This window comes from Ornithodoros turicata, chromosome 2 (assembly GCF_037126465.1).
Source record: "Ornithodoros turicata isolate Travis chromosome 2, ASM3712646v1, whole genome shotgun sequence".
Taxonomy (NCBI): domain Eukaryota; kingdom Metazoa; phylum Arthropoda; class Arachnida; order Ixodida; family Argasidae; genus Ornithodoros; species Ornithodoros turicata.
Window position 1 is genome coordinate 67,960,653 of NC_088202.1, and position 144,179 is coordinate 68,104,831.

General features: G+C 45.4%; 3 protein-coding genes and 3 long non-coding RNA genes across 6 annotated transcripts; all 6 read left to right on the top strand.

Moving 5' to 3' along the window:
• The first annotated feature begins 9,228 nt into the window (after positions 1-9,228).
• On the top strand, positions 9,229-12,054 carry LOC135383669 (uncharacterized). The gene is made up of 2 exons (XR_010419994.1): positions 9,229-9,420; positions 11,714-12,054. It is a non-coding gene; the product is annotated as an uncharacterized LOC135383669 (long non-coding RNA).
• Positions 12,055-20,922: 8,868 nt separating this feature from the next.
• On the top strand, positions 20,923-23,774 carry LOC135383670 (uncharacterized). The gene is made up of 2 exons (XR_010419995.1): positions 20,923-21,105; positions 23,484-23,774. It is a non-coding gene; the product is annotated as an uncharacterized LOC135383670 (long non-coding RNA).
• A 2,325-nt stretch (positions 23,775-26,099) lies between these two features.
• LOC135383672 (tolloid-like protein 2) lies at positions 26,100-112,926 on the top strand. The gene is made up of 8 exons (XM_064613043.1): positions 26,100-26,181; positions 42,805-42,843; positions 44,656-44,703; positions 66,501-66,800; positions 102,830-102,987; positions 106,147-106,296; positions 112,316-112,600; positions 112,657-112,926. Exons 2-8 carry the CDS (start codon positions 42,819-42,821, stop codon positions 112,765-112,767), a joined length of 1,077 nt encoding a protein of 358 aa, XP_064469113.1. The 5' UTR covers positions 26,100-26,181; positions 42,805-42,818; the 3' UTR covers positions 112,768-112,926.
• Positions 34,380-35,767, top strand: LOC135383671 (uncharacterized). Its single transcript, XR_010419996.1, has 4 exons — positions 34,380-35,164; positions 35,260-35,424; positions 35,521-35,610; positions 35,716-35,767. It is a non-coding gene; the product is annotated as an uncharacterized LOC135383671 (long non-coding RNA).
• LOC135386424 (uncharacterized) lies at positions 35,786-36,896 on the top strand. Its single transcript, XM_064616335.1, has 4 exons — positions 35,786-35,832; positions 35,989-36,081; positions 36,140-36,208; positions 36,679-36,896. Exons 1-4 carry the CDS (start codon positions 35,829-35,831, stop codon positions 36,894-36,896), a joined length of 384 nt encoding a protein of 127 aa, XP_064472405.1. The 5' UTR covers positions 35,786-35,828.
• A 24,299-nt stretch (positions 112,927-137,225) lies between the features above and the next one.
• Positions 137,226-140,171, top strand: LOC135384743 (uncharacterized). The gene is made up of 2 exons (XM_064613932.1): positions 137,226-138,110; positions 139,731-140,171. The coding sequence occupies exons 1-2, from the start codon at positions 137,226-137,228 to the stop codon at positions 140,169-140,171; spliced, it is 1,326 nt and encodes a 441-aa protein (XP_064470002.1).
• Positions 140,172-144,179: the final 4,008 nt, after the last annotated feature.

The following is a 144,179-nucleotide window of genomic DNA, read 5'->3' on the forward strand; positions in this document are numbered from 1 at the left end:
ATCCTTGGCAAACCCCTTCCTTGTTGAACACATTTTTGGAGCTTGAATTTTCTTTTAAATTAAATCGGTCATTTTTTTATGTTTTCAGGCAGTTCGAATTGTCAACCGTAGGATGCGACAAACGCAATTCTTGCCCATATCACGCTTCAAAAATAGTACAGCCCTCGCCCTAAAAACGAAGTGCAGGCATGCACTACTTTACCTTCCTGCACGGCAATCACTAGAACGCCGGTATGAAGGAAGACTGCCGTTTCGAGCTTGTTAGCTCTCATGGGTACAGCGTGGGGATGTAGGCAATTCTAGGCGCAATTGGTATAATATGCATTCTTACTGAAAATCCCGTTATCCGTCCTGAAAACGTTGCCAGAGGTATTTCGAAAAGACGATTGCGCAGCGGTATCCGATTTCACATTGGAGCTGAACGTGGAAAGTATCCTCAGAACGTTGTTTGGGAATTCCAATCCCAAGTGTTCGCTGTACAGCTAGCCGACCCGACTTTCACTCCTATTTTTTTAAAATCTTTTTATTGCAACAATGCAACCATGGTGTTAACTGGTGATATGAAATAAATATAAATCCATTTTTGATTATTACAGGTACTGTTTGCACCTATACGACTGGCAATACGACTGGCTCTGCAAGGGGTCATAAAGTTGAGAAGTCGCGAATCAGTGTCCAACGGTAACTCCTTTTTTTACGTCATGCACTATCACGCGTTTACAACAAACAATAGGGATGGAGAGTATGCACTTATTCCAAGGACTAGATCAAAGGCAAGTCAAACGGAAGGTAGACTTGATATTTTATTGTGGGGAAAGAAGAGGAAGAACAAGAGTGAAAATGCACAGAATAATGCATTAAGCACGTCTCGAAACTGTTGCTGATCGGGCTGTCAGTGTGACCTTGTTGGAGAAAAGCGCAGGGTTTAGGCATGGTGCCTGTGCTCGTCACACTCGCTTTGCAACCGAAATTTTTTTATAGTCACCCACAGCCATGAAACAGCCTGTTGTTTATGCAAAGAAACGGGAGACGCCAAAGTGTACAACACGATCCGCTTTCCTACCGCTGACGACGTCACAGCCAACGTGACTCTCCGAAATGAGCAATCTGTATCTGGCTGCTTTTTCTCGTTGCTTCTTGATAGGCTGCCTCGTTAGCGCCTAGGGGTACCCTTATTATTTATATTTATAGAGGACGGTACCCTTATTATTTCGCTTCATCTTCATCTCGCGCCAAGAGAGAGGTGGTTTCGACGATGCGACGTACGGGACGTGACCTACACGCGGCTGAGCCCTTAACAACTGCCGCTGTAAAAAAAGGCCTTGCATATTTGAAGCACTATCGTGTAGATATCCACGAAGGTTAAATGATGTGCGATTGCACTACTGCTACTCTAACTACAGTAACGCTCGGAGCAGTGATGCTACAGTGATGCTAAGAGCATCGCAAATACGCGATTCAATGGGTCAGATTCTGGAACAACTAAAAAAATTGCATTATTCTTCTTACGTACGATGGTACCTGAAATGGAAGAGCATCCCAGGTGCTTTGGTTCTCTGTTACCCACGTTCTCCGTTTTATGGTTTATAATTGTAGAGGAGAAAAAGATCACCGGTAACTGAATCAGTAACGGAAATACTATTCCAAACTCTACGAAGAAACAAAAACAGTAAAATGCGGAGTAATTGCAGCTTTTACTTCCTATACTGCAATTAGTCTCCCCATTTCAGCCACCTGACCCTGATATTTACTCTCCAAGAGTGCAAATTGTCGCTAAACTTCGCAAATGGTCTCACTAATGCAAAGTAATAATAATTGGGTGTTTACGTCGCGAGACATCTGAGATCATGAGCGACGCCACAACGGTCGGCCTGTGGATTGCTTTTGCCCACCTGAGGGTTCTTTAACGTGCGATGAAAGCTCATCACATGGCACCCCGTATTTAACGTCCCTCGCGGAAGACGGCGTGTCTAAGCAACTTGTACCCTGCCACCAAGTTGCTGGCGTCCACGGCCGGGTTCGAACCCGCGATCTCTGGATCAGAAGGCGAACGCGCTACCGACTGAGCCACCGAGGCCGGTCCTAATGCAAAGTCTTCGTGAATTTGATGGAATAAGACTATACTACTTACAAGCTTATCAACTTTCCACCCGCACAGAGTAAGAAATAGCGGTTCTTTCAGGGCAAATTGTGCCCTATTCCTGTCGCAAGATTTTGTGTCGCTCGACATCGCACGGTTGACGGTTTATTTCAAAGCATTTTCATTCATGCACATGAACCTATGTACCTGGAACTGTTAGAACAGAACGTGAAATGCAGTCCGTACTCTGTGACATCCATTTATCCCATGCATTTACTTCCTAAAGGGTCTATTTTTTTGTAACAATGCATTTTGTCCCCAAAATGACTAAAATTACTCCTTATTTTTTCTAAGTGTGCACTACTATAGTTCGGAGCGTAGCAAGATCGCTGCTCCGCTGCTGAAAAGCAGGAAAAATAAAGACAGCTGCTACAGTAGCGGTGCTACTATTCTAACACAGTTGTTTGCAACATTGTCCGGCTCTGTACGTGCTAATTATCCTTTCGATCGTTGTGCTTCTCGTGATCAAATACATTGGTCACAACTTCTCAGTTTGATGCCAGCTATATCAGTAGTAGAATATTTCACTTTGAAGCTGCTGTGCGTTCAGTTTCAGAGCGTGTTGCGAAAGTTAGTGACCTAGCAGAACGTTACAAAATTGTACCAGCGATACCAGCTACGGAGCATTGCATTTTAAAGGGTTTGTACGGTGAACTGTATGGTGATGTTATATTGTGGTGAATACAGTTACAAGCCCTGTAAAGTGTTCTCAGGTTTACCATCAGTTCCGATTTTTGTGCCAGATACACCAGTAGCGGCATATTGCATTTTTTAAAAGGATTGTGCGGAGAGCTTTCTTTAGGTCGTTGGCGCAGCTGCAAGCCTATAAAAGCAGAATTGTAAAAGCTTTCACTAAGTACCAATTTCCAACCACCGAGAAGAGCAGTGCAATAGCGTATAGTTTAATGGGCTCGTGCGGTGAGAATTTAGAGACATGCCGCCACAGTTTCGAGCCAATGCGAACGCTATAAAAATACGATTAATTACCACTTTCGCACCATCTGTAGAGCAGTGCAATGTCCCATTTTACAAAGGACTGCGCGCTGAGTTTCTCGGAAGTGTGTCGCACTACAAGCTCAGCAGCACACTGAAAATTTTTCGGTTATCTGGTGCTATAGTGATGCCAGCAGTGGCATGAACCAATTTACGAGAATTCTACTTTGGTTTCGTATTTCCCCATTCATTATCATTAATTTATTGTTGTTATTTTGAGATAATTTCGACGTGTTTGCTGTTACAGACCCAGTGGAACACGAGAAGTTGTTCTTGCTGTTCGTAACAGCGGTAACAGCGGGGAGTGTAGTGCGTTCTAAGGAAATGCGGTTCTTTTTCGCCACTTACTGCAGCGAGACCTAGGCGGTATCCATAAAATTACTTATTATTCAGTAATTCTGGTACGAGTTATACCATTAGCGGGATGGTGCATTCCGGTCATGTTAAAATAGAATGAGAATGTTACTAAGTTACAGTTGGCAGCGAGAAAAGAAACCAAATTATAGGCACAATGACCGTGCGCAAAAAGTAAAAGCTAGAGGTAAAGGCAGCTTTGTTTCGAATTCTAGGAAGTGAACTACCTCTACGTATGCCACTTGTGCATAAGCTGTTCCTGAAAGTAATGCTTAGTTGTGGTTAATGCGGGTCAGATACCGGCCGAGGACCCCAGCAACTTCGTGGCAGGGTACACGCTGCTTAGACATGCCGTCTGCCGCGAAGGACGTTAAGTACTGTGTGCCGTGTGCTCAGCGCTGGACTCCCGGCGCACCTTATGGGCAAGATTAATCCAGATACTGACCACTGTGACATCACTCAAAATCATAGCTGTCCGCAACGTAAAGCCACGAATTATTATTATTTTCATAACATTTTGGTTTTTGCTCCCTCCGTGTTACTTATACTTTTAACGCTTGCTGAATATTGATGCCGAATTGCTATGATTGTCGTTGAATTTAGTGTTTAAAGATTATGCTTTCCAGATATCCTCCACACTCTTTAATTAATAATAACAATTCGGGGCTTTACGTCGCGAGACAACCGAGATCATGAGCGACGCCACAGTGGTCGGGTCTGTGGGTTAATTTTGCCCACCTGAGGGTTCTTTAACGTGCGCCGAAATATCGACGCACGGCACACCATGTTTAACGTCCCTCGCGGAGCGACGGCATGTCTGAGCAATTTGTACCCCTCCACCACGTTGCCACCGTCATCGGCCGGGTTTGAACCCACGATCTTAGGATCAGCAGCTGGACTCGCTACCTACTGAGCCACCGATGGCGGCCACTCTTTAATTGCCGTATTACTTGCTTATTGCTTATACTTTATTCAGGTACTTGCTATTGTCCATTATGTTGCTGTTAAACATCAGTATCTTGTACTTGTGTTTCGATAGTGATAGCAATTTAACTAGATGGAATTTGCTTGCTTACCGCTGTAGTTCACACTGGCTGCCAGGCCTTGCTCAAAAGTTTACTAATTTAGGCGGGCCATAATTTTTGTGATACCGTACCTATTGAACCTATCTGAACTGTACCTATTGTAATAAAACATTATTATTACTATCTACTGTGTTCATTTACTGTGTTTATACTGTGTTTAACGCGTTACCCGAGATTATCAGTGTTTAATATGTATCAAGTCACTAAAACCTGAACAGAAAACTGTCTTTTATGAAACATTTTGTGAAAATCAGGAAACCTAGATACCTTCAGGATTAATTAATAGTTGTGCTGTACATCTCGCCGTGTTGTCTGCCAGGCCAAACCCACAAGCCATCTGGCTTAGATGGGTCGTTATGCTTTGTTTTGTTTTGTATTTATGCCTGAATATATAATAATAATAATTATTATATATTCCCCCATTTGGTTGATAATAATAATTATTATTATCATTATTAATTATTAAATATTATTATCAATTAATTCATAATAAATTATTACTATTATTATTATCATCATCATCATTTGTGGCTGATGCCGCAAATAACAGCTTGGGACATGCGCAGGTCAGTTAGTTACTAATATTCAAATATTAAATTATGTTTCTGCTTCTAGGTCAGTTTATCTGCTAAATTTGTAGCTAGTTTCAGTGGTCGTCTGTGTACATTGAGATGCAAATTATAGCGGTTCACCTCAAGTGTTCGTGTCGTGAGAAGTGTAAGAGGCTGCTTGTTCTTCCCCAATGTGCGGAATCACGTGGGCAGGCGATGCCCAAGAAATGGTCGCAACGACGGAATAGGCGGTTTACAAAGCAGCCTCAATATGCCTTGCTCTCTCTCTCTCTTTTTCTCACTCTCTCTCTGTTTCTCGTTTTATTTCCTCGTTTTACAGATCATCTTTTCCATTTTGAATTCACTTATACGTAAGTGAACAGAAATTCGTACTCTCATGACCGTAGTAGAAAACGAACTGACCGCATTCCAATAATATTCACGCGATGAGCTTCCTTGGGTGATATTTGTAAAGCGTTTCGCGCGCAGGCATAAATACAAAAGCAAAAGCGATGGAATACGAACGACGTGTTCGTGGCGCCATCTGCAGACTTGATATCGACCCTTACACTCCTACTATAGTGTTTCCTCCAAAGAGGGCGCAATAGACGCACGAAAGACGCTTCCCATCAGCATCGTAATAACCCACAGACCTGGAAACTACTAATCTTTACTACCTTTGCCGACTTGCGTAAAATTTAAACGTGCTCACAGCCTACACAGGCTTTGGATGTTTTGGGGAACATCGTTCATGGAAAGCCTAGCCGATGGTTTCGCAGGATTTCCGAGACCCTTCCGTGTTTTGCTTATACCAGTTCAGTAAAAACAATATACCAGCTTGGTGACCTTGGGCTGGCTGCTGAGCTGTGCTGCAAATGCTAATTGATCCGCTTTTTCTTGCCGCCGATGCCGTCTCGTGGGATTCCTCGCAGGGAAATGCTCGCCCGATTGATTTGTGCTAGGAACATGATCCTACCTGACACAGCGCTCTACAAAATGATTAAATCGCACTTCCTTACACCAAAGGGATCATCCCCCTTTGGAATATGGGTGACTGTCGGGTGACTGGAGTAAAGGATACCTTGAGGACAACTGCCTTCGTTGTCCCCTTTACATGCACTGCAGCGCGCAACAGCAGCGACAACAACAAATCAGTAATGATGATGTAGTGGGGTGCTTCGCAGCGCGCAGCTGCATCTGGAACTGCCACGAGTTCAGCAGTCGTAGAGCATATCGGTAGTAACCATGCTTTATCTTGCCATGCCAGGTTTAGCGATGGTATACGTAGTAGACGCAAGAAGCCAGTGCAGTGTGGCACTATGGTCGATGCCAGAGATCATGTTCCCTGCAGTTGCTCTTCCTTCCAGTGGACTGAATCAGAAGCACTGCTAAAACGGAACTTCATCAATAGCATGCTCCTATCCTAGCCAACCACCATTCCGAATCCACCATTATATCATTCTGTGTCCTCAATCGTTCAAAACAGGGGAGACGCCTATCTGGGACATGCGTAATGTGTCCATGATATGCGCCTCTTACCGTTTCCAACAAATTAGGACACATAATTATACCACTCGGAATGACGGATGGCTAGGAGCGTGCCATGTTGTGAATTTCTGTTTTAACAGTGTACCGTTTCGTGAGCTGATGCATAGTGGAACTCCCACAGCTTCTGTAGTAGCCTTCGCGCTGCGCTGTCGAACAACAACAACAACAATAATAAATTTATAACTGATAATATCATGGGGCGTTTACCCGCCCTCGAGAGTAATACCCTATAGCCACACTGCAAGCTTGATGCCTTAAACGGAATGGCAGTCACTTCAGCTTATCTCATTATGAGTACAAGCTATAAAATTAGTCTTGTACCCTATAAATAGGTCACGTTTTTGTGTGTTGCGTCAACCCTGTGTGAAGAAACGCTTTCTCCGTTAAGCAAGCATTTGCTGAGTGAAGTCGCGTCCGCTTTCGTTAGCCCCCGTCACCGCGTTCCACGAACACGTCGCCATAGCACTGCAATCAAAGTCGTGTGTGGTATTTCGAGTAACATGTCAAGGTTTATGAGAAAAAATCCCCTGAACGCGGAGAAGTAACAGCAGAATGTTAAAAGCATAAAAGCGGCAAATCTTGGCTCGTGGAACGGAAACGGTTCGCAATGTGGTAGCTTATGGAGAAAACAACCAAACGTAACTTGACAGTTACGAAGGAATGGAAGCGTGAACCAGAGAGAAGATAGATTTCCTATCGATGAATTCGAAGGCCGAAATGAAGATGAATTACAGGGAGCAAGGGCCGCGAGGGAATGTATGAGTGAATTAATTCTTCGGGGAGAAACGGAGAATAGCGGTTTTAGGCTGCCTGGGCACGCTTGATCTGGTCAGTGGTATGCTCGCCGGGAAGGCGGGGGGGAGGGAGTACGTTGTGGCCTTACAGCATAGGGTACGTACCAGAGAAACTGAATATATATATATATATATATATATAAAGCAGACAGTACAACCCGTACCGGTCAATACAATAGCTGGTGGTAATGTGTAGTTACTTCTAAATATTTGTCTGCCCGATAGCAACCCAATAGGTGTCAGCATACTGAAACGTGTGCCCAGCAGTGAATCACAACCCAAATATTCAAACTATACATGAGCTCACAATAGCTCCAAAGATCATGATATCAAGAGCTGGCAATAAAGATATTATACTAACAACCTTTTCCCGTAATAAATACCAGGTTATGGCAATTATATGAGAGTTAAAAAGTGTTTCGCTTCTAAAAAGGATCAAGTAAACTCTATTTTCTTATTTTTTGTTTATTTCGAGATGAAATTATATGCATACGACAAGGCATGCACTCCATTCAAATGTACTTGACTGTTGCGTAGGCTAGAACTTTCAGAGTGATTATTCATGCACAAGTCCATTCCAAGGAATCGCTTTCACAAATTCTTGTGATGGGAATTCTGCTTGCACAAACTGTCACCCAAAGCATGGAAAACTGTCACCCTCTTAACTGGGCACTCTAAGCCCGCTAACAGAAAACTCAGCGTTATAGTTTTTCGAATTTGTAGCGGTCAACGCCACGTATGTTAACGCCATGTCCTTCCTATGCACCGTTGCGTTATCTATTGCGCTGGTCGTGGAAGGTGGTGCACGTAGGTTGTACATAACCTGCCGTCTGGTACTGTCCTTCGTAGCCCTTATGCGTCACAGATAATATGCATTATGCCTCATTACATGCTTTTAGTGCTGCACCACGAGGCAACAAAGATATTTTGTCAAAGAATAAATGCTATTTTGTAGTTATTTTACATTTTTAGAGTGCCACTCCACGAGGGGACAGCTAGAATTATATGTGAGGTTCTAATAAATAAATTACACGTCGTTTGAGCCATGGTTCTGACAATCAGGGTGACAACTATGTTCTGGATGTTACATAAGGTGACGTGGGTCCACAGCAATCAAAGAATATTAAGGCAGTCAAATAGGCGGGTACGGTGCCATTTTTACTGGCTACCTGGAGTAGCAGACCACAAGGAGAGGTCGTCGCGGTGTCGTCATAACGTGACAGTTTTTGCAATGCGCTTGCCCCAGTAGGTACGAGAGAAAAACCGTATCAAACGTCAAGTAAAAAAACAACAATAACGTAAATTGCTGTGCCCTTCTTAATAACAACATGGGAGTCACAGCAGGGGAACTCACACGTTCCCACATTTGCGCTTCCTAAATTTATTGCAACCACTGTACTTGAAACGAGAAGCGCACACACATATACAAAAGAAGTTCTGAGAAACAAGTGCTCAGAAGACATACGAGGCCACTCATTACAGTGTACGTGTAGTTGTCCAGCGAACAAAAATAAGATCTGCTGTGCCAACTTGCTGCAACAAGAAATGCAACACATGAACAGGAATCTCCGACTACCGAGTCAACACTGTGGGGATTTTCACCCCATAGTATCGAAGCTTCCGGTCGGGGAAAATTTCAGTCTATTTATATCAACAATGACACTTGTGCCCTCGCGACAAAGAAAACACACGTGAACGTGAACAGGTGAACGTGACCGTGTGACGAAAGGGAACTTTGTTAGATATTAAACACCTTTTTTTTTTTAAGAAACATTCCCGTTTGATAACGGCGGCCTTGTAGATGTCCCACGTGACGCGTGGTATAAATGTAGTATGGTCCAGCAATATAAATACCCCATACAGCGGACCACGCAACATACATCGAAGGATATCTTCCTACGTCTAGTACTTCTCCTGCAGTGAGATCCAGTCTTGATTTCAACATGAAGACATTGGTAAGCCACGCGTTTGTTTTGACGCTCCTCTCAGGAATGGTACACGTCCATTCGGACTGTCACCTTGTCCTCGCTAATTTTATCACTTTAACGTTGCCGCTGAAAATTGAAAACGATCAGCAGTAATTGGTTAGGGATATGCTTCAAATTTAATTTGGTGTTTAAGCGCTTGGTAGCCATATTGACGCCGTACGATGCGAAAATGTATGGGAAATAATTGAGAAATGTATCACGTCTAACAGCCGCGCTACTCCTTCCAGTATATGGAGTTTTAGCGAGTCGTTTCTGCCCGAACCAAACGAATGATCGTGCCGATTCGAAAACCTTATGGGAACCGAACTACAGAGACTTTTAGCAAATCAGAAGAATCGTTCATCCCCAAACGTATTCCAGATGGATTTGAGCAGCAACGTGATCGTGGTGGACCATTCACATGTTTTCTTGTAGAAAATATGACATATGGAAATGTACTTTCAGACTATTCCTTTGAGGAATTTATAGTTGATGCGAACTATACGTCCGTAACCGTGTTATCAACGTGCTGTCAAGCAGACGCCGGCACAGTTGCCAGGCTCGATCTCACGTTGATGAATCAGGAGGATGAAGCTGGCAGTTTCACTTTTAAAAACGTTAATCACCCGTGTGGGAGCTTCTCTCGATAGTTACACCAAAGTGGGAACGACACAGTGATGATCACATTGCACAGCTTTAATGCGCCTTGCATATACAAACAAACTTTCTCACGGGGAGGATGCTCTGGCGCCACAGCTGGACGCTGATGCTTGTGAAGTATTCTGCTGAATGCGTAGTTACATCCACCAACTTACCGCAGCAGCTGTGGTTAAGAGACGGAAATTGACCTTTCAGGAGCAAATGTTGCAAGACCCATAAAAGATTGGCCGCTGGATAATGTCATTCTTCTCACACGCCATACATTTCACGCGATGGCGTCATACAAATGTAGGATACTGCCGCGTCATACAGACAAAACAATGCTTTGTGAAAATCGAATTGGAGACCAGTACGATTTCGGAGTTGGATAGTGCGCCCTAGTTAACGCGTTCTTGAGTGCCCAGTCCCCATAGTGGTTTTGGACACTTTTTCTTTTAGCAGTCAATCAATCAGTCAATTACGGTATTGAGTGGGATTGGGAAGACAATATATACAGTCCGTAGTGGCGCATTAAACAAGTTGTACTTTAATCGAAGTTGAATGGAACCTCCTTGAAAGAAGTATTGTTATATTATTTGTTTTACCAGCTCCCGTGGCATAGTGGTTAGGATGATCGCTTTCCACGCCGAGACTGAGAGGTGACACGGGTTCGAACCCTGTCAGCGGCTGTGCTGTCTGAGGTTTTCTCTGGGTTTTCCGAAGACTTTCCAGACGAATGTCGCTACAGTTCCCCCTGAAGTCGGCCCAGGACGTATACTAACCCCCTGCCCCCCACTCCTTCCTGCTGTCCTCTCTGCATCTGTCCACGTCTATACGCCGCTCATAGCCACAGTTGCTTCGCGACGCTAGCACGGAATTTAAAACAAATTACTTGCTTTGACAAGCTCTCACTCTTCAATCTCAGTAAAGTGCATTCTATCATCCTAATTGATTACTTGTAATACAAAGTGACGTTATTTGGTAGTGGTCATTTTATTTTTCCCCAAGTGCGCGTCATACAGATTGCTTCTCACGCGACCCCATCAAGAGTAACCTCACGAAGTTGAGAAAGATTAGGCATCATCCATGCATTTCATGCGTGCCTTATCTTTCGTTCAACTCGTGCCTCTACCGTTTTCGTGCGAATCCGACCACTGTTTCCCTGACCTAGCTCCCTACATCGCGCAAAGGCTATCATTGTAATTGTAAGGGGCGTAATTATCCAAGGAATACAAAAATAAGGGAACAAGACTTACGCACTTACTATTTAATGCTGCTGCACACAGAATATCGCTTTAATATAACATCACTATTGTAAGTGGTTTTCTCATGGTGGTTCAATACCGATCATATGTGCTTCATAGAGACGCTGCATTGCCTTCAGTCGCAACTATACATGCGTGCATACTTGTCATCCAGGTGGACTAATACAGTACGAAAACGTATGTGGTATAGCCCTACTGCGGAAAACAAATTGATAAAGTGACTAATTCAACGCATTACATTCAGATCATTGACAATTTACAATGACCTACTAAACTGGCATTTATATTTTATAGTGAGCACATCATAACAGCAATAGTGGCATTGTGTGACATTATTGGTTGACACCTTCTGTTCCTCTTCGCGGCATTGATTACAGTTGGCTCTGTTGGTCCTGCTGGTTGCCGTGTCAGCTACCATGGCTGGATTCCTCGGATTAGGCGGATTTGGACCGTTCGGCTACGGAGGCTATGGCGGCTACGGTGGCTTCGGAGGGTATGGATACCGTCGTTTCTACGGAGGCTATGGCGGATATGGAGGCTTCGGTGGATTTGGCGGATTGGGAGGCTTCTACGGCTGAGCTTCCCCGGATTGAAGCTGGAGAAAGAAGCGATTTGGCAACTGTGATATGAGACAAAAATGTAATGCATGTGCACTTACGTAGAATATGGACGTACGTGCACATCAGCAGACTGAAGCAATAAAAAGAAGCGTTGTGGACGTGTAATTGTTTGCTAAGAAGACATCAGTTAACCGTCTAGTTAATGTGCGTGCCTCGGGCTCAGTGAAATCAGATTTTGATGATGATGATTGTAACAAGAAAAGTACGGCAGAAACACAGTAAGGAAAACAAGGAGAGGAGTGGCAGAAACATCTTTTCAACGTACAAAAGCGTATTGCTGTCAATTCAATGCTGACACAAACCTTCGATTTCTTCCTGTGGAGCGAAGACTCGTGGCTTGCTATCATTTCTCATCGGTGAGTGCAATGAGTTTCAATAACGAACAAAAAAAAAAAAACGAAGCATATAACAAACTACTATTTGTTGGAAACCCTCTAAAGAAGACAATGATACCCAGGTTTACTATTGCATTCACATAATGTAATATTTTTGAAATCATGACACAAACGCTCAAGCGTGAAATAAGCCATGCTCTCGTCTGAAGTAGTGGACCAGGGGGCTTAATCACTTCCATCGTTCGCGAGCCAACGAGGGGCAGAGCTCTCGTTAACACGAACACGTGACGCGTTTCACGTGACGCGTGACGCGCGTTTTTCGTTAACGGGACAAAGGCATAATCTCTTGCTCGCGTAACGACCGACGGTGTCGTCTGCCTAACGATTGTGTTCACGTGCTCACAGGTTTCATCGCCTGCATGGCTCATGAGCTAACGAGGCGCGAGGCACTCGGGAGCTCGAGCACGTGGTGTATGACGCGCTCTTTTCGTTAAAGTGACAGGGGCGTAATCTCTCGGTCCACGTACGATCGAATGAGATCGTTTGGCAATAACCACAAAGAAGAAGCTTCACGAGGAGCACAGATTGCGACCACAGCAAAGCATTGATAAAGTTGCTCATTTCGTTAGCCTAACAACTCGCTCAGCTGTCTCGTGCCGTTAAGCTGAACGTGTGAAACGATTAAGCCCCCAGATTACTTACACGTCATACTGGACATTACTCTTAGAGATTACCTATAGGACCGACTACGTACACTTTCGTAGTCTGCGCTTCTTTCTTTGCTACTTGCAGCTGTAATTGAATTGATCAAATAGGATGAATGTAGGCTACGGACATATGATAACCACAGTTGTCCAAGAAATCTGACTGCTGCGGTGATCTGGTGATACCTCCTAAGTCTTTCTGATGACCAAAATCATCCACACATGCAGATGAGCATGTGTGGCTGATCTCAGCTCATGCGAGCATCTGAGACGAGTCGCATGCCGTGCGGAGCGTCTTCGAATCGTTCCACGGAATATTCACGACTGTCTTGATGCTGCTTTTTCGACACATTCTGTGTCCTGAAGGCTGAAGATAGGCATATGTAGACTAGTAAAGAAAAAAAAAAGTGTTGAGCTTTTAACGTTCAGCACCATAGGCTGAAGAAGTACTGTGGTGTGCCTGTGCTTCACAGCAGCATTCCTGCACAGGATGGGTGTCGTTGACTCGCCTAATTGTTCAACATGCGGAACCTTGGAGGACACCGAGCACGAGCTGGTCATCTGTTGACGCTTCGACTCCAGTAGGCAAACATTGAACAAGGGCTATAGTGCGAACTAGATTATCGACCGTTCAGCCTGGCCTTCTGCATCCGCAAGAACCTTCACACGAATATCGTCTCACATGTTCTTAGAAACATTCGATATTTATTACTGAACACAACAACTATCGCTAACAGCCCTCCTGTGTATATTTTGTATACTGAGTTCTGCAACGTTGCACTGACTGTAGGTGGTCTTTCTACTCGCTACCGATACTGATATTTTTATTGTGTCTCAATTGAGAGTACAGAAAATACAAGACCACGTGGCCAGACATGTATGGCGGCCTTAACAACAAATCACATCACACAATATTGTACTTGTGGGGATATATATATACACACATATACAAACCGCATGAATAGGAACATACAGCACGCGAAAAAAAAACACATGGACATACAATTTACCCACAATAGTTCATCACAGCCTTGCTGAAAAGTCTATAAGACGGCAAAGCTCTTACTTCAAAAGGAATAGAGTTCCACTGCTCGGCACCACTGTATCTGAGACTATGTAGTATATAGTTTGTCCCCAATTTTGGAAGACGTAGTTGCAAATTGTCTGAACGATGAGAGTAAGCCGTTGACATTCTTGCAATTTTAATATTTTCGACATCAATATACCCGAGCACCAACTTGTACATGAGCATACATGCACATACATACATGCACATACAGCACCAGCATGTACATAAAATGCGAAATCTCGCTACATCAAAAATTGGTTTGATGCGAAACAGTGTAAAAACAAATGTAACAGATTCTCTAACAGGAATGCCCAATATAACTCTACGGGCTTTCTTTTGTAGAGGGTAAAAGGGTTTAAAACTGAATCATACGTTAGACCGTATACTTCAACAGCGTACGTCAAATGTGAGTGGACCAAAGCGTTATAGACCAATAACAAGACGTTGAGAGGAAGGATATGTCTGAGCTTGGTGAGAGCAAATATGTCGTTGGACATCTTCCTCCTAACCTCCAGCACATGAAGGTTCCATTTAAGGTATTTATCGAATACCGCGCCGAGGAATTCAACGAAGCTAAATTCTTGCAGTACCGTGCTACTGAATATCAAGTCGATCATTTGGTCTGAAAGTTTCTTTTATTTGGGATGGAAAACCATGTAACAATATTTATTGATATTAGGAATAAGCTTGTTTAATTGCAGCCATTTGGAAAGTGTCCGAAACTCGTCATTGGCTTTACTAAACCACTCCTGCTGCGCAACAGCAGTTACAAATATGTTGATATCGTCCGCATATAATATGCTTTTCCCTTTCAACGAGTTAGTCAAATCATTAATAAAAACTAGAACTAAACTAAAAAACTAGCTACGGGAAGAAAGCAGTGGGTCAACCAATAGGAATATCATAATATGATTTGGGAATGGGGTTTTCTGTTTCTTACGGAGATCCAAGGTGCGGGACCATTATCATAGGGAGCGGCATTTTGAAGGCCCCTGTCATGTGGGAGATTAACTTCGGCATCATGTCCCTGAGGTTAGGAGATATACGTCAAGTGCCCACCAACTCACTTGCATATTAGGTTTATGTTTGACACCCATCACTCTCCACAAGGGAAACTGCGCCCTTGCACTGTTATCGAAGGAAAATTAATCGACAACAACGCTATTTGAGCAGAAGCCCCTCACCCTACTGGGCCCCGTAGGGCAGAAGCAATGGGCTGTTACCAGAGCGCTAATATGCACAAGGCATTCTGGAACGGATTCTGGGGAAATAGGTCGTCGCAGCAGCTTCCCACGACACGTCGCAGCGCGCAAAACTGCTTGGATATTTCCGTTCCCGTCGGCGGGTTGTCGTACGGATGTGGTGACGTCACGAAGCAAGCAGCCAATGACTCTGCCTCTCTGGAAGATGTGGGTGGGTCTGAGAAAAAATGGCGGACAGTGCGCGCCCTCAATGCAAACACGGACTGATTTTGTCGTGCTGCGCCTTGAAAGACAAATGAAATAAGGAATGAATTGTTCTCGTTTACTGTGTTTTATTATGTGAACAAATTTCGGTATGTCATATAGGGTGCAAGCGAATGTATCTCTGGCCGCGCTGTTCTAGCAACACGGCGGTCCACAGCGACATGTCGTAGGGATGTCGCCGTTCATGTATCTGCGAATGCAGCCGGCGACAAGTCGTGACACGAAACTGTGCGACTCGTCGCACGTGTCGTGCATTTTGTCGTACATGTGTCCCGCCCTTTACGACGTCACACGTACAATTAAATAATAAGTATTTCGCTGTTCTATACGGCTCCTTTGAGAGGTACCCGTTTCCGAATGTGCCACGACAGGGCAGCCGCAACAACTGCTTTATTTTTAAAACGAGAAATGGGGACTTTCATCGCCAGGGGCTGCACTCTACCCCATCGCTGGTGGTGATGTGAGCAATGAAATAATTATCCTCTTCACAGGGAAGCCCTACAATTCTTCATCAAGTATACGAATATATTGTTCACGCCTTCTTGATTATGCGACCAAGAACAAGTTACAGGCCAAGTAATTAGGTCGATTAGGTGGAGGAGTGATGTTTTTCTATTTTTATGTTTTCATTTTTCATTTTCCTTTCTGTGAGGGATCTTTGAGGGAGTCGCACAATTCGTCAGGTGACGAAACTCAAACTCAAACTAGGTCAATTTCTTGTGACAAGAACAGAACCCCTGCATGCTTAATGCATTTGGCACTCCAGCCGATAATTTTTGCGCTCGTGCATACGAGAAGTGAGTGTCGATATCCGCCACGTAGTTCAATTACACTGCATAAATGTATGTATGCTAGTTCAGTAGCCGGAGAGTAAGCACAAGCAGTTTCGAAGCACATCATTCGGTCTCACGGGGAGGATCTTGCGTTACGTGCGAAAGCAGTCTTTAAGTTGCACATTACGTTCCGATAGCATGCACGATTGCAAGCATCTGGGGTCGGATTCACGAAGATCTCCGTCGTACGGGAAAGTTACGACGAAGTGTAGATTCACGAAGGGCGGGCGTCGCAAAATCTTCGCAGCTTACGGCGGAATCCTGCGAGAGCTCCCGAGCAGTCTTACGAAGAAAGATGGCGGCGTTATTTGGCAGCGGTGGATGCGGAGACGGCAAACAAAGACTCCGTAATACGGGCCCACGCATTGTACTTTGCCACAGAACCTTCGAGACCATCCCCGAAGTGACATTGAGGCACATTTTCTGCTTGGTAACCTTCAACAAATGTTTCAACTTTGTGCTCCGTAAAATCGGGTCGCAGGGATTTTTCAAGCATCCCTTACACCCCGCTCACCAACACTCCTCCAAATTGTCTGCAAGAAAGGCAAAAGAAGCCATAAAAGCTGCAAAATTGGGTGCCACACACCGCTTACAAAACACCGTCACCCACCCAGAGACGAACACACTGGAAATATATTTGCTGTCTCATCGAACGCGTTTCGCCTGTGATTGCATGGCATCCATTATGGCTACCGAAAGACCGAGAGCACGTGCAGTAACAAAACATTTGGGGACGAACAACTTCGTCTTCTTCTAACGGGACGACACTTATTGGTGCGATTACAAATTTTCGTCATCGAAAACATAGTAGGTGCATTCTTTTGGCTTGCACCTCATGCACCAGATCTGAACTGGGTTATTTGCGTGCTGCACTTTCCTGTTGAAAAGAAAGGCATTACTAATAAAGTTCCTTTCAGCTAGAAAGTGCAGCTGCCGAAAACCCGTCTTGCGTGGAGCCCAAGGTAGTGCAGTCCAGTGGAAGTGAAAAGAATGCGCTTAGTCTCGCACCCTTTGGCTGTTTCTCTCGGAGGTGCACGTGACAGGAAGCGAGCAACGTCCTCTTCCTCGTCAAAGGGGGTACCCTCTCCACTACGATAGCTTTGTGAATCGCGCTTACGATGCCGTCGTGCGGGCGTCGCAGGCTACGACGTCTTAGCGCATCTTCGCGTAACTTACGATCGCGTTTGTGAATCCGACCCCTGAGCGTGATTCCACGCACTAAGATGTCGTACCAAGATTATGTTGTGTACGTAGCTAATGTCCTATATAACACATCTTGAGCCCAGCAAATGACTCCCAAGCACTGACCTCAACGACGGCTGTTAACAGCAACAACAACTGTATTTTGAGATGATGAATGGGGAGTTTCATCGCCAGGGGTGATACTCTACCCCATTGCTGGTGGTGATGTGGGGAATGAAATAATGAGCTCCTTCACAATAAGGATCGAAGTCCTATGGTGTCAAAAAAGGTCCAAGGAGGTTTGAGGGCAGAGCGTTGGTGGACTCGATTTGGCCAGGGACCAAGCAAGTTTGGGAGAGGGGTGGGGGGAGTCTAGCTGATTGAGAGACCAGGAGAGCACGGTTCGGGAAGGTTGGTAGTACGGGCAATGAAGAAGAATGTGCTCTAGACCTGGAAGAGTCAACTTGTCTCAAGCGATAACGCCAATGAGCTGTAAAAGTCACATCGAGTCGCCTCCGTTGAATTAATGCATCATCTTGACCAGAGCTGTTACGTGGCATGCAGAAAGCGAGCGTTGGATCAACTCAGCATAGATGGGGGGAGAACGTCAGTTGTCGATATACGCTGTCATGGCGGCTGTTGACGAAAAGTCAGCGAGTGCCGTAAGCAGAACTCGAACCCACATGGCATGTTGACAAGGGCACGACGTCGGCGTAGTGTAATGGTAGGGCACCTAACCGGCAATCAGAGAGATGTGGGTTGACGTCTCACCACCGGGACTCACTCACTTTTGGCTAGTTCCATCTCAAATCGAACAAGCGAGGAAAAAAATATATATATGTTGAAGCCATCGCTCAGTTAGGAGAAAAAAATGCCTTCGAAATTGTCTGTGCTGCCGGTTCGGGAAATAGGAGAGGAGGAAAAAAGTGCCTCTCAGAAGACGATGTCGTCGCGCGCGGGTATGAGCGTAACCTGCAAGGCTATTTCTTGTCGCATTGTAGGGCACAAAAGGCTCCCGCGTTGGCAGTGCTCTGTCGGTTTTTGTTTCTCTGGAAAATATTATCAAAGTCGACTGAAAAAGCCAAAAAGCACCTTATTCACTGCAACTTTCCCAGCGTCCGAAGTGACGGCTGGAAACGCAAGGCTGTATTCGCTGAGTCAGCGGGCGGCCGGGCCCTATTCAGTGGGCCACCGGGCCGGGCCCGGAAAGGCCGGCCCGTGCGGGGCTCCACAGTGCAGTAATGCAGATGTCTTCACACACGGTGTATAAAGGGCACTCGGTGCTCTTCTGTAGCCGAGGGTGATGAGAAACTTGTCGCAAGCTGTCTCCGGGAGTTCATGCGATTAGGACGTACCCATGGTTGCAGCATGTCCAACCGAAGATCGTGGATGTTGGTCAGCGACGCCAGTAGGGCTGTTTCGGCAAGGTACCAGGCAAAATGCAGTCTTGAGTGTGTGCGTAAGACACTACACAACGACACTTTCCTCTGTGCGATTTTCGCCCTCCTGGGTCATGGGACCGTGGGAAAGGAAAGGTTTTAAAGAATATTCGAATTTACTGCGTCTCTTCTGATATAATGTGTACTGCAAAAAGTCTTCTATGTGATCACCGTGAATAAATATACATCTTAGAGACATGCAAAAGCATTCTGTTCTTCACGGGCTCAGCACTTTCAATGCCTGTGTGACGTCGGTGAAAAATACCAGTGCATCGGGTTGATTCACAATCTACATTCAGCGATTATAACACTGTCATGAACGCAAACGCTCAGAACGGCTTAAAAGGATAGTTTTCATGTGAAGAGAGAAGTTGCAAGCCTGTTTGGGAAATTCGATTTTGCCCCACGCGGGAGACGGTACCATTGGCTTGATTAGGCTCCGCGTATAGGGCCCGCAAAAAATTCACAGTGCGCCTACTGATCAAGTCCGAATTTTGATTTTTCTTCTGTGTGTGATCTAAGGGACTATCTTCGACGTATCAAATTTTCCAGGAAAGTTTTTGGTTGCGTTTTTTAGATAAAGGCTTCCGAAGTTCGTCATTTTTCGGAGGTATTGTGCTACTTAAAGAGGTATCGCTTACGTTCCTGATAGAGTAAAGCAACAAATAATATACCATTCCATAGCCCCATGAATAATAAGGTATAAAGGTAAATTTTACCATTTTTGTACATCGTCTGGAAAGTTGCAGTGAACATAGTGCTTTTTGACGCTTTGAGTTAACTTTGATATTTTTGTCCAGACAAACCAAAACCGACACAGCACTGCCAACGCAGGTGCCTCTTCTCTAAATAAAGTGCAAGATATCACTACAATGTGACAAGAAATAGCCTTACAAGGCACGCTCAAACCCGCGCGCGACGACATCTCTTCTGAGAGGCAGTTTTTTCGTCTTCTCCAATTTCCCGAACCGCGCAGCGCAGAGAATTCCGAAAGCGTTTATTTATCCTAACTGACCGATGGCTTCACCATCAAATTTCATCATCATTTTATCAGACATCAAATGTAGCGGCTTGTTCGATTCGACATGGAACTAACGTTTTGAGATCATTGCTTGGGCGTTGGTGAAGCTTAATGTTGTATTTGTCTTAATATTGGTCGCTCAACATCGGCAATAACACATTGTTGAAGCGTACTGGGAGCACAAAAATGGCTGCGACAAAAAAAAAGAGAAAGTCAGTACGAATAGGGAACTTGTGATGATCAAGATGTAAGAATTTATGTTTTATGCTGAAGTGTGTGTATGCGTGCGATTACACTATGCAGATCTGCGTACCGTTCCATGGCGTATCGGCAGTATACAGTGCTGATATTTGGCCATTATCTGAGCCCTCCGCGTTGAATTTCATGTGGACTTCATCGAACCCCTTGGGGACCTATATTCTCGTCGAAGTAATCGACCTCGATTACTTTGTGTTTTGCCTGTCATTGATCGTTACGTGAAGAAAGCGTGAAGAACAGAAATGAATGTCACGCGACCTTAACCGATAGTCGAGCTCTTGATCCCGCATTTTTCGTGATAAAGTAGTGCTCGACTAGTGGTTGAGTGCGCGTGGCATTCGCTTCGGTTCTTCACGCCTTCTCCAAGTAACGATCAATGACAGGCGAGACACAAAGTAATCGAGGCTGATTACTTTGTTCTTTTTTGCTCTGTTTGCTCTCAACAACATGGAGCTACGCCGGTCGATACGTCAAACGGGGCTTCCGCTCTGACCTCTGGAGTTCATGCCGCGAACTGCTGTATCGGGGAATTTTGCCTGTAAATCCACGACATCCGGACGGGGAAAGTTTGATTTCACACGTCGAAGGCAAGGACGCACGTGTTACTACCGGTCGAGAAACGACGGTATCACACAGAAACAACTTTTTCTTAGAACACCTGTAGCCGCCAAATGGCCTTGACCATTCCTTCTGAACTATACTAGCCGGGGCAATATGACGTTTCGTATAAATATGGCTGACGAAAAGAATCGGCCCTGCATACAGAGTCACTTGCGATTCCACTGCGCTTTGCTTCTCCATCGGTCGTGAGTGGAAATCTCGTCGTTGCAATGAGGACTGTTGTAAGTAACATTTGGTACTGCTTCGCACAGCTCTTGCGTCACATTGTGACCTGTTCCTGATGTGCTCCTTATCTATCTCGAAGTATATACATACGCATTTACGCTTCTCTTGATAGGGTGCGATGCTATTTGTTTATAGGTTATGACTCTACGAGATAAGAATTGCGTTTATTATTGTAGCACTCATATAGGAACATGGAAGTGACCCCGTATAAAATTCCTTGTAGCGACTCAATAATTGTTCTCCAGTAATTTATTTTGATTTTGCTGCGTTTATAAGTTCTGAAACATTTATGTTGTCGATGCCTAGTCGTTTTGCTTACATAAGGGCTGTGTAAAACCACGTATCCCGTTTAGTGGTGGCACAATATTAATTTCTCATGCGATTACACTAGTTAGCTCACTCTGAACAAACAACCGAAACAGGAAGTGACTCAGTCAACGGCGAACCAAGAGGCTTCTCGCTCACTAGATTCACATTGATTCGTGAAAGCGAAGTAGAAACTGACCTTGAGGTGGAGGAGCTATCATCATCTGGTGTTGTTCCGCAAAACCGACACTAAATGCCGCCAACAGCCAATGTATCAAATAACCTAAACACAAACTAATGAGAAAATATGCTAACATTCGTGAAACAAATCTGTATTGATAGCAACTGGATGCATATTATATTAATATTATATATTCACACGAATAGGCATTTGTACTTCCTCCCCTCTCCAGACAAAAAGAAAGGGTTAGTGTCTGACTTTCTTCGCGTTAAATGCCTCTCCGGAACTCGGGTGGTGGTGGTGGTGGTGGTGGTGGGGGGGGGGGTGCTTTTTAGTAGAGCAAGGGTTTGAGATGGTTGGTTCATATTGAATTAAAAACAATTAAAAATCCCCAGTGCTGGGTAGGACAAGGACAGAGGATAAAAGGACAAGGACCGGCACTGAACTGCAACCAAGTGAAGTTTATTTTTCGAGCAAACCAGTGACACCCCTCTCACCCCGCAAAAACCGACCAAAAGAAAGCGCTATACACTAGAGACAAGTTCTTCCAAATCGGCTTGCCTATCTGTTGTTTCGTGGGTTGATAAATTATTCTATTGTCTTGGTGAAATCAATGGATGCCATACTAACACAATTATCCCCTTCCTCTCGAATATACCTAGCCTCCTGATAAAGAAGCTTCCCTCTTCCATGCCCGTGAAAAAGAATTTGCGTTCCGCGATATGCTATTCCTCGGGGTTCCGCGGGGTGCTATTCCTCGCGGATTATTGTCGCAAGACACGCATATGCTAACTTTATATGTGCTGGTCATAGTCCATTGTTGTATTGGAATGACAGTTTCACCAGACGTAAGCACAGTTTACTATTAAATCGTGTACGTGATACGTTATGCAATGTAATCCGTAATGGGAATTCGTGGCGAAATCGGGAGTTGGCCGATGAACGCCACAAATATGGACGCCACAAACATGTGAGCCCCGAACGCCTCGAACTTGCGTTTCTTGAAGTCGGGTTTAACTCGAATTGGTTCGAAACTGATTCGGGAGGGAATAATCAGGTAGAATCGGGTTTAACCCGAAAAAGTGAGACCCTATAAATATGTGTTATGGGAGGTCCGACCTGCCTGCGACGTTGCATCGTCATCTACATGTGTTTTGTATGTGAAATTCTTTTTTTGAGGTAAGGCACGGCTAGGAGTTCTGCGCTTTACAAGTAGAGCGAAAATAGGAAGTATTTTGTAGCTCATGCATTGAAGACACGTATTATACCCCTGTCACACGGGCATTTCGATCCTTCTCGAATCCGATCTGCATCGAACTTCCCGAGCACGCTCGAGTTTTGACGCTGCTACACGGCCACTTTCAATGCGCATTGAATGGTTGACCTGTGGCTCGAGAGGCGGCGCAACCGTCGCCGTCTGAGTACGTATCCGATTAACTGTTCCGGCTGTTGTCGCGCGGTGTCGAGAATATAGGCAAATGAATAAACGGAACTCATTAATTTCGCGTTTCCTATATAACAGCGATATTAGAGGTAATTTATCGTATACCGATGTAAGCATCATTTGTAGCTTCGCGCGCATGTCCGTCTTAAGTTATGACAGTTATGAATTAAAGAAAGTTCTTTAATTGGTACACCCGTTCGCGAACTATTTAACCAGGGGATTTAACTGAAACACCCTGTATATTTCAATGCCTATGGACTTTTGCAATAGTGGAATATGTTTTTATTCAGGTATGTATCTTCGGGTCTATATTGCTTTTGATTGTTGTACGCGTCTCTATAACAGCATTCTGGCGTGCACATAACCTGTCACACGCATTCGTTTTTTTTTTTTTTTACAACGCCCACTTCTTGGCAGCATACCTTATCTCTTTCGATTTACAGATTGCTTTGCTGGTTCTGCTGGTTGCTGTGTCCGCAGCTTACGCTGGCTACCTAGGCTATGGATTCCGTCCGTACGGCTATGGTGGATTTGGTGGCTATGGCGGCTTTGGTGGACTCGGCTACCGTCGCTTCTATGGAGGCTACGGCGGATTTGGAGGCTATGGAGGCTTCGGCAAATATGGTGGCTTCTACGGATAGATGTTCACACCGCCATCGACGAGAAAAGTTTTCATCATTCACGACGAACAAACAAGAACAATGACCAGAGAATAAACTTGTGTACAAAATACAGTCTGTGTTTGCCGTCGTTCTTTAGTGGGAGTTGCCGAAATACGAGAGATCGAAATGCTTTACAACAACGCATTCGCTAGCCTTTAAAAAAGAAAGAAAAAGAACATGACTACATAACATGGTTAGATACATGGGAGAACTGACGTTCTGAGCCTGGAACAACATACAAAAGAACAAATCCAGAAGATGTGGGTTCGAGTCCTACAGCTGGCTAACTTTTCAGTGACTTCCATCTTTCATGGTTAGATACGCCTACCTTCCGGAATGATATGGTCCCGCTTCCTGATTTATTGGAAATGGCAAGTGTACGCTTTTTCCTATCGATTTGAATGAATGTTCACAGATAAAAAATCTCTCTCCTTAAGCGATAACTGTGTCATATGGCACAATGTATTTGGTACAGAGAGTGCTATGCGGTCAAGTTCGCTTCTAAGAGTTATACGGACATTTCACGAACGATGTAAAGCATACCATACACACTGAGACGAGTCGGAAGCTTACCACAATTTTAAACATCGAGTAGTTTGTGACGCCATGATTTATTCGACGGCACAGAATAATGTGTGATCATGCTCGCCATCCTGCTTGACATAGACTGTTTGCCTCCCTTTCTTATAAAAAAGATCCACACGAAGACAGTTTCCCGATTAGTGCCAGCAAACGACAGAGAAGACAGAAACCTTTCGTGGAGTAGGATATGGCATAACCAATTCTTCCAAAAAATTACGGAACACACAAGGAGAAGCAAAGAGCATCGGGGTCATGTCGCTTTGCTGTTCATCTCGATAGCCCGCCCGAAAGACAGAGTTGGCGGAAAACTAGCGAGTACAGAGGCAACGAGAGTCGAACACAAACCACTCTATTGCCGGTCAGATGTACCACCGACTACACTACGCCAACATCACGCTCTCGCAAACATACCAAGGCTTCGATCGTGAAGGCTCGGACACACATTCAGTTTGACCGAATTATCTATTACATTGTCTTCCAGGCACGCTTACGTTTCTGACATGCAAACGGCATTTTTGATAGCAACACGTAAATTGCGGGGGCTGATAGAACAATTAAGGCAAGCACAAGATTTAAGCCTCACCAGCGCACAACCAATGACTTTTAGAGATGGAGTTGAAGAAAAGTCCACGAGTGCTGATGGGGGAAATCGAACTCACAGATCCCTGATTATTGCCCCTCGTCCAATACATGTGCTGGGGAACATGCGGACAGACACGCGCATAAACGTGCATTTACCTTCACGCATAAGTGATTTGGAGTGACCAGTTCCTCGGCTTATAGATTTTAGCCCCCCGAAGCAGCTGCTGCTCTGGGTTGCGAAAACTCGTGGACAGATGGAAAGAGGACAACAGGAAGGAGTGGGGAACAGGGGGAAGCCTGTGTCCTGGGCCGACTTGAGGGGTACTGTACCGACATTTCTCTGTTACATGGGAGTCAACATTTGTATATTTTGCTTCCAACACGTAACCTATAGCCACATAATAAATCTTTATTTAGTAAAAATCCACGTCGTTCCAAAATAAAAACAAAGGCCAGATATTTGCACGTGGTGAGAACATGAATACGAGGGGTGTGAATATCAACTGTGTCTCAAAGAGTAATTATATCAAATGTAGCTATTTCAAGTGAACATGATGGAAGGGTTAGAAACGTATCAACGAATCAATCGAAGCATGCCCTCACAACTGAACTGCTTCCTAGTTTGTAAAGCCCTCAATCAAAAAGGCAAGCGAAGATATGAAGCAAGATACTTATTTTCTTTTTCTTCATATTTAGTTCATATCACTCCTGCAAAGTAACTATGTGGGCCAAAATGCGCGAATGATGACGACGACTGCCCAAAGCGTTTTGCGGAGAGTACCAATAGAGTATAACGTGAGAGGTCTGGGAGATTCGGATACACGTCAAATATTTAAATTTCTGCTCGCGATTTTTTCGTCGCCAACGGAAATAATGGAGGATCCGGAAGTGCAGAGATGAGATTAGCGACATCTGAATCTCAGTGACAATTTTGACGTCACATTTTCTAATCAATGAGACTTCATTGCAGTCCTCCATGCATCATGTTCAAATGGAGCGTGGGCGCTTTTTATACGGCGTCTCCTATTGTGTTGCCATTATTATGGCATGATTATGGAAATACTCTCATTTAGGAAACCTACCCGAATGTTCACAGTTACTCAAACACACGTCGATTTCATAACTGCAATTTCTAATGACGACAATAATATTCGCTTGGACAACAATGGTGCGCCAATGTAGTTCAGTTTAGTAAATTCAAGCGGACTTAGCGCATCCCACGGAATCTTGTAACGTATCGAAAAAGACGAAGCTGTTCAGCTAGATTCCATTCCTGTTCTAGCACATCATTATTGGAGCCTGGTTTTTTCGCTTGGTAAGGAAAATTATACTTCCTGGTTCTTGCTAAGGAACTAGTTTTCATGAGCCTGTTTAGATTCTTATGGGTAATGGGCTGCCTTCCTCTCTTTTTCACCTTTTCCTACCACGGAATCGCACAATTCTGAGTTTGGCGTTTGTATTGTAATTTTGGGGGTTGGTGTTTGGAGGAATATGATGCTACAAAAGTTAAGACAATGTTGATACAAAGCTTGTAGAGGAAATAATGTTTCGCGTACTCGAAGTACAACCCACGAAACGCCCGGAAAGAGTGTGAACAGTGAGTGCCCCCGTGATATAATTACTCTAGCGCACCAGGGCAAATGCGGAAGGTTCAATGTCATCTGAATGAGATGTTGTTGCCAAGATACTGAGCTGTTATTGATATGGTCTGCTGGCATGGAAACAAACGAAATGGGTCCATCTGATCCAGTGTCGTACATAGCGGCGCTATCTAGTAGCGCCGCTACCGTATTCAGTAAACAGTAGCGCAGCAGCGATCCCGGTAGATTTTAAATTTGTAACGGTAAAAGTATTTCCGCTACAAATATGGGTAGCGGCGGACTCTTTTCTCCGCTACCGCTACCTTTCATAATATGGAAGACGTGGTACACAACAGAACAGAAAGAAAGAGGAGAGAAAAGAGAACGGCGAAAGCGGCGGGTTTTTCTTTTTAGGGGGAGCTCCGTTTATGGAAGTAGCCGAAGTTGTCCTGTGGCGAGTTCAATCTGTCCTTTTTTTTCCGCCATCATCAACATCATCAACGGTGAAGCAGAATATTTCTTACTTCTTTGAATTATACTTGCTAATCAGGCAGGCTGATGGACCATCTTCCACAATTTCTCTTACTCTCAGAAGCTAAGTGCAATCGATTATATTTAAGAATGTAATAAATAATAATAATAGTAAATAATAATAATAATGATGATATGGACAACGAAGCTAGTTCCTGTCATACAATCAGTTGCAAAACTAGTGTGAGCGTGTAACACATTTAAAACAGTGTTTTGTAACTTTATTGTTCAGATGAGATAAACAAAGCGTCGCGGAACAGGAATACGAAAATATATCGCAAACGCTACGAGATATCGCCGTAGTCCTTGCGCTCCAAACGTAAAGCCGGCTTTGCTTTAAGGTGTTTGTGCCGCAGGTAACCATTTATGGCATGATAGGGTTACCCTGCACAGGTTGCCGAACAGGATCTAGTTTTTCTCTCACATTAAGTACGTTACACTGTACGATAGGTGAGCCATACAAAATGAAGAAACAATATTATTCGGGAGTAAGAGTATGCAAACATGCATAATAATGCTCTTTGCACACTTGCTTGGGGGATGATGACACAGGGGATTAACAGTATACAATGATTTGCAGCGGTTGACATGTTTAGGGGAGGGATACGTATAGTTAAAATGACATCGCATGTTCAGGGAAAATATGCGTGATATTTTTTGTCCTCTAAAACCTTCATTAAAGGACAACGGAAACGAAATTTGTCCATTGCAAAAAGGGGACCGAACAAGGTGTAAATATTATGTAAAATTATGGTGCCAGTAGTATTTTGCAAGTACGCTGTGCCGATGGCCATATTTCTGACGATTACGAGAGCGCTGGGCCGCCCACCCGACACGATCGCCCATGGAGCGCGCCAAGCATTGCGGGAAAATCTGAGGAGCGCGTGACGTCAAATATCTCTCGCGCTCCATGTGCGGCTGCCCGGCACAAACACGGCGAATTCTGAATAACGCCTGAAGATGTTTGATTCGGAGATCTCGTGGAAGTCTGAAGACAATATATCCTATGAGAGATGGGTTCGTACATGCTTCTTCGTCTCCGTTCTTTCCCCGTAGCAGGAATTAGACGTACGCCGAAACACCAAATGAAATGAAGCGAAATGAAAGTCAGGAACTCCAACAGGAGAGCCAACGTGCGTCACTTCCGTGGTCTGCTACGGCGGCGCGGCGACGCTCACCAGGGGCTCAGAGTGCTCCACGGCCGAATTTTATATCGCGATTGTGGCGGCGTTTCAACTAATATACGCAAATCTAAGTCGAATTCCGGATTGTTTTGGTACACATCGCAATATCAGGCAAATAGCTTTGCAGCCTATTTTCGTTTCCGTCGTCCTTTACGAAAATAATCCCACACGGGTAGACCCTTCCTGAGGAACTCATGCACACACACACACACAAAAAATAGTGTGAAAGGTAGCTGCTGGGAAAGTCAAGCGCTAAGAGAACCCGTTGTGTGGCTGGAAGTAGAGTCACTAAATAAGCTTCGCTTCAAAGTGCCGACACTGAGGTCCAAGGGAGACCAGGAACGCCATCTTGTTTCCGCACCACACCGGTACCATCCCCAGTTGAGGATCAAAGACAGCTAACATAATGCTCGCTATGGGATAGAGAAACGTGTATGATTGTTGTGCGATAATCCGTGTATTGTCCACTATAGTGTCCCGAGGATGTCAAGGCGAGCTGAAGGCGGTTAGCCTTGATGACCTGCTTGCAAGTGAAAGGAACATTTCACCCGCGCACGATAGATGGCACAAGTGTACGAAGTTGGGGTAGTTGGTATCTTGACATATTGTTGAATGCAGCATTTTTCATTCATGTCACACCAAATTGGTTAAAAGGGGAATTTTGTCAACGGCACTTTGGTCTTCCTTGAGTAAATCATGTGAACACCAAATACAAAGCAGCTTCGCCTCTCAGGCCCAGAGGTTGATGGAGGGAGGCTACCCGCTTTCATTTTTGCAGAACGTTGCTGAGATCGTCTTGCAGAAGGTAAAGGGCAAGGCGAGAAGCCTGCGTAACGAGTTGAGGGGCAAGCCTATAATAATGCCATACATTCATACATTGTCTCACAATTTCGAAAATGTGGCTAATAGGCATGGGGTTCCAGTAGTTCTGACTGCTCCTATGAAGCTCCAGGGTTTGTGTTCTAGAGTCAACAACCCTAATCCCACAGGTGAATGTAAAGTGCAGCACAAAAAAGAAGCTTTTGTGAGTTGCCGACAGCAAGTAGTTTACAGCATACCGCTCTCACACTCTTAAAAAAATGAGTCAACCTGGTCCCTTTCAGGGTTTTTGCGGCTTGTCCGTAGGGGGCACCTATTGGGGGTGCTAACTTGAACCCATTGAAGGACCCTTTAAAAGGATCACGTTTGAACCTTTTGAAGTGTCCGTCATTAAACCTTTTAGTGGTTCCCAACTGAACCCATAAAGGGTTCGTGTTTAACTTTGTAGCCATGTGCAGCCTGGAATGCTCAGAAGGTGCTCCCTACGGTTGCGACTCACTTTCTGACTCTGTGGGTTGAGTACCTTTTGTGGGAATAAACCCTTCAGCTGTGTTTGAGACATTCCGTGTGTATGTCCCTCATCTCAGGGTTTCGCTATCGTGGACTCTTATTTTCGTTTGGTTAGATGTGTTGCATGAACAAAAATTCCAAGCTTGTGTTGCAGTTGGTCCATCTGATTTCTCACAGCTGATTACTACATACCCAAAAAAATCATGTATAATAATTTTAGAGGCAAATTTCACATACGTTGCTCAAGCGAGAAAGCTCTGACCCTCTAGTTATCGTACTATACATGCACAGTCACGTCGTCTCACACGTTTCCATGGCATATTATTGTATACTTGAAATCTGTGCACAAAGATGTGATACTTGCTAGGCTTTAAGTTCAGAAATGTAAACTCGAAATGCTGAAATGTGTGCTTACAAGGACACTTTACATGAAACAGAATAGCAGCAATGTTGTTCATGAAGTCGTCACTGATTCTTCTTAGTCCTGAAGAAAAGCTTCACCATTGATACGGATGGAGTAGGCACTCTCGCTGACCTTTTGCCATTTCCCACAATTTACGGCCACCGTGGCTATTGGGCTCTGAAAAAAAAGTCGTGCAGAAACAAGCTCTACAAAAATGTGTACCGTCAGTACAAAGCAGCAGGGTAAGTAACGCTAAGCGCCGATATTTATTTGCGGTACGATTATGTACACAACACACAATATGTACTGGATTTAAAAGCACACGTTGTATTTTTTCATTGACAACTATAAAGGAGCAAGTATACCGTCTTTCACAGCAGTTTTGTGCCCAGTCGTTTTACTATCTTACATCAACACCCGAACACATAACACTGCTCTAAGCAAATAAGGTTTTGTTACATAACCTTTTAACAACCATAAACTATCTCTGAGGTACAAAGAGGCAGTGTACAAGTTGTAACAAATGTACGCACGTGACTTCGTTGTTATTACCGATCTCCTTCGATACCAGTACGTGCGCTACTGCACACGATAATTCCACATAAGAAATCGATGCGATTAGTACACGATTTCGGTCGTTACATCTTAACAACCTGCACACTATTCACTATCCACACCGCACATCCACACTCCAGCCCTCGCATAAAATTCCAATTCACTCAAGCAAGCGGATATCAAAATGGCATACCTTCCCAAGCAAGCAATGGCCGATGGCCGACGGTTGGATAAGAACCGGATGCCGGTTGGCCAACGACGTATCGGCCAACCAATCTTGATTCGATGTTGGTCAGCGCATGGTTCAACGGTGCCTGTCAAACGGTCAACCAGCCATCATAGATCCGGTATTGGGCGGCACACTGCACAACGATGCTTGGCAAATAGTCGGCCAACCAAGATTGCTACAATGTTAGCTGACACTTTGCACCCAAGTTATTCTGACGGACGTACACAATGTAAGCCAGCATTGCGCATACTGGTTGAACAAATGCCTTGCTTCAATATTTGAGGCGAGTGTGCAGCAAACGTACAACAGTGCACATGTTGAGCATTTTATTGGTCTAGCAGTTCCTGAGGATATGACCAACGGCATATCGAAGTAGGAAAAAGCCGTTAAGTCATGGTTTCTCCACTACCGCTCAAAAAATTACAATTTGTGCACGGTACCCCCTTGCCAGCTTGCGGTACCAGCAAAGAAAGCACATATGTTTCAGCAGTCTATTATACCGAACATAGAAGTAACGGCAGATACAGGCTGAAAAAAAACAATAACAGAACACGGCGCCATTTGCATTAAGGGAGCCAGGAGAAACATAACCCCGCAGTCTTGCATCATGTGAACCATTCGGAGGCACAATGTTCAGTCTTAGGCATTGTTTAAATGTTTTAAATGGAAGACTGAATTTTTGCTGCGTTTTTTAAATTTATTCTTATGATGTATTCAAGTAAATGCAAGTTGTGTAGCCCCGCGCCATGCCGATCCGATCCACTTGTGCCCGCCATAATTCGTCTTCGCTTGCTCCGTGGCCTGCTGTCTTGTCCTTCTTGCTTGATAGACATCACTTGTTTGCAAAACCCGACATTCGCCAGGTCATCCTTGCCTGAGCCTCTCATCATACTGGATCGTTTGGCGTAAGTAACATTTCGCTGTCATAAAAAATATGCTAGGCGTTCGCTGTGTCACGTCATGCTACTCTCTGTTTACTCCATGTGCCCATGCATGTGCCTCATTGTAAAACTGCCCATGTGATACATTGTCTTCGTGCATAATGTAAGAAATTGTATAACCCTCTCGGAGCAAAATCAATTTACCCCCTGTTCTCTTCATCTGAATTTGTAATACAAAGCTTTAGCAGGGGGATACACCCAGTTCGCCTTCACGCTTTTATAGTGCGATGATCATATGTTAAAAGCCTAAAAAAAACTGTTACACGAGATTTTGAGTTCTCAGTCCCACTATGGCCCACAAGCGTCCCAGTGAACCCGACACAGAGTTTCCAAAACGCGGATATACGAGGCTGCTGACTTTGGAAATTGACATCAGTGTTAGGCGTGCGTTAAATAGGTTGAATAACATTTGCTGAGCTGTTGCATCTGTGCCCGAGACTCGGGTAGCGTCCCCACCAGGGTTTATAATGAATTTAAAGGAGGCTTTTCGTTTTTTCTTTTGAGTAAGGAACGTATCATGTGATATGACGTGACGTGATAAAGAAAAAAAGTGGGTCGAACTGGCTACCCCAGTACGCTTACGCACAGAAAAATGTATCATGTGAGCTTTGTTAGGCTACAATGTTTTATATGGTTTTAGCTCGTTGATTGAGAGAAATCGTAACTAATGCATACTACATGTCATTTTCTAGGTTGTACAGATGTCAGAACTGGGAGATGTGACGATCGATTCAAGGGAACACTGGTAACGAGCTACGACACTCTGCGATGAAATAAGTACCAACGCATTAATAATGAGTGAACAAAGGCAAGAAGCGAAAAGGGTTAGGCGCAAGCAACTAGAGCGCGTGGCAAAAGAAACTAAGGAATGCATGCAATTCGTCGAATCCTTTGTGGGCACCCATTTACATCCAAAACCTTCAGCTTCACTGAATGTAAGCAGTCCTGCGCTCCCTGCTGCGAGAGCAGTGTCCGCTGATGAGACTGTTAATCTGAGCCAAGGCTTTCGTGGACCACAGGAGAGTGAGAGCTTTTCTTTGCCTACCCAGACAGCACAATTGCCTCCCTCACCGTCAGGAGATCGAGAAGTGGAACATGGGACTGGCTTTTCCCCAGATCAGTTCACAGCTTCATATCATTCGTTCCCTGATCACCATGACGAACACATTCATGACACAACATCCTCAGATGACGACACTGAGTCGGAAGCTGAGATTGCAGAAGATGATTTCGTTTCTGGGCTGCGGACGTGGGTAATTTCTAATAACATCCCAAGGGGCTCGGTGGATGAACTTTTGCAGTTATTGAAGCAGAAAATTCCACAACTGCCCAGAACGTTTCGAACGCTGCTTGGAACTCCCAAACAAACACCGGTTGTGAACATGGGAAATGGACAGTACATCCACTTTGGTGTAGCTGCAGAACTGAATGCCAGACTTGAGGCATGTAGTTTGATGAGGCAAGGTACGATCCAGCTTTCAATCAATATTGATGGGTTACCAATTTTCAAAAGCAGCAACACCAGCTTCTGGTGCATCCTTGGCCTCGTTCACAGTTCTACGTGTCGTGATTGCAGCACAGTGTTCCCGATTGGGGTATTTTGTGGCTCGGGAAAGCCACCTCTTGACGATTTCCTGCGAGCTTTTGTCGACGAATGGGGGAGCTTAGTAGATAACGGCATCCAATGTAATGATGTAAGATACCAGTTAGCACTCAAGGCAGTCGTCTGTGATGCTCCTGCCCGGGCATATGTGAAAGCCGTGAAAGGTACCAACGGAGCATTTGGGTGTGAAAAATGTACTACTGAGGGCGAGCATCATGGCAGAAGGGTCTTTCCAGAGCTCAAAAGTCCCTTGAGGACTGACGAGTCTTTCTTTCTGCAGACACAGGAGGAGCACCACACTGGTGTGTCCCCTTTAACTGAAATTGGTGTGCCCATGGTCTCCGCCTTCCCATTAGATTATATGCACCTGGTGTGCCTTGGCGTGACAAAAAAGCTCCTGGAATGCTGGCTTGGTGGGGCCTTGACGGTGAGACTGGACCATTTTAGTGGCGCTACTCTTTCTTCTAAGCTTAACTCCATGAGGGAATATGTTCCTTCTGATTTTGCAAGAAAATGCAGAGGCCTGAAGGAGCTCAAACGTTGGAAGGCCACGGAGTTCCGCTTCTTTCTGTTGTACGCAGGGCCTGTTGTTTTGCAGGGCATTTTGCGTGGTGAGCTCTACCAACACTTTTTGTGCTTTCACGTTGCAATAACTATCCTGGTCAGTCCTCATCTCCGTGAACTCATTGACTATGCTGAAGAATTGCTAGTCTACTTTGCTGAAACTTCTATAGCACTGTATGGCATTGAGTTTCTGGTGTATAACGTACACTCCCTAATCCATCTTGCAAATGACAGCCGCCTGCATGGCCCGCTAGATGGTTGCAGCAGCTTTCCGTTCGAAAGTTTTATGCAGGTGTTGAAACGCCACATCCGCTCAGGCAACAGGCCCCTCCAACAGTTGTACAGAAGAATCTCTGAATTTATAGCATCAAAGTCCATGAGTTGCCACAAAAAAAAAATAGACGTAGCTGTGGTGTTGTGCCTTCTTCTGTTCACAGCAGCGGCCCTGTAGTCCAAGGCTGCAACAGCCAGTACAAAAGGGCATATTTTCATGATTCCGTGGTGTCTACGAAGGCAAGGGACAGATACTTACTGTTGGGCAGTGGCAGAATTCTTGCAGTGCAGAATATCGTTCTCGTGAATAACACAGTCACCTTTGTCGGTAGCATGTTTAAGAGGCAAGAAGAACTCTATGTGTCACCGTGTCCATCATCGTCACTCTCGGTTTACCTTGTGTCAGAGCTGGACACTGCCCTTACTTCAGTCCCCTCTTCCGACATTGTCTGCAAAGGCATGTGTTTCCCTTGTGCTCAGAAGCATGCCTTTTTCCCACTTTTTCACGCGTGCTCTCGGCAAACCTAAATATGCCTGTCTGGCATTCACATGACGTGGACGGCATTTAGTCAGTACAATTCATATTCTTGTCGAAGTACTGTCATTGTACTGTAATTTTAATAGTCATCACGTGGATCAGTAGAGACCCAAAATGAATAAAGAGTGACTGAGAGACGTAAAATAGTTGTGTCTGTCCATTGCTTTGCGCGGCCTGTGCCTTCCTTGCTTTGTTACTCGAACTCAGGCGTGCTCATCACAGGTTTCTACCAATCCCTTGCCTCTGTCCATGTCATCTTACAAGCACTATGCAGCTTCGTTTGATTTGCTTTGAAGTTGCAGCAGCCTACTTTGCCAATGGTGTTCTACGCATTTTGTATTGACTGTATATACTTTGTACATACATAATTCTAGTTTCCATGTGGTTGAATTCCGAGACCGGAGTACGTATGTTGTCTCCTCCCGGTGGGTAACTGAAACGGTTGCTGGATTAGTCGTGCTATGGCCAGAGCGGGTATCGAAGCTGCAGCTGGCGAAACTTCTAAGAACCCATCAGCCTCCAAGTAACACGTGGGAGCCCAACCACATTCGCATACTGCACACAACAGGTTAGCGTGTATATGACTTGCATTTAGCTGCATGCAGAAGGCGCAAGAGATGCCCAACTGATTCATTTCATTTACTTCAATTTTTATCATTTCAGACAATATTGATGAAGCATTTGACGTCTTGTGCACGGCCGAGGATACATCAAACTTTGAAGACAGAGAAAGTCAGAAAAAAACAAGGAAAGACCGGAAGCGAGTCGTACTGTCTGAGAGTGAAAATGATCTAACAGAACACGAAGTGCCTAAAGGAAAGAAGAGAGGTCTGATAGCAGTTAGAGCATTGAATAACCTCTTATTGTGAATTCTCTACAATATACTTTCTATATAATAGCAATATGACTTCTTTGCAATTTCAGGCTTTCACTATGCTCCAAAGAAGATTCCTCCTCCGCCACAGTTGCCACTTCGATCGTGCAAGCCCCGCCACAGCATTACTCAGCCACAAGGTAGTGAAAATTTTACAGTGGAAGCTGTGCTGTGAAAGGCTGTTCAGTGCACACCACCTGTTTTGCTGACACTTTTGAATAATTGTCTCATTACTTGAACGCTAGACTCGAGGCAGATGTACAGATCAACAGTGCCTGCAGCCGCATCACAGATTGCTGACACGCACTCCAGTGGCCATCTTCAACAGCCACAGCCACACCAGTCAAGTGCAGGCTGCATGGGTATGCTTTTACTTGAGATGCATCCTGTTCAGTTACTATGGCTTACTTTGTTTCTGATCATTATTTGGAAATATATTTAATCTTGATTACATTATGGAGACATTGATGAGTGATATTTTATCATTTGAAGTACCTATGATGCCCCAGTTGTTTCAGGTGATGACATCACGCTGGACGACGTTCCTTCCTATGCAGCATCCGACGCCCTCTCTGAATCTTGCCACGAAGAGTATCCAGCACAACCTACTGGTAAACTACCCATTGTTCACCTTTGTTTGCCAGTTGTAAATTGATAAGCACATCCCAGGTTCTTCAGTCAATCAAGTCTTAAAAGAAGTGCATAAGACTGTATTGGCACTGGAGGCCAGGCTCATTGGTAAGTGGGAATTACTTTTTCCTTACTTTGGATTGTTTGTTGCATAGCATCTTGCAGTATATCTCGCACTTGAGTGGAGCACGAGTACACAGGGCAATGCCCTCAACTGAATCTGTCTGTAAAACAGCCATGACAGTCAAAGTACGGATGCCAAAGAAATGGCTAAACCGCATGAGTGTAGGTTCGAATTCATAATGGTGGAGAGTTGGCAGAGTAGGTGAGGCATGCAAGGGAATCTAGTGCAAGCCCCTGGCACCAAGGCACATTCCAGTTGTGCTTGACCAGCTACATGTTTTTTAGTGTTGCGCTATATTCATTTCATCATGGACTTCTTAGCTGCCACATTTCATCTTGCGGTGTATTAATATGATATCTATCTCTGTTTGTACATGTCAACGGTGTCCTCGTGTTAGAATATTACTCGAGAAATTTTATATCTACAGCTCATGGGTGCTGCTTCTATTTAATAGCTTTCCAGGTGAAGTGTTTTCAACACAACAAAGAAATGCTGCTCATGCTCAAGCAGCAACAGAAGCAGCAGGGTCATGCGTTGCTAGCGCTGCATTTACCTGATGGGTGTCCCCAGCTGCCAGCCACAACTTTTTTGCAGTTGGAAGAATTTGACAGATTCCTTGAGGGCAGGGAGAACATGTCAATGACTGTGAGTGTATTACATCGATTGCTCTAGACATTGGTTTGCTAATTGGTTTTGTTCCTGTTTCTTTTTGTTTAAAATAATTTTTATTTTGCACAGGTGCAGTTCTTTGCCGCAAAAGGAGGCTCAGACAAAAAAGATGTTGTTCGTCAGATCCTTAAAGGCATTTTGAAGGACAGTCTTGCTGTGTCGTGTAGTTGGAAGGGCTCAAGGGGAGAGAAACACCCATTCTCGCAACTAAAGAACCTCAGAAGTCTCATTCTAGGTAAGTATAGTTTTCAACGTCTCTCTGCTTGAAACATGTCTTGCACTGGCACGATAGCTTACTATGGCAAGTGTTACAAACAGAACATGATGAAGGGCGGTTTACTGTTTTCCTTCTCGCTTTGTTTAAAGAACGCTTGAGAAATTGATAAATTATTCATAGCATTGGTCTAGTAATTAGGACACTAAGTTTTCTTTTATATATCCACAGCATCAGCCAGGGGGCACTTCAGTGACATCACCGACACAGAGGTGAAGGGCACAATCAAGCTCTGGCTAACGCGGGCAAATGATCGTGGCGGAGGCCGAACACGAAGACGACAGCAAAAGCAGGGTGGGGATGGAACTGTGGTTGATGCAACCGGAGGTTCAGTTGAGGATGATGACGTTTGAACGACTCTCCTTTCAAGAATTGACTTTGTTTTTTCCAAGTTTTAACAGTTGCAGGTATTCCTGTCATTTGTGCCAAGTAGGCTTGCCATGTAGTTAAGCCGGAATTACCTCAGCAGAGTCTTGAGATACTGCCCCACACAGCATGCATACTGTACACAGGCTATCCATGCAAAGCAGTTACTAATGTGCCCCTCTTCAGTTGCAGTACTCATTCATACAACTTCTGAATGAAAATCCCTCCCTAACGACCTTTAGCTAACTAAAGATTGCTGGATTTTCGGTCTGGATTGGCTTTTATGTTCTAAAATGAGTACCACATTTGCAATTAAAATTGTATTAGTCATTACAATGGCACAAGGGTTATTAACTGTTTTACTGGAGTATCCTCTTTGGTTCATGGCTGTGCAGTTGTGCGTTTTATTGTAAGGGCTAATCTGTTTTAAATACTCTACCTCAACATTTCAGAAAGTGTCCACTATGGTTCATATTTCTGTTTTCATGTGCAATTCGTACAGCTGTGCTTGTTGGATTTACACTGTTTTTCTTTATCACTAGTCAAGCTTTTGACGTACTGTATCAGAAAAGTGTAACGTATTTCTAGTCAAGCTGCATTGAGTGCTTTCAGTGCCAACACTGTTTTATGTATACGTTCATCAATATTATTTTACAAAATACGTGTTTTGTCAGTACATGTTTTGCCTATGAAGGGAACTCAAATGTGCAAACCTCAGCATCTGGAACTCTGCAAGCGTTTTGAGTGTACATGTTGTACGGTTGTCTCAATGTTACACTTACTTTAAGCCAAGGAAAACTTTCTCAAGAAAATTCATGAACATCTGTATTTGTTTTTCATAAACTACAGCTGACTTTTCAGCAGAAATGAGTGGGCAAACGCTGAAATAAATTATACAGAAAATTACTTGAAGCATTGTTTCTATGAGTACCTGTAATTTCAGAGCCACCAAAGGTGCATTATAATACAGTTGGCAGAAGGTTGGCCAGACACGGTTGGGCTGAGGTTGGTTAAGCATTGGCAGAAGGTTGGCAAGGAGTCGGCAGAAGGATGGCAAAAGGTTACCAAGGCACCACTGGCCATGGTTGGCAAGGCGTTGTCAGGACGCTGGCCAGCCGATCGTTGGCAAATGGACGGCCAGGAACAGATTCATACCAAAAACCGACCTTGTTGGCAGACGTCCTGCCGACCACGGCCAGGTTGGCCAGCCAACCTCCCGCCAACCTTGGTCCAATCTCTTGTTGCTGCTTGGGTTCAAACATGGCGCGGCGGTGGTTTCCGTATTACAGTTCACTAGTCACTGTCACACGTTGCTCTGATTCCACGATTTGATAATTCCACGTCATATTACTCATGTGCAACACCCTGCAAATGATAAGAACGCGTCTGTTGTAACAGCGAGTCTGGGTATTCACAGTCGTAGCTCACCTGAGCAGCAAGCAAGAACACGAACGACGTCCAACTTTCCCAACGCCGATGCGCCTGGCGACGCTGCCACATCCGGGATTTTTCTCACTCGAAGAGTTTGGGTTTGCATTTCGCGTCGTGCATGAAGGCTAAAATCGAAACGTTGCTTGTCGTCAGATTACATAGACGTCTAGCTACAATGAATACTCACCTCTGATCAGCACCTCAGTAGCATTGAAACCGACGAGCCGCATGTTGCATCGCAACTTGTGGAAGCCTCTAACATGCAGGTGCGCCCTTTTCGCTCTGATTCGTTTGAGAACCTCCTTGACTGGCGTGGTAGCACCCTTTTTAGGTTACAATTGCTATTAAAGCTGCTCAGGCACCTCTTTTACCGTGGAAAAGGTGCATCGTAGTTTTCGAGGAGGAAAAAGGTTCAAAATCTACGCTCGGAACCTTTTTTTCTGAGAGTGCATGTGAACAACGATATATTGGGTAAACGGGGCGCTGCCTCAACACACGGCTGCTTGAGCATAGGGCAGCGGCGTCCAATTCAACTCCCTCAGTACACCTTGCCGTTCACTGTCGAATGTGCGGGTGCAAGCCTCTTTTTGGACACATTGAGGAAAAAGCTATGTTCAAACAAAAGATAGCAAGGGAGGTAGCTAAAGCATCTTTAATAATAAAGAACGGGGATATTTGTGTAAGCCAACCGTCCATTGACTTGTCTTTGGAAGAGATAGCATATCTGCATACGATGTAATCTTTGATGTGGATTAATATGCTCGGTACTTTGTCAGCCACGCGTGGCATGTGTGAAAGTGTTAGATAGTGACGGGTTAACTTTAAGCATGTGTGTTAACAGGGGGAGGGGACAGTGGATCTTATTCGTGTTTCAAACCTGTTCATCGTAAATGCTCTATTTTCCTTGTCCGTCCCGAAATAAATATTCTGCCAGTTGTGAGCAAGCAGCCGTGGTGTCAACTTCGTTCTTCCTTGTGTTGTTTCTTGCTGCATTCAACAATATGACGATAGATGGCATCGTCCGCTAAAATGCGCCTGAAGTGCGCGTGCGCGTGGCTGCCGTGGCGCGGAAACAAGATGGCGCAACAACAACAACTTTATTTTCGACCTTGGAGAGTGGGGAGTTTCATCGCCACAGGCGATACTCTACCCCATTGCTGGATGGAATGGGGGGAATAAAATAACGAGCCCCTTCACAATAACGATCGAAGTCCGATGGTATCCAAAAATGTCAGAAGAGCTTTGAGCGCAGAGCGTTGCTGGGCTGGATTGGGCCAGGGACCAAGCAATTTCGATAGGGAGAAAGGGCGAGAGTCCAGCTGACGAAGAGACTCGGAGAGTGTGGTTCGGGAAGGTTCGTAGTGAGGGCAATGAAGAAGAATGTGCTCCAGATCCTCAAGAGCACCACAGTGGCAGCAGGTGGGAGAGTCAACTTGTCTCAAGCGGTACAGTCAAGATGGCGCATGCTCGCTCTTGGTACTCAGTGTCGATACCCTGAAGCGAAGCTTATTTAGTGACTCTAGCTGGAAGTATGGCAGCAGGGGGTAAGAACAATACTAACTCCCAATTCCTGTGAGACGTAAGCTGTGGTGCAGTATGCCAACGGCACTCAGAAGACTGTCTGTTCTGCTTGGGGGTGTTGGCCCTCGCGAAAGCATGGGCACACATTATGCCATTCGTTTTGATCTTTTTACCATCTTTTAGCTACATATTGATGACTCGGTGAGTGGTCTGCTAGCTTATGAATGCAGTTACGTCACTTGCCATAGGGAAAACTGATCAATCCGTGAACAATAAGCAGACGGAGAAGTTTGAGGTTGGGATTCGCGGATATCTCGAGCAAAATATTGTTACTGTTATTGCAGAAAAACAGTCTTGTGTTCGAAACATTTTTTTTTTCAAACTCAAGCTCTCTCACGGGAGAATTAATAAATACAGATATGCGGTATCTGCGTTCAATTATGTAGGGATTGACCAACCGAATCCGTGAATCATCGAATTCTAGGCAGGATTCGGGAATCCGAGTCCCGCTGCCTAAAACGACGAATCTGCTTAATCTGCGAAACGGCGAATCGAATCTTTTGAGTCGACTAACCACAGTTGTTTGTGCCTTTTTAGAATTGGCGCCTCCGGAGTCTGCCGAAAGCCTGGTTGGCCGGAAGGCTCCGGGGCGCGCAAAAACCACAGCGTAACGCTCCGACATTGAAGGTTTAGAAGTAACATGGTTTTGTTTTTGATTGTTTTTATGGAAATAACTCAGTCTCGAGAGTTTGTGTTTGCTGTAGTCGATGAACAACATGTTAAATAAATTACATTTAAGAAGAAATATAAGGTTAAGTTTCCTCCTGAAACTGAAATATTATTTAATTCGTCTTTCATTAAACAAAGATATCAAATTCTGCTTCAAAATACTTTTCAGTGGAAGTGTCTCTTTCGCCTGGCTTTTTATACCCCCTTTTTTTAGAGAGGATTCGGAAGATTGGTGGATTCGCAGATCATTCCTTGGATTCGTATTCAGATTCGATTCGGGAAATACTGAATGCGTCCCATCTCTTAAATTATGTATTAGATGCGCATCATCTCAAGATCAAGACCAATATGAAATAATATATCTTGGCTGTAAGTAGTCGTAAGGCTTGGCTTACTGGGTCCCGTTCCCCGCCATACCCTGCTGGCCGTCACCACTGCCCTCTTCCGCATTCTCCAAACTTCGGGTCTTATGATGACCCTGGTAAGACCCCGTGATAGCGTGTGAACCCTGATATTGACTGTGATTGCCCAAAGCCCCACAAACACGCTGTGACTGTGTATTACGTGTGTTTTTCTTTCTTTATTATTTATTTTGGAATAGCAAGCAGACCTTTCTCTGGCTGACGTTTTCTTTTTCATTTAATAAACCTTCATACTGCGCCCCATTTTTTTTGAGGGAACATAAATATTGCACCATCTTTAGACACATTCGGCGACGAGATGCCCACGGCTGTTACGGCCCACGGTAAGCTGTTACCTAGAGACAGGTACTGTAGCGGAAAAGTAGCGGCATAGTATTTACGTTACTTTTATTTGGTTGCGGTAACGGTATCGCGTTATTTTTTTCAAATTTGTAGCGACGCTAGTGTTGCACTACTTTTTTGTGGAGCAGTGGGCAGATTTCGTTACTTCGATTTGGTAGCGGGTACAACACTGATCTGATCGCACCATCATGTCACGTCTTAAAGTCGCGTCGATGCCGCACAAAACAAACATTGGCACAATATAGTGGTCTACGAGATAGTTTACATTCTCCGCGAAAGTGCAGAGACCTATACAGTTGTAGGGGAATTATCTGTTCATACCCACCCAGACGCCCTACCTGTTGTCCCTACTGGTCACATACAGGGTGTTCAAAATTAAGCTTTCACGAGCGCTACGCAAACACAGCGATGACAGCTAGAAACCGGATGATAACTTTACGCTACTTGTGTAAGAAACAGGTGCTGCTAATTATGTAGCATCTGTTTCTTACTCAAGGAACAGAAAAAATAGCACCAGTTTTCTTTTGTTCGCCTATTTATAAAGTGCTAGTGAAAGCTTAATTTTGAACACCCTGTATACATGGTGTAAAGTAGTAAAAAGCACTAAAACAAATATTTCAAAAATTTCTTCGAAGGTTATATGGCTGGAACTGAAGTATTCCGTTAGAGCATAGGGTCCCGAAAACTGCACACTTTTAATGTCAGAGCTTCTGTTTCTGCGGCATAGCGACTTATGTCTCAGCATTAGGCGTTGGGGAGGACACAATGTTGGGACACCATAACCTAAATATTGTGATGACCTTCATGCATTTTAATATTTTTACAGTAAAAGAGATCAAAATGCCCAGGAAGCATGGCAAGCATGGTAAGCGCTATTTTGTTCTGAAAGCATTGCGCAAGCATGGATTGCAGGAGCAGAGTTTGCGACGTACCGGTGTGTTTGAAGCATCGTTCTACTGCTTTCCCCCAGGTGTACAGCTTCGGACAAAAGTTTATGGAAGACTGTACTGGTGTATTTCTTCATGAAGCGGTCCCGTATTAACTGTCAGGAGGAGATCGAATAAGAAACGTGCGATCGGCCTTACAATGCTAAGCATCTTTACCCAATATTGGCTAGACGTCGGCAATATTGGTCCAATAATTGGTCCAATATGTAAACCCTGTGTTCCCAAGATTTGCCCGATATTGTCAGTTTGTTGGGTATAATGGCCCAATATGCCCAACATTATACCAATATTGGCTAGGTACTGATCATATCGTCCCAATGCTCCCAAGATGCTTCCAATATGTATTGGGCCGTTGCCGAGTAACTGGAAAACAGAGAAATGAAAGGAAACTTCAAGATTGATGTCTCAAAACAAAAGCACTAAGAAACACAAACGTTATATTGGTGTTGAGTTAATACTCCAGGCAATTCCTCACATCAATGTTTTGTGTGTACTATGTAATCAAATTAAACTTGTACACCTCACCGTTCATTTTCACTCTGAGGCGAGCAGTACTGTCGCATTTGCGAAATATTGTATGACAAGTAGTATATAGTATCTGTTTTCTCTTAGAAAGCCACTGCCTTTCTAAGTATTATCCCATTTATATGATGTTTCATGCCTCACATTATATTTAAGCGCGTCCATCCGTAAGACGTCCTTCGGACGTCGTTGTGTTGTTTGAGAATGTATTACCAACCAAAGGGGTTGCGACAGGTCATCCCACGTTATCACAGATCAACGTGAAACACGATGTTTTTCACGCTGTGAACCGCATCGTGATCTTTGTGCATCGAACGTTTCACAGCGAAGAGGGTAATAAAAACGGAGACGATCACAGCTCTCACCGCCGTCAGCGAGACAGCCACTGAGAAGTCACGTGCTAACGGCTGCCAATGGGAATGGACGCAACTTTGAGTTCTGTGGCGTCTGCGCTTTGCTCAGGAGTGAGTCCGGGGGCTTGCATCTCGCTAAGTTCGACACGTACAATAATTATTTTTTCCTCAGTACATGAAGCGTGCTGTACAACGCGTGCGTGATGTAATGAACCACATCTATAAAACGACCTCTAATAAATTCAGTGACATCAATCCATGAAGCCAGATCAGAACTCATCCTCAAGCTGAAAACACTAGGCTGGAAAAATTAGCTTGCCAGTATAGGACCAATGGAAGGCGGAGTGGCAGGGCATTGGCTAAACTGCATGGCTTCCCAATATCAATTCCCAATATTGGTCCAATATGGGTCCAGGTTGAATTGCCATATTGGGCCAGTATTGCCAATATTAGCTTCCAATGTTGAACGAATATTACTCAATACTGGTGGTCTGCTTGAGATCCATCTCGCAGTATGTGTGTCTGCTCCTGCCTGGTGTCGCTCCAATGGATAAATGCTACATCCCGATATTCCGTGAACTTTTGTCCCAAGCTGACCTCCTCACATGCGTGGCGTCACGCAGTATACAGCGCTTCTCAAACGGATCCTACGAGGATTCACTGAGCGCAATTCCGTACGCATAGGAAGTACATGTGTATGTGTATTTGGATGCACGCTCAAGTAATTTTGTGTATTACCTTCAAGCGGTTTCACCATAGTAAAGGGTCTGCTAAAGGACGTTCCAGCATTAGTTTCGGAATTATTGCTCTACCGGAGTAACAGATGTACAACAGTAATATGTCGATCATTTTCAGGAAGGTCGCGACGACACCCTCGTTTCGTTCGTGAATCTCTGACAACGAGTAAGTCATATTACGCTTTTGTTTCATACGTATTTGAGGCAAGTCATACTGCGGTATTTATTGTCTACATCGGACATCGTCAACTAAGAACGTCAACGGCAGATTCATAGAGAGCGTCGGCTCGTTTATGGGGGCGCCTATTGAAAAAGGAGATGGCAGTAATATCGACAAATACGTTCTGAATAATGTATTGTGCTATGAGATACAATGCGTAATATATTTTCGGTAATGCGTAAATGACAACAGGAAAAACCGAAGTTAAACCGAATGACCTTTACGGTTCCCTTCACCTCCTCTTCATTTTTGCTGCCACCCTACATATCAGTTCAAGTACTGTGGCTTTGGTGGCCACCGTCCTGTGTGTAATAATTTTAGAACGAAGCTTACGAGGGTGGTTCCATAAGTTTCCGACCCGACCAACTTTTAATAGTCATAGAGACGAAATAAGTGTATCATTTTTCGACATATAGTCACCCTTAACTTCGATGCACTTTTGACACCTTTTAACCAGCATTCTTATACCCTTGAAAAAGTAGTCCGAAGTTTTGTCCGCAAAATGCTGGAAAACTGCCTCTTGCACCCCACTATCGTTTTGAAATCTCCGTCCTCTGAGATCCCTCTTCAAGTTGGAGAACAGGAAGTAGTCACTCGGTGCCAAGTCTGGACTGTAGGGTGGGTGGTGTATTTCTTCGAGCCGCACTCCTTCAGTTCAGCCGTGGCAACAGAAGCCGTGTGGACAGGGGCATTGTCTTGGAGCAACCGGACACCTCGGCTCAACCTGCCTCGCCTATTTTCCTTGATGGCGTCTCACAGTCGGTGCAGGAGTGAAGCATAATAAGTCGCATTCACTGTATAGTGTTCCTTTCTTTGAAGTCGATGAGAAGGATTCCGTGATAATCCCAAAATATTGTTGCCATGATCTTCTTTGTGGATTGTGTGACCTTGGCTTTTCTTGGGGTGCTTCTCCTGGTTTGCGCCATTCCATCAACTCCTTTTTCGAAAGGGGATCATAGTAGAACACCATAGTCTCATCCCCTGTGACAATTGGCTTCAATATTTCTTCTTAGTTCTCTTGACAGAGCTCCAAAAACTCTTTGGCACAGACGACGCGCTGTTGCTTTTGAACTGACGAGAGAAGTCGCGGCACCCATCTCGCACTGACTTTTTTCATGTGAAGGCCCTCGCCGATGATGCGAAAAACGGTTGTTTTGGAAAGGCCCAGCCTTTCTGAGATTTCCTTCACCTTCAGACGCCTGTCGCTCAGCACTTCCTCCTCGACAAGAGACAAATTTTCTTGTGTCACCACTTCCACCGGACGACCATCGCGTGGATCATCTTCAATGGACTCTCGCCCCAGTCGAAACTGCTTAGCCCAGTCTTTTACTGTTGTGTACGACGGAGAGGCTTCCCTGTACACGTTGTCCAGTCGCGCTTTAATTTCTCTAGGCGAAAGCCCCTCTTTTGTCAAGAATTTTATCACAGCGCGCTACTCGATTTTTTTCCATTTTATCTGAAGAGTGCACCCTGGCTGTTTGAAATGCCGCTCTCCAACCGACAAAAGCACGGAGAGGGTTGAGGGTGGTGCTCCGGCCCTCCAACAGATGGCGCCACGCGTCCTTAATCGCATTTTCAAATTCGCGCGCATTTTCCACCTCGGGCCGGAAACTTATGGAACCACCCTCGTATGTCTTGATTGGATAACAAAGCCGACAAGCGCAGAGAGTATAGCAGACCCGTGTTTGGACATTACTTAGTATCCAAGGCTACTTTTAAACAGGGCCTGTGATGTTGTGTGTCTAACATTTTTGAAACGATCAACGCGTACGATTAAATAAATTTGTGATCACACACTCTGATTACTTATGTCGTGAACGTTCTTTGCAGCTGAATCTGCGTAAGTTCTATTAATTAACTGAAATGCTGTGCAATTGAATTTCGCTCATTATTTATCCACAATTTCAAAGTTGTGTGACACACATTTTGAAACATGTTACATTGCCGTGTATTGGTGCAAACTATATCAGTAAAGGAACACTCTAAGGGTAACATAGAATGACATAGACAATTGCTGACATTTTAAAAACATTGTATCTCTAGCTGTTGTTTCATTTTGATACATATTACGGGGACTTATGAAATCCGGAACCGAGTTTACTGTGCCAGGATTCTCCCTCGATTGTGCCAAAGGTGCGCGAAAGCACGGAAATGCTCTTGCCGTTGGACTACGTCAACGCGCGGGTTTTTGCGAATTCGGGGGTGCATCGTCCATCGCCGGATGTATAATTTTTGTGCAGCAAATGTAGATCATAAAGTCGATTAATCATGAAGAATTCAGTTTGATCACATCGACATCTTTATTGGCACACTTCATTGCGCCTGCTACGCAACAGTTAAGACAAAAATCATAACACAATACCTTTATCATGCTTATTCATTATCCAAGTTCAAAAAAAGACGTGTCTGTCCCGTGTTTAACCAACCAGGAGCAGAACATTGTCATTCGGGACGGCGGTTGTTTGGCTATGTGGTGAAGTTCTCTTTTAAGAGTGATACGCTTCGTTATTGCTATGATGGAACGCAGAGCCTTACCTTGCTGCTTGCATGCTTTCTTGTGAGAGTTTCGTTCCCAACCAAGGGCCAATTACTTCAGCGAAGTAATACCTTTCACACTGACTCTATCTTTTCTTATGGGGACCTCTGGCGTTTAAAGAAAGTTGAAACAGGGCGTCGCTCACGGCGTTTAGTGCAACAGCAGGGACAGCCGGAATAGTACTGGGGTTACACAGCTTGCGTTCTTTCAAACCAGATACTTTACGAATCAAAATGACAATTGCCGCTTCAGTAAATCTGAGGATTGCTCGACATAACTTGGTTGCCTAATTCAGCTATACGATTCATCGTCAAATGAGCTCATGGACTCATTCGCTCTTAAAACAGAGCTTCACCACATCACACAATGACAGTCATTGCACAGTCAACATGAAGTCATCATGAACGACAGTCATTGCACAATGGTACTGTAGAGCGAGAAATGAGGCGACCAGGCTCTACTGAGGTTGATGGGTTTAATGACGGTTAATGGCGATGAACCGAAAACGAAAGCTCGGGTCACGCGCAGTGCTGCGCGTAACCGATGGCGGTGCTGGTGATGATTATGACGCTGCTGCTACAGTACTCTCTTAGAAATGAACTTCACCGCATTGCGCGTTCCTAGCCAACCATAATCTCGAATGATATCGTTAGCTGCCCCGATTTGTTGAAAACGGGAGGTGTACGCCTTTTTTGTGACACTTATGATCTTCATACTTGTCACAAAAAGGCGTACACCTCCCGTGTTCAACAAATCAGGGCGGATAACGATATCATTCTAGATAATGGTTGGCTAGGAGTGTGCTATGCGGTGAAGTCCATTTTTGAGAGTGTACCGTTTATCATTCCTGATTTGTTGAAAGCGCGGGGCGTTCCCCTTTTTGCGGCAATTAATGTAATTGCATAAGTGGAACAAAAAGGCGTACGCCTCCCGTTTTCAACGAATCAGGCGTGATGACGAAGTTTCGTGAAGTACAGCTTTGAAGCCCCAGGAGAGATTTGATCTTCAGGAGGTAAGCAAAATTTGATTGGCTCCGAAACGGGAAAGGATGATCAGTGACGATACCAGAATAACAAGAAAATGAGGGCGAAATTCCAGCCCGCCTTCGGTCGCGCGTCCAGGCATATCGTAGTCGGCTAATTTATCCCAGAATGATAGAGCAGCGACCTCTCCCTGTATGGTAAGACAAACATGTGCCAGTGACGTGCTCCAGCATGCTCCCACGGTGAAATGCCACCTGTCATTATTTCGGACGGGACATTATGTATTGGTCCTTATGGTACAGGCGGAGGGTGGAACATGATGGAAAAATATAATGAATGATAAAAAGCAACACTGGCTGACACACTTGAGCAAGAAAATAAATGTCTCGATAAGGTGAGCTAGCCAACCATCATATGGAATGACACCGTTCTCTCCCGTGATTTGTTGAAAACGGAAGGTGTACTCCCTTTTGTGACATTTATGCACTTATGTGAATTGCCACAAAATGGCGTACGTCCCGCGATTTCCACAAAAGGTATAGGGTGTGATAGGGTTTTCGCTTGTGATTCGAAGGGAAAGGGGAGCATACGCCTTAGTAGTGGTGACTGGACACAGACTGTCCGCAACGCTACAAGGCTTCTGGACGCGTTTAATTAGGAATTAGAGCTAATTGGGACCCCCACATTAATCAGGAACCTCCAGGGGTCATTACACTAATTGGGGAGCATCTAACTCGTGTCCAGACCACCCTGTGCGTTGCCGACAACCTGTGTCCATAAAAAATAAAAAATAGGTAGAAAATAAAATAAAAAGATAGAATTAGAGTGACGAGAAACAATTTATTCGAAAATCAACGACGACGCGGTGAAGAAACCGCTCCGCAACATCCGAGTGACCAGCGCCCGCCATCTTGGTAGTTGGCGATGGGCAGCTGCAGAGATCAACGACAGGTGGCCAAGTAGTTGCAAGGCATCACACCAGATGGCGCCACCATCATAGCTCTATGCGAGAAAGAGAACAGCAAGATACTAGCGGCAGGTAGAAAATGCCAACACTGCTAAACAAGTCTAGACATGCGAGAGAAAAGGTTTAACACACCGTACACACAGAAAAAGTACACATCGGGGAAAAGGCAATGACTAGGCGTAACCACAGCGTCACAACACTATGCAGCTAACACAAGGCGGGAACCGCTAAACGTGCGTCAACACGGAGAAAAGGCTTGCTCTCCGCTAAACAAGTCTAAACATGCGAGAAAAGGCTTAACACGAGCGCGGTCAAACATCGACAAATCACTCGTCGGTCACCGCTAAACACAGGGGGGCACGGCGGACATGCGAAAAAAGGAGCGCGGCAAATCACTCACCTTTTCCCCCGCGGAAACTGCTCATCAGCCAGGCAGAAACTGAGCAGGAGCGGGGACGGCGAATCAACCGAGCACACGTCTGCTCTCCGCGACAGCCAGCCAGAAACTGAGCGAGCGCGGGGACTGTGGAACAACCGAGCACACATCTGCTCTCCGCGACAGCCAGCGAGCAACTGACTGAGGCGACACGCTGTGGCAGCTATGCATACGCGCGCGCGCGCTCCTACCGCCATCTGCTGCTACCACCTGCGAGAGGCTAAGACAGAAGAGCATTCCTGCGCCCTCTTCTTGTGTTGCTCATTGGTCGTGACGTCATCCCATTGTCTCAGGGCTACCCTGCTTTTTAATTTTTTTTCACACAGTCAACACAACTGAACAAGGTCAATCTGCAATGAAGCCATGGCATGACGTCATCATGCACCTGCGTGGCTCAAGGACGCGTGGATCTAGACAGGGGACCTATTACTTATTGAATCACTATCCCAAGATTATTTCCTTTATTCTTCTATAACGATTGAATACAAAACTATTGCAGAAGAGCACCATGCATGAAAGCTGATCGTAGGAATTCCAAAGTCTTACTAAATGAGACTTGCAAAAGAACAAAATATCCTAACACGTAACTCCATCAACGGCTAATAAGAGGACCAGGCACTCAACAAATCAACACAGCGTACGGGTAACAAGGAGCGCAGAACGATGCGTCTACTCCATCCGACAGCCAGGCACGGAACCGAGTCGTAATGCTTTTTCTCCTCTATAAAGTCATGCAGCTGTCCCTCTTGCGGTTGATTTCTGAACTAATTTAATCGCGAAATTATTAAGAATAGCACTATTCCCATTCAGGGCAGCACTATCGTCAAGACAACAATGTTCCTTGTCAAAAAAGAAAAATACAAAGCATCAGCAGAGGAAAGCATGCATATCGGGGCTTGTCAGAACACGTCAGGACAAATTGCACGACTGCTGGGCAACAGGGGAAAACAAACACTTGAACAGAGTCAAAAGACACCCACTATCATCGGACACGTACACTACATTCCCTCATTGTAAATCCGCTCGTCAAAAAATCCACCTGGATCGTCGAACACCATTCACCAGTGACGAACCACACATCCGCACCCCATCAGAGGCAGACAGAACCCCAGCGAAACTAAGCTCTTCCACTGACGGCCAACGCAATTGCTAGGAGCAAAATTAACGTGTCCAGACCCGCCGGTGTCCAAGAGAGAAGTGAATCCTTGCGCCCCCTGAAGGCCGTTCTCATTGGTCGTGACGTCACCCTATTATCTCACGGCTACACTGTTTTTTTCCACTACTGCTCCTCTAGACAAGGTCAACCGGAAACAATAGTGTTGCGGTATGACATCATCATGCAGGTGCGTGGCTCAAGGACGCTTACGCTCTAAACAGGGGACCTGTTATTTATTGAATCACTATCCATAGATTATTTCCTTTATTCTACTATAATGATTGCATAGGGAACTATTGCAGAAAAACACCAAAGATAAGAGGAGATTGTAGCATTTCATTCCCAAAGTCTTACTGTACAGGAAAAAACAAAATAATGGTTCAGCAAGACATGTCCATCCCAGCCGAGAGCCATGCAGCTAACTGAATAATGACGCTTTCTTCCTCCTGAATAAAGTCACACACCTGTCCCCCTCGCGGTTACTCTCGGAACTAAATGAATCGCGAAATTATTAAGAATAGCTCTATTCCCATTCAAGGCAGCACTATCGTCATCGTCAAGAATATTCCTTGCACAAAAAGAAAAAAACTACATGTAGAAGGAAAGCATGTCAGAACAGGTCAGAGCATGTCAGCGCATGTTTGTCAGACAACAAGGGGGGAAAAAGCAAAAAGAAACAAAGAAGAAAACCACCATCAAACTATTTCTGAGCACACGCACTCCTCTTATTCAAACACAGTGCTCATCATAAATCTGTCAAGGACATACACACCATTTTTCTATTGCTACACTTTTTTCCAGTAACGGTCAATGCATTGCTACAGACTGCGTGACGTCATCACATCCTGTCTGAAGAAGACAGCGGCAAAGACAAAGACTCCTATTATTTATTGAATCGCAAGATTATTTCCTTTGTCCTACTCTTAATGACATTCATTCTGTCATTAAAATTCAACAAAAAAGCACCATGCATATTAACCATTTTCACCCCAAATGCTCATCATGGTCATTAGAATTACAGTAAACTACCGCTGCTCTTTAAAATAATAAGTGAGTCCACTCAACATCACCTCCAGGCTTATGTAATACATGACCCTTTCTATGCTCATACATTCGTTGTCTGAGGCTACACCTGCGAGCAAAATGGCGTGAAGGCCGGGGGGCAAAGTTCCATTCGCGCATTGCGAGCAAAAAGGCGCGAAAGCCGGGGAGCAAAGTTCCATTCGCGCACGCCAAAGCACAAGACAGAACGCCTTTACGGGAACATGATGGCATTCCCACCATATTAATGATTTTCTACCTTGCATTGCAGTTTAGAAAAACTACTACAAAACTATAATTTTACGAGTCCATTAAAATTCTACTCTATATGGAAACTATAATTGCCCTATTACTTGGATCGCTACTAATGAAGCGCTCCAATTTTTTCTCTCTTCCCATTTCAGCCTTGTCATGCAGTGAAGCAGACTCACCTCCAAAATAATTAATTTACACTGAGGGTGCCGTGCTTCAGGAATTCCTATCCTGCGCTCAGATGCAAGCATTTCTTCACGGATACCTTTAACAGCTGACTTCCTCAACATACCGAGCTCCTAACAACATCTAACAAACAATCAGAGAAACCCTCTTCTCAGCTGTACCATGCGACTTTCTTCTGCGTAAAATCAGTGATTTGAGGAAGAGAGCAGCGAAAAATTGCGCGCACTTGTGCTTGACTTAAAAAACCTGAAGCATATGCTAATAAACTAAGAAAAAGACACTCATGTCTGGTATCTCATAGTGCCACATACACAGACGCATTGCCCTTGCGTAAAGAAAGCACAGGACAGGGATACACAATTTTCCTTAGGTGAGCAGGGAAAAGGCTTAAGACCTCAGGTCACCACACATCGCCACGCGGCTAGCACAACATGACACCAACAAGATACTAGCAGCGGGAAGAACTGCAACACTGCTAAACAAGTCCAGACATGCCATGATGACGTCACAAATCAGGAAAAAACCACACGCATGCACGCACAGAGGACAACGCATTAAACACACGGAGCGCTCAGGAATAATCATAGCGTTACCGCACATCGCTACGAAGCTCAACGTCTAACACAAGACGAGAGCAGCAAGATAATTAGCGAAGGCTAAAAATTGCAACACTACTGAACAAGTCTAGACATGCGACATCGCATACAAAACACTGCTCATCGGGGAAAAGGCCTAAGCCTGCGGCGGATCATCATAGGGCATACACAACTTCATTTTTCTATTTCGCGTAAACTAAATGCGGTCTGCTTGGAAAACAACGTACAAATTTTCTTAGGGAGCAGAGAAATATAGAAATTTCTACTCCGTGCTCAGATACCAGCATTTCTGCTCAAAAACCTACAAAATTAAGCACTGCTTACTTCGTCAAGATATCGAACACCCAACAAAATCAAACAAACAACCCCACTTCCACTGATAGAACACTATTCAGCTACTACGCAGGAGGCTTTCTTCTACATAAAAGTAGAGAAAATAAGAAAAGAGCAGCGAAAAATTACACGCACTTTTGCTCGCATAGCTATAAGAGAAAAAAAAAAAAAATACGACGCACACGCTAATAAACTATAACAAAGACACCGATTTCTGGTATCAGATAATTATTGCATAATGCTAAATACTCATTTGCGTTGTCCCTGCGTGAAGAAACCACAGCACAGGGATACACAATTTATCTTAAGCGAGCAGGGAAAGTCACTTCTACTCGAACAGCTTAATACCATAAAGTCTGAATTTTTGCAAAGAAAATAAAGCTTGAACAGCGCTACGAAGGTGACAGACAAATACTAACAAACAAACAAACACTTCTATTCATTTCTATTGATAAAGGCGTAAACCACACGACAAGAACAAGCACACTGCTTCAGGAAAGCGTATCAAATGCAACGCAACAGGAGCGGCTCTCATAAAATAGCCTGCCCAAAACAAAGACTTCACCAGGTTCGCGAGGCAATTCCATTAAAAGCGCTCGTCCAATCCAACAAATAGCAATGCAAACGCGACTACCCTTATTTTTTTAAAACCACTATTCCATGCAATAGTACATAAATGTACCACTGGTGTCACACGAAAAGGCAAACAGTCACTTGTCAAGTGGGGTCCCAGGTTCAGAAAAGCGCGCGCGCCCGCGCGCACACACAGACACACACTCACATTTTCACACCCACAAACACAAAGTCTATTCTCACAACCACATAAATCCATATTATTCCTCAGGTCAATAATTATCCCACCGGCGTCAAAAGACGGCTCACACATGTATGCGTACGCAAAGGTCTTCGTTCCGGATGTGATAGGATATAACCAGTCGACCGTCGCAAAGCAAAAAAGAAAGAAAGGAATGCATGTTCGCTATACCTCCACGAAGAAAACGGTGCCGTGCTTCTACGCAACGATCATTATACAGGAGTGAATTCAGAGAAAGAAAGAAAGAAAAAGAAAGAAAATTCAAAGAAGGAAAGGAATGCATGTTCGCTATACTTCCACGAAGAAAACGGTGCCGTGCTTCTACGCAACGATCATTATACAGGAGTGAATTCACTTTCGTTTTTCCTTTTATTTCCTGCACCCATATATTTTCCAAGAATACTATAGAGCAGAACGGGTAAATGTGAACATCATTCGCTACACATTGTAGCTGTCATCATTTTTAAACCAAACCACTTAACATGTGCTGATAGGTCTCCACTAAATAGGTGGGGCGATAATGGCTCAAAATAAAATCAAATAAAATAATCGTTCCAGCATCGCTGGCTGCAAGCTTGGGTACCCAACACAGCAGCGCACTCTCATCAACACGCCTTGGGCTGACCTTACACACCCGAAGCCTTTTCTGAATAGATCCTGCTGGCGCTGGAATAAAAGATTTATCGCGAGGGTACTACAATGTCAGCTCTGCTTCTGTTTAAGTGATAAAACAGTGCGCCGGAACCGCGCCCCACCCGGACCGCGCGCGGGCCCGTTCTCGCGGTTTGGACACGCGACGCGCGCGATTCCCGTGCGAGCGCAACGCGGGCCTCGCGGTTTGGACGCGCGCGATCCGTTACCCCGAGTGAGCGCACTGTTTTATCACTTAAACAGAAGCAGAGCTGACATTGTAGTTTATTTTATTTTGAGTCATTTTCGGCTCACCTATTTAGTGGAGACCTATGAACGCATGTTAAGTGGTTTGGTTTAAAAATGGTGAGAGCTACAGTGTGTAGCGAATGATGTTCACATTTACCCGTTCTGCTCTATAGTATTCTTGCAAAATATATGGGTGCGAGGAAATCAAAGGGAAAACGAAAGTGAATTCACTCCTGTATAATGATCGTTGCGTAGATGCACAGCACCGTTTTCTTCGTGGAGGTATAGCGAACATGCATTCCTTTCTTTCTTTTTTGCTTTGCAATGGTCGACTGGTGATAGCCTATCACATCCGGAACGAATACCTTTGCGTACGCATACATGTGTGAGCCGTCTTTTGACGCTGGTGGGATAATTATTGACCTGAGGAATAATATGGATTTATGTGGTTGTGAGAATAGACTTTGTGTTCGTGAGTGTGAAAATGTGAGTGTGCGTCTGTGTGTGCGCGCGGGCGCGCGCGCTTTTCTGAACCTGGGACCCCACTTGACAAGTGAGTGTTTGCCTTTTCGTGTGACACGAGTGGTACATTTATGTACTATTGCGTGGAATAGTGGTTTCAAAAAAATAAGGGTAGTCACGTTTGCATTGCTATTTGTTGGATTGGACGAGCGCTTTTAATGGAATTGCCTCGCGAACCTGGTGAAGTCTTTGTTTTGGGCAGGCTATTTTATGAGAGCCGGTCCTGTTGCGTTGCATTTGATACACTTTCCTGAAGCAGTATGCTTGTTCTTGTAGTGTGGTTTACGCCTTTATCAATAGAAATGAATAGAAGTGTTTGTTTGTTTGTTAGTATTTGTCTGTCACCTTCGTAGCGCTGTTCAAACTTTATTTTCTTTGCAAAAATTCAGACTTTATGGTATTAAGCTGTTCGAGTAGAAGTGACTTTCCCTGCTCGCTTAAGATAAATTGTGTATCCCTGTCCTGTGCTTTCTTCACGCAGGGACAACGCAAATGAGTATTTAGCATTATGCAATAATTATCTGATACCAGAAATGGGTGTCTTTGTCACAGTTTATTAGCGTGTGCGTCGTTACTTCATTTATTTATTTTTTCTCTTATAGCTATGCGAGCAAAAGTGCGTGTAATTTTTCGCTGCTCTTTTCTTATTTTCTCTACTTTTATGTAGAGGAAAGCCTCCTGCGTAGTAGCTGAATAGTGTTCTATCAGTGGAAGTGGGGTTGTTTGTTTGATTTTGTTGGGTGTTCGATATCTTGACGAAGTAGGCAGTGCTTAATTTTGTAGGTTTTTGAGCAGAAATGCTGGTATCTGAGCACGGAGTAGAAATTTCTATATTTCTCTGCTCCCTAAGAAAATTTGTACGTCGTTTTCCAAGCAGACCGCGTTTAGTTTACGCGAAATAGAAAAATGAAGTTGTGTATGCTCTATGATGATCCGCCGCAGGCTTAGGCCTTTTCCTGGATGAGCAGTGTTTTGCATGCGATGTCGCCTGTCTGGACTTGTTCAGTAGTGTTGCAATTTTTACGCTTCGCTAATATCTTGTTGCTGTCGTCTTATGTTACACGTTCAGCTTTGTAGCGATGTGCGGTAACGCTACGATTATTCCTGAGCGCTCCGTGTGTTTAATGCGTTGTCCTCTGTGCGTGCATGCGTGTTTTTTTTCTGATTTGTGACGTCATCATGGCATGTCCGGTCTTGTTTAGCAGTGTTGCAGTTCTTCCCGCTGCTAGTATCTTGTTGGTGTCATGTTGTGCTAGCCGCGTGGCGATGTGTGGTGACCTGAGGTCTTAAGCCTTTTCCCTGCTCACCTAAGGAAAATTGTGTATCCCTGTCCTGTGCCCTCTTTACGCAAGGGCAATGCGTCTGTGTATGTGGCACTATGAGATACCAGACATGAGTGTCTTTTTCTTAGTTTATTAGCATATGCTTCAGGTTTTTTAAGTCAAGCACAAGTGCGCGCAATTTTTCGCTGCTCTCTTCCTCAAATCACCGATTTTACGCAGAGGAAAGTCGCATGGTACAGCTGAGAAGAGGGTTTCTCTGATTGTTTGTTAGATGTTGTTAGGAGCTCGGTATGTTGAGGAAGTCAGCTGTTAAAGGTATCCGTGAAGAAATGCTTGCATCTGAGCGCAGGATTGGAATTCCTGAAGCACGGCACACTCAGTGTAAATTAATTATTTTCGATCTGAGTCTGCTTCACTGCATGACAAGGCTGAAATGGGAAGAGAGAAAAAATTGGAGCGCTTCATTAATAGCGATCCAAGTAATAGGGCAATTATAGTTTCCATATAAAGTAGAATTTTAATGGAGTCGTAAAATTATAGTTTGTAGTAGTTTTTCTAAACTGCAATGCAAGGTAGAAAATCATTAATATGGTGGGAATGCCATCGTTGTTCAGTAGTGTTGCAATTTTTACCCTTCGCTAATATCTTGTTGCTGTCGTCTTGTGTTAGACGTTGAACTTCGTAGCGATGTGCGGGAACGCTACGATTATTCCTGAGCGCTCCGTGTATTTAATGTGTTGCCCTCTGTGCGTGCATGCATGTGCTTTTTTCCTGATTTGTGACGTCATCATGGCATGTCCGGTCTTGTTTAGGAGTATTGCAGTTCTTCCCGCTGCTAGTATCTTGTTGGTGTCATGTTGTGCTAGCCGCGTGGCGATGTGTGGTGACCTGAGGTCTTAAGCCTTTTCCCTGCTCACCTACGGAAAATATTGTATCGCTGTCCTGTGCTTTCTTTACGCAAGGGCAATGCGTCTGTGTATGTGGCACTATCAGATACCATACATGAGTGTCTTTTTCTTCGTTTATTAGCATATGCTTCAGGTTTTTTAAGTCAAGCACAAGTGCGCGCAATTTTTCGCTGCTCTCTTCCTCAAATCACCGATTTTACGCAGAAGAAAGTCGCATGGTACAGTTGAGAAGAGGGTTTCTCTGATTGTTTGTTAGATGTTGCTAGGAGCTCGGTATGTTGAGGAAGTCAGCTGTTAAAGGTATCCGTGAAGAAATGCTTGCATCTGAGCGCAGGATAGGAATTCCTGAAGCACGGCACCCTCAGTGTAAATTAATTGTTTTGGATGTGAGTCTGCTTCGCTGCATGACAAGGCTGAAATGGGAAGACACAAAAAATTGGAGCGCTTCATTAATAGCGATCCAAGTAATAGGGCATTTATAGTTTCCATAGAAAGTAGAATTTTAATAGGCTCCTAAAATTAGTTTTGTAGTAGTTTTTCGAAACTGCAATGCAAGGTAGAAAATCATTAATATGGTGGGAATGCCATCATGTTTCCGTAAAGGCGTTCTGTCTTGTGCTTTGGCGTACGCGAATGGAACTTTGCTCCCCGGCTTTCGCGCCTTTTTGCTCGCAATGCGCGAATGGACCTTTGCACCCTCCCGGGTTTCGCGCCCTTTTGCTCGCAGGTGTAGCCTCAGACAACGAATGTATGAGCATAGAAAGGGTCATGTATTACATAAGCCTGGAGGTGATGTTGAGTGGACTTACTTATTATTTTAAAGAGCAGTGGTAGTTTACTGTAATTGTAATGACCATGATGAGCCTTTGGGGTGAAAATGGTTAATATGCATGGTGCTTTTTTGTTGAATTTTAGTGAGAGAATGAATGTCATTAAGAGTAGGACAAAGGAAATAATCTTGCGATTCAATAAATAATAGGAGTCTTTGTCTTTGCCGCTGTCTTCTTCAGACAGGATGTGATGACGTCACGCAGTCTGTAGCAATGCATTGACCGTTACTGGAAAAAAGTGTAGCAATAGAAAAATGGTGTGTATGTCCTTGACAGATTTATGATGAGCACTGTGTTTGAATAAGAGGAGTGCGTGTGCTTCGAAATAGTTTGATGGTGGTTTCCTTCTTTGTTTCTTTTCGCTTTTTCCCCCCTTGTTGTCTGACAAACATGCGCTGACATGCTCTGACCTGTTCTGACATGCTTTCCTTCTACATGTAGTTTTTTTCTTTTTGTGCAAGGAATATTCTTGACGATGACGATAGTGCTGCCTTGAATGGGAATAGAGCTATTCTTAATAATTTTGCGATTCATTTAGTTCCGAGAGTAACCGCGAGGGGGACAGGTGTGTGACTTTATTCAGGAGGAAGAAAGCGTCATTATTCAGTTAGCTGCATGGCTCTCGGCTGGGATGGACATGTCTTGCTGAACCATTATTTTGTTTTTTCCTGTACAGTAAGACTTTGGGAATGAAATGCTACAATCTCCTCTTATCTTTGGTGTTTTTCTGCAATAGTTCCCTATGCAATCATTATAGTAGAATAAAGGAAATAATCTACGGATAGTGATTCAATAAATAACAGGTCCCCTGTTTAGAGCGTAAGCGTCCTTGAGCCACGCACCTGCATGATGATGTCATACCGCAACACTATTGTTTCCGGTTGACCTTGTCTAGAGGAGCAGTAGTGGAAAAAAACAGTGTAGCCGTGAGATAATAGGGTGACGTCACGACCAATGAGAACAGCCTTCAGGGGGCGCAAGGATTCACTTCTCTCTTGGACACCGGCGGGTCTGGACACGTTAATTTTGCTCCTAGCAATTGCGTTGGCCGTCAGTGGAAGAGCTTAGTTTCGCTGGGGTTCTGTCTGCCTCTGATGGGGTGCGGATGTGTGGTTCGTCACTGGTGAATGGTGTTCGACGATCCAGGTGGATTTTTTGACGAGCGGATTTACAATGAGGGAATGTAGTGTACGTGTCCGATGATAGTGGGTGTGTTTTGACTCTGTTCAAGTGTTTGTTTTCCCCTGTTGCCCAGCAGTCGTGCAATTTGTCCTGACGTGTTCTGACAAGCCCCGATATGCATGCTTTCCTCTGCTGACGCTTTGTATTTTTCTTTTTTGACAAGGAACATTGTTGTCTTGACGATAGTCCTGCCCTGAATGGGAATAGTGCTATTCTTAATAATTTCGCGATTAAATTACTTCAGAAATCAACCGCAAGAGGGACAGATGCATGACTTTATAGAGGAGAAAAAGCATTATGACTCGGTTCCGTGCCTGGCTGTCGGATGGAGTAGACGCATCGTTCTGCGCTCCTTGTTACCCGTACTCTGTGTTGATTTGTTGAGTGCCTAGTCCTCTTATTAGCTGTTGATGGAGTTACATGTTAGGATGTTTTGTTCTTTTGCAAGTCTCATTTAGTAAGACTTTGGAATTCCTACGATCAGCTTTCATGCATGGTGCTCTTCTGCAATAGTTTCCTATTCAATCGTTATAGAAGAATAAAGGAAATAATCTTGGGATAGTGATTCAATAAATAATAGGTCCCCTGTCTAGAGCACACGCGTCCTCGAGCCACGTAGGTGCTTGATGACGTCATGCCATGGCTTCATTGCAGATTGACCTTGTCCAGTTGTGTCGACTGTGTGAAAAAAAGAATAAAAAAGCAGGGTAGCCCTGAGACAATGGGATGACGTCACGACCAATGAGCAACGCAAGAAGAGGGCGCAGGAACGCTCTTCTCTCTTAGCCTCTCGCAGGTGGTCGCTGCAGGTGGCGGTAGGAGCGCGTGCGCGCGTATGCATAGCTGCCGCAGCGTGTCGCCTCAGTCAGTTGCTCGCTGGCTGTTGCGGAGAGCAGATGTGTGCTCGGTTGCTCCACAGTCCCCGCGCTCGCTCAGTTTCTGGCTGGCTGTCGCGGAGAGCAGACGTGTGCTCGGTTGATCCGCCGTCCCCGCGCCCGCTCAGTTTCTGCCTGGCTGATCAGCAGTTTCCGCGGGGGAAAAGGTGAGTGATGCAAAAATATTCCAGAAGCCAGGAGAAGTCATGATAGAAAACAACGAAATTGCACACCGGCTTGACGCAACAAATAACAATTTTAATGCAGACGTTTCGTCTCCCATGCGGGGGACATCATCAGTGAAAGCAAAATGAGAGGCGACCGCAACCAGCGGATTACTTAACCAGGTCGGCGAACACTTCGGGGAGGGGGCAGCGATTGGTATTACACACTGAAGGTTCTCCTCGCAGGTGCCATGACTCAAGCAGTTTCCTGGGGCCCCACCTTTGTTCCCTAGCTAAGGTCACAGCATTCGCGTAGTCAAAAGAGTGATCTGTGTTCCAACAATGTTCGGTGAGCTCTGTCTTAGATTAAAATTGTTATTTGTTGCGTCAAGCCGGTGTGCAATTTCGTTGTTTTCTATAAAGGTGAGTGATGTGCCGCGCTCCTTTTTTGCATGTTCGCCGTGCCCCCCTGTGTTTAGCGGTGACCGACGAGTGATTTGTCGATGTTTGACCGCGCTCGTGTTAAGCCTTTCTCGCGTGTTTAGACTTGTTCAGCGGAGAGCAAGCCTTTTCTCACGCACGTTTAGCGGTTCCCGCCTTGTGTTAGCTGCATAGTGTTGTGACGCTGTGGTTACGCCTAGTCATTGCCTTTTCCCCGATGTGCACTTTTTTCTGTGTGTACTGTGTGTTAAACCTTTTCTCTCGCATGTCTAGACTTGTTTAGCAGTGTTGGCATTTTCTACCTGCCGCTAGTATCTTGCTGTTCTCTTTCTCGCATAAAGCTATGACGGTGGCGCCATCTGGTGTGATGCCTTGCAACTACTTGGCCACCTGTCGTCGATCTCTGCAGCTGCCCGTCGCCAACTACCAACATGGCGGGCGCTGGTCACTCGGATGTTGCGGAGCGGTTTCTTCGCCGCGTCGTCGTTGATTTTCGAATAAATTGTTTCTCTTCACTCTAATTCTATCTTTTTATTTTATTTTCTACCTATTTTTTATTTTTATGAACACAGGTTGTCGGCAACGCACAGGGTGGTCTGGACACGAGTTAGATGCTCCCCAATTAGTGTAATGACTCCCTGGAGGGTCCTGATTAATGTGGGGAGTCCCAATTAGCTCTAATTGCTAATTAAACGTGTCCAGAAGCGTTGTAGCGTTGCGGACAGTCTGTGTCCAGTCACTACTACTCGCCTTTCTGTGTCAGCTACCATACAGTGTTAAAACAGAACTTCACCACATGGCACGCTCTTAGCCAAACACCATACCGAACGATATCACTCTGTGTCATGATTTGTTCAAACGGGGAAGGAGCCTAACTGGGGCAAGCATAACGCGTCCCAGATAGGCGCCTCCTCCGATTTTCAGCAAATAATTACACAGAATGATATCATTCGGAAGGTCGGTTGGCTAGGAGCGTGTTATGTGATCAAGTTCTGTTTTAACAGTGTATTTCCAAATTGACAAACAAAGGCGCACGGCCCCCTTTCTTTTCGAGTAGTTGCAGCTTGGGGTGACTATACACTCTTAAAAATGAGCCTACCACGCACACCACGCTCTTAGCCAACCATCATCTCTAATGATATCGTAATCTGTCCTCATTTGTTGAAAACCGAAGGCGTACACCTTTTGGTGACGCTTATGGAGTTCATAACTGTCACAAAAAGGCGTACGTCTTCCGTTTTCAACAAATCAGGGCAGATAACGATATCATTCGAGATGATGTTTGGTTAGGAGCGTGCTGTGAGGTGAAGTTCATTTTTAAGAGTGCATTGCAATAATGTGCTGCAGTGCGGCCATTATTGCGTATTGAATCTGCAGCCGACTTTGAACGCGTGTCCTGACCTGTGCTTCTACGATAAGAACGAAACTGATTGCAAAACGGCGACCGTCCACGCAGTATACAGCTGTTTGACTCAATTGGTTTTACGATCCTGTACGGTATGGCCCGGTACGGATCGTACGGCATAGTCCACACTGTTGACATGAAAGCATGAACCCGATTTTCTGCCATCTCTACCTGTCTATTGCAGCAGAAGAACGAAATTGGCTGTGTTTTTCGGGACTCCTTTCGCCATAGCTGCAGTGATCGGGATGGTGCTCTTCAGTAAGTAGTAGACAATTGAACAAAGTATTACGATTAAGGAATGGCAGTTGATTAAAAGGCGCAGGCCGTGAGGTACGAATCCATATCCTCCGATTCCCTGCCAGAGGTGTCCGTTCATGTTCGGCGTCCGGATTCCGTGTCCGGTGTCCGTCTTTGATGTAAATGTGCTTCTTTGCATTGAGAGGATTCAGTATTGTGCACGCCAGCTGCATTCGTCGATCCTTCGCAAGAACTCGTGTTATGAATGAACATGCGTTTGCGAAAGATCGGAGCCAGAAAAATCTATGGAATGACATTTCATGACTCCTGTAAGCGAGGGCAGATGTCCATTTTCATGTGAGGGGCTCAAGGGATCTGGGGTCGGATTCACAAAGAGCCCGTGCGACGGAATCTGTCGTAACTCCGTCGTACGGGAAAGTTATGACGAAGTGTAGATTCACGAAGGACGCGTGTCGCAAAATCTTCGCAGCTTACGGCGGAATCCTGCAAGAGCTCCCGAGCAGTCTTACGAAGAAAGAGGGCGGCGTTATTTGGCAGCGGTGGATTTGGTGACGGGAAACGAAGACTCCGTAATACGCGCCAACGCATTGCACTTTGCCCCAGAACCTTCGAGACCATCCCCGAAGTGAGATTGAGGCACTTTTTTGCTGGTAACCTTCAACAAACGCTTCAACTTTGTGCTCCGTAAAATCGGGTCGCAGGGATTTTTCAAGCATTCCCTACACCTCGCTAAGACACCCCCAACACCCCTCCAAATTGTCTGCAAGAAAGTCAAAAGAAGCCATAAAAGCTGCAAAAGTGAGTGCCACACACCGCTTACAAAACACCCTCACCCACCCCCTCCCCTAGACGAACATACTGGGAATACAGGGTGTCCCACCGAAAGAGGGCCAGGGGATAAAAAAAACGGAGTGCTTTACACAAATGCAACCAACTGTACGTGCTTGGCAGTTGTGTGGTCTATCCAAAAAACTTTTTTTCATCGCCCCTTGCCAATTAATTAGCGGTAATTAATTTTCCAACTTTTTAATAATCGGTTTTCGCTCTCAGATGTCAACGAGGAGGTTGTAGTAGATGTCGAAAGAGACACAACAGAAGTGGTTCCGTTTTTTCCCGAGCTTAAAAGTCCGGCAATCCGGCACCCGCGCGCGACGATTCCAGCGCCCTCCGGCGTACATTGACCTTGATATTAGCGCTTGGAGACCATCCTTGGGCCACTTCACACAAGAGGAAGATATTTCACCTGTTTCACGACACGCCTATCAGAGTGCACTGCAATCGTCGCACGCGGGCGCCGAATTATGGGAAGCGCTCTGTGGTGCGCGCGGCTTCAGAAACCAATTTTTAAACCCGGGAAAAAACTAAACCACAAGCCATAGCAACCTCGAACCACTTCAGTTGCGTCTTTTTCGACATGTACTACAACTTCCTCATTGACATCTGAGAGCTAAAACCGATAATTAAAAAGTTGGAAAATTAATTACCGCTAATTAATTGACAAGGGGCGATGAAAAATATATTTTTGGATAGACCACACAACAGCCAAGCACGTACAGTTGGTTCCATTTGTGTAGATCACTCTGTTTTTTCATTAGCCCCTGGCCCTTTTTCGGTGGGACACCCTGTATATTTGCTGCGTCATCGAACGCGAAACGCCTGTGATTGCATGGCATCCATTATGGCTACCGAAAGACCGAGAGCACGTGCAGTAACAAAACATTTGGGGACGAACAACCTCGTCTTCTTCTAATGGGACGACTCTTATTGGTGCGATTACAAATTTTCGTCATCGTTACCATAGCGAAAACATAGTCTCGCACCCTTTGGCTGTTTCTCTCCGAGGTGCACGTGTCAGGAAGCGAGCAACTTCCTCTTCCTCGTCAAAGGGAGTACCCTCTCCACTACGATAGCTTTGTGAATCGCGCTTACGACGTGGTGGTGGTGGTGATGGTGAAAGGGCTTGCCGTTGTCGGCCTCACGTATGTGGGCAACGTCACGACTGACGCCCTGGGGGAATGTGCGTCCTGGGCCGACTTCTAGGGGAACTGTGCCGACATATGTCTGAAAGCTTACGCTTACGACGCCGTCCTACGCGCGTCGCAGGCTACGACGTCTCAGCGCATCTTAGCGTAACTTACGATCGCGTTTGTGAATCCGACCCCTGCTTGGAAGCATTCTTGGTGGCAGTTGCGGCGATCACTGACACATAACATGGTGTCGTGGTCACAATAGCGGTTTCCAGTGTCGGTGTAATACGCTGAGCTTTACGAAAAGAAAAGTGGGGTACGGTACGGGGAAAGAGGATACGAAGTGTTTCCGAAAACGATTGCAACATCTGCATCAAAAGCAAAGCGTTTTGTTTCCTGTCCGCGTTCGTTGGAAGCACGTCTGCAACGGCGCACGTGCGGGAGCTAGCACTGCTGTGCACTCTTTACTAATGTCTGAAATAACGGACAATGCCAGGGCTGCTCGAAAAGTATCCGACTGCGACACTTTTTCTTTCTTTCTTTTTTTTTTCGTGGACAGCATGACGGTAGGGAGGTGAAGCAGTGCGCGGTGGTTGAGGCAAGCTTTGTGCACATCCGTGATTTTTTGCAGAGACGCCAGCGGTGCCACCGTGTAACCATGACATTGATAGGCAAGTGGAAGCAGTTTGCTAAATTCGAATGGCTTTCGGGATGAGGCCACGGGAGCTTGACAAATCATAGGGTAGATTTCGACGGAGAGACGAAGAGGCTGATATTTTTTTCTTGTTCTAGTGCGGTGGCATAATTGCAATCATGAACACACACTACAATGAGTAAACAATCACATATGCATACTAAAGAAATTCCCCGTCGTCTTCGAGGTGGAATTCGGCGTGGTGCAAGACTGGACCAGTAGGCCTCACGCTGTTGGTACCTTCACCGTGACAACGTCCTGACTCATTCGGCTGATCAATATTTTTCTGAAACAATTACGACATTCTGCTCATCCGCCAATCTCCCTACCCTCCAGACAAAGTCCCGTGTGATATCCAGTTGTTCCCGCTAATTAAGGTTCCAGTGAAGAGTAAAAGTCGAGAAGTCCTTCCGAAAGGAATTAAAAAGAAAAAAAGCCTCCAGTATGGGAAGGGCCGCTCGGTCTGTGTGTGGATGCACAAGTGTGGTCAACTTCGGAGGTGAGCAAATGTTCAACGCTCCAAAGTATATCACGCTTTCTTCTTCTTTTTTTTTTTCGCCCACGTTAGGACACCTTTGGAACAGACATCGTATCTGCAGGGAATGTGCATGTAGAGTGCATTTGGCTTCGCTTTTCCTTCAACTCTTCATCGCAGAGCCGTAGCGAGGCAAGTTTGCGCCCAGGACAGGGTAAATCTAAAGCGCCCCCCCCTCTCCCACTGTCGTCAGAAGCTGTGTAAACGAAGAAATGAAAAAGCTTATCTGCACTGCCGACATCGTAAATTCAAATTTTCTTCGTTCCCGCTTTATCCTGTCCAACCCTAACTGCCAGGGCCTGCCCCGTTCGGCGCCCTCTCTGGCGAGTGCACCCGGGGCGGCTGCACCCCTCACCCTCCCGTCGCCACGGCTCTGCATACACGTAACAAAAATATGCTAACTAATGAACGGTGATGCGATAGTGATGGAGCTCGCTGAGCAGAAATTCAGAAGTGAATAGAAGCTGCTATTCCTGATAACTCTCTGCTTCACTTTTCAGTTAAAAATTACGGATCGGATGTGGAAGACCCTAGGGAAACTGATTCTGAATTTATCGAAGAAAAGCCTTTGGAGCATGAAACGGAATTCCCACCAATTATTCGTCCGGGTGGCGGATCGCATTTGACGTCCGTCAATTTTCCGGAAGCGACGAAACCAGGAGAATCAAATGACATTACATCTACTACGACGACCTCAACAACCACGACTACAACATCGACTACGACTACGACCACAACCACTACAACTACAACCACGACAACTACGACCACAACTACAACCACAACTACGACGACAACAAGTACGCCAGCTCACTGTACATTCAGTTGTGAATGCACGGGGATACATGACACAATCTTAGGAGGGTGGGAATGGAACACAGTTCTGTAAGCGCAGAACAACAAGAAATAATTGCAGATGATTTGTTTCACTGCGGCATTCAATTTGACCAAGCGAACCTGTAAAGTGCACACAAGAGTGGCTGTTAAAAGGGCACTGAACAGCTGGACGAACATTCTCCAGTTATTATGCTCCATGAAAAAACGTGGCTCACGCTATCAAAATATGAAATTCTTTTACATCTAGGGAGCGTCTTTACCACGAAACAATGCCATTCAAAGAGCGTAATCCCCGTGAGCCTCTCACTTCATCCTTGGAACGGGGACACGTCACCAGGTTCTAACGTATATCGACACCGCATTCCGTGCGCTGGCGGTAGGGGAGATTTCGATCTCCCAGCCAATGATAGGCCCCACTGAGACAAGCGGCAGCTCGCGAAGGAACCGGTTGCGGGAGCATCTCGATGACCTCGCGGAGCAATACAACACTGAAAATATAGTGCGCACATGAAATGTGGCATTGCGGGCTTTTGGTACCGTTTGATCTGGCTACCTTGGGACTGACAAGTGGCAAGACGTTTAGAATTCACCTAACTTCCCGATATTCAAAAACAAATCAATGTATGTATAAGTGTCCGGCATTTTGAATGGTTGATGGTACGCGACGTAAAAATGACGTGTGGCAATTGTCGCCTGGGCATCGCAAGGCGGGGCATGAGCGCGAAAGAGTGCAGTGATTATTCGGTTGGGTTGGAGCCAGTATTTAGTTTTTTTTGGGACAACAACTTTTGCAAAACGTTCACCGTCAGCAACGTATCACAACCCATTAAAAAAATTGCACCTTGCATACCTGTTTATTGCCCCTTTAACAAAATGCAATAGCGTCTAGGTTCTAGCTGTCTTTCTGTTTACCGGCTATGGGCACTACCGATGAGGGTTGCGGAATGGGATCACCCATTCCATTCCAATTCCATTTCGAGGAATGAACATTTGTGATAATTCAATTCTTTTCAATTCCTCGGATGAAAAGGTATGGCCAATTCCCACTCCTGGAATGACTTGGCAACCCCATTCCATTCCTTTAATTCCACAAATAAAAGAATTAGGACCGGTAACCGTACCGGCTAGCCCAGCAGTGCTATAGAGGAGATTCACATTACCCAGCACGGAAAAAGCACAAAGACAAGGTTAGTTCGCCCTCCTCCTCTCCTCCTCCTCCTCTTCATTGGCATCATCATTACAGGAGTTTTCCGCTAAAGTAACCGGTGCAAGATGTGGGGTTGCGGGCCTCACACTACGGTGAAGCCAAAATCTCCATTTTATTTTTTCTTAAAACCAGATCAAACCAAACCATCGCCCTTGACGGTGTGGCACCCAGACCATTACATTCCAATTCCATTCCACCTGCGAAAAAATGCCTAATTCCATTCCCATTCCATTCCCAGGTCAGTTTGCGCCATTCCATTCCAATTCCATTCCGGGCTCTGATAAATCTGGAATGATTCCGGAATCATTCCCGGAGTGGCAACTCTGCAACCGTGCTATCGATAACGCGGCGGCGAAATCGCGCTTCGACCATACAGCACTGAAAAAAATGTGGCATGTCTCGGTTCGCGTGAGTGAGAAAGAGTGCCTTCGTCGATAAGGAATTCGTGTCGCCGTGAACAAGCGCGTACGACTTCGATACAGAAGTGCTTCCTCCTTGGTCTAACTTATTTATTTTGACAGTGTGGATTTTAATGACGTGGATACTTCAGTGGTTTATTTCAGCCGATTGATTTTGAGTTGAGATTTTAATTGTGGATTTTTAATGTTCTATTTGGCGGATCCGCAAGCATTCTTCTAAAATGAGATAGCCTCTCCAAAGGCGCGTACGAAATAAAGTGAAATATTCGTATCATATATGGGGTATCGACATGCTGATGACCATGCGATCTGTTCGTAAGTCAATGTGAGAATGAAACGCGATGCAAGGGGACGGTTTTTATCTGCAGACACTACTTCTTTGCATTATGCTTTGAACGCGTTGGCTTAGAAAAAATGGAAGAAGGGAGTGCACTAATCCCTTCTTTCCCGAAACCCAACGCCTTCTTCGACAGCCGAATGGCATTCGCCGACTTCTTGTCAACTGTTGTCTTTCCGGCGAAAGCAATCGTAAGAAAGGCAATTGTCGGCTACATTATATATACGTGAGTGGAGATTATCCCTGCGATTGCTGTGTGCTTTACAACTGTGCTCACGTGTACAACACTGTTAAGACAGAACTTCACCCCATAGCACGCTCCAGGGCAACCATCGTTCCGAATGATATCATTACGTGTCCTGGTTTGTAGAAAATGGAAGGAGGCGACTACCTATGACACATGCGTCTCCCAGACAGGTGACCCCCCTGTTTTGAACAAATCAGGACACAGACTGATATCATACGGAATGGTGGTTGGCCTAAGCGTGTTATGTGGTGATGATCTGTTTTAACAGTATAGAGCGCGATGCACACGGCTTAAACAGAACTTCACCACATCACACGCTCTCATCTAACCACCATTCCGGATGATATAGTTCTGCCTACTGATCAGTTGAAAATGACGTGCCTCGGACGCATTATGCATGTTCAAGACAGGCGCCACCTCCTCAGTTTTCAACAAATCAGGAGACATAACGCACACAGCCCGCGTAGCGCTGCAAGACACCTACACAGTTAAAACAGATCTTCACCACATAGCATGCTCCTAGTCAACCATCATTCCGAATTATGTCATTCTGTGTCCTTATTTGCTGAAAATGGGAGGAGGCGCCTATCTGGGACACATTATGCTTGTCACAGATAGGCTCCTCTCCCTATTTTCAACGAATCATGACACAGACTGATATTATTCGGTATGGTGGTTGGCTAGGAGCGTGCTACGTGGTGAAGTTCTGTTTTAACAGTGTACACTCTCAAAAATGAACTTCACCTCATAGCACACTCCTGGCCAACCATCATTCTTTACGAAATCGTTCCCGGCCCTGATTTGTTGAAAACGGGAGGCGCGCCTTTTCTTTTTTCAGGCATCATGCAGTGCATAATGTTACAAAAAAAGGCGTACGCCTTCAATTTTAGACAAATCACGAACGATGCCATTCGGGATCCACTCTAAAAACTGAACTTCACTGCATAACGCGCTCTGCGCGAACCATTGCCCCGAATGATAGGGTTATCAGTTCCCATTCGAGGAGAGGGGGAGGCGTACTCCTTTTTTTGTCAATTATCATGTATCCAAATGACACAGCAAGGCGTATGCCCCTCTCTCGTCGAATCATAAGCGATAAATCTATCACTCGTGGCAGTGGTTGGCGCAGAGCGTGCAATGCGGTGCGGTGGTTGGTAAGAACATGTTGTGCGGTGAAGTTCTGTTTTGAGAGTGATTCTCGACGAGCACTGCGTCTTGTTTTGTACGTGCTACACAAATTCGGTAACTAGCGCTACAGAATCATAGCAGCTTCGCTTGGTACATGAAAAGTAACCATGAAAAGGTACCACGAGCGCTACCAAGTAAAAATATCGAAACACCATTTTGGGTATTTTAGTATGTGCAATGCGCTATCTGTGTGAAATAGTACGGCTTATTAAGTATACGCACATTGCTATAGCAATCGCAATAATCTCCAAAGCCTACACGGGGACAGCGGATTACTTTTCATGCAATATCTGTACTTAAAACGGGCCGCATTGTGAGTCTGATTTGCTGCAATATGAGGTACGTCCGATTAGGCCTGCACTGCCTGAACCAGTTCCGGTGGTGCTGCACTCGCCCGTTCGTCTCGCCAGTGCAGCCGAGCGCCCCCTGCACCGTCTCGTTCGTTTCAAACCAGTGCACGCCAAGTGTAGCCTTAGTGTAAGGAAACTCTGCACTCCCGCAGGGGTCAGTTCAACGGTACTGCAGAGTAATGGCGGCAATGGCAGCAGACGACACAAGGCAAATAATAATATCGAACCAAATTCTCGAACTTATCCTGAGAGAGGCGGAAGAGACGTTTGAATTCGAAGTGGAAATAACGATACACTACGGTTTCAGTGTACATTGGTACACGGTTCCTGTCAGTTCGCAGATGATTCAACGCTATCACGGTTACCAGGTCGTCGAATTCTTCGTCCTCGCTGTCAGAATCCACAAGTTCCATGGCTGTTTGCACAATTGTTGAACAGTTCATTGTGTTTGAAATTAAAAAGCAGCAATGCACATGTGATTGAAATGTCACACGCGTTCTTACAATCCGTAGCGGCGTTAAGACTCGCGGAGAGCAGAAGGCCTGCACTAGCGCTGCACTTCGATATTCGTGTCGCGACGGCACTAGTGTTGCACCGTTGAACTGGAGCTGGCCTAGTTCTGCCAAGGAGTGCAAGTCTAATCGAACAGACGTATGATGTTGGGGGAAACGCGGGACGTCTTTGAATTGTGCACGGTATGGACGATGCATGGTGCGTGATGCATAATACATTGTGTATAATGCATAATAATGCATGATGCATTCAATGTTATGTGCATGAATGCATTATGAATTATACATTATTGTCATTTTGGCTATCCCGCTAACTAACAAACGACACGTTGCTATAGCAATTGCAATAATCTCCAAAGCCTACAGGGGGAGTGCGGATTACTTCTCTGGCAATAAATGTACTTGAAACGAACCGCATTGTGAGCCTGATTTGGTGCAATATGATGTTGAAGAACCACGGAATGTATTTGAATTTTGCATTATGAATACATTATGACTGCACTATGCATGGTGATGATGCATATTGCATGATACATAATGGCTACTCCTTTGTGAAAAAAGACTTCCAGATTGTATACCAACTATGTACAAAATCCTGGGTTAGGTGGGTTAAAGGCAGATACATAATGCATACATCTCCTATCTAGTTTTTATATGGTTCTTCTAAGAAATGGGCGCGGGAGTGGTTACAAATTAGGTAGCCAAAATGTATACAAACTCAAAAGCACATTGTTTAGAAACTGTATACATGTTAGCCCCAACTTCGAAACTGGCTGTATACATATTCTATGCATAAGTTCTACATAAATTATATACAGGGGAAGAAAGCCCCTCATGACTGCGGTAGATGAGTAACCGCAGGAACCCACACAAAACAGTAGAGAGCAGCAACAAATCACTTTATCACTCACGAGTACATACCTTTCAAAGCATATCCATTTATCACCAACACACCTGAGCGTTGAATTCGTGGGTGCACAAAATCGGGAATGATCGAACGGTGAACAACAACGAAAAAGAGCACACCTACGAGTATGTCCTGGTTTCCGGTCCAACTTGTCTTTCTTCCGCAGAAGCACTTGTAAACCTTGTCATGACAAGCAGGAGGCTCCACCACATTCAACACGATGCTTGCGTCTCTCTTGCGTCATATACAGTCAACCTGCAAGAAATATCGTTCCACAAAACACGGTGGCAGTATACCCATTTAGAGTAGTGCAGAGACATATGACATACCGCTTACACAAAGCATACAGTCGCTAACGGTTTCATCTTGCGTTCTGTCCCCCTGTGGTTGTGCTGATCGCCTGCAAATAGGGTAAAACAGACAATGAGAATGCATGGCGCAGTCGAACATATTACTTCACAGTTATATTAATTACAGACCCGAAACAGCAAAAATCCTGAAGGCGAAGAGTGATTTGTCTTGAGATCCGCGTCTTCACTCTGACATTTCAAACGAGAATGACTGGTTTGCTGGCGGTTATAAGAAACACTTCTGCTTGCGAACAGTTGAAATGTCAGGCGGGTAGTTAGAACGACACCATCAAGTGGGAAAAACAATACAAACCCACTAATACGCTGCAGACTTAGTGGAACGCTCGAAATTATGCGAACTACATGCGGCGGCGAGAAAAGTGCGTTACAGCAGCCAAAGCGAACCGAAGAAAACCATGCGCATGAGCGATAGACAGCGCCTGCTGGGGTGTACCCTGTTACACACTCTTAATAATAAAACTTTTGAAATCCACGCTAAGAAATCCACCCTTCAAACTCCAATCCTCTGAAATTCAAGCTGTCAAAATAAACCACAATGGGTCTGTGAAGTTCAGTGTTTTACGTGAGAAAATCAGGGTTTAAGAAGGTCACACTCCAGAATAATGAGCCTTTATGCAATTCTGTGTCGTATTCAGCATGTATCTCTCAATTATTCATTAATTTAATTAAGTTACAGGCGTAAATAACTACGCGTATGAATACTAGGAAAACAACGCTTCAGCGGTTCGGCCGTTCGGCTACCATTGGGGACGAGGCTATTTGAGAAAATGGAGTGATGACGGAGCCGTATGGTGTTACGGGATGTGCTGCATAAAAAGGATAATCACTGCAAGCTCTAATAAAGCATACGTTTCTTCTGCCGATTTCGTCAGGTATTTTTCAGACGTGTAACGACTTGGTGTGCTAACACGCGTGTGCAACTCATGAAAGAATTCATGGGTGAAGTGACATTGATGCAGTCGTAGCTGTTTTGGACAAGAAATCGGGTAGCGAAAAACATCCAGGATGAGCAACATATAAAACGTACCGCAAAACTGCTGTGTCGACCATTTGTCACGACGGTAATCACGTAAACATCATGTAAACGTCTCTTACTTTCCTCGGCCTCAGCCTACGAAGAACCGCTAATGTTATGTTTGATAAGAGCCGCGAAAAGTGGTTCAGCAAGGTAAAACTGCGCCGGGAACACAGTCACATGAGGGATGTGTTTAATTAAATCACAGTGAAAGATAGCAAAGGACTGTTACTGGTCATGTAGAAAGCAGATCTCGTTCACCAACACATCAATGGATTGTATAAATAGTCTTCCTGTCAATGGACAACTGACATTTTGCTCCCGTCTATATTGAGCAATGTTGACCCAGAGCTTGGTTTCTGGATGCCACAAAACACTTCTCGCCAAGATGGTGCACTGTGACTCATGGACTGTGACTCAATGGGGCATTTACAGCTCAGTGTCATTACCACATGAGGCAAGTTGACTCTCTCAGATGCTGTCACTGCAGTGCTGTAGAAGACCCAGAGTATATTCTTTGTCATTGTCCACACTACCGAGCTTTCCAAACTGCCACTTTCAGATCTCTCAATAATCTAAACTCCTGCCCCACTCTCTAAAATGGCTTGGCCTATGGCTAAATCGAGTCCACGAATGCCTGCTCTCAAAGCTCTTTTGGTAATTTTGGACTCCATGGGACATTATTTCCTTCCTCACACCACCAGCAGCTATGACGTAGAGTATCGCCCCAGTCAATGAAACCCCTTGTCCATCTCAAAATAAAGTTGATGAACAGCATCTGCAACTTCTGCGAGGTGGTTTAAACCACTCTTATAACTACATGTTATATAAACAAAATACAGAAACCGACACTGAATATTTTTGTTCAAGTTTAATTTGTACAAGCTTTCGCGTGGAGGTCCACGCTTCCTCAGGTAGGACACGCGAAAGCTTGTACAAGATAAACTTAAACAAAAATCTTCAGTGTCGGTTTCTGTATTTTGTTTTTTCTTTATCTAGTGGGTCTTGACTCCCCTCTTCGTATACACTTCAACTAGTTGTTATGTGTAACCTAGGAATGCTGGTATGTGGGTGGAGTGGCTAGTTTGCCACAGTACCACAAATAGGAACACAAATGGCTGATAAATCTTCTACAGAGACTGGGCCAAGACGATGAGCACTTAAAATCATCACAGTTTTTAGTACCACGCAGAGGAAGATAGAGTAGAGTACCCTCACATTTTGTACTACTTTTTCTGCATTACTTGTAATTATGCTGCAGCTACATAGGCAGCAGTTCAAATGCTACTCACAATTGCCAACACTTCATGCTAGCACTCAATTCTTTTTACAAACTTTGTTTGTGATGTGATGAATGTTTCGGTGGCTTCTATAGGCCCGGTTTCACCAACTCTGGTTAACTGAACCAATATCAAGGGTTGCCAATTCTTGAACTTAACAGACACTTCTTTTTTTCCATCGGTGATGTGGTGAATATTTCAGTAATAATAACTCCTTTAGTGAAGCAGATAGTTTAATGACCGTTCATCTTAGTTCAGATGCTGAAAAGTTTGGTGAAACTGGGACATTATGTAGACTTTGTGTTCTGGTGCTTGTCACGGGGCTCAGGGATCGTGCGTGATATCCCCCAGCTCCGAGATCGATGAAGGTATTCGAACTCAGCGGGTAGGGTGGAGATTGGCCAGTCGATGAACAAGAGGTCGAGGACACATTGCTTTCGTAACCAGTAACAACAATTTACTCGTTCGCAAAAGACATAACATCAATCAAAGTAGCACACGACAGGAACAGCTCAAGTATCAATCCCGACACATAAATGAGACATATACTGCACCCCACTGATGCTATGCGGCCTAACGCGAAATACGCACCGATTGCCCAACTACTTTCTAAAATAGTTCCGCAAAGTTCGTACAATGAAAAGCAAAGTTCAAACACAACTTATCTCTGAGGCGGACGATACTTGGAGGCGGTCGGCTTCGTTGCAGTCGATACTGCCGGGCGGCCCTCTGGATCACGTCGGATGCTTTCCTTCTTCCTGGTCACGCTCACACACAAAACTAATTCTCACAAAATGTCGCAGCTTCCTGCGATGTCTTCAAAACTCCGGGTTGCACCACTTTTGTCGCAGCTCCCTGCGATGTCTTCAAAATTCTGGGTTGCACAACTTCTGTCGCAGCTCCCTGCGATGTCTTCAAAACTCTGCCGTCACTCAGATCTTCGCCGATCCGCTCCTTCCGCACCTCCAATTATCTCCGGCGGCGAAACCGCCGCTATCTCGTTACGACTTTCACTATTCGCTGACCATGGGACGACAACCTACTTTCGGCCGGTCGCTCCTTTTTAATCCCTCGGCAGACGGGGCACCCTCAGGCGCTTCCACGAAACGAACCCATTCTTCCCTACGAAAAAGGGTCACCACGCGTGCCACATTCTCGGAATCTATGCCGAAGTCCCTTTTGGTTACGTGAGAACCACGACGTTCTCACGGCTGTACTGCTATTCTGGTCCTCGTGATGGACACGTGCTCTCTTTGTGGCTGACCACGAGTGTTGCATGTGGTGGTCATGGAAAATTACTTGGGCGCATCTGCCTGTGCGTAATGACTGAAAATTTGTCGCCCTGTGACACGACTCCCCCCTTCAAGAATATTATACAATAATATTCAACATCTTCACAGGTGCAGACAAATCAAACTAATGGTATCATACACTTCAACGCCTCAACTCAATGGAACTCATTCAACAGAATGGAAATGAGACTACGAAACAATTACAGAAACATCACATTCAAGAGTTATAACACAGGGTCACGTGATTGCACAACATTCTCACTACACCTATTGTATATACAAACGCAAGCCACAAGTATACACAACTATACAACGCAAGTGTACACAACAATAAGGGATAATCACTACAAATATGCGGAAACACAATAAATTAAAGTACAGTATTCATTTTAGAGGCACTTATAGTTCAATATATACAATCTGTTGGCCCCTCACAAGTCATTACATCCGACTTAGATAGTCTGCGCCGACATTCTCCCTTCCCTTTACATATTCCACACGGAAATCATATTCCTGTAGCTGCAAACTCCAACGCATCACGCGTGCGTTTGTGTGTCGGCTTCGGTTGATGTGGAGAAGGGGCTGATGGTCCGTTTGCAGGACGAATGGCTTGCCGTAGAGGTACGGGTGGAACCGATGAATTCCCCAAATAAGAGCGAGTCCTTCCCTCTCGATGGTGGCGTACGCTGCTTCTCGGGCCAACAACTTCCGGCTAGCGTATGCTACCGGATGCAACACACCCTCATACTCTTGCAGTAGCACCGCCCCGAGACTCTTTTCCGAGGCGTCGGTTCGTAGTACAAAGTCCTTGTCTAGATCAGGCAGCCGTAAAATCGGAGCTTCTGTCAACCTTCGCTTCAAGTCATTGAAGGCTTCCTCGTGTGCCTCTTCCCATACCACGGTGTTGCTTCCTCCCTTTTTCGTCAGGCTTGTTAGCGGCGCAGCTACCTCTGCGTAGTGGGGTATGAAATCCCTGTAGTATCCGGTTAGTCCCAAGAATGACCTAACCTGCTTCTTCGTGACTGGTCGCTCTGCTTTTTGGATTTTCTCGACTAACTTTGCGACTGGAGACACTTTCCCTTTCCCAATCTTATGGCCCAGGAAATTTACTTCGTCGTGGCCTATCTCGCATTTCGTTGGCCGCACTGTAAGACCTGCATCGCGGATCTTCTCGAACACTTGTTTAAGTGTCGCCATATGCTCGCTCCACGTGTCACTTGCTACCAAAACGTCATCATAGTAGTGACGGACGTCTGGCAGGTCGTCGAAGAGCTTTCGCATCACCTTTGTGAAAACTGCTGGAGCGGTCTTTAGACCAAATGGCATGTACCGGAATTGGTACAGGCCGGATTCCGTCGAAAAGGCAGTCTTCGCCCTTGACTCTCTTTCTAAAGGTATCTGCCAGTAGCCCTTACTGAAGTCTAGTTTGGTGAAAAACGTCTTCTCCCCGATGTCTGCAAACATATGGTCAGCCCTTGGGATTGGTTCCGCATCTGCTTTCAGCACCTCATTTAACCTACGGAAGTCAACACAGAGCCTATGCGTGTTATCTGGCTTCCGCACTACCAATACAGGGGAGTTGTATGGCGAGCTTGACTTTTCTATGATGCCCAGGCCCAACATCTTCTGGATCTCGTCTTCCACAGTGTTTCGCACTGCGAACGGTAGCGGGTACTGCCTTGTGTGTACCGGTTTCGCCGTAGACAACTCCAACCGACATGTTTCCAAATCTGTACTACCCGGCACGTCCGACATAATGGTGCTGAACTGTCGTACCAGTTGACTTGCTTCGCTGCGTTGTCGATCATTCAACCTTCCTGCCAAAACAATGTCGTTGTGGTCTTCTTTCTTCTCCAAGCTGAGCATTGGTACTGTCTCGTCCCTTTCATTTTCTTCTATCGACACGACGCTGCACACTTTTGTCTGTCCTCCCTCTGCTTCTTCTCTCTCCTCGTACCGCTTGAGGAGGTTGGCGTGAAACACCTTCGTCGTGTGACCTAGATCCACGATGTAGTCGACCTCTCCTTTCCTCCCGACGATAGGGAAAGGCCCCTTCCAGTGCATCAAAAGTTTGTTGCTGTCTGTGGGGAGAAGGATTAGAGCCTTTTGTCCTACTTCGAGTCGTCTCTGGCGGGCCTTCTTATTGTATTGCTGCCGGTATCTTGCCCCCGCTCGCTCCAGCTCCTCGTGCGCTAGCTTGCACGTTTCCTCAAGTTTGTTCCGCAGTTGGAATACATGCTCGTACGTGGTCTCCACGTCACTTTCGATGTCCTCGTTGGTCCACCATTCACGCAGCACTGAGAGCGGCCCTCTCACATGGCGTCCGTAGAGGAGTTCGAATGGCGAGAAGCCAAGGCTCGCTTGGGGAACCTCACGGTACGCGAATAACAGCGGCGACAGGTACCGGTCCCAATCTCTCGGTCGCTCCTCGCACATGCGCTTCAACATGATCTTGATGGTCCCATTAAATTTTTCAACAAGTCCGTTGCCCATCGGGTGGTACGGAGAGCTGTGAAGTTGCTTCAGGGACAGCAGGCGACTCACTTCCCGAATGGCATCCGACACAAAAACGGGTCCCCGATCGCTCAAGATTTCCCTCGGGATCCCCGTCCGGGTGAACATTTCTACAAGGCCTTCTGCTACCCTTTCCGTTGTGATGCTAGGTAGGGCCACGGCATCCGGGTAGCGTGTCGCATAATCGACCATCGTGAGGATGTATTGGTTCCCCTTCGCGGTGGCTGGCGAGATTGGTCCAACGATGTCGACGGCAACGCGCTGGAATGGCGTCTCGATCGTTGGCATCTTTCCGAGAGGTACCTTGGCCACCTTTCCTTTTGGGGTTGTCCGTTGACACTGGTCGCAGGATTTGACAAATCGCTTGACATCCGCTTGTACGCCTGGCCAGAAGAATTCCGTTAGGACCCTGTCCGTAGTCTTTTGCACACCCTGATGCCCTGACATAATGCCGTCATGTGCCAGCTTCAATACTGCTTCTCTGAACGTCTTTGGCACGATCATCTGCAGAAATTCTTTTCCAGCTCCCATTCGGTACAACCGGTACAAAATACCCTCCTTTACAACGAACTCGTAACTGTTGTTTTCATTGCGGCATTGAAGTCTCTGCCCGACTCGGTCAAAACAGCACTTCAAAGTGACATCCTCTTGTTGCTCCTTCGCAATTTCTCCGGGCTGCGCTGGCCATTCGTGTATTTCCGGTACTCGGAGTGATGGCCGTTCTCTCCTCCCTTGAGTCTTTTCCTTGGCCTGTCTCCTCGTCTCCACTGCGGCACTCAGTTCCTCTGTCTCTTCATCCTTGACGAGTTGCGTCTGCAGCCTCTCGGCATCTGTCGCTTCACATGATTCCCAATTGGGGTCTGGGTCGCTTGGTTCTCGGGCTCCGGGCACGTTTCCTAGGATCACGTCGTAGAGGAGGTTTTCCATACACTTGGCCGTCAGGATCCCGCTGAAAAACGGCGTCTTCACAGATATCCTCGCCTCTGGAAGGTTTCTTACAGTCCCGTCCACCAAGTACACTTGACCTACTTCTCCCGTCAGGTCTTCCTCCTTGACGAGCATCTTTCTGACGATAACTGTATTGCTTCCCGTGTCGCGCAGCACTGTCACGCGATGTTCTCCCAATTTTCCCGTGACCACTGGCATACCCTCGACCTGGAGCAAAGTCTTTGGCGAGACGAAGGCGTTCACCACTGGCAGCTTCACTCCATTTTTCAGTTCGATGTATCCTTCACTGATGCAGTCGTCTGCGGAGTTACGTTTCTCCGTCCTCGGGGCTACGATGCACGATGCCTGGGGCTTGGCCGGTGCTTTTTCCCAACACTGTCTTGCGGTGTGCCCTGCTTTACCACACGTGTAGCACGTTACACCCACTTGTCTTCCTTGTCGCGATCTGCATTCTGAGGCCACATGCCCTATCTTGTTACACAAATAACATCGTCTCGGGTTACGGTTTTCTTCTCTGTCCCGTACTTGCTTCACGTTTGTCGTTCGTTTTGGTTCTCCTACTACTTCCACTTCTTCGTTCTTGTTTTTCCCAAGACTGCTCTGACATTGGGCTTCCAAGTAGCGATCCGCTAGTTTAGCTAAATCGGTCAGCGATTCAGTTTTTCGTTCTCGCAGGAACACGGCAAGCTTAGGCTGGCAACCCTTAATGAACTGTTCGGTCAGGAGCAAATTTCGTAGGTTCACGTAGTCATGCTTCGTTTCGGAGAGGTCTACCCAGCGGTCGAAGAGGTTACTCAGTCGTGCTGCAAACTGCGTGCCTGTTTCTCCCTCCATAGGCTTCCCGCTTCGGAATTTCTCTCTGAACCCCTCCGCTGTGAGTCGGAACCGCTGAAGGAGCGCGAGCTTCACTTTATCATAATCGGCGGAATCTTCTGGGGTCAGCCTGGCAAACACACCTAAAGCATCTCCGCTTAGGCACACGCTGAGCGCTGTAGCCCATTGTTCTTTTGCCCACCGTTGACCCGTCGCCAGTCGTTCGAAACGCAGCAAGTAGGCATCGAGATCATCTTTCTTTTCATCAAATGGCGCAAGCCACCTATGAGGACTTATGGGCAGCGTGCTGCTTACGTCGCGCGTAGCGCTCTGCGTTGATCCAGTTGCACCCTGGTTCTGTAGCTCTTGCAGTCTAATCTTAAGTTTTATTTCTTCTGCCCTAGCTTTCGCTGCTTCAGTTTCTCGAATTTGTTCTTGCTCTCTCGCATGCAGCTGTTCCTTCAATAGTTCTCTTTCTTGCGCTCGCCTTTCTCTCTGTTCCTTCTCAACCCATTCTTTCAACGCGGCACCCTGAAGGCCTAATTCCTTCCCAATCGCTACAAGCTCGGGCAAATCCATGGCGTACACGTCTCAAACTTCGCAAAACTCGACCACAAGTTCACCGACGAAACCTTTTCTCCACCACTGTTCCTGAGTCCTGTCGCGGACGCCAGAAATATGTCACGGGGCTCAGGGATCGTGCGTGATATCCCCCAGCTCCGAGATCGATGAAGGTATTCGAACTCAGCGGGTAGGGTGGAGATTGGCCAGTCGATGAACAAGAGGTCGAGGACACATTGCTTTCGTAACCAGTAACAACAATTTACTCGTTCGCAAAAGACATAACATCAATCAAAGTAGCACACGACAGGAACAGCTCAAGTATCAATCCCGACACATAAATGAGACATATACTGCACCCCACTGATGCTATGCGGCCTAACGCGAAATACGCACCGATTGCCCAACTACTTTCTAAAATAGTTCCGCAAAGTTCGTACAATGAAAAGCAAAGTTCAAACACAACTTATCTCTGAGGCGGACGATACTTGGAGGCGGTCGGCTTCGTTGCAGTCGATACTGCCGGGCGGCCCTCTGGATCACGTCGGATGCTTTCCTTCTTCCTGGTCACGCTCACACACAAAACTAATTCTCACAAAATGTCGCAGCTTCCTGCGATGTCTTCAAAACTCCGGGTTGCACCACTTTTGTCGCAGCTCCCTGCGATGTCTTCAAAATTCTGGGTTGCACAACTTCTGTCGCAGCTCCCTGCGATGTCTTCAAAACTCTGCCGTCACTCAGATCTTCGCCGATCCGCTCCTTCCGCACCTCCAATTATCTCCGGCGGCAAAACCGCCGCTATCTCGTTACGACTTTCACTATCCGCTGACCATGGGACGACAACCTACTTTCGGCCGGTCGCTCCTTTTTAATCCCTCGGCAGACGGGGCACCCTCAGGCGCTTCCACGAAACGAACCCATTCTTCCCTACGAAAAAGGGTCACCACGCGTGCCACATTCTCGGAATCTATGCCGAAGTCCCTTTTGGTTACGTGAGAACCACGACGTTCTCACGGCTGTACTGCTATTCTGGTCCTCGTGATGGACACGTGCTCTCTTTGTGGCTGACCACGAGTGTTGCATGTGGTGGTCATGGAAAATTACTTGGGCGCATCTGCCTGTGCGTAATGACTGAAAATTTGTCGCCCTGTGACAGTGCTGTGCAATAGTTTTTCGAGGGATTCAAACTACAAAAAAGGTTAATAATAAAAAAATTCTTTGCATACCTACCTACACACATGTCCCGGACAGCACGTAAGAAACTCAACAGAATATAAATGTCATCATGACATTGGTAGACAGACTAATACCGCAACAAATCGGAAGGGAAGGGCTGGGTTCCACGAATGGGCACTTGCTCACTGCCTCCTCTTGAAAGAAAAGTTGGACCGAAAGTCGCGTGCTCTCTCAGAGACCACCGTAATCCCCTCAAGACCGTGCCTTTTAGACGCGAACTCGTCCCCCCTAGCTTTGAGCGTAGCTCAACTGTACCAAATTGGTGGCACTGTTGAACAGTATGATGTCATTTGTTTTTATGATGAACAGTATGATGTCATTTGTACCGTTTCCAAGGCACTGTGTACAAGGGTTTTGTATGCCAGCAGTGTACTGTCTGCGAAAGGTAGTTTTCGTGTCCACTTCAAGAAGACAATTTTTTAAAGAGGCTTAGAGGATGCGTAACTACTGTGTGATTCCCACTAAATATCAGAAGAGAGGTGCACACCTAAATACCTGAAACCCTCAACTCAATTAATTGTAAAATCAAAATTACATGGGAATATATTGAGGTTTGTCTTGTGCACAAAAGATATCATTGCATAATCTGCGAAGTTCATCGGTAGTTGCCATGGCCTACATCAATCATAAACACTGCAAACCACTCATTGAGCATACTCCGTCCGCGGTACGCAAAGTGAAAAGCGTCATTGCCCATTGTGAACATGGCCATGCAACAGTACTTGCGGCTTTGCATTTCTCACTAGTTTCTTTCATCAATTTGTGATGAGATGACTAATGCTTTGCCAATTCAACGCGAACATACTTTGTAACAACTACTTGGAACTTTGGAACAACTTTGCAAAACATATGTACTCGTATGCACTTCCTTTAATCGCTTCAGGAGTATTTCTCCCGTAACATATCTCAGCAGATGCAGCATGTCATGTAGGTAACACAATTTTGGCACAGTATTTGTTTGATATGTCCAACAAGCAGAGATATCAAATCTTTGTGCCAAAATGGTGTGCCACGTGTCCGTGTAAAGACGAGTCGCTTTGATGGAATTGTATAGCATCTTGATGTTGAATGCAAGAAGTTAATTTTTGAGAACATATATGTCATGGGTTAAATAGAGATATATATCATACACATCAGTAGAATGCCAACACTTCAGTGCTTTACCTTTACCTGTTATTCCAATGTTTACTTTCCCTTCTATTGGAATTATGTTTAATTTGGCAGTCCTTTCACGTGCCTTGTGATAGACAGGTTAGCAATGTAAGCAGTGTTTGTGCCTCTCACAACCTGCATCTTTATACAAAAATACTCCAAAAGCCGGGAGACGACATAACTAGACAAAAAAGTAGAGAACTCCGGCTTAACATAACAAAATAACAAGAAAGAACTGATGTTCTGAGGCTGGAACAACATAAAAGGGACAAATACATACAAAGTCTCATTAATTTTTCATCGTTTCGTAGAAATTTTCATCGTTAAAATAACAAGGTTTATTCAGACGTTTCGTCCGTCATGCGACGGACATCATCAGTGCCAAACCTGATGAGGGATTGTACAACCGGTCGCTATTTAAGGAGATTGGAGTTTTGTTCGGGGAGGGGCCACGATTTTTGTTACAAACCGAGGGGTCACCGCGTATGTGCCAAGACCCTAGAAGCTTCCTGTGTCCCCATCTTTGTTCTCTCTTGTTATGTTAAGTTGGAGTTCTCTACTTTTTTGTCTGCATTTTTATGTCTGAGGCTGCTTTTGTGACAAGAGGGCAAGGGTGCCGACAACATGGCACATGATCACAAAAATGCAGAACCAGACACACACACACACACACACACACACACAAATGTATAGCATAACACAGACCCAATCATTTTGTCGTGTCCTTTTTGCGGTGTCGTCTGTTCTACTTTTTTTTTTTCGTGTGTTGCTTCTGGATTTTAAGCCCAAGAGCAGTTGCTGTAGAGGATGCTGAGAACATGTGAAGCATACATTTTCTCATTCTCACATTATGCTGCAAGCAGTGTGATACAACTCAAAAGGAATTTAATGAGAGACAACTTGTCACCAAGATTAGTGTGGGAACATTGCAAAGGAAAAATAATTCTAAACCATAATGGATTCCCATCCTATTTAATGGTACAGTATCAGATGAAAGTGTCTCGCTACAACTGCAATATATTGAAGTTGTTTTTAAATAATAGAAGTTCAGTTCAGCACACAAACACTCGGGAACCGTGCTAACGTGCTTTCCGTCAGGTCCGTCGCATTGTTTCTCACTGTGTCATGACGGACCCCTATCCTACAGCATACGTGACATGCGCACAGTAGTATAACATTTATATTATTGTATATGTGTCAGGGCGCACACAGGCACAGAAGAGGAAAGATATCAGCTGTCGCACACACAGCCATTCCGAAAACTATGCCCATCTTCGTTGATGCACCCACGAATCCATAGGAAGACCGCCGAGGCTTTCCCACTCGGATTAAGTACCTGTACCTTGAACTGTAAACAGTTTAGTGTACACTCCAGAAAACGAGAACAGCTGATTGCCGAATTCATGGGCGCGGCCATGCGAGCCGACAAGGACAGTTCAACAGAGGAGCAATTTTAGGTGAACGCGAATGTGGGGCTAGTGGAGGGCGCAACAATTTGCACTTCAAACGACGTAAAACACCAAAAAGTGAGCAGCGAGGATGCTTGCTTGCTCATTTGTCATTATTTGGACCTAATCCACATAAGGGTTCAGAGAGGCTGCTAAATGCCGATGGCCGGCACAAGAAAAACGTGTTTGCAATGGTTTTTGTCCCGTTGCGGTTTAAGTGAATATGCCTTTTTTGCTGCTTCCTTCCTCTCTTTGCTTTCTTTTTCTTTCTTTTCTTTATCGTTTTTACTGTAGTCGGTTCGTTCCGGAGCCCTAGCTTGGAAAGCTGCGCCTGTTTAGTTTCGGTATCAATCGGAATGTGGGGGCAGGAGGAACAGTCCACCGCTCCTCGAGTTTTCACGGTGGCTCTGCCCCCCCCCCCCCAAAAAAAAAGAGGAAAATTTTCACTCTGATTACCTTTTTGTATATGCCGCACTTCTCAATCTCTAACTCCATGTCCCGCAGTGCTCTTCTTCAGGTTAGGTTAGGTTGGCTTAGGTTAGGTTAGGTTAGGTTAGGTTAGGGCTCGCTCCCCCTTGCCGTGATGGACTTCCGAGTTAGTGCGAGCGCGGTATCTCCGTAATGGAAAACCTGAAACGGTGCACTACAAACAAATGTCACCTCTTTGGATAATAATTTGAAGCATACAGATGAAGGATTCATCTCATATCTAAAATGATTGCCAGCAATTCTGGTCTTTCTGTTTCTCGAAAGAAAGAAAAACAGCTTCATAAAAAAAATACATCTTAGTGAATTATGGAAATTAGAATGCCAAAATACCTTGCAGATAAGGTTTTCCTCCACTCGCATACGCGTAAGTGCGAAACTAATGTACACGTAGTCCTAGTTGTTTTAGTTAAAAAAATCTCTATTAAAAATGGCTACGACCACGAAGTATGCCTTTGTGGCACGTTCCCGTTTATTTTGTGTGTGTGTGTGTGTGTTTCAGCTTGGAGAAATTTTTATTAAAAAAGTCACGAGAGCACGTAATTTTCAGAGTTGAGTTCCACGGGCGCCTATCTTTTCCAAGAAAAATTATAATGACTAATAAGGATGACTAATCAATTAAATTCATTAATTAACTCTAATAAGGACGTCTTGAACAAGAGCCAGATACCGATATGGGAGACTGTGCTAGTTAAAATCCACACCACATTTAAAAAAAATTGAAACACGTACGTGTATTAAAATATCTATCCCTGAATTTTGACATGCAAATGGGCCAAAACCGAAACCGTGGCAACCACGTTTGGGGTGGTGGTCTTCACGGTACGGGATCCGTATATACTTCTGTATGTCAACTGCGCTGGCAACTATATTGTCTTGGCTCGGAAACCGTATGTTTCTGGAACGTAGAGAGAGGAAAAAGGAATCACAAAACACCAATATACGAGGGGCGTTCAAGTGAAACCGGGACTTTTCATTTTTTGCAAAAGTAAAATGAACTTACAGACGTGAAGTTAATTTTATTTTTCACTAATGCACTTGTCCCAGCGTTTCACGAGGGCTTGGATGCCAGCAGCGTAGAAATTCTTACCGGCGCATAGCAGACATGATCGGACCGCATTCTTGACCTCATCGTCGCAGCTGAAGTGGCGGCACCCAAGGAACGCCTTCAGTGGCCCGAAAGGATGGAAATCGCTGGGGGCGAGGTCCGGACTGTAAGGGGGATGTGGCAGCAACTCCCAGCCAAGTTCCTGCAAGGTGCGTGTCGTGAGATGCGCAGTATGCGGGCGTGCATTGTCCTTTAGGAGGAGGGCTCCTTTGGTGATGAGGCCCGGCTGCTTTTGCTTCAGCGCCTTATGCATACCCCTGAGAACCTGGCAGTAATGTACACTATTGATGGTGGTACCACTGGGCAGAAAATCAACATGAACAACGCCAGCCTTGTCCCAGAAAACCGCGGCGATGACCTTACCCGCAGACGGGGTGCTTCGGAAGTTCTTGGGAGCTGGCGAGCCCAGATGCTTCCACCGTTTTGATGTGGGTTTAGACTAAGGAGTGAAATGCTATGCCACTCAAACGCTTTGCTGCGGCTAAGTGTATCGTGGCCATACTAAGCCTGAAGCCTTCTGTGAATTTCAGATGACTTTACGCCTTCATTCATGTGCGCGCTCACCTCGTTGTCGGCCATCTTGTACAGCACGTGTCTTCTGTTTCGCACAAACTTTGGACCACCACGTGGTGAACGCGAAGACCTGTCGCGTGTGAAAATGACGAAAAAAAAGTAGCGCGAGCCGTTCGTACACTCAGGAGACAGAAAGTGCCGGTTTGACTTGAACACCCCTCGTACTTCAAGTACTCTTCTCCTTAGGGAAGCGAGAGATTTATTGACTCGACGTTGCACTAGTGTCAGCGCGCTGAGCGGTTGAGCTGGAATTGGAATTAGAATTGGAAATGAATAAAAAAAAACTACTAAAAAGAAAAATAATGAAAAAGCGTTGTCTGAGCTGAGGTCGGTTCACTCTGGAAATTGTTGCACCGACGACTAGAGCCACGTTCGAACTCACCTAAAATTGCTCCTCTGTTGAACTGTCCTTCTCGGCTCGCATGGCCGCGCCCATGAAATCAGCAATCAGCAGTTTTCGTTTTGTGGAGTCTGCACTAAACTGTTTGTAGTTCAGGCTACAGGTACTTAATACGAGCTTCGGCAGTTTTCCTGTGGATTCCTGGGTGCATCAACAAAGAGGGGTGTAGCTTTCGGGATGGCTGTGTGTGTGACAGCCGGTGTCTTTCTCCGTCTGTTACGTCGCGAGACAACTGAGATAGCCGTCTGTGCGCGCTCAGGAATCTTGAAATCTGCCCTGTTACATATACAGTAATATATACCTTCAATATACCCTGATACATGTACGGTCAATAAATTGGGACTTGCTCCACTGCAATCTTTCCCGGAGTTCACAAGAGACATTCTTTGTGGATTTATGCCTTACATTTAATCTATCGCAGGTCGTTCCACATCCTACCCGAACAACTCATGCCACACAGTCAACCCTTGACTTGGTTTTAAACTCCTATCCTGAGCACATCACTTCTTTGCATGTCACTGATGGTCTCAGTGACCACAAAGCCATTTTCTTCGATATCTCTTCAAGTCGTCCAAATGTTCATAAATTCAACGATAAAACCATATACGACTACGCTCGAGCTAACTTCCAAGCCATCAACGAGGATCTTGAAGCTCTGTATGAAAATTCCTTTCATGACACCTCGCCTCACTCCATTGAGGATAACTGGTCCCTCTTTCGTGACAGCAGAAACTACCTTACCGAGTACCATGTTCCAAAGATAAGAGTGAAAGCTTATGATCACAATCCTTGGTTCACGAAAAGTCTCAAAATCTTGCTAGCCAAGAAAAAGCGTTTATTCAGGAAGGCAAAGCGTCTTGGCGACGACGTATCATGGGCTAAATTTCACTACTGTGAATGGGAATACATGCGCTCGATCAAGGAAGTGAAACATAAGTTCTTTACCATCGACCTCCCGTCTCTCTTGACGAATAAACCAAAACAATTTTGGAAAGTTTTGTCTCCGCCAAAATCCCACCTTATCAGTCTGACACCAACGGCGATACTATCGCCGACAACAACTGCGCCAACGCTTTTGCTTCCTCCTTCTCATCCATTCTCAACACCGATTACGGGTACCCCAAACTCCATTATCAGTAATCGCCTCCTCACCTATGGTCCCCATTCATATCAGCACTCATGGCATTTGTAAAATCGTTGAGTCACTTAAGCTGTCGTCAAGTGCTGGTCCGGACTCTATTAACCCGAAGGTTCTATACAACACGAGATCTATTTCCAGCAAGATTCTATGTTGCATATTTACTCAGTCACTCCAAGATTCTGCTTTACCGCAGGACTGGAAGACGGTGAAGATTGTCCCTATTCACAAATCAGGCAGCTGCCACATCGTTAATAACTACCGCCCCATTTCACTCACTTCTATAGTATGTAAAATTCTCGAACACATAATCTTCCCCAACGTAGTTAAGTACCTTGAAGAAAAATGCTTCTTCTATCCCTTGCAGCACGGGTTTCGAAAGCTCTTTTCGTGTGAAACTCAAGTTGCCAGTTTTGTTCACGACATCCTTCTCCACACGGACAATAATCATCAGACTGACGCCGCTTTCTTAGACTTTCGCAAGGCCTTCGATATGGTGCCGCACTCTAAGCTTCTATACAAACTCTCTCTGCTTAACCTCAACCCGTATGTCGTCCGTTGGGTAGCTCAATTTCTGACTAATCGTACGTTATTTGTTACTTGCAACAACCACCTATCCCCAAATGTAGCTGTGCTTTCTGGTGTCCCTCAAGGTTCTGTCCTCGGCCCTCTCCTTTTTCTTATCTATATAAATGACCTTCCTTCAGGCATATCTTCCACGATTCGTCTCTTTGCTGAAGACTGTGTAGTGTACAGGCAAATCCTCTCTCCTTCTGACCAACTAACCTTACAAAGCGACCTTTCACTAATCCGGCGTCGGTGCAATGAGTGGCAAATGCCTCTGATCATTGCAAAGTGTCGCATTTTGTCGTTTCCTCGAAGACGGGTCTCCTGTCTTCCTCCCTTCCCCTACACTCTAAGTGATATCACATTAACCCGAGCAGATTCTTACAAATATCTTGGAATCCACCTTTCCTCCAACCTAACTTGGAACGAGCACATCAACCACATAATAACTAAAGTTTCTCGCTCCCTAGGCTTTGTTAGACGCACCCTCAGGTTGGCACCCTCCATCTTAAGCTCCTAACCTTCACGGCGCTTGTACAAAGCAAGCTGGAATGTACATCACCTGTTCTGACTCCATCAGAACTCCAAGAAACTGACCAGTCAGAAAGTTAAACCTCGCAAAGAGGTGAAAAGATTGTGCTTATTTCACCCATAATACATAGCAGAAAAAGAACGTCCGAACAGTATGCTCAAACATGGAGTAATGCGCGTGAGCTCTGAAGACAAAGATGAATGCATGGCTACTGTGGTGGCGCCACCAAATCTCCTAAAAATGGAGTTAAATACAACAAACAATGCGCGAACAGGACAGAACACTCCCCCCCTGGTATCCCCACGATACCAGACTATATGCACTTAGTTCAATAATGTGTCCGAAAAACTACAGGCACTGCTCCGACGACAACAGAACTAGACCGGAGACTGGCCGCTCGAAGATTTTCTTCTTTCCGTCTTGGGCCGTCTGTATACTTGAACGTTCCGCACCTTTCCATCTTTTCCTGGGTACACAGCGTTGATTCTTCCCATGTGCCACTCATGGCGTCTGCTTGTCGCGTCCTTCGATAGGACAACGTCGCCGACCGTAAGATTACGTTGGTCGGTTAGCCATTTGCGACGACTTTGGAGACTGGGTAGGTACTCATTCCTCCATCGGTGCCAGAACGTGTTGGCCAGAGCCTGTACTTGTCTCCACTGCTTGACGTGAAGACTTTTGAACTCTCCTGCTGGTGCCGTTGGCGGTGACTGTTTCTGTGTCAAAATCATTGCCGGGGTGAGAACTGAGGGACATTCGGGGTCCGAAGGTACAGGGACTAAGGGCCTGCAGTTTATGATGGCAGTTACTTCTGCGAAGAATGTCGTCAAGACTTCGTGAGAGAACGATGCAACGGCCTCGTTGAGGAGCATCGAATCCAAGATTCGGCGAGCCATACCTATCATTCGCTCCCAAGCGCCGCCCATGTGCGAAGAGTGCGGTGTGTTGAATATCCAAGTGCAGTCTTGCTCGTTTAAGAAAGTTTCTACTTTGCGGGATTCGAAGCGAACCGATGATATCTTTAGTTCAGAATAAGCACCAACGAAGTTTGTTCCTCGGTCTGAACGGAACTGCTTAACCGGGCCTCTAAGTGCGATGAATCTTCGTAGGGCATTAATAAAGCTGGAAGTGTCCATAGATTCTATCACTTCTATGTGCACAGCACGGACGGCTAAGCACGTAAAGAGGACTGCCCACCTCTTGTTGTGGGCTAAACCACCTCTTGTGCGTCGTGAGGCGACGACCCACGGACCAAAAACGTCCAGTCCCACGAAAGTGAACGGGGGGTCTGTGTTTAGACGGTCTTCAGGTAGATCTGACATTTTTTGCTGCTCACACTTGCGTCGAAGTTTACGGCATGTGACGCAGCGATGGATCATGGCGCTTATGCATCTTTTCCCGCCGACAATCCAGAAGCCAGCGGCTCTAACAGCCCCTTCCGTGAAATGCCTTCCCTGATGCTTGACGACCTTCTCATGACTGTGCCGAAGCAGTAGTAAACCGACGTGGTGCCGACTGGGAACAATAAGCGGGTGTTTTTCTTCCTCGTTCATGTGTGCATTCCGTAAGCGCCCGCCAACTCTTAACAGGTCGTCGTTGTCGATATAAGGATCGAGCTTCCACAGAGAGCGTTTGGTTGAGAAGTGTTTTCGTTGAGGTACGTCCGTGCGAAGCCGAACGATGATCTCTGCGAATTCCTCGTGTTGGACACTACGCAGGATGACCTTTTTAGCATGCGCTAGTTCTTCCGCGGTACGAGGTTTGTTGCAATGGTGCCATCCGTGACAAGTGGGTGACGGGTTCAGAAACGACCGAGCGATGTGTACGAGACTCGCTAAGGCCTTTACAAGTGACGTCCATGACGAAAAGCGCTTGAAGCGATGGGTACCCAGTTGTTGGTTCATCATGAAAGTTGCAGAGACGGAGACTTGTGGCCGTATATCAGGGTCGACCTCTGGCTGGTGGAGCGGGAAAGCTGCGCTTGCCGACTCCGCACTCGAGCGTTCGTGAAGGAATTTGGGTCCTGTGAGCCAGGTTGTACGAGTGAGAGCTGCAGCAGCAACTGGTCGAGTGGCGTGGTCCGCAGGGTTCTGGTCAGTCGGGACGTAGTGCCACTGTTCGGGTTTCGGGGATCTCCTTATTCTGTTGACGCGATTGCTGACGTAGACGTAGAAGCGCCTCGACTGGTTACAGATGTACTCAAGCACAACCTTGCTGTCCGTGTAGTACTTGACGTCTTCGATGTGAACGTCAATTTCGTTAACCACCAGCTCAGCGATTTCGACGGCAAGCACAGCGGCACATAGCTCCAGCCTCGGGATGGTTTGTTCAGGTCGTGGTGCCAGCTTCGCTTTGCCGATCACAAACCCCACGTGCGGCGTCCCCTTGGAATCTGTAACCCTGATGTAAGCCAGAGCGGCTATTATCTTCTCTGAAGCATCGGAGAACACGCAGATCTCTCGTCGACGAGCATTGGTGACGGATTCAGCAAAGTACCGGCGTGGTATCTCGAGTCGCTCAAGGGCGCGAAGCGAGTCCTTCCATGTTTGCCATTTGTCGTCCAGTACGAGTGGGGCATCCCAGTCTGCGGCGCATGAAGTTAGCTCCCTAAGCAGGAGTCTGCCCTGTACGGTTACCGGAGCTGTCATTCCCAAAGGGTCGTAAAGGCTGTTCACGGTCGACAGCACGCCCCTCCTTGTGCTCGGAGTGTCCCTTGCAGGCACTCTGAAGGTGAATGTATCGGCCCTCAAATTCCAGCTTAGACCGAGACTCCGCTGCATGGGTAAGTTCCCGCCGCTTAGGTCCAAGTTTTTTAGGTCGTTGGCGTAGTCTTCCGATGGGAAGGCATCCATGACGCCAACCGAATTTGAAGCAAACTTATGGAGGCGTAAGTTCGCACCCATCAGCATCTTCTGCGTCCTTTTCAGGAGTTCGATGGCCTCCTTTTCTGTTGACAGAGATATGAGGCCGTCGTCCACGTAAAAGTCTCTTTCGACAAAGCGGCGGACGTCAGCTCCGAATTCCGGCTCTGCTTCTTGTGCGGTTCGTCTCAAACCGTATGTCGCAATGGCTGGGGAACACGTGTTTCCGAAGACGTGCACGCACATTCTGTACTCGATAACTTCGCTGCTGGTATCGTTATCACGGAACCAAAGAAAACGCAGGTAGTCCCTGTCCTCTTCACGTACGAAGAAGCAATAGAACATGCGTTGGATATCTGCGGTTACAGCGAAGGCTTCCTTCCTGAAGCGGAGTAAAACTCCGACCAAGCTGTTAGTCATGTCCGGTCCCGAAAGAAGCAGGTCATTTAGCGAAATCCCTTGGTGCTTGGCGCTGGAGTCGAACACGACGCGGATCTGACCCGGTTTCTGTGGGTGGTAGACACCAAAGCTGGGAAGATACCAGTACTCTTTAGATTCGTCCCTTGGTGGAGCCGGCTCAGCATGACCATTTTTCAGCAGATCTTCAATGAAGGCAACAAAGTGCTGCTTCATCTCCGGTTTTCTATCCAGGGTGCGACATAGCGAGTTGAACCTAGATAGTGCTTGTTCTCGGTTGTCAGGAAGCTTACGTCTAGGTGTACGAAACGGCAAGGGCGCCACCCAGTTGCCCGATGCGTTCATACGGAATTCTCTGTCCATAAGATTCAAGAATTCTTGGTCTTCCACAGACGGAGCAAAGGTTTCGTCCTCCCTTGTTGTCTGGAATAGCGGGTCCACTGCGTCATTACTCGGTGGCGATATACCAGGCAGCACGGCTTCTCTGTTGGGATGCTGACAACACAGGTTTTCCTTTGCGAGAATGTGATTGTGGCATGGCTTGAGGGAAGACGGACGTCCATTCCCCAGTACAGTTGTAGCGAAAGCGTCGACCTTCTCTGGTGTGCGTAATCTGTCGACACAGACGTCACCAACTATGACCCACCCGAGGTCCAGCTTCTGGGCGAAAGGAGCGTCGTTGGGTCCATTCCGTTGCTGGCGCACTTTATGTGCCTGAACAAGGTCCCGGCCTATAAGGAGCAGGATCTGCGCTTCGGGGTCCATTGGTGGAATGAGGCTGGCTAGTGCTTTGAGATGGGGATGTCTGCGTGCAACGTCTGGCGTTGGAATTTCGTGCCTGTTGTTTGGAATCTCATCGCACTCAATCAGCGTGGGTAGATCCAGCCGTTTTTCGGATGTGAGGCTCTCGACTACGTAGCCACTTGCCCGTCGCCCTGTCGTTTCCACCACGCCGGCGCAGGTCCTCAGTGTGTACGGATATTCACCTGCACGAATACCAAAGCGCTCAAAGAATTCTGGCCTGGCCAGTGATCTATTCCTCTGGTCGTCAAGCATTGCGTACATCCGGACTGCCTGCTCTGGTCGTGTCTTCGGGTACACCTTAACAATGCAAATCTTCGAACATGATCTTCTAGAATTTAAGCCTCCGCATACGCCCGTACAGCTTGACGTGATCTCTGAAGAAGCTTCATCCAAGCCTGCCTGCGAGGGCATGACGTTTGTGCATTGAACTTGGGATGATTCTGTCTGAGGATGAAGAGCTGTTACATGCTGGTCGCTGTTACACTCCCTACATTGCAGTGTCGAGTTACAGTTTCTGGCGCTGTGTGTTGTCGCGCAGCATCTGAAGCAGGCGCCATAGTTTGCTAGAAGGCGTTTTCGCTCATTCAAAGGTTTGTGCCGAAACGCACGACAGTCGAGCTTATGCGGTTTCTTATGCAGGGGGCACATCACGTCCGACTTCCTTGAAGTATTTGCCTTGGTGGTACCGACCAAGCCGCCTTCCAGAGAGGTAACTTGGGTCCCGTGCACTGACACAGATGTCCTCTTGGAACCATGCGTAGTTGATGGTTTGTCCTTTATGCTTCTGTTGTCAACTACGGACCCGATTATGAAGCTCGGGTCATTCTTCGTTTTAGCCGTACTTCGGACGAAGCCCGAGAAGACTGAGAAAGACGGGAAAGATACGCGGTGCTCTTGCTTGTACTTGGATCCGAGGCTTATCCACTTCTCTTGCAAACATAAGGGCAGCTTCGCTGCGATGGGATTAACGCCGCGCGCCGTATCCAGATAAGACAGGCCAGGCAAGTGCGGATCAGCCTTCGCAGATTCCATTTCTTGAAGCAAGTCCGCCAGCTCCCTGAGCCTCTCCCTGTCACTACTCGATACCTTGGGGAAGTTCTCCAGCCTCCGAACAAGCGCATTTTCTATCGCCTCTGGGCTACCGTATGCTTCCTCAAGACGTTCCCAGATTGATCGAAGGCCCATGCATGGGTCCTCGATGTGCACGGATCTCAGCCTCCTAGCGTAGGCAGACGATTCGCTTCCTAGCCACTTCACCAACAGGTCAATCTCCTCTGTAGCTGATAGCCCAAGGTTCTCAGTGGCGTTTCGGAAAGCGGATTTCCATGACCTATAGTCCTCTGCACATTCGGTGAACGTTGAGAGTCCAGTCGTGACCAGTTCCCGACGAAGAAGGTATTTAACGATGTCGCCCATGACCGGTGCTTGTTCCTGAGGCATAGGAACCCTTGCGTCCCCTGAGGGGTTGTCGTTGTGCTGTTGGGGGAATCCCCTAGAAGGGATGCACGGGACGTCGCATTGAAGCGACGAGAGGGTTGCAGCATGTGCGGCGGACTCTCCTGGGACCAATGACGTGCTCTGTGGTACGGTGTGGTGCAGAACGTAATCCCTAGTTCGCGCTGACGAGTCAACCAGCTCGACTTCAGGAGTTCGTGTGCCACCTTGTACGAGTGCCGCTTCCAAAACCCTGGCTTGTGCTTCCGCTGCGGCAGCTTGTTTCTCTTTCTGCAGTGTCTCGAGGTCGGCTTCGATGCGGGCTTTTTCCAACTTCATTGCGGCTTCCCGTTGGTTGTATGACGTGAGTGTACGTGCCGCTTCTGCATCTGCGCGAGCCCTAGCTGCGGCGACACTTGCTGAAGAACTGACGCTAGACTGCAGAGAACGTCGTGAGGAACAGGATGAGCGTACCGAATCCACGGAGCGCCGTGAACCCGTCTCACGCTGGCGATCGAGGCGTGCTTCAGTTTCCTTGATTATGCCTCCTACGAGGTCATATCGGTCCTTGTCGATTTCCTTCTGAATATCTCGTTTGGTTAGGCTGTCCTCGACGTTAGTCTTCACCAGAAACGTGGAATACTTTTCTGCCTGAAGCTTGTAACGCTTGTAGCAGGTGGCGAGTCTCCTCACCTCCTCGTGAGACGCTTCGGGTATGCAGATTTTCTCCAGCTCATACTCTGTTTCCTCCCAAGCCTTTGCTAGCTTTGCACGGTGCTCATCCCTCTCGAGTTCGAATTTCTGTTGCGCCTTTTCAGAGAGGACTACTCTACGTTTAGGCCTTGCGCCTTGATGCTCTGCAGACGATGTTGGAGCCGTCTCTTCCAATCCGTTCGTCTGATTAGCAAGTGGAATACCATCGGTATCTTGTCTGGACATCGTGGAGTAGGCTAATGTTCAACCTTCATTGGTGTAAATCCCTTCGAACCTTCTGGCACGCGGACAGCAGGACAAGGACACCAGTCGAGCGAAGCTTTTCGGATAAATTCTGTTTCTGCAGGTGCTGCTTCAGGACGAGGAGGTTCCTACGAAATCAGCGTCGAATGTGAAAGCTCACCCAAGGACGATGTGGCTGTAAGTTGGCGCTGACGTGGACGCTGAGGTGCTTGATATGCCAACGTAGCCGACGATCCTTTAGTCTTTTCACTGTTCTGACTCCATCAGAACTCCAAGAAACTGACCAGTCAGAAAGTTAAACCTCGCAAAGAGGTGAAAAGACTGTGCTTATTTCACCCATAATACATAGCAGAAAAAGAACGTCCGAACAGTATGCTCAAACACGGAGTAATGCGCGTGAGCTCTGAAGACAAAGATGAATGCATGGCTACTGTGGTGGCGCCACCAAATCTCCTAAAAATGGAGTTAAATACAACAAACAATGCGCGAACAGGACAGAACATCACCTATTTGGGACCCTCCCCCAAAGTATCTCTGCGACGCCATAGAAGCCATCCGGAATCGGGCTGCCCGTTTCATTCCCAACGACTACTAATTCAATGCCTCTGTAACCGCATTAAAATCAAATCTTAATCTCGATTCACTCGAACATCGTCGCCGTCTTGCCAAGTTAGCCCTCTTCCTTCTCATAGGTTATTTTTAACCTCGCCACCGCACCAACCGCCCATCACCCGCTCGAGTGTCATTTTTCCTCGCATCGACCACACTAATAAGGTCACACGCATTCATTGTAATACCGATGCATTATCCAGATCATTCTTTTGTTCAACTGCCATCGAATGGAACAACCTCCCATCATATCTCGCAACTATTATCGACCATACAGTATTTTGTAACATCCTCTCCCGTTCACTCCACCCACAAGACCACCACGCTTGTATGTCAATTGCTATGAAATTTTTCTCCTTACCCTTATCATATTTGTTAATTATCTGTAACAAACGTCGTATCGTATGTGAACGAACTCCGTTTCATGCTTTAATACTTGTTTTCATATAAGTTTGTACTGTCGTCGTTTCTTTATTTTTTCTGTTTACTTACTGCTAATTGTGTTCTTTTTTGATTGCTTGTTTGTTTCTATCAAGTTGCTGTAAATGTATCTTACGCTCCAGTTCCCACCCCCCATGTAATGTCCTCAGGACCCTTGGGGGTTCTCGAAATGAATAAATAAATAAATATGAATGTTATACTAGTGGGCGCAAGTAGCGTCTGATGTAGGTCCAGGGTCTCGTCATGATACAGTGAGGAATACTGCGACACACTTGATTGAAAGCATTGATACGAGTTAGCTTGGTTCCCGACTGATTGTGCGCTGAACTGAACTTGCATTTTTGTAAAACAACTTCAATATAATGCAGTCGTAGCGAGATAGCAGTTTGTGGCATATTGCGCTCACTTCATCTGCTTTCTCTTGGGCCCCGTTTAAGCTATCGCGGCCTCAATGGGGGTCCTGACACATGATTTTGGAAACACTGAGGCATACTGTATATTGTTACATGTGACGTATTGTAGTGTACTGAAGCCAGCTTCACTGTTGTATTGTTTCTTCGTATGGTTACTTCTTCAACGTTACTTGAATGAGGAATGCGGATAATTGGGAATTGTATGCCTTGCATGTTCTGGATGTTCTCTAATTGCTGACCCCTGCTGTTGGGCTAAAATCCAGCAACTACGCAAAAAGATTAACAAATGCAGAACAGGAAACAGAAACACGGACACAATGACATGATTGAGATCATGATATGCTGTCAATTTTTTTTCTGTCTCTGGTTCTACATCTTATGAACAAGTGCCACATTGCCAGCACCCTTTCTCTCTAGCTACGAAGAGAGCCTCTCAGTAATAAAAATGCAGGTTGTCAAATGCACGTAAACAGAGCTTACATTTTTGGGGGGTCTTCGCTCATGTAATGTTTATGGCAGAAAATGCTCCTCTAATTCACATGGCATAGTGAATATGACTGTGCTCCACAGCCACAAACTACATTGTAAATTAGCACTGCAGTATGTTTATCGGCACACATGAAATTACCCTTCATAAGTGCATCATGCAAGCTCCTTGGTTCTGATGCTAATTGACACTGGAATCACATGTTGCGTCACTAGCAGTGCCGTACTCACTCAGCAGTGACATCACAACCAGTGATTTTTCACTGAAGCCTGCACCTCAACGATGTAATTCACATCTTGATTGCAGAAAAAGTAAGCACATGTTTGTTATTACTTGGTATACAGTTGAAACTTGTTAATGTGATGACGATCATTCTCGTGGATTTTGGCAATAGAACCATTTTAGGATAAAAAGACACCTGTCAAGGTGTAAGCTATGAAAAGTAGTAAATTGAGTGAGGCATTTTAAATTGCCTTTTTTCCTTTATATTTTCAATGCTGACATACATCAGCTTGTGGGCTATTTGTCATTTGTGGGTGTGTCAGACTGGGCTATTCCAGCCAAAAGCAGCCATTTGTGCGCTTTCTTTGCTTGGTGTTAGAGGGGAAGCACGGGTCTGCCATCCCAAAGGGCATGTAGAACGAGTAGAACGTAGTGAGAACTCAAGAACGGAGCACATTTTGGGCAAAGTTTACAATACATTTCCGGCAAATTAGCATTCTTGAAGGAGCCCCAGATTATTTATGCTTGTAACTGATTGCTTGTGATTAGCTTCACATAAAAATATCAGGCTGATCTATATTCATTGTTTAACCAAGTGTGCAAAACTTAACCAAGCACTTGCAAAAAAATACTTTTTTTTTCAGATAGTATATTCACATATAGATCATCTAAAAGAAATCTTCCCTTATTTGTATAACTAGTCCTCACCTGTAACATATTGAAAATCTACAGGTTTATTTTTCCTTAAAAAAACAAAAAAAAATGTCACCATAATGTGCTGCAGCTTGTTCGTCAGTTGAGGCCATCTAGGAAGCAAAAAAAAAAAAAAAAAAAAGATGCCTTTGTGGCTGCCTCCTGCGTAAATCGACACTCTGCTTTTCCATTTTGAGAACCTACAGGTGTATTTGTTCTTACGCAAGAAAGATGTTTGGTCAGCTCATTCATATCCCATCTGTATGACGCTATAGCGCACTTTGAACAAATTTTTCATTCAACTGTCCTGCCCAGTTCTACAGATTAGTTGCAGTCGCTGCTTCATAACAGCTTTGTCAACATTTATGATTGTTTTCACATACCTGAAGTCATCTGGAAAGTGAACAAATCTCATCATTTCAAGGGCATACCCTCTCCTATAGCATGTTCAGAATCTACTGGCATGTGTTTTCTGTAGATCTTATAGCATCAGCTGACCATATTGGCTCAGATCATGTCAGAATGCGACGCAACAGCTTTTGGAAATAATTTATTATGATCTCGTGTGCCCTTCAACTACAACAGAAAAAAAGCCCACAGTCTTTCTTCCAGTGGAAATAGGTGTTCTTGCTGCATTAACAGAAGGTGGCTCAAAGTAATAGTACCTCCTTGTGGCCTGGGTGGAGCATGCCTCACTGTGCTTTATGTCCAATAATTTCTGCCCCAACCGAATCTCTTTGGCAGTGAGCCACAACGTATGGAGTCTTCAAGCTTTCTTTCACCAGGAAGAACAGCTTACAGCTCTGCAGGCATCAGAATATCTGCACGCAATACGGGGCTGCAATCTAGCCCTATAGCCAACGTTTTAACTGGTACTGCGAACACAGTCATAGAACCCTTTATCACGGCACGAAGCAATTATGTCAAAGTCATGCTTGTGGAGGCAAAGCCAAGCTTGCCAAAGCCAAAGAGGCAAAGTGATGCTTGTGGAGGGTTTTATTATGCCCTGCTGGTCAGTGAATGGCTTCTGTTTTTAGCTGGCACAAACCAATAAAAAAAATCTGAGGAAAGAAATATGCCACCTTCAGTTGCCATCGACCAAGCAAACTAAGTCAATAATGGTGGTTGTTATTCACTCTGCTATGTGATTGTGTTCATGTTAATTCACCACTTTGGTACTGTGGTACCAGCTAGCTTCCTTGAAGTGTAACATATATGTGACCGCATGGAGGACAAAGAGGAGGAATTAGCTTTTCTGGCGTAGGAGCTCTCACACTGGCATAGCTGGTCAAAAAGAAAATGTGGGCCATACATCACATAAAACACAAATACCCGTATATTTTCAGCAAGAACTGGTTAATTTCTAGTAGGTGCGGTGCATATAGCGTGTCCATGGACTGATTTTTTTATTCTTAGAGAAATCATATTTTTGTATTTATAAGGGATGACAACGTGTTCTACATCCGAAGTGGATGTACTAATTATATACATATATATAGGTCTCGTTTAATTATTGGAAATAGAAGGCCGGTGCAAATGCAACGTCGGTTTCCCTATGTGCCGCTATAGTTTTCAAAAGTATGCTCGTGACCATTTAGTGCGAAGACATGGCCCCGAAATAATGGTTGTGTGAGAGTAAATCTCGGAGTGTTCTTTTTGCCTTTTCACTTGAACGCGAGGAAGAAACAACGCTGCAGAACTTCAAGCAGCACATTTAATGTAATGTCGTGCAGGATGCAAGTTTTACAGCGATTTCATATTTCAGCACAATATTTATAAGCTGTAAAAATAGGTGCAAGGGTACCATACAATGACGTAGCTGGTACCGTAAAGTTTAGACCTCTTCTTGGCGTGGGTGCTTGGCATAAAGAATGACCTGCTAATAAACATACTTGTGGATTTCTGAATGTGAAGATCATAGGGGAGAAAGGAAGGCAAACAAATACGACCGAGGGTGCCATTCATTTCTCACACTACTGATTTCAGTTACTTATAGCGATTGGTTTTCTTCAGTTCCGACATCTGATAATCAGAATTTGCAGTGTATATCCACGCGAATAAAAAAGATGCAAAAATTTCTGTGAGAAAATTTCATGGTTTTTAAGACCTTGAAAATGGCATTCTTAGGTTCCGGGTATTCAAAGACCAGTGAAAACAAAGTGCTTGAAGTATTATGTAGACAACAATTTCTTGTGGCTTTTGCATGGCAAATCGTTGTCTAGGATCGTGCGCGAATCAATGTGGATGTTCCTGAAATTAGAATCTTATTTCGTTACACTTTGAGATTACCGCATGCTGGTTACAAAAAATTAGGGCACCTCTGCTGACTCAAGTTATTCATCCGAGAGAAAATAGTTTTTTCTTGCAAAGAAACAAACAGTTTCTTCACACCCATATGCAGCTTATTTGCAGAAATGCATTTCAGGAGTCTGTCCAGTACCTGTTCACTGCATTTATCACAACGTAGGCTCACAAGGAAAACCACAGGCAGGTTCCGATTTCACGATTCTACGGTTCTGAGGCTGGAACACACACAAACACATACAGACGGACAAACACAACACATCCACACGGTATCGGAATCAAGCTTTTTCGTCGATCGTCACTTGTACGATTTCACAACCAAGGCAGCCCTGCAGGAGAATGGCGATGTTCGCGACAATGTTCATAATATAGCAGGTGTCCACCATAGCTGGAACCAACACCGGGAACTCATTTGGTGACACGACACGAATTCAGAGTTCGACATACTCCAATTTGACAGGCGAGCAGCAGAACAAAGCATTAACTGCTCTGTGTGAACAGAATCCTGATAGCCGCCGGAGAATACAGTAAACGATTCGTCCAGACTCGGGACTCTCGTTCTCAGCCCACCGTAAAAAGCCTCACCCTGCGGGGAACTACATTGAGGCGCGGGAGCCAAAAGCCTTCGCTGATCTGAGGCTGGCGTGCCTGTCGACCAATCAGAGACGATTTTTTTTGAAAATTTGAATCTGAAGCGTTTGTATCGCAAAAGTTGATTTTTACGGCTTTATCTTTACACCGTGCATTTTTTCGTGATTTATTTCGAGGAGTTTATTCTCGAAGTTTATTTTGCGAAGTGTAAACCAGAGTGATCCCCCTGCTGGTGGCTGGTGAACAAGCAAGGACGCGCGAGCGAGCCCGTGTTGAAATGGGCATGAAGCCGACGTCTCCGCTCAATGGCTCGACGGAGGAGATATGACGACGGTAGAATCGTACTATCTCTTGAGCTTGCGGCGGTTCCAGAATGTTTCGAGAAATGCTGAACGATTTTGAAATCTCTGTCAACGTACGGCGCGTGAAAGAATGGTCAATGACATGGCACATAAAAAAAAAGTGATATAAAATTCCTTGCCCAAAATTCCTTTTTTCCAATGACATGGCACATCAAAAAATGGTATAAAATTGCTTTGCCCAAAATTCCTTTCTTCTGTTTTGCATGCGTACATTATGATCGGGTTCAGAACGTCATTAAAATACTGCTGCTGAATAGAGACTGAATATGAGACTGAATACGGACTAGTTACAAAACCGTCAGAAATTTCTTTATAAAAGCTGTATACAGTGTGCTTGATACAGAAATTGATAAGGCCTGGTTACAAAGGGGTTAGGAATTCCTGTTTAGAAAATGTGTACAGTGGGCTCAATAAATACTATATCCAGCTTTAATCAACCTTCCATTTACTAAATTGGGAGTGAATAGGGCGGATGGGTCCTGGTTAACACCTGTACATACAAACTAGAAAATCATTTTCATAAAGGCTGCTTGGTGCATTATGCATTGAATGCATTTTCAATTATGCAATATATTGCCATTTTGTCTATCCGGCTAGTCTCACACAAACGCACAATGCCATAGTAATCGCAATAAGCCTACAATGGGAGAGCGGGTTACTTTTCTGGCAATAAATGTACTTGAAACGAACCGCATTCTGAGCCTGATTTGGATGTTGAGAAACCGCGGGATGTCTTTCAAATATGCATGGTACTGTTACGACTCAGGGCACTGATCAGAATTATTTTTCAACGTAGCAACCACAACCCCCGAACCACGGCTGCTGTCCCACTGTAATGAATTCATCAGGGCAGATGCGGGCACGATTTGGAGTGCGGACTACCTGACCAACTATGGGGACGACGTGAAGGAGACGTGGTGTATCCTGGCCCCCAGCACATGCCCGCTTGTCTTCGTAAGTGGACCCTAGAGAATGAGGCTCCCTTTTGTTGATAAAACGACATGCCCGATTTACCACTTCAGGACTGAGGCGTTGCATGCTGCTATACGGTCACTCAATTCTCAGGGGTATTGAGTGACCGAGTCATACTGTGCGTTATATATTGACATTTAGTGTTTATATGCTATATCTCGGCCTCGGTACTGTCTACTGAGTTCGTGATTAAAAGCGCTAAAACATACAAACATGGCTGACGATACGGACTACAACACACCACGACATGCCACTGTCTTCGTTCATTGGTATCTGTACCATATAATGTGCTTTATTTACTGATCGAGCTTCCATCGTATGACGACCATAAGTTCTCGATGTTTTCATAGGTTAAATTAGTGGAACGTTTTTGACCAGTCAAATATAAGAAAAACACAGTCCAATGTATTCCCAGATGTCGTATAGTTACAATAAGAACGTTTCGTGAGAATAATGTTGCGTAGGAAACTGATTGGAATACTCGTATATGAAAAATGAACACGACTAGTTGTCTTGCAAACGAGCCCCCGGTGCGGTTGTGTGTATTGTATGCATCAAAAAAAAAAGAAGAAGAAAAAATCTTGTTGGGCGCGCCTGTGGGTCTGCCTTCACTCGGTGGTAAGGCAGGAGATGAAGCACTTTGACCTTTGACGTGGTATATTTTCTGTGGGACGCGACTACGCACAATTATAGTATGCTTTGTCCGACATACACATAACCCGGCAGAATCTGATCTCTCCTTTCTACAACGACGATCCTAATGTGACCGCTACAGGTAGTATCCCCAAACCGGTTACAAGGAGAAATGGCATCACACGCGGGTGACTTCTTCCAGTAGTGAGTGAGCGCTCTCCTAATGAGCAGGATCTCAGGTATGGCCATCCACACAAAGCGATGCCTGAACATAGTACTTCATGTAAGTAGTCTACGCTGTACAAGTGAACTGGGGAACTGATACGGTGCAAGGATGTGAAAAATAACGCTCCTTGTTGTGATATCTTGTCATATGTTTTGACCAATGTGACACCGCTGTCCCAGCAAGGGAACATTCGTTGCATAGGGTTCATTGTCGCTGTTATAAATTTGTTAGTAGCGGTGCGAGTCAAGGCCTGTGCCAATGACAAACTATACAATGAAGCATAAGTCTCAGATCCGCTCAGTCATACATTTGTATGGCTACATAATTATATCTGGCAACATATTTCGAATAGCGACCATTCATCAACTGGATAGACCACATAGCCTATGTAGTTGGGCGTCATTAATCTGGTAGGTACTACTTCCGCAACATGGTTACACAAATGGGAATGCTGCCTGGTGTCGGCACCGTGCAAGTCGTGCAGGCGAGGCAAACATAGTGCAGCTGAATCCACTGCTAGTACAAGTCAGTGAGTGCGTTTTAGGTAAAATACAGCATACATAAATAAAATACAAAATCGTACAGTTGTGGAGCATCAGCACTACACGGAATGTGACAGTGGCGTCCACCACAGTTTTCTTTTCGGACGCTATATACTCATTGCACTAAACCATGCCATGCGTTCTCCAAGAATGCGGTAGAAGCAGTTAGCGGTGTTCTCTGGCGTTCCTGGGCAGCGACCTTCAACTTTTACATTCCGGTAGTTATCGTTAAATTTAAAGTTCGCGCGCTCAAGAGCCCTTTTGATACGCTGGCGCCAGAGCTCGTGGCAAATCACGGACCGAAGTGATGCAGTAGTAGAGTAGAAGTAGCTGCGTTTTGGAGCTTGGTGACGCCCGAAAATATTGAGTATACGAGGCATCGATCACGGCACCCATCGTATGCGAAGTAAGCGCTGTATCCACTAGGCCGACAGGTAGTGATGCAACTAACGCCGATGCACTAAGGCCGACAGGTAGTGATGCAACTAACGCGCGTTATGGGATACCAGCTCGCGTGGCTGAGTGGTTAGCGTGCTGGCCACGTGACGTCGAGACTGGAAGGTAGCCGGGTTCGGATCCCGCTGCCGACTGTGCCGTCTGGGTTTTCTTCAGACGCTGTCAGATACACAGTCCCACAGCACAGTCGGCACAGTTCCCACAGAGGTCGGCCCAGGACGCACCGTTTAGTCGCGACGTTGCCCACCTCTGTGAGTCCGGCAACAGCGAGCGCCATCATTAGCACCATCACCGCGTTATGGGGCAAGGACAAGTTGATCGGGCCCCTGGTGCCCCTGGACCCGGTGCACTGCAACTTTCGGCGACTAATGGTAACAAACAAGTTTGGATGTACAAAATATCTCATGTACAGCTGGGTAGGCTGACCAGAGCTCTCTCAGAAAGCTCCCATAATCCGACCTTGATATTCCTTTTTAGGGGTATCCGGCGACCCTTTGTTTAGAGCGGCACGTGTGGTGGTACCTTGTTCTCAAGATCGCTCTGGACAGGTTCTCACGAGCCGTGTCAACGTCACCTATAAGATCTACATGATATCTCCATTCCAGTCAATCGCCGTATAGACGAATTCAAACACAGCTTGCCCTGGTTGTCAGCAACTCTTAATGGGGCGCAGGAGCACGTTCCTGTGTGGCAGGCTCTTAAATGTTACGTTACGTTGTTTAAGCGATGAGGGATCGTTTCTATGCGGTGCTGGCCGTGCACAACACAGCTTAGGGTCCTTCAGCAATCCCGTATCGGACTTTCACAGCTTAAGCAGTGCATGAGTGTTCGTGTGAATTCCCACGCAACACACACGCAAGCTAAGGCTTGCCACAACTTCGACACAACCACCCAAAAAATCTGACAAACAAAATATGGGATACAGGCGGAGATAGAGGCAGGGATTTGTCCAGCACCTCCGCTTCTACCCCCGCCCGCGACCAACTAATCATGAGAAACTGAGACCAGACCACTCATTCTGCAAATTGCCACCTTCAGAATTTAGTTCTGTAGTTCTTTCTGTTTCTGCTTCGTTTCTACCCTGCATAGTGTGTACCGTGCGGACCGGAGTACTCAACATTATCGTCCCTAGTACCATATCTCTTGCACATGCCTGTCGTAACAAAATTGTATGTGCGTTGAGTGCGCGTGTTGTGTGTGTTTTGTGTATATGACTCTAGCGTGTATGTTATCCTCAAATTTTAGCAAGTATCATCACTTGAATTTCACCGTCGCCATTTCCAGACGTTCCAGGATATTCATCTGCTGGTATCAACGGAATGTTGGTCGGAAAGCGTCACGTTCTACGATGGTGGTTTTGACACTCTTTATCCGAAGCTTGCAACAGTATGCAAAAATGAAACAGTTACAAGCAAGTTGGGCAGCGTTTACATGGTAAGGACCACTCAAAGTGTAATGGGCAGCCTCGACGACTGAAATGATGTGCTGGGTGTGCAGATAAACTCCAGTGCCATTTGAGTACGTTACTCGTTGTCTGCTTACCTGACGAACTTCTGGTGGCGCATGATGGCGCCTTTATGCGTACAAAAGCTACAGCAGAATCGTGGGAGGCATACTCAGCGTAAATAGTAAAGTGATGACAAAACAACTTCAGTGTATCAGAATAGGACAGCACGGTGGTCTCAGGAGAGTTGTATTCGGGTACTGCTGAGGGAGCTACCGGTGCAGAAACCGAAACGATGTCCCCCGTGGATGGTCATTGTTACTGCCCCTAGCGGTACATACACTTGTGAAGGTCGCCAATCCCAAGTGGATTGGGCCGTTTTGAAAAGTTAGAAGATTTAGTGGGTCTGCCTTTGGGTAACACCGAGAGTAAGTAACAACGCAGTTCGTAAACCTGAACTGTTTATTTAGAATGCTAATCGCCCTAACCAGCCCTGACTCAGAGTGCGCTCCGGACTCACCAGCAGAACTTGGTTCCGGTGATTGTTCCGTGGTTCTCGGGTACTTGGGAAGGTGATGCTCAAGTTGGTTCTCTTTGATGCCTCGTTGCTCTTCAGAGTAGAAGCAGCGTCTTCGGAAGTAGAAGGCGGAGGGGGAAGGCTGGTGTCCGGGTCCAAGGGGCTGCACGTCGCAAGTCTGGGTTGCGGATCCTCGTGCGACTTCCGATGCGAGCGAACAAACCAGGGCCTCATCCTGCACCGCGTCGTGAGACTACACTCTAAGAAAAAAGGGAGTACTTTTACTCCTTTTGGGGAGTAATTGCCTTGTCACAAAAAATAGTCTCTTTCGGGAGTAAATGCACGGGAGTAAATGAATGTCACAGAGTGAAGACCGCATTTCACGAGCTGTTGTAAGAGTCCCAGGTACATAATTGGTGCGCATGCATGAAAATACTTTGAAGAAAACCGTCAACCGTGATATATCGAGTGATATAAAATCTTGCGCCATACTAGGGCACAATTTCAAAGAAAGATGCGCTAACTGTTTCTTACTCTGTGTGGCTGGGAAATTGCTACGTTGTCTGAGTTATGCAGCCTTATGTCGTTCAAATTGACCAAGGGCACATATTTACGGAGATTGTCGCATTCAGGAGACCATTCGCGAAGTTTAGTGACAATTTGCAGTCCTGGGGAGTAAATGTCGGGACTAAATGTTGGGTTAGGGGACTAAAATGGGGAGTAATTGCAGACTAGGGGAGTAGAACCTGCAATTACTCCCGGTTTTACTCCTTTTTTTCTTAGAGTGTATGACGCCGACTCTGTCGCCGCTTCCTTTCTCTCCCCTCGCTGTCGGCCTCAGACCTTTTTGTAGGCTCTGCTAGCAGCGTTCGACATTGGTTCAACGGGCTCTCCCTTTTTCCCTGATTGTCCACGCTGCTTGGTGTCCTCGTCGAGCGCCTCGTCAGCTGGACGGTTGTCGTCTAAATCTTGTATTACTGTCTGGTGCCGGAGGCTCCGGCTAGCTCACGTTTGTTGTAAGCCTGAAGGTCGCGGCTTCGGGTCTCCATTCATTCCTGAAGACAGACAACCTTGCTCGTCGACCGTCGTTGATCCTCCCCGTGGAGCGAAACAATACCGGATCTGTGCCCCACAAGTAAGCCAGAGCACACACATAAGCCGTAAGCTGGCAGTGGACGACGATCATAATCCTTAGTTAATATATGTGGAACATCACACACACAACTATGGTGAACTACGAGTAGAATGGGTTGTGTGCTCAACGGAGGCTGGCGGTTTCGTCGACTTATCAGGTACGGCTCGAGTGATGATGTATCTGGTTGTCGTGTCGATGGCTGCAATGAAGTAATGGTTTGGGTCTGCCGTGTTGATTGGTCCGACGTGATCCAAAGCAAGTTGCTCAAACGGAACTTTGGGTGGGTACCAAGGAGGCAGAGTCCGTGGTTGAATTCCGGTCGGCGCATTGTACCTGGCACAGCTCTCACATGCTGCTACGTATTCCCTGATGTCTTTCACCATATGTTTCCAGTGGTACCGTCGCTGAATTTTTCTCGTACAGTCGGGGTGTCCGTCTCGGTCGTGATAGCACTCGAGCACGGCTTCTCGCAAGCATGCTGGGATTCCAACACGTAAAATCTCTTTGTTCCCGATAGATGGTGCCACCTTTGTTTCGACAGCACGCGATTGAATCGCCTCTCACGGATTTCCGCCGAACTGCTTGTCACGTGACAGCCCCAGTGCCCTTAGCCGAAGAGCATTCATTTCATCCTTCTCGCATATACTGCGTTGCACGTTGAGCAGCGGACACACAGCGATTGCCACAAGCGGATCCCGTTTATTCTGTGAGTTATCTGTGCGTTATCTCAGTCTGCACGTTGGGTAAGCCAACTTCGATGTTTTGCGCTATTGCGTGGGTAGCGTGGGGAAGCCGGCATCCTTTTTCTGTTTTGTTGTCTTCTTAAAGCCCCAGGACTGATTTCGTCTCCGGAGGTAAGGAAAATTTGGTTAGCTGAAGAGTGGGAAAGGAATAGTCAGTGACAATACCAAAATAACAAGAAAATGAGTTGTCTGAACCAGCTTGCTTTGTGAGGCACTCTCCGTGCGTTATCGCTATCTCTAAATGACATGGCAGCGCCTGTCGCCTGCATAGACAGCATTTCTGTGACCTGATCGAGGGGTTAAAAGAATTTGTACGAACACGACATTGACTCTTTTACACTGTTGTAAGCTTTACAATAACTGAGTCGAAAATGTGGCTTTTTTATATAGCGATAAATGCCGCGATGAACTTTGTATATTTATTTGTGTACCATGCTACGAACACACAATATGTTCAACCCTCAATAGACATGAAAAAGCAACTGCAACAGTGCTCGTTAGTCAAGTGCGTTACAGTTATTATTTCATGAAGTATTGTTGCACAGAAGGTTATAGTTGCAGATAATGTTTTATAAAAGAGGCTATGAGAGTAGCACAGATGACATTTTTGCAGCTGAGCTATAGGCCAGGCGGACATCCATGTCGAAGAAAATATGCAACTACAACGAGACTAATTATTCAAGGTACATTAAATAACCCTTTAATTAGGGATTTCGGTCAAAAGCGAGATAGCAGAATGAGAGACTATCTCGTTGAAAGTCATTCCGCGTCTAGCAAACCCTAAAACACGCACGAGGAGGTAAACTATTCATTCCCGAATTTTGATACGCAAATGACCGAAACCGAAATCGCAGCGACCGAGAACGCAAGGAGCACAGCGCTGATATCACATCAGTGATTTGGATCGATGGCGATGATTGGAGTATACGCCGATGTGTTGGCCAGATAAACCATTCTCCGGCCCAGATAAGCCTCCGGCGGCGTAGATGATCCGCTCTTGAGGAGTGGTTTTTCGGTTTTTGGCTCATTTGCATACTGAAGTTCGGCGGTGGATACTTTACGGCACGCGCACTTTTCTGGAGTTTTAAAAGAGGGATGGCTTTCAACGGGGACTGTCTCCTGTTGTACTATCTCGCTTTTGCCTAAAATTCCTTAATTAAATAGGTTACTGATGGACTTTAGGTAATTAGTCATCTTGTAGTCACATACTCCCCTCCCCAGGATGTCCGCCTGGCCGTATAACTCAATTTCAAAAACGACATCTATGCTGCTCGCATGACTGTTTTAAGAATTGTGCAAAGGATAAATATGGTCCGTCGTGCTCTAAGGTTAACCCCAAAAAGGAAAAAGCACTCTCCGTTAATTTTTAGCGAACCATGCACAGCACACATGGTTGCGTCCGCTGTATATACATTATGCAAATTCGCCGCTCGATTACCAGAACCTCTACTTTTGTACTTTTTCTAATTTCTGTTTTTGTGTTGTCTTTTTGTCTACTTTGTACATTTGCACTTACAGCATGTCATAAAAACAGCACTGAGGCATAATCGACGCCTCTGTGCTTTTTCTTTAAAATACAATAGTTGCTAATCATTTTCAACCTCTCCGCGTACATCAATCTACATGGCACCCCTTGTTCTATGGACTAGGTAACGTGTCACGTGGCTTGAGTACAAATACTTGGGGCCGAATAAAACAGCTGAGTGTCCACAAAGGCAGGCTGCATTCCAGATAAGGTTTACTTCGAAAATAGCTACACACGTGAACACTGTGCTTGCTGGCATAGTTCAACAAGAAGACGCAAGGTGCGCGGCAATCGCGTGCTGTAAAAGGTCACGTCCTCGGCTTCAATCTGGTGGCACTTGCTCCGCGATGCTTTGGATAGGCCGCCCAGCACACCGTTCATTCTAGTCCACCATAGCACAACCCTCCTGGTTTGCCCTATTCTGATATATAGGCAAGCCCGTACACGTAACCTCTAGTACGATAATTGTACAAACATGTGAAAGCTGTGTAGCAAAGTTATTCTTTTTCTTTTTTTGGTCAGAATGAGCATTTTCGAACAGAGTGTATAGCTGGATCACATCAGGGGTGGATCCAGAACCTCGTGTGTGTGTGTGTGTGTTTTTCTTTTTTTTGGGGGGGGGGGCGGTTCCTTTGTCGGAGCGCGTTGTGGGGGAGGGTGGAGAGGGAAATACAATGGATAAACTGACGTTTTGGGGTGGGGCGATCGCCCAACCGCACCCCCCCCCCCCCACCCGTCTTGGATCCGCCACTGGTTCAGATGCAATCACAAACATGGAGCCGTGGCCATGGACTGGCTCAAGGTTTCCTTGAAGGCAGGCTGATGTTCATGTCCGCAGCAAACATGATAAGCCTGGCAATCATAGTTGTGATCAAAGCGGTAATGATACATCAACGAATTATTCGCCATGTAACGTGATTTACTTACCCTATTAAAAGGGTACTTGGACCCTTCGAAAATTTGAACCCCATTCAGTCAAGAACGGTTGTGTTGGGTCCGCACAACCAGAATAGGGGAATGCAGACGGCGGAGAACACTGTTGTGTGCATAGTCTTTTCTTCCATCAGGCTGTTCATTGCGAATTTCGAATGCTCCCTAGCGCTTCACATTTCGATGTTTTCGAATTAGTGAAACAATTTTGTGCGCGTCCGAGTAGCATCGTATTTTCCGGTGTGTAATACGGCATATTTGACGGCAGTATAGTGCATGATAAAAATCATCGTATAGACGCAGTAGTGCGCGTTATCAAATAAGGCGGGTTATCCAACGAAGTTTTCCCAAGAAGTGCCGCCACCAAGATGTGCAGTAGCTCGCTTCTCGCTATATGCTACGGCAGTACGTCCTGATGCACGAGAAAAAGAAAACGCTGGATAACGGGAAAAGTGGCAAGGTATCTGGCCACCTACGGCCAGCAGAGTACACGGACGTAACCATAGTACGCCGAGGCAGCCAAGTCAGCCCAGGAGGCACGGGACTCTGTGCGTCATTCATGGAGGCTGGCATTACAGTAGGAAGGAATACGGAGAACGAAAGTTAGACGAGGTCAGCTACAAACATGGCTGACGCAAACACATAACCTCCTACGCGCAAGAATCAGTGAAATTCAAATAACTCAGGACTGAAATTCAAAGTACGCGAGGCAGAGAGAAGTAAGTAGAGTGAAGCCTGCAACAACACACTGGCTCTGTCGAAATCTGAGTTTTACTGCTCCTAGTACACATTACACCAGCGGTAGATGCAATGATGTGCACCCAGAAACGACGCGTGGGCTCCAATTACTGTGGATTTCACAGTTTCTGAGCACTGTAATCACCGGTGTCACCGGCACAAGGCACATAACATAACACTCACAATCTCCGTATTTTTGCAGATAATCGAATCCAATCCAACCCAACATAACCCGTATAGGATCCCCAGCGGTACGCGTGGCGCATCGAGATTTCGGGAGAAGGGGGGGGGGGGGGAGAACGACACGTCAGGAAGACGTCTGTCAGTCAAACGTATGAGGCATTGACCAGAGCCTCTCTGGACTAGCTTCTACAAGTTTGAAGTGAACAGTTTTCGTCATGCACGTACTTTTCAACCTCAGGTGTACAGGAGCAGGAACGTCTCCCAGGCCCAGCGTGGATTCAAGGCAGCCTTTGCGACGATAAACTGCCAGAAGTATCATTACACAGCAAAGAAGGTCCCGGTTACGGTAAACCCCAAACCAAACCTCACGACCGAGGAGTGGTTTCTGAAGACTATCACGGGACGCGTACATGTAATATTCACTATTTTTGAGTTAAGTGGCTGCTGCGACTGCGAACATCTTGAGGTGTACGACGGCACAAGCAGATATGCACCGTCTCTGGGAAAGTACTGTGGTACTAAGGTGAGTCCGAGCTCTGCCCTGTTATTCTTCTGATGTATCTTTTCAAATTTTTGCAGGTAGCCCTGGAGTTCAGGTCCACTTGGGACTATATTTACCTGTACTATTATTCGGACGGCAGTGAATGGAACACTCGGCGATTTCAATTCATATTTGAATCATTCGACTGAATGACCATGTATCGAGCGTTCCTTCAAGACTTCTTTACGATACAGGCCTAGGACTCCTATTCGGATTTCTTCCGTGCATCTCACGTCTTCGTGCTTTTTGAGCGAGCTTAACCCAATATTACAAGTTGTTATTACGCGGGAAGAGCGAAATAAACTGCTTTCGCCTGTACTCTGCGTTGGACGTTGATGCAGTTCTCCAACCGAAGCATGTGTACGGACGTTGAAAGTTTATTGCTGGCGACTACGGTTGCATAAATTCGTTAATGCACCTTGTTGAAGCCACCATTGTAAGTTTAGCAAACTATTGCTTTACAATTATGATGCTTGGTCGGCTTTCAGCGAAGAAACAACTGTTAGATCTCGCAGATGGTGACTTCCTTCTATGGTATGTAAACACTAGTACAAAGTCATATCCGAAGTAACCTTTAGAGGCTCTGGAGAAGCACCTCATTTGTGACCAAAATACAACAGCGGAACCAAGGCTTAAATTTTCCTCGCCTTGCCAAGAAAACACACAAAATGTGCTCCCGTACAGATCATGCCACCCGAATGTACGCTGTGAAAGCATTCGAGTGAGAACCCTTATTTGAATAGCACGAACACTTCAGCCATGGCTGCGCTAAGCTAGCGAGCAATATCAAGGTCATAGATAAAAAGTGCAACGCAAGTGATGCAACCCACCTGATTCATTCGAAATTGAAATGTCGCGGTGCCAGCTGCAGGTGTCACCGTTCCGTCAACGAAAACAATTGAACTTTGAGGGATGCACTGAGCGTAGTGGTGACAGCACGCTCGAGCTTGAAGCACAGTAGGTGGAAGTTCGGACGTGTATGGCAAATTTTCCAGCGGTGCCAGGATGCCTGCACAACCATTTAACAAATGAGGTACACTGCCCAAGTCAGAGGTGAAAATAAAAGATGAAAATATACCCGTTGGGCCGAACGTGACTTTCTTTGCGCAACGCAGGTACCTTCAACTTGTGCCTGTAACAATTCAAGAAATGGATTTTCGCTACTTCGGTAATCAATACGAGTCAATGAAATGTAGTAGTAGCTGACGCAATTCTTCCTTTCTTTCAGTGTCATGGCATTTGCACCGCATGGCTGTTCTGTTACGGATGTTTGTTGTAACTGATTTAAATTTATGTCGAGATCGTCATCGTTCGAGCTGATTTTTCTATACCAAAGAGATTGACCGTAAGGAATGGAAAGTTTTGTATGCTGTGGGTGGCAGCTATTAAATGAAAAATGCAGCTGGGAGTCAGTGGGCTTGCGGAATGGTCGGAGGCCCTGCCGGGAGGTTGATGCTTAGAATTCAAAGCATCGACTGCATGCAAAGCAGCAGAGATTGGTCGTAAAATAACACTTGGTTTAGCCTGTTCATTTTCCGGTAGCTGATCTACCTGTCCCAGGACTTCTTGCGCTAACTGTGTTCAGCTATGGATCCGAGCTGTGCTGGAGACTGAGCTTCTTTTTCTCGAGAACAACGAGGAGGTTTTCATTCCTTTCAGGGCTCCACAGGACTGTTGTTATTGTTTACTCTTTGGCTTCCATATGTTGAGCTAGAATGAGCCCGAATTAGGGCGTAGCCTGCATTATTCACATGAGGAGCTCTATACTAACTCTATACTATATACTCTATACTGCATGTGTGGCAGTGTAAGGCTTTCTTACACTCATTCTAAGAAAAAAAAAAAGGGTGTGAAACGGTGGTAACTTCTATAGTTACCATCTAGGTCACCATAGCGTCTGATAAAGGTGTAAATGGCTACTAAAAGAAATTATCCTACTTCCAATTGCTACAAAAGACGTACGCCCCATCGCTCACCGAATCAGAAGAGATGACCCAATCATTCGTGGCAATGGTCGGACAACGTGCTATGCTGTGAAATTGTGTTTTGAGAGTGAGGTAGCAGGTAGAATTTTGCAACCTTTTAGGCACAAGATACGCAACAGCTATTGCCTCCTAAAAGGTGTAACTGCTCCACCCTTTTTTCTGAGAGTGTAGAATCGGGATATAGATTTTTGACCACCTAGAGTTCCTTAAAAAGCGCCAGTAATCTCCAACGCACGGTCGCGGAAACAATGCCTATATACCCCTATTGCTATACAGCCCTCGGGCGCAAATGGAACCGCGATCATAATAAGCTCAGTAGGCCAGTGTCCTGCTGACGGACCAAGTGCGTCAGCGGTCAGCTCAGGGAAGCAAAATGAACACGAAATTAACACTGTAGCTCGCAATTTTGTCTATTAACATGGTCACATCTCTCTTAACGCCGCACTCGTCGGAGCTGATTAATGTTTTCAGTGGAAACTTCAGTGGAACAAACGGCAGAAAATCGTAATGTCCCGCAACGGTTTCTTCCTCTTTTTTGTCGTGCTCAATTGACTTCTGCCTCCGTGCGCTCTTGAAAACGAAGCAGCGAAGAGAAAGACGAATCTCCACCACCCGTATCCGGCGATGGATCGTCGATACCCCCCGTATCAGTCCTGGAGGCCGTCACCCATCGACGAGGACTGGTTAGGTGAAATTACGTTTAGCGTGATAATTAACGAAAGTTTCAAGTAGCTATCATTGAACGCCCTCTAACTGCTGGTGACGAATAGTCGCCTTGACTAATGTTTACTCATTACGCATTATTAAACCCCGATTAATTGGCAGTGCTGAGCGTATGGATAATCCTGAGCATCATCTCGGTCCTGGTGTCTCTCATGGTACTTCACAATGGCGGTAGCAGAAGCATCTACCCAGTTAAGTTGAAGAGGGCTCCAAAGGTAATTGTATTCGGAAATACTTCCATCGGAACCACCAAGAAAGGACCACAGGATGGGACCTCACCCGTTCGTGCTGAACAACTGATGATTCCTCCACATAAGTGGCTTTATCGCCGACCACATCGGGTTGATCCATCTGAGAAGCCTGTGTTGTGAAAGCCCCAAGGAAGCACTCATTATGCACAGAGCACTGTTAGTTTATTATGACCTGTCTTGCGAATAACGTGTAAACATCGGCAAACAGTCGACTTCATTGTTCGTTAGTGAACTGGACGCCTGCTATATCCGTACTATATGCGAGAGGAGACACAAAAATAAAATACTGCGGTAAACCCACTCTATTCTGATAATTTCAGGAGGATTCGTACTTACGATCGTACAACTGGTCAAACACACCGATTAGAAAGTACGTGTATGTAGCATCGGACTGGAACGGCTCTGTGGTTTTGCAAAGGTCACTATGGTCTCCCACTTACTTAATAAATGATCGTTCCATGCGTGTCCCTGACTTTAGTCTCGACGTTCTTGTAAATACAAGAAAAAGGACAAACAGAAGTATCTGAACGCCGTCGTGCATAATCGCGAGCACTGGAAGCTGCAGGGCACCGAGAAATTGCATAAGATAAAGCTCAAAGCTGACAAATTTTGCTTCAGGGAGGCACAGCTGGCATTTGAACAATATTTTTTTCTAACCTTTCACTCCAGCGCTGTGAATATGCCCGATAGCTAGGCCACGGCGACAAGTCATTGCAAATCGTCGACATCCTTGTGACACCGACAGTATTCCGCAAGACTGACATACAAGACTGACAATACTCACTACTATAGCGCACGGCACGTCTACACTTCGAACACAACTGGACACAACTGGAAAGCTAATGTCACAGTAGTTTCCCAGTCAAACACGAAATGGAGAATCGACATTGAAATAACATTGCAAATCTACAATCCCATCGTAGAATCTGCGACAGCGTGCAACGTAGATTCTACGTAGAAAATGTCTGGTCAGAAGCACGTAAAATCAACTATAAGTTGATAACGCTATTTCTACGTTGATAAAACGTTCGTCAAATGTTGTGAATTACTGTTTATTCTACGTTGTCTATTGCTACCTCTTCCTACTATGCTACTTTAAAGCTCTACTACTTCTGCTGCAAAAGCGCAGGTATCGCCAAAGCTAATCGTGTCCAAATAGAATAATAAAAATGTGTAATAGTGGATATTCAGTAAGATATGAAAGGCATGACTGTTTATGTGTTCGTTTATTAAACTGTTAAATCAATTAGTGAAAAATGTACAAAAAATGTAATCATTGGTAACGGTCATACTAATAATCACATGGGTGGTCGCTACGCCTCTTCGGAACGGTCATCCCTGAAAGTGAACCAATAACATAGGTCATTTCATCTAGTGCGATAGCAGCTCAAACACTGCCATAAATAGACGTGAAAACAGACACTACACTCTACAACCAGTGGCAACACATGCATGACAGTGTCTTCCGGAACTGCTTCTTACTGAGCTTCTTACGGGCAGCTTCTTTCGGAGTATACATGGTGTATTGCGGAAGCAGCCTAATCACTAGCAGGTCCAAGCGATGTCTTCGTCTTCCGGTGCTCTGCTCCGTGCTCTTCATGGATGTGACAAAATCAGACGCAGTTTAAGCTTTCTGGCTACTGTAACTTAAGTTATTAGTTAATAAAAAACTACAAAAAGCGACACTAGGTTACTGAACAACCAGATTAGCGGTTATACAAAAAACAAGGATCCTTGAAAAACAGAGTAGTCAGATGTGAAGATATAACTCATTTCCATTTCAGTCAAGCCTATCTATACTATCGGACTGGTCATAGAATAAGCCACCGCTGCTTTCACCACTCCCAGTTCAATATATCACAAGCACCTATAGAATAGTACATGGACCGAAGAGATGTGAACGAATATGTATCTATTTCGCACCTTGTAACATCTGATATAACTGCGCTACGTACTCCTTGAACGCGTGACCTCAACAATGGAGTAAAGCTCCCTTGCAAACTCATGTCGACCCTGGGAAAGCATTTTCAGAAGCCATATCGTATACTAAACACAGACAACATTAAACGTTACCGCAGTAGGATCTAACATCAGAATATATTTAAGAGTGATGCTATACGCACGGCGTCGTGGGCTGAAAACCGGAAGTGGCTATACGCACGACGCGCTCACGACGCCATCTTTCGGCTTCTTTTCGCTGTTTCCGTCCTTCGTTTCCTCCCTTCCCAGACTCCGTCGCCCTCCCCACCGTGTGTAGGCGACTTCGAATGTGCGCGAATCAATGTTGGGATTGGCGACTTTTCGCAGGCATTTAAGATTATCTTTGGAGACACATAGTTAAAATATGTCACACTTATTATCTGAATCCTTAAAGGTCAGATATGCCGATATCCCCAAATAGTCGAAACGGTTGTGATATTCTGAAAGCTCACATCCAGCTCTCCCCAAAATGCATCTTCATTCTCTCAGTTCGGTACAGTACCATGTCAAAAAAATAGATAATTCATTCCGAAACACACATGGGCGCAGCCATTTTTGTGACGTAGATGCACCCGAACGGGCATTGTGACGTGTACGCGCCTTCGTACTTGTCAGTGGATTTCAGCTACGGCTTCTCGCGGCTTCACGTATCTGTGCTTGAAGATGGCGGACAGCCGGGTTCCACCGTTCCGCGATAAGTAAACAATGCAGCAGCTGCGAACTCATTCGCGAACCAACCTCTGTGCGATGTTGTGACTGGAATTCGTCGTTTGTGTTTTGTGAGCACGTACAATTTGTATCAAGTCGCGTCTGCGTTAGCCCCTTTACAGCACTTGCCTATTGTAGAAACTGACGTTTCGACAGCCGTGTTAGCAAGGAAATGCCGACAGCGTTTTATTCCTGCAGGAAAAAATTGTGCTATGTATTTGAGAAACCGCGTACTGCTATGGGACAAGTTTTACGTACGATTTATCAATGTGCAATAGCGTCGACGATGGTGTGTAACGACGAGAGACGTAAAACGAAATACAAATCACATTTTAAACATTTTGTGGGATTCTGTGCATTTTCCAGAAGCTTTCTTTGAATCACACCCCCACGCTGCGTTGTGTGGCACGCTACAAACTACTCCATTTTATATCTAACATCTGGATATTGTTTGTAATGAGCACCGTCGCACAAAAACATGCACACGAAAGCTCCAGTAGCCATATGGTTGCACACTATGCAGATGCAATAGAAGTACCAGAGCACATATTGGCACTTAGAAATGGTGTTTTTAGAAATGTGGTGTCTGAAGAGTGAGGGCATAGCATAGATACTAGAGATCAGGTGCACCTTATCCTTCTGTCCCAGGCAGCACACGACATCGGGCCGATATCGGCAGCAAGTTGGGCATGTCGGCCCAACATATCCCCGACACTGCAAACTTGTGACCGATGTACGACAGAAGTTGGCAATGTCGGCTCGATGTTGATGGAAAAACGCGACATCTATCCGACACTCCCAACTTGGGACCGATATCACATTGAAGTTGGCAATGTCGGCTTGATGTTGACCGACACCTGCGAGATTACGTTGAAATGTCAACTTACGATTAACACCCCACAGAGATTGACAATGTCGGCTTGATGATCATAGAACCCAGAGACATGACGCCGACATTGCCAACTTTCGACCAACGTATATATATCACACTGAAGTTGGCAATGTCGGCTCAATGTTGACCGAAGCCAACGCATGACGCTGACACTGGCTTTCCATGGACTTACTTGGTGTCTCGCACGAAAAGCAAGTAGGAAACACATTCGTTACGTTGATGTCGAGTTAATATTCGAAGCAATTCCTCACTTGAGCCTTGTTTGTATGCTTGAGCGAATTAAACTGAGACATGTCACCTCCACCATTTTGATTCCGACACCAGCAAGGCTCTCGAATTTGCGGAAGCTCGTAAGACATTAAATATATAGTATCTGTTTTCGCTTCGAAAGGAATGCCGGTACCTTTTGAAAGCTTCTTGCACTTCGTGGTCCTAGGAGCATTTAAACTTCTTTTCGTCTTGCTTTTTGTAACGTCGCGCTCATTGCCCGCCATGGGAAATACGAGGAACAAAGGAAACCATCAGAAAATGAAACGAGTAAGAAACAATGGCAGAAATAAAACGTTGTTTCCTCGCAAATAACCAGTCTAATAAGTTGTTTTTGTAGTTACGATCGCGAACACGCGAATACAAATACAAAATTATGTTGGCGCAACATCAGTCACAAATCGGTAGCATGTCGGTAGCATATCGAAATGACATCGGCGGCATGTCCAAATGATATCGGACCAATATCCTGACCCGACATCGGCCCAACTATGGACGGTGTTGCAAAGTGTATGTTGGGCCGATATCGGGGGTGTCGGCAGGAGTACATCGGGGCGATGTCGGCCCGACATCGGGGTGCTGCTTGGGGTAGAGCGCTCTTTCAATTCACAACTCAGCCCATGGGGTGTAAAAGTGTTACAAGCAATTACGTGACTTGTCGTCCTGGGTGACATCACTGGCCAGCCTCGGAATTAATTCCGTGCTCAGGAATTATTGTACAAATCAATTTGTATGTAGGACATGACAAGCAATATGTAAGTTGGCGACCTTGTCTGCAGCATTCGCGATGACCTCTTACCTTTACAGTTAGAGACACGTTACCAAACCATTTAAAAAGGGCAATCTTACAGGGGCCGTGTAACTTGAGTTTTTAATTTATAAAAATATAAGTATACATGTATACTTATATTTTTATGTATATATTATATTATTATGTATTATATTATATGTAATTTATATAAAATAAAAATAACATTTATAAAAATAATTTATAAAAATAAATAAAAAGGCTACATGGAAGCAATCCGCTAGCATACACATTGCTCATGAAGCACAATTATATATGCTTGGACATCATCTAATTAATCTTCTGAACCATATGTGTGGCTGCATACGAAATTTTTTATGCGCATGCTCTACCTTCCTATTCCTACATGTGCACACGGATAACAGTGAATATATGTGAAGTGGCAAAAAGCTAGACACTACCATCATTGTGCCCCTTTGACTTTTCCACATTTATTTCTGGTGAACAGGGAATATCTCACTAGAAAAGAAGACATTTGTGCATTGTTTGGCAAGCAAATAAATATATTTATTTACATTTTCTATCAATCAACAATGTTGTGACCTGGTGCAAATATTAATGTCAACAAGGAAAGTACTTACAAATTATTCCTGTGTGCTCAAATGCAGACATAACAATTATGTTTTTGTACCTCAGCACAGTACAGTTTCAAAAGTAACAAACTGCACAGCATCAGCAATCTTAAAGTATCTCAAGAGGGGAATCACATACAGCTCCAATAATAGAATGTGCAAACAAAGCTCCAAAAAACAAAGTAATTCAAGAAAAATCTGAATAATCGGTTACCGTTGTGATATGTACTACTATGCACAGTTCATGAATGGAACATGTTTACCTCATTGCATTGCCTTCATGTGAGCACTAGAACAGGCAGCTTTTTAGGTCGCTCTTTTCGTGTTTTTCTATTGTCTTTTTTGTTTTCTGTTTTTGCAATAGCAAGCATGGCCATAGTGAAACACAAGCATCCAAGGACAGGATGAGACATCTGCAATGCGACTGCTAGCTCTACACTGATATATTTATTAGCAGACTCTGGAATGTACACATATATGCTGCTAAGCAAATGACAATTTAACCAATAGAATAACAGACAGGAAAAAAGGGTTATATATCTTCCCCTCTCCTCCCATTCTATTTCACAGGCAGCCCTAGTATCATTCTGAGTGTGTCCGTGCGTTCCCTTTGAGATAACGTATCTCAGAGAGAAGCAAATCCAACAGCGGACTGCTTACACATGCAACTGTCTTGGATTTCTCTAACCACTTGTTATTTAACCGCTGCCTTGAGCAATTCCTGTCCTGCAAATAATTTAAACCATAGGTTTCATCTGCCAGCGTGATGATCCCCTGAAAAGCAATTCACACTTGGGGGGAACTACCGGTTCTGAAACCCATCCCTGACATGTGTAGCAATCAGAGAGGAAACCCAAGGGCTGCGGTGGAAAAGACAAATGGGCTATGTTCTCAATGTGTATCAGCTGCTCTGGCTACTAAGAAGAACATGTTCCAAATTAATATAACATGGCTTGACATGATACGCCGGCGAAAGCTAACCAATAAAATTAGTAGTTAAATTTACAATACGTAAACACTTGCCATAACATGACAATTCACTTCCTGCATTCATGCGCTACCATTCAACCCACATAAACAGTGTACTGAATTTTTTTATAGCATTACACGTCGTTTGACAGAACTTGAACAAGATTGTATAGCACACGATAAAAGTAGGGTGAACATAATGTGCAGGAAAAATGGCTAGGAAGCAACCGAGCTGGTGAAGATGATGCATATGTAAAACCCCGAGACTAGGGAACACAAAGGGACGTGTTTGTGTCTGTCCCTTCGTGTCCCCTAGTCTTGGGGTTTTACATCATGCATAATGTGCAGCTTTCCATTCACGCATAACGGCCGTAGCAGTAATCCATGAAGGCCACTGCTAAGTTGTGTTGAGAAGCACAACTTTATGTTTGCCATGTCTAGATGAAACGTACGTGACCTGATCCAAATTAACCGTTCTGAGTCTGGAACACACAAAGAGAAAAACGCAACACACGCCACAACATTAACAGGTAGGCAAATGAGCTGTGGCGAGCTCCACCTTGGGACAAAGTCAACAAGTAATTCACCAAAAGTCAAAGAGCGCCTGAAATGTAACATCTCTGACTGGTAGCAGGACAGTCCACGTTCAATTCCTGGTGCTAGCACTGACTGGCTTTTTCATGAATCATTTGTTGAAGTTTCGATGTACTTGAGAACCATTCGTCAACCATTGTATCCTCATGAGGTGATGAGGGTTTGTCATCCCAAAGAGACTCCCTTTCTGGCATGTATCCTTATGGATGCTCATCACTGCAGAAAAAAAAGAAAAAAAAGAAAAAGCATTTAATGACAGGAAATGGATAGTCGTATTTACTGTATAATGATTGTGCACAACAGAAAGAAGACTTTCGCACAGAAGGCTGTACTTCTTGAGGTCTAACATCAAGTTACAAAACATGAGCAGAATTGGCGGACACCCCGATTTAGTTCCCGAAAGTGGCACCACGTGGCGTATCCACCTTCAACTCTCCCTCATGTTCTTTTCCCCTTTTCTTCCTATCCTTTCCCTCGTGCTCTTCGACACCCCGTCGGTAATCCCGCTGCCATACCCACAACGGAGTACAATGTGCTCTTCTGGCCTAGATCTTCAAGTACACAAACAAAGCTGTGAAAACCAGTAGAGCTTCACCGTGTCGTGTGTTTTGAGATTTTGCCAGCCGTTTTCCCCCTGCAAAGGAGTCGCGTTTGACAAAATCGTCTGCGAGGTTTCTCTCGGACTGCCAAACTGAAATTTCACGAACTTTGTTGAGTGATAGCGCATGATGTGTAAAAAAGAAAGTCCGAGCTGCTATGGGAGAAACAAGAAAGGTCCCGTGCGCGCCTACGCGGTATATCGATGTCCGTGAATTAAAAAAAAAAAAGAAGAAGAAGAAAAAAAAAAAAGAAGCGCATTACCTTTATTGCCCCCTAAGGTTTAGTGAGCATCGTCATGAGAAAATAAGAATATGTCACAGCCTAGCGAGTTATGTTTTAGAAGAAAAAAAAAAGCTCGTTTCAGAGTAAAGTTCTGGTTTCGGTACCAGGTTTCCTGTCTTGATCGCCCTACAGTATACGGGGAAATTTCGATATCTGCGTGTATTCCGTATTGTTAGCTGTGCTCCTGACAAATGTTACAGCTAGAAGAAATTTCGTCATTACACGAAAATAATCATCTGTTTTTTTATCTCCAATTATAAAGTGCAGTATCAGTTACTGCGCAGCAGGTGTATTCGCACGAAGTCAATCTATGCAAAAGGTGAAAACAGTTCACTTTTGATCGAAGTCATCAATAATACAAGGACAAATATGGTGTGTCAGCGTAGCATGTCGTCTTCTTTAGTGCGTCACTGAGGGCAGAAAGAAAACCGAAACAGAGGCTGTCGTGAAACCACAGACATGTACTCAAAAACGCTATTCTCTGAAATGTAGCAGGCCACTGTTTTTCCTGCAGACGTACATTTCTCATACTGGGCTCACTTCTTCGATACCAATGAACGAGCTTCGTGTGTGTATGTGTCGTCCCCTCATTTTCTTTTTCCAATCGTCTACGAGGCCGTCTCGGACTACCGGATTGACAATTTCAACAGCATTGTCCATTATTGTGTTTGACATTACGGTGCAGGGATCAAAGACAATTGCTCACCGGAAAATTGCTCACCAAAAAAACTGCTGAAGCCGGACAATTGCTCACCGCCTCTTTTCACCGCACTTATATGTAATTTTATTTCGCGTTCTTATGTGATGTGATTTTATTTCTTGTTTATGGCGTTCATATACTTGACTTTTCTTGACTTGTTATGTTATGTTCTGTGTTAGCTGAACTTCGATGTACCTCGAAATAAAGTGATCGAAATCCCCGCTGCAAAATAAACACTGTAAATAAATGTTATCTAACTACAAAATGCACAGTCGCGCGCGGGAAACTGTCAACAGCGAACTTAGACTAACCTGGATATAGCAATGCAAACACTGAACTTGGACTAACCTAATACGTGCTGTTCAGTCGTGCCGGCCCTGCTAAGCCGCGAATCGGGCGCTAAAATGCGGCTGCTAAACTGACTTGGACAGACATAGAAAATTCCTGAACTTTAGTGGTTAAACTGTGATGTGTTAAATAGCATGGGCGTACCGTGAGGGGGGCAAGGTCACTTGTGAAAATTGAGCACACTCTATCTATACGCCACGATTTTTGTTCTCAGATGTCATAATAATATCATAATCAGTCCGCGCCACGGAAGGCGGTTGCATGCTTTGCCCCCCCCCCCCATGAAAAAAATCCGATAAGAACGCCCCATGGACGCAGGTCCTGACAAAGACTCTTCAGGCGTGGCTGCATCTCTCGCCTGGACGACCTCTCGCCTCCCCGTCTTCACTGGTGGATTTCCTAGCTATTTGAAGCAACTTAGACAGCTAAAAATGAAGTGCATCTAACATAAAAAAGTCAAGCGCCATAAACGCGAAATGAAATCACAATATAAGTGTGGTGAGAGACCCGGTGAGTAATTGTCCGGCTTCAACGGTTCTGTGGTGAGCAATTATCCGGCTTCAACGGTTCTGTGGTGAGCAATTATCCGGCCTCAACGGTTCTGTGGTGAGCAATTATCCGGCCTCAGCAGTTTTTTTTGTTTTGTTTTTTATGAGCAATTGTCCGGTGAGCAATTGTCCGCGCCCCACAGGACGTCTCGGTATACGGACATTTTGGTGTACGGACTAACGGGAGTAGGACAAAATGTAGTTGTGGATGTGAGAGGAAAAATTATCCCTCAGTCTCCTGCGTGCCCAAAAGTACAAGCGCATGGTTTCGCACGGCTCATGAAACACATCACAACTGACCAGGTGGTGCTACCATTTGTTCACCCGATTTGTTAAAGTTCGGAGACACATTTGTTTTTAATGAGTTTATGTGGAAAAGTCGAAGGGCGGATTATAACAAGACCGAAAAATAAAGAGTTCCAAGAGGATGTCGCAACCATTAAATATATTTTTAGGAGTAAGTGAACGGCAAATAAATACACTAGATTATTACACTCATGCTTCGCCTCTACCGACATAACCCACTAGTACGGGAGTCCACCACGCTTCTATGCGTGTGCACATGTATGCTTCAGTCATGCACGTGGTTAAAAACATTACGTTAAAATTTGATGTTCCTCTCTAGCCGCCCTCCCTCACCAGCCGCAACGAAGTGTGTTCTCCTGAAAGAAACATTTTTCTGTTGTACTGTGTCACTGAACGCGACACATAACTTGAGAAAACAGCGGGCAAAAGACTTGGTGAGCATTTGTCCGCTTTGAGCTTTCGTACTGTGAGCAAATGCCCTGGATTCGCATTTTTGAGCGCGCAGGAGCCTGCGGGACCGTTTTTATTTTATTTTTCGCCCACGCAACCATCGACCATTTTTTTTCTACACCCAGCGGGATCCAGGACATTTGCTCACCGGACATTTGGGCACCGTCCGAATGCTTAGGGCGGACCAATGCTCAACAGGATTTTTACGTGCGTCCTGTTTTCACAAATTATGTGTCGTGTTTGGTGGCAACAGTATAATAATAATAATAACAACAATATAATAATAATAATCATCATTTCATCAGTGTTTTCAAGGAATTTGGTTTACATAGAGAAGAACGTGCTTTACGTACTTTTTGTGTATTATAAATTTAAGACCTGATATGCATGTGTTTGTGGTCTCTGGTGGCTTTTAAACATTTGGGAAATTTTTTTTCTTAATATTTTACACCCCACGTTCTGGTCGGTGCTGTACAGATATTTATTTTTTATTTATTTTTTCAAGAGTAGATGAAGAATTGCTTTGTCATTTTGTAGTGAGTATTATCTCGAAAAGGGTGTCCTCAAGGTACGGATACTATGAAATTTGAATTCCATTTGTTACATCTTTAGTGGAAGCATTTGATTAGATGTTACTCCCCTTGTATTTCTACATACTTTTCCTCGGTGATGGCCGCGTATTTTCAAGGCCTAAACAAGACATAGAATTACCGTGGTGCCCCTCCAAAAGCTGTTAGACTCGCTAGTCATAAAATTATTGCGGTGACCTAACATAATAAAATAATTTCAAATAATAAATTACGTGATTGACAATTATACAGGGTGCTTGCTCTAACGTGTCCAGAAACTTTATTTAAAGCGAACGATAAAAGAGAAACGAGCTCTATTTTTGAGCTACTTGAGAAACAGGTGCTACTATAGTGAAGCAGTACCTGTTTCTTACACAAGTAGCAGAAAAGTACCACTTGCCTTTCTTTTATCGCTCGCTTTAAATATGACTTCTGGACTCTTCAGAGCATACACCCTGTATACTTCTTCTGTGGTTTCACCTCAATCTTTTGTTTTCGTAACTCGAGAGCAAAAGCTAACTGACTGAACCTATGCGTAGTGCAATACGGAGTGCATTAAACGTGTTACTTTTGTCGCTCAAGTCAATTTTTTTTTGTATATTGTTTCCTTTACTGCGAACCACATTATTTTTAACATAATTCATCACAATGAATCACTCCCGGGATGGCCATAATATGATAAAATGGCTTATTCCATGCTTTTCTTCCATTTATGGAAACTTGAAGGGCAACGGGAATGTGCAGAGTTTTTATCGACACGAGAACACAGGAACGCGACATGGTAACTTGGTAAGCTTTTTGGAATACAAGGGAAATAACGTCTAATCAAATGCTTACACCAAAGCGGTAACCGACAAGTCCTGAACAAATGGAATTAAAATTGTATAATATCATAATTGCGTATTGTTTGTTGCAATAAAATGAGTTGAGTTGAGTTATCAGTACCTTGAAGATACCCACTTCGAGATAATACTACAAAATGACAAACCAATTCTTCATCTACTCTTGGAAAAAGGGGAAAAAAATGAATATCTGTACAGCAGCGACTAGAACCCGTTCTAGTCGCTGCTGTACAGATAATGGTCCCGGAAAAAAGGGTCCCGGAAAGAAGGGTCCCGCTGGCACAAGGCGGAAAAAATGGTCCCGCAGGCAGGCGATATAGCTTTGCCATCGCTTAAACACACATCTTTGGTCTCTTTGTTTTATTACGATATGTCGACATCGTAGCAGCCATTCCTGGGACCATTTTTCCCGGAACCGACGTTGCAGTTATCTCCCGCCCCCGCCGCTGTAACGCTTTGCACCGAAACGTCCGTGCACCGAAATGTCCTAGACCCAGTAATAATAAACTGTTGTCTCAGGAGAACGTACTGTGCATACATAGTAAAAATCACTTCTGCCACTAGAGTTATAGTAACAGTTACGTTTTTAGAGTAACGCGTACAACTGTGCGAGTAGCATACAATACAACAAGTGCAGACGCCCATCACGGCTTTCCTACGTGCACATGACTCTTCAATTTTCTGGCCCATATCAGGCCAGGAATTTGAAAACACGGAAATACTAAATTTCACGTCTTTGTTGCATCGCACTTGTTATTTCAGGCTTGTACTGCAGAAAGCCAAACTAAGAATTCCCCTGGGATGCCTTTGCTTTGTGTACTTGGGGAGAAGGTTGCTGCTTTCTTTGTGTGGTTCCAGAGCAAACTGTCCAGCGGGGTGCACAATTCCCTCATTTCAACTTCTCCGTCCCGGTTCTTTGGCAAGAAACAACCGGCTCATTTCAACCGACCCCAATTCACTCGTCGCATTGCTTCTCCCGGCGAGTCAGACATTCCTCCGTTGTCGTGTTCAACCTAAGAATGGTATTGTCCGTGCATTCTGTTCTCCCTTCATTGGGAGTTGGGATGGGGAACTCGGCTACAATCTCTGTCACGTGGAAGGCCTGTAGAAATTTTGAGGTAGTGTACGAAATTTTACCATACGTACGAAAATTTAACCATCAAATTATGTCCATATTATTTATAGTTCTGAGGTATAGCCATGCATTTGCAATGACTTGTAAAAAGCACATAAATCCCATACAGCATGTGTAAAATACAATTGTCTGCGCCTTGTGCCTTTCACATATAATTGTAATAAAACATTGTTGCGTCTAATTTACTTATACTTCGCTACCGCAAAGAAGAAGGGAAACACAAAGAACATTAAAATCAGGGTGAATTAATTCGAGAAGTGAGCGGGGTCAACCACGTCATTGAGGTACATTTAAAATGCTGTAAATGCAGAATGCATCGTCACATGCCACCAGTGACAACCACCATGCCAGTGGCACGTTGCGACTTTCCCTACTATATTCTGTAAAATAGAAGGAGCCATGCCTTTGTACTAGAACATCAATCACTCTTCCAGAGTAGAACAGAGATATCAACCGCGGTTTTCAAAGATTCGCACATCAGTTTAAAATATACAGACAGCTATATTAATTTATGACATCTCAAATACCTGTCAGATAACGTTCAATCACGCGACAAAGGTGGTACAATTATCAATGTGGTAGTCTCACCGACCAAACGCTCACGGCGTAAAAATGCTCACCAAGCTTTTTGTGTTCCTGTTGTTTTCGCAAGTGTCGTAAACAAGGAGAAATGGCCAAGAGAGACCAAAGGGAACGGAGAGCCAGAGGTGTCGGTACCTCTTTTCCCTGAATTGTTCGGAATCGTTATGTATCGTGTTTGGTTTGTAGCACAGTATGAAATGTCTGTTGCAGGAGAACACACTTTGTTGTGGCTTGGGGGATCATCATGTTTTCAACCACGCGCATGACTGAAGCTCTTTACTAGTAAAATAATTCAAACACGTGCACAAGCACGATAGGACTCAACTGGTAATGGGATATATCAATAAAAGCTGGGCAGGAGCGCAGGGCATTTATTGGTCGTTCAAGTGTAAAAGTGTATAAAAATAGCGCGGTATAAGAATAAGCGTGGTCGTTTCGTGCCGTGAACTCTGCTTTTCTTTTTTTTTAATGCCTCAACAGTTACATAGTTGTAATGTTCCACACGGGAGACACCTTGCCTCCAGCCTCGAACACGGGAACGTTAACTTTATTGTTTTCCTCGCAACCTCTCCTCTTCCTCTTCTGCCCACTACAATAGTATATATGGTGAAACGCTAGGAAGATTATTCGTATATTCCTGGTCGGTGAACCTTGGAAAGGTATTTTGTACTTCATACCTCAGGGAGCGGTGCTGATGTGAGGTGGTGTTCTTCTGTACAGATAGCGAGCACTAGAAGGATTGTGCACTATGCCGACTAAGCAATTTTGGTTCAATACCGCCAAACAACACAGAAAAGCGTGTTGTGGCTATATAGGCTACAATGACTGACAGCATCTAAGATTACCATATTTTGTGTCAATGGAGTCATTATTGTCTGTTATAAGTTATTACCCAACACCCCCATCGCAGGAAGACTGAAGCTGGTCGTTTAGCAGCTGTTGGACGATGTATTGCTTCTAAAAAGTTAAAAAATAATAATTTGAGGAATAAAACAATTTATTATTCGTTATACGATGACACAATGGAAAGGATGAAAATAAATTATGAAACTGTCAGGATGGGCTCAGGGTAAAATCAAACGGGTGAGCAAATGTCCGGTCTTAGCTAATATAATTACTTAGTCTGTACATTATTAATTAATATCCCGTAGTATCCGACCCGGGTCTCGTTCCCCTGTTGCACCCACGGTCGGTGCGTTTGCTCAAATCTTCGTCCAGACGGCCGTCCCAGACGCCAAAATGACATTTTGATCAACTTTGGTTGATAATAACACTTGATATAAAATTGATATCAGAGATGATGTCATCTAATTATTTAGTCTGTATATTATCAATTAATATCTCAGAGTATCGGACCCGGGTCTCGCTCCCCTCTTGCACCCACGGTCGGCGCGTTTGCTCAAATCTTCGTCCAGACGGCCATCCCAGACGCCAAAATGACATTTTGATCAACTTTGGTTGATAATAACACTTGATATAAAATTGATATCAGAGATGTCATCATCTAATTATTTAGTCTGTACATTATTAATTAATATCCCGTAGTATCCGACCCGGGTCTCGTTCCCCTGTTGCACCCACGGTCGGCGCGTTTGCTCAAATCTTCGTCCAGACGGCCGTCCCAGACGCCAAAATGACATTTTGATCAACTTTGGTTGATAATAACACTTGATATAAAATTGATATCAGAGATGATGTCATCTAATTATTTAGTCTGTATATTATCAATTAATATCTCAGAGTATCGGACCCGGGTCTCGCTCCCCTCTTGCACCCACGGTCGGCGCGTTTGCTCAAATCTTCGTCCAGACGGCCATCCCAGACGCCAAAATGACATTTTGATCAACTTTGGTTGATAATAACACTTGATATAAAATTGATATCAGAGATGTCATCATCTAATTATTTAGTCTGTATATTATTAATTAATATCCCAGAGTATCGGACCCGGGTCTCGCTCCCCTGTTGCACCCACGGTCGGCGCGTTTGCTCAAATCCTCGTCCAGACGGCCCTCCCAGACGCCAAAATGACATTTTGATCAACTTTTGTTGATAATAACACTTGATATAAAATTGATATCAGAGATGTCATCGTCTAATTATTTAGTCTGTATATTATTAATTAATATCCCAGAGTATCGGACCCGGGTCTCGCTCCCCTGTTGCACCCACGGTCGGCGCGTTTGCTCAAATCTTCGTCCAGACGGCCGTCCCAGACGCCAAAATGACATTTTGATCAACTTTGGTTGATAATAACACTTGATATAAAATTGATATCAGAGATGTCATCATCTAATTATTTAGTCTGTATATTATTAATTAATATCCCAGAGTATCGGACCCGGGTCTCGCTCCCCTGTTGCACCCACGGTCGGCGCGTTTGCTCAAATCCTCGTCCAGACGGCCCTCCCAGACGCCAAAATGACATTTTGATCAACTTTGGTTGATAATAACACTTGATATAAAATTGATATCAGAGATGTCATCGTCTAATTATTTAGTCTGTATATTATTAATTAATATCCCAGAGTATCGGACCCGGGTCTCGCTCCCCTGTTGCACCCACGGTCGGCGCGTTTGCTCAAACCTTCGTCCAGACGGCCGTCCCAGACGCCAAAATGACATTTTGATCAACTTTGGTTGATAATAACACTTGATATAAAATTGATATCAGAGATGTCATCATCTAATTATTTAGTCTGTATATTATTAATTAATATCCCAGAGTATCGGACCCGGGTCTCGCTCTCCTGTTGCACCCACGGTCGGCGCGTTTGCTCAAATCCTCGTCCAGACGGCCCTCCCAGACGCCAAAATGACATTTTGATCAACTTTGGTTGATAATAACACTTGATATAAAATTGATATCAGAGATGTCATCGTCTAATTATTTAGTCTGTATATTATTAATTAATATCCCAGAGTATCGGACCCGGGTCTCGCTCCCCTGTTGCACCCACGGTCGGCGCGTTTGCTCAAATCTTCGTCCAGACGGCCGTCCCAGACGCCAAAATGACATTTTGATCAACTTTGGTTGATAATAACACTTGATATAAAATTGATATCAGAGATGTCATCATCTAATTATTTAGTCTGTATATTATTAATTAATATCCCAGAGTATCGGACCCGGGTCTCGCTCCCCTGTTGCACCCACGGTCGGCGCGTTTGCTCAAATCCTCGTCCAGACGGCCCTCCCAGACGCCAAAATGACATTTTGATCAACTTTGGTTGATAATAACACTTGATATAAAATTGATATCAGAGATGTCATCGTCTAATTATTTAGTCTGTATATTATTAATTAATATCCCAGAGTATCGGACCCGGGTCTCGCTCCCCTGTTGCACCCACGGTCGGCGCGTTTGCTCAAATCTTCGTCCAGACGGCCGTCCCAGACGCCAAAATGACATTTTGATCAACTTTGGTTGATAATAACACTTGATATAAAATTGATATCAGAGATGTCATCATCTAATTATTTAGTCTGTATATTATTAATTAATATCCCAGAGTATCGGACCCGGGTCTCGTTCCCCTGTTGCACCCACGGTCGGCGCGTTTGCTCAAATCCTCGTCCAGACGGCCGTCCCAGACGCCAAAATGACATTTTGATCAACTTTGATAATAACAGTTGATATAAAATTGATATCAGAGATGTCATAATCTAATTATTTAGTCTGTATATTATTAATTAATATCCCAGAGTATCGGACCCGGGTCTCGTTCCCCTGTTGCACCCCAGGTATGCCCTTTGGATATCCGGAAGGAATAGCCCTTCGCCTTTCGAACTTTTCCGAGTTTCGACGCATGCGTATTACGGTAATACTAGAACTTAGTGCGCGGGACGCCTAAGAACGGATTCTTTACTGGGACGCATGTTTAAAGGCCCAGGGTGCATCAGGGTTAACACTCACACACCGTGCGGTGGTTGATATGTGGCCTGGAGGATGTACTGATTCAAAATAGGCGATGACACTTCAAAAATTTTACTTCCTTTGTCGAAAAATCATGGTCTATAAATGGGCCCTGTGCAGAAATCGACGAAATCCCCATAGGCGCAATGCATTAAAATTCATTTGACCTGGGTGCACTAGATATACATTCTGCTGCTGCCATTCTTGTTTCCAGGAGTTCTTTACATGTTGTTCTTACTTCTTAGACGATGACATCTTAAAATTTTTATTCGGTTTTGGTGTTAATTGGCATAAACGCAATTTCTCATTGTAGTCCTGTCCTGTAAGGCCGCTTCCCGCAATGCAGTTCGGTATAGCGGTGGAGCGTGCCGACGGGAGGGTGACCGCGAATTCTGCGAATGTTCCAGAATATATGACATATTGTGAGGTAGAGAATAAGTAGAGTTATTGAGTTCTCGAGTTGAGTTGAGGGGGGAGGTGTACCCCCTTTTTATTTTATTATATATGATTGTATAATTATTTTTATGTTTGTACCAACCCTCGCTCTCTACATTACAACATGTTTTATATATTCTGGGATTTTGTAACTTCATGTTAGACATTAACAAGAGTAGCCTTGTGCACGAAAGTCTCGTCTCATTAAAATTTAGATGCTCTCAACAGTCTTCTTTCTGTTGTGAATCTCTATCGCAGCATACCTGCACATTGCTGTTCTACGTACTGTGACTTTGCAGTAAGAGTATGGACTTTGGGTAAAAAGACTACACAGCACTGCTCATGTATTTTTGCCTATCGAACAGTATGTATGTATGCAGTATGCACACAGTATTTGTGCACCGGACCCACTAAAAATGTAGTGAATGCGGCATTGGCCACAGTGATGCACCAAGTTATTGTAGAATCCAGGTATTTTAGCTTACATGTCAAGCCAGTACCACATCCAGTGTGAAGTTGTGACAAATTAATAGTTTCCATTTTTCTTAGCTCTCAGAACAGACAGTGAATTAATAAGAGTAGATAATGTTAACATGAATTCTGGGCTATTCTTCAATTAAAGATTCACAGATAGTAAAGGCACCTTCCTCAATGGACGTTGATGACACTGAAAATTCTAAAACGTTATCAGAGGCGACATCAGCTTCGGTGTATCCAAGGATTGTATGTCCAACAGTAATCCAGCTAACAGTAACAAAAATATGCAAAAGACAAATTAACGGAATTAATGTAACGTATCTTCTATATCAGACAGTGAAGCTTGTAACACCCCATCCACAGGAACCAGTGTCCAGACAGCAAAAGTGCTTGAACAGCTTGAGCAGCTAATCGGAATGGCGACCTTTGTTTTCCACCTTGAAAGCACAGGTTGTAACTTTGAGGGCAGATTTAAAAGTGGTGTCAAGGTGTCTGCATGCGAGTGCACATGAAAAGTTGGACATAGGTGAATACTCAAATTATAACATCACATTGTCATACCTGTTGGTGGAGGTAGACTGCAACTAATGATTCAGCAATTTCTTCATGCACCAGATGCAAGCCAGATCATGCTTCATTTCCGCCTTCAGCGTGCACCTGTGATAATTCAGAATTTAGATTATCAATACTATTGTGTTGTTAATCGTGGTTATATCAGAGTAAGCGCAGTAGGACAGCTGCACAATCGATTCATTAGGATTGCTATTTTTTATATCTGAACCTCAACTTACCTTTTTTGCTCTCGTTTTTTGCCTTGATCCTCCGTGGCACGTTCAAAATGATTTTCAGGTTTTCATCATCAGATTTTCATCAGACGATTTCGTGCCGAGATTCCAAATTGCCTCTGGAGTCGCGCGTAACCTATGATAACATTCGTGGACGAAATCCTTGCAGTGAAAATTAGCGGGCACCACTGTCAGCCAAGAGCTTCGCACTGCTTGGTCTTTTGGCAGCTTATAATAGGTAACACTTGAATGCTCCGATGAATTGTTCGAACAGCGTAGCACGGTCGCATCTTCGACAACTTCACCGTGGCATGTCACGTATCATATCGCTCCAGCCCATAAAAGGCAAGGTCAGAACAAGGAAGTGCACTTTGCAAACGACGCCGTGCCAAAAAAAAAAAAAAAATATTCACATGCTTTGTTTCCTTCTTAGCAACAACATAACAGCTGTCCGCTTATGTACGATGCACAAAGGACGAAACGAAAGAAGCCAAGTGGCCAAGCCAAGAGTCCATGCCAAGCCAAAGACAGATAAACCGAGAGCAGTGACGTCGGTGCGCCCGTGCGCAGGGCTTGCCGACGGTCTGACGGCCGGGCGTGGGAACTAAAAAAACTGTTTTCTAAAAAACTACGAACAGTATTTCGCACACATATTCAGTGTTCTGTAATAAAGACACAGCGCGAGTATCGCTCAGTTCTGCGGCACTTCAAAATCGGCATATCTGACAAAATCATATCAGAAATCATGTTCTACAAAATTCACCTGCTTAAAATGGTTAAAGTCATTGACATCGCAACTGAAAACAGTGCCACGCTCCTGACTGATTCATTATCCAGACAAATTGCTCTTCTGCTGATTTGAACCGCGAACACGACGCAACTGATGCGAGTGCGTGATGACTCCTCCGAAAAGCGTGTGCATGAAGGCACTGCGAGATAGTAAAGAAAAAAAGTGTCCAGGGGTTCCTACCAAAGTTTCTCTTGGTGGTGTCTCTCTGAACTGGCAGTTTCAGCGAAGTTTCGATGTACATGTACTGAGTGCGGGCTTTTTGAATCGAACCACATAGTGACTTTCTGGTGATTGACGATAGTGTTTTTTACCCGTGGCCCCTATATAATTTCATTTTCGCGCATTACATGTATTATACAATCACCCCAATTTTCTTCACGCACCCCCCTCCTCCATACTTGATAAACCACTGAAATTGAGTCCATCACACCAGCACCTTCATCACTGCGCTTTTTATTTCAGCGGGCACTACCAGCCCATTTCCCTAAGCAGAAAAGTGTCTTGGGATGCGTGGGCCGTAATGATTGCAGCTTCCATGTATCGAGTCGGAGGGCGCAGACGGACCATGCGCTTACACTTCGTTCTGCCTTGACATCTTTTTTGGTACTAACAAAAGCGCCCGCTACATAACCTAGTGTAACACACAGACACTGAAACTATACGTTGCTATGACATACACGGCAAAAACACACAGAGAACCAACAAACTTCTGGCATCATCATCTTGTCTCACTTTATTGCACATGCACTAACTGCACTGTGAACAAAACCAGTGCTTCCTTATATCCTTCTTTGTGACAACAGTTCTGGGTATCCTTAGAAATCACTCTCTTTCCCGGAAATGAAAATTGTAGAATTAAGCAAGGATGTTGAGTGCATGCGCAAGAAAAAAAGGGGGAGGGATGGGGCTTCATATGAATAGAAATTATTTACCTGTATTCTCGTACACATTTCTTGTGATCTGGCTTGGAAGCACTTTCAGTTCCAGGAGTGACTGAACATAATCGTGTTTTGAACTTGTTAATCGCCGGTTCTCGGGATATGACCTGTACGATTCGCGGCTGACCTCGTGGTTATGAGTGAGGTCCATCTTCGTAACTTCTAACTGCTGTGTTGCGCGCCGGGCCGCAATACGATCGCAGGACACAGCTTCTTCATAGTCCTAACGGCGGAAAAAAAAAAATAAAACACTCAAAGAGGAAACGTCATGTAAGAGTGGGGCCGTACAGAGCATTTCTGCACACACCTGTTTTACTGTACCTTTGTTGTAGGCGAATTCCGGTGCCTGTGGTCCTTGCGACGCCGCCATGCTTGCAAATATCAGTTGCATTAGCATGCTTTAAGTTAGCAGCCAGCTTTTCAAGGCCGTCACTCAGATTTGCATTAGCGACGTACAGGCTTTTCGTTGCTTTAGTAACAAAAACAACATTGCTTTGCATTTGAAACTCTTTGAAACATGCCTCAACCTCGACGAAACTATCAAATCTGTCTCCCATGTTTAACGTCATGACAGCTTACGACACCCGTGACACACGTTTCGTTCCGAACGTTCGTGACGACGGCACGTGGATCCTATTTACGCGCACGCGAAGTCGCGTACACACGGTGGGGCGGGCGACCGAGTCTGGGAAGGGAGGAAACGAAGGACACAAAGAGCGAAAAGTTGTAAGTGAAAGCCGAGAGATGACGTCGTGAGCGCGTCGTGCGTATAGTCACTTCCGGTTTTCAGCGCACGACGTCGTGCGTACATCATCACTCTATATTTAATAACCATTCGGATACACCAAACCCAGGCGCGGATCTGTTAGTGGGTGTCTTCAAACTACGCCATCATTCCCCGAAGCATACCTGTTAGCGAGATTGTATCGGAAGTAGAAGACAGACTGCGGCAAGTCAAAGATAAAACAGCAGCCATAGCGGCGAGGAACAAAGTAATCGGAATACTACAGAACGCAAACCTTCCGCCTAAAAACATCACAAAAGCTGAACAGAATGCTCTAAAAGACCTTCGCAATGACGATACAATTGTTATTTTGCCCGCCGATAAAGGCAAAGCGACTGTGATACTGAATCGTGACGATTACGACAGCAAGATGGAGTCCATCCTTCAAGACCGCTCCCATTTCAGCGAACTATCGGGTGACCCAACAGCTGCATCTGAGAGAAAGATTGTTGCCGCGCTCAGGAAACTCAGAACTAAGAAACTAATTACGGACAGTCTGTACTGGAAACTTTTCACCTCCGACGGAGCGACACCGAAGATATATGGCCTACCGAAAGTTCACAAGAACAATTGTCCTCTGCGCCCCATTGTGTCCTTCATAGGTGCACCGTCCTATAACGTGCCTAAATTCCTGGCTGAACTGTTGGCACCTTTAATGTACAAGAACGACCGGTCGGTGAAGAACTCTGCGGAATTTTGTGAGCTCATCCGTGACATCAGCATAGACGATGGCGACGTCATGATGTCCTTTGATGTCATCTCCCTGTTTACAAACGTGCCCATTGACGTAGCTCTGTCCGTAGTTCGAACGAAGCTGAGAGCTGACGTTGACTTAGAAGACCGCACTGAACTTTCAGTTGAAGACATTTTAGAACTTTTAAAGTTATGCCTCGGACAAACCTTCTTCCAATTCAAGAACAGGTTCTTTAAACAAACCGACGGATGCCCCATGGGCAGCCCAATTTCAACGACCATTGCTAACTTAGTCATGGAGTTTGTTGAAGACAAGGCCTTAGAGGACGCAGGACAATTCATCACCTTTTACAGACGTTATGTTGACGACACATTTGTGATTATTAAGAAGAATTTCACCAACACATTCTTTGACAAGCTGAACAGCATTCATCCTAACATCCAGTTCACGTGCGAGGAGGAGAAAGAGAAAAAGATCGCCTTTTTGGATGTCCTCGTGCAAAGAGACCCGTGCGGAAACTTGAAGACCTCGGTTAACAGAAAACCGTGCGACACAGGTCAGGTACTGCATTATGGTTCGGGGCACCCTCTTGAACACAAGCGATCGGTTGTTCGTTCCCTGCTTTCACGTGCCATGAAGATCCCTTCCGACCATCAGACAAGACATGAAGAAATAACAAAGGCCAAAGCGGATCTGCGAAGAAGGGCATACCCCGAGCAATTTATCTGTGATACATACCACCGAATGATGAATACACGCCCGGAACAGGCGGAAAGTAGTCAAGAAAGGCCCATGTACGTTACCATCCCCTACCTGAAGGGTGTGTCAGAACCAATTAGACGGGTGCTCTCCCAGGTGAACATTAAAACTGCATTTAAGCCCACGATAACACTGAGGAACGTACTAAGCCACCCCAAGGACAGAACACCACCGGAAGAAGAACGAGGCGTTGTATACAAGGTATCTTGTCAAGATTGCCCTGCCGTGTACATCGGAGAAACAGGAAGGAAGACACGAACAAGAATGAAGGAACACAAGAAAGATATCGAGAAATCAGCAACAAACCCAACAGAACTGTGTGAACACGCGCGCAAAACAGGACACGTGTTAGACCTTGACAACCCATGCATTCTGGCGAAAAAGAACAAATGGGGGGTGAGGAGACAGCTGGAGTCATGGCACATAAAGAAAACAAAAGAAGCTATCAATCGACAACCAGGCCCCCTCCCAGAATGCTACGCTCCTCTTCTACGTAAATACCCAGTGACGACCAGGACAGCGTCATTCTGATGATGGGACCCGAATGGGACCCGAAACGTTAACTGTATTTTGTTATGTTTGTTGAAAGCCGGTGCGGTTCAAACTAGTAAAGATGTCTACTCCCGGCAATTGGACTATATTCAGATTACATTTCTCGTAGGATTCTCTGTAAACGGTTAGTTAGAATCTTGTCTCCAAGTCAAATTAAAACATTTTTCATGACGAAGTATACAAGCTTGTTTGAAAATTTCGCACTTTGCTCACAAAAGCCCGTGCGCTAATCGGCAACATGTTCTGTGTATGATGTCACGGCTAGTTCGCCTCGGAGGCGGGCCGTAGCAGCTGCTGTTCAATTCAGCAGCTGTTCTGTTCAGGCAGCAGCTGCAGCCTGCTTGTACGATTTTCAACTTCATATTTCACAGAGTGAATGCTTTAGTACAGGGGAACTAATTAAAAATGATCGTGGGCTTGTCAAATATCGTTTCATGGTCCCTTTAAGTGAGGCCCCCAACAAGAAGAAAACTCACCTGTGAAACTTGAAAGCCGGAGAACAAAGGAACGCTGCCTTACGGGGCATTCGCTGTTACGCTCAACATAGTTGTTCACCGCTTTGGCCAGTACTGCTGTGATATGTGTATCGTTTACGCGATAGCGTGTTGACGGTTCAAGGCCTTCCGCCGTCTCAGCGTTCCTGATAAAAGGGCGCTGCTTTCTTGTATACGCGTCTTTTTACGTCTGCGACACCAACATGTCAGTATACAGCCAGCGGTGCTGCCTGTCGTTTTCGAGCAATAAAGATTGCTGTTAAGTACGCTTTTGGTGGCCCTCTGTGAATAGAAAGACACTACATATTGGCGACGAAGAAGATGAAGTTTTACGCCAGCATGGATGGACGCTGTTAAACAAGATATCGTCCCGAAGAAGGAAGTGGTCCCCTACACGGAACCAACGGCAGGGACGAACATGGCAACTATTGGGCAAGTGGAACATTTTGACGAGACTATCTCAGATAGGATTTCCTATGAAGAGCGACACAGTTCATTCCTGAAAGTGAGCAAGATAGGAGATGATAGGAAAGTGGATGCGTTTCTCAGCATCATAGGCCCGAAAACGTATACGTTGCTAAAAACGCTGCTCGCACCTGAGAAACCGTCAGACAAAACTCTCGATGATTTGATGAAAGTGCTACGTGATCACTTGTCCCCGAAACCATCGGTGATTGCGGAGAGGGCGAAGTTCCACAAATATATACAAGGGGAGGCTCAGACTATCTTCCAATTTGTTGCTGAATTAAAGCGACTTGCGGAGGAGTGCAAGTTTGGAGCGAATCTCGAAGAGACTTTGCGAGATCGGTTTGTGTGACTTGATATCCAGAAATGCTTATTTGCTGAGAACGAATCGCTCACGTTTAAAAGAGCCGTAGAAAAGGCGCTGTCACTTGAAATGGCGACAAAGAGCGCCTCGGAATGTCACGCGGCGGACACGCCCCCGAGACTGAATAAGATTGATAAACCAGAGAGAAGAAAGAAACGCTTTTGTTATCGGTGCGGCGGCAGCAATCATGCGAGTGAGGCGTGCAACTTTCGAGACGCTGTCTGCCATAGATGTAAACGGCAGCGACACATCAACCGAGCTGGCCAGTCTGGAACGAAGGTCAAGCCTGCGGGACGACAATCCTTGCGTAATTTGAACGAGGAGAACGACTGGGTTCGGAATAATCCTGGGGGAAACGCTATCCGACTGGAGTCGCACAAGAATGGTCCTATGTATGCTACAGTTTCCGTCGAAGACGTTCCCCTCACGATGGAGATTGATACCGGTGCTGCTGTTTCTGTAATGTCTTTACAACAGTACCAGAAGTGCTTCCCACACCTGACCTTCGAGCCCACATCTCTGTGTCTTGTGTATGCGCACGTATGCTGGTGAAGCCCTAACGCCCCAAGGTCGCTCATGATCTCAGTTGTCTCGCGCCGTAAACCCACAATTATTTTATTATTACTAACGCCCCAAGGGTACATTACGGTCAACGTCAACTACGGAGGTCGTCAGCGGACCCTGTCCTGCGGACCCTATCCTGCGGACCCTATCCTGCGTCAACAACCCTCTCCTGTGCCGTAACTGGGTGCGTGAGGTGCGGCTAGATTGCGCCGGACTGAACACCATGTCGCTCGACGTCAACGCAATTTCCGGACAGTTGACCGAGAAGTACAAACCTCTTTTTACCGAAGAACTCGGAAAGATTAAGGGTGAGCAAGCATGTCTCAAGTTAAAGGAAGGCAGTACGCCACGTTTCTTGAAAGCTCGTAGCTTACCGTTTTCTCTGAGAAATGCTGTGGAGAATGAGATAAATAAATAGGAGAAGATGGGAGTAATATCGCCAACAAGCTGCAGCGCATATGGGACGCCAGTAGTTCCGGTCGTCAAGAAGGACGGCTCCGTCCGATTATGCGGTGACTACCGAACAACGTTAAACCAAGTCCTGGAGGTCGAGTCCGGAGAAGGAAAGTATCGCCTTCCGAGGTTGGATGAGGTTTTTGCTGCGCTTGCTGGTGGAAAGTACATTTGGAAAATAGATCTTAATCGTGCATATTTTCAAGTAGAAGTCGACGAGCAATCAAGTCAGTGTTTAACGCTCATTACCCACAAAGGACTGTATAAGGTAAACCGTCTTGCCTTTGGTATTACTTCGGCCCCTGCAATATTCCAGAAAATCATGGATAATATGCTGAAAGACCTGGATGGTGTCATCGTCTACCTAGACGATATTCTTGCTATGGGGAGGTCAGAACAAGAGCATATTCGGAATCTGGAAAGGGTTTTGCAGCGCCTAATGGGACGAGGGGTCCGTATAAAAAGGGAAAAATGCGAGTTTTTGAAGACCGAGTTAAAGTACTTAGGACATGTCATTAACGCTGAAGGCGTGAAGCCGTCGCAAGAGAAAGTTGAAGCGGTACAGCGTGCCCCCGCGCCGACGCACAAGCAACAGCTCCGCTCGCTGCTGGGAGTAATCAATTTCTACGGGAAATTCCTGCCAAACCTATCAAGTGTCCTGTATCCCCTGCACAGGTTTTTGAGACTAAAAGTGCCATGGTCGTGGAACCAGCAGTGTCAGATTGCCTTCAATAGAGTAAAGGAATTACTCGCATCACTGCCGGTCTTGGTGCACTACGACTCGGACGCGTCGTTGCAGCTTGAATGCGACGCCTCGGATTTTGGAGCAGGTGCGGTAGTGTCGCACATACACGAAGACGGAAGTGTGAAACCCATAGCCTACGCATCACGAACACTAAGTACAGCGCAGGCAAATTATAGTCACTTGGAGAGAGAAGCACTTGCCTTGATATTTGGCGTTAAAAAAGTTTCATAGCTTCTTGTATGGACGAGAATTTGTGTTACTGACCGACCACAAGCCACTTCAGACCATATTCGGTGAAAAGTCAAGCACACCTACAGTCACGAGCGAAGAAGATGTGTAGCGACTCGCCAAGTACGGTCGCACTGCCAGATGTACAACGGTTTTCGTTATCTTTACTTTCTCTTTTCTCCTTCTCAGAAAACACTGCGCTCCCGTCCTCTCTTTCCTTCCTCTCGCTTCCTTTTTTCCCTTGCCGCGCTCTGCGGCTGAAAAGCTGTAAATACAGGCCAGTGGGCCTCCGACCTTTGAAGTAAATAGATTGCTTTTAAACACACTCAACTGCTTCCGTGTTCTCCGTGCCTTTACTTGTGGCGACCCGACATATTGGTGACCCGGTTTTTGGACTTGCCTTCTGTTTATGTCAACTCCACATCAATGGCCACTCAACAAGCACCTGCTGACATCTCTGCCATTCAGATCAAACTCCCGGAATTCTGGCCCAACGACCCTCAAGTCTGGTTCACCCAAGTGGAAGCACAGTTTGCACTACGGAACATATCATCACAGACGACTCGCTTCAACTACGTTGTTGCCGCATTAACCCCATCCGTCGCCACAGAGGTTCGTGATGTACTTCTTTCGCCACCAGATGAAAAACCGTACGACACGCTGAAAGAACAACTGATCAGCCGGACATCAGCGTCAGAACAACGACGTATACAACAGCTGCTCACATCGGAGGAGCTGGGCGACAGGAGGCCTACTCAACTTCTCCGTCGTCTGCAACAACTGCTCGGAGAAAAGGCCAGCACCATTGATGAGACTCTATTGCGGGAGCTTTTCCTTCAGCGCCTCCCAGCCAGCGTTCGTATGATACTGGCGTCAGCGAAGAGCACAACGTTGTCGGACATCGCCAACATGGCCGACAACATCATGGACGTTGGCTCCCCGGTCATCGCTGCCGTCGGATCCCAACACGAACCCCCGGCTATTATGGAGCTCCGGAAGGACATCATAGACCTCAAAGACACGTTAGCCGCACGGGACAGCCACGCCATCGATGACCTCCGCGCCGAGATGAACAAGCTGGTCAAGATGGTGCAGTCGCTCGGCCCAACGCAGCGAGGCCGGACCGATCAGCTTCACGCCGACCAGCGCCAGCCCGACGACAGTCACCAGCGCCGAGCAACAATGGTAATGCACTTTGCTGGTACCACCAAACATTCGGCGACAATGCCAGACAGTGCCAACCACCGTGTTCGAGAGCGGGAAACGGGACGGCCAGCAGCTAACGGCGGTAAGCGAAGCTGGTCACCCACCCACCCGCCACCGACTCTTTTATGTCACGGATCGCGCCACAAAACAGCAGTTCCTCGTCGACACAGGTGCGCAAGTGAGCATCATCCCGGCGTCAATAACGGATCACCGTGGCAAACCGGCTGCACCTGAACTCTACGCTGTGAACGGCTCTGCGATCCACACGTACGGTGAGCGTTCCCTTACCTTGGACATTGGCCTGCGACGAACATTCCGTTGGATCTTAGTGGTTGCTGATATTCCCTACGCCATCATCGGAGTGGATTTTCTACGCTATTTTGGACTACTAGTGGACATTCGCCAAAATCGCCTTCTAGATTCAGTGACATCTATGACTACTCCTGGCACGCTATCACGCCTTCTTTCACTGAATCTCACTACCATCCGCCCCGGCCTTTCAAACACGTTTTCCAACATCTTGGAAAAGTACCCGTCTCTCACCCGTCCTGTAAACACTGAGCTACCTGTCAGCCACGATATCAGCCACCACATCGAGACCAACGGACCGCCGACATTTGCACGACCCCGTCGATTGTCACCTGAAAAGCTGCAGATTGCCCGGCGTGAATTTGAGCACATGCTGCAGCTAGGCATCATCCGACCATCGTCGAGCCCCTGGGCTTCGCCGCTGCACATGGTGCCCAAGGCTACTTCAGGTGATTGGAGGCCGTGCGGGGACTATCGTGCTCTTAACCGAG

Bases quoted from the DNA above. Each gene is read 5' to 3' on its own strand.
- LOC135386424 (XM_064616335.1), top strand. The intron at 36,082-36,139 runs GTAAACTACCCA...AGCACATCCCAG, and splicing joins GTATCCAGCACAACCTACTG to GTTCTTCAGTCAATCAAGTC. The intron at 36,209-36,678 runs GTAAGTGGGAAT...TCTATTTAATAG, and splicing joins ACTGGAGGCCAGGCTCATTG to CTTTCCAGGTGAAGTGTTTT.
- LOC135383672 (XM_064613043.1), top strand. From the start codon at position 42,819: ATGCCCAGGAAGCATGGCAAGCATG. The intron at 44,704-66,500 runs GTAAGTCATATT...TTCACTTTTCAG, and splicing joins TCGTGAATCTCTGACAACGA to TTAAAAATTACGGATCGGAT. The intron at 106,297-112,315 runs GTAAGGACCACT...TTTCAACCTCAG, and splicing joins AGTTGGGCAGCGTTTACATG to GTGTACAGGAGCAGGAACGT.
- LOC135384743 (XM_064613932.1), top strand. From the start codon at position 137,226: ATGGAGTCCATCCTTCAAGACCGCTCCCATTTCAGCGAACTATCGGGT. The intron at 138,111-139,730 runs GTACTGCATTAT...ATCGTCCCGAAG, and splicing joins AACCGTGCGACACAGGTCAG to AAGGAAGTGGTCCCCTACAC.